A 140247-nucleotide genomic window follows, 5' to 3' on the forward strand; every position below is an offset into this window, starting at 1 on the left:
GAAGACAGGGCCCACCATGACAAGTGTTACATTGCCAGACAATCCCCAACATCCCCGTTGCAGGGAGCGAGTCTGGGGTAGATGCCTGTGGTGGGATGCTACTTGACTTTCTTCAGTTTTGTGGCAGGCCCTCAGCAAGATTGAGCTCAGTATGAAAGTTTTCACCATCTTTAGACTGCTGGCTCCAGTAATGAGTGTTTCTAAAAACCCTGAATTGGAAAGATTTCTAATCTCCTAGAAAATCGGGAGAATCAATCTCACCTCAGAAATAAGCTTATTAAAATGTTATGATGCTTTTAGTATTGACATTAAACCATGGCCAGATTTTACTGGGAAGTGCTCAGTAGTGACAAGGGGTTTTTTTGCACATGCATTATTTAAGATTTAGCAGCAGAAGGGGACACCACTTACGATCTAGGACAGCATATGCAAGGTTAATGAGTCTTCAGATAAAGAGCCCTGAAAAAAGGATTGTACAGGTGTAGCCGAAGGAACCGCATAAACAGCAACCAATTATTTCCACGTTTGTCTTTCTTAGTGTAAGCCTCAGCAGCTGGGTCCCATATGAACACGTCATGACAGAGGACAGCAAGCCAAGCAGATGAACCCCAAGGCAACCCACTACCTTGCCTAGCAGAGGGCAGGGCTAAGTCCCCAAATACGTATAGGCTGTGTCACTGACAGCAATGTACTGTTGCGGTGAGATTCCTGGAGTCTATATTCTCCCCTAAGAAGCGATTTCTTAAGTATTTTCAGACATGAATACCATCAACATTTGTCTTTAGCAAGAATCTCCAACAAAGGAGAACCTAATCTTCCACAACCTGGTAAAGTTTAAAATTGCTGGAATATGGCATTTAAAATCATGTTTGATTAAACAGTGACTGCCCTCTTGCAGGCTAAAGCCTATAGCAACATTAAGCTGTGGAAAGAGAGGCAAAAAGGTTACTCAAATGATTTCTCATAAATGTTACGTTCATTTTAATTGGACTTGGACCTGTGTTTTGTCTGGCTTGAGTCCCGTGGTTCAAAACACTGAAGGCAGAGGCAAATGCACATTTTCCTCCTTTAAGGTGAGGTCAGAAACATTTCAGCCTAACTACAGTGCAAAAGGCTAGCTAATCCATCACCTCCGATAGGAACTGTATAAACAAACTGGCCACCTTACTACACTGATAACACACAGCCTGTTGCTCAAAAGCAGGGATCAGGTCCTGTTCTGGCTTGCTCCACTTTCAACCTACAGCGACTCCAGTCATTGCAGAGGTGCACGCGATACTGCAAACCAAGGGCAGGCTCTCTCATGCTCGGTGCCTCCGTAACCAGGAGAATTCAGAGCCTACTTTACATTTTAAATCCCCTTTTTCTTTTTCATTCTCCATTTTCAGTTGTATTTTCTATCTGAAATACCCGGTCTGCTCTCAAGTGGCAACCAACCGCCTTCTATGGCATTTCTAAGGGATGTCAATGATTCCTCATGACAGGGATTCATATTGGGGAAGCTGCTGTGCATTCTTGCTAAAATAAACTGTGTTCAATCTAATAAAAGGGTGGATGCCTGTATTGAGGCCATAGTTACAGCTGTTTCGGAATTTCCAGCCAAAACAGGAATCAAATCCCTCTGTATAAAACTTTTATGATTGAATTTAATCTCCAGATTTTATCTAGCTCTTGCATAAGACAGAGGGGGTTTTTACACATTCCTTGCTAGCATGTTTACTACATTTCTAAATGTTGCTCACTTTCTCTCACATTTCTTTCCAAATAATTGTAAACACCAAACTTTATATACAGCGGACTGGATGGTACCTCAAGGTTTCTGTTGTTTTGTACCTTGGAAATTTCAACCACCAGAAACCATTCCTCCTGCTCTGGGTGGCAGATCTGAGTTGTGTTTAGTTCAGCCAACGGGGCTGTTTGGGGTTTGCCAGCAATGTGGTTTTACAAGGTTTCAGTCTCTTGCGTCACGCACCTGCCAGCAGAAGTTACGGCGGTGGCTTTCCGGCGTAGCTGGGCAGTGAGAAGAGCAGGATATGCAGAGGGGTGTGTGGCTGTGGGTGTGTGCCGTGAAGGGCGCTTGGTGCAAAGGGCTGTGAGTAAGCGGTTCAGCCTTGGTTAATCCCAGATGCTCCCATGTCCCCACAGTAGAGAAAGAAAGGACTGACCAAGCCTGGCCCCGAGGTACTGCTCTAAACCAGCGTACTTGCGCAGCCCTCCTTGCAGATGTGCCCCTTCCACGCGTCCGTCCTCCACCAGCTCTTGCCACAGAGCAGCAGGCTTCCTCCGAGCGCTGCCCTCGCAGCTGCACAGAGCCGGGGTGGACTCAGTGCAGTTTCTGCTCCTCACTCCCTCCCTCGGTGAGAGCTCACATGGGGGAGATGGGCTGTCCAGGCTTTGTCGGCATACGGCTCCTCTATTTCTCCCTCCTCTGGCCCAGACTGGCTACAGAACCAGTTTTCTCACATTTCCTTCCCCTTTTGAGCTTGCCAGTCCTGCAAACCCAGGAGCACATTATGGACAAGTCCCTCCTACAGTTCAATATGTTTACTGCCCCTCGTCATGCTGTCACTCCTTCCCGCCCTATATACAACCTCTTTCTCCTTCCCTGCTCCCTTGCCACATTTGCTTTTTTCTCAGTGACCATGTTTATCCATACATACAGCTATCTACAGTGATTCACCAGTATAAATGGGTAGTGGAAGAGCTGCCCTGAGAGGCAGAAAATAGAAAGAAAGGAAAGAAAGGAAAGAAGGAAGGAACGAACGAAGGAAAGAAAAAGAAGGAAGGAAGGAAGGAAGGAAAGAAAGGAAGAAAGGGGTAGTCTGGGCTCTAGGGACAACAAACATAGAATTAATCCAGGTCATGATCTGGAAAGGGAGACAGAGAGGGAAAGTCAAGTGAAGAGGTCACATGAAAAGAAAGGTGATACGCGAAGATCTGGCTTTGCAAGACTCCATGGGAGGCACATAGAGATGAAAATACGTGTGCTACCCACGCCATCTGTCCACGTTTGCATGGCAATCCCACCAAACCAAAAGTATTGTTAGAAATCTTTTGAAGTTCCCTGCAGCAAATCCCACCGACAAAATCCCTGAAGAGCCATGAAGTCCCTAGTCAAGCCTTCACCCATCTTTTGAAGCCTTTAACTATAATTTCACCTTCAGCACGTCACCACACCAGCTCCTAGAACCCACAGGCTTCCTCCTTCTATTTCCACCCAAAACCTGCAAACGTAACTCGGTGCATAAACCTCCCCTGCCAAGAAAACAAAATGCAGCACCATTCTTCCTTGCTAGGCCACCTAAATCACCCAGCAGCGCAGAGAGAAGAGGATAACTTCTCACAGCCGTGAAACTCTTAGAATCGATTCCCACTTACAATGATTTGCATCGTTCTCGACCCTCTTACATAATGTCCTTTAGCCACAGCTAAAAACATAGACCCTGAACTCCAGCTATTTCCAACAGCATCGCCATGCCAGGCAATTGGTCCTCTCACTAACCACACTGCACACTTTGAGTGCATAGTTACTCATCTTGTGTGGGGATGGAGGGAGGAGGCCTGTGGGATGTGTGTGGTGGATGTGTCTGATGTGATGATGTAACGTGGAGAAGGTGAAATCACACTTGCAGATTGCAAAAGCCGGCTGAGGGCTACATTGGCTCTCCTGGTGCTTTACAGAGGTGAGTTTGGGGGTTTATTTCTCCTCTTTTTTTTCTCAGTAACTACTGAGAGAGGACAAGAGCAGCAGTAAGAAGTGACCAGGAAAGCTTAACAAAATAATATGTTTTTTTGTAATCCTTTCCCAATTAGATGGTTTGCTGACACCTTTGTGTCACAGCCGTTGGCTTTGCTAAGTTTTTTCCCCTTCTCACTTCTCTCCCCATTTTGGTGTGAATACGTAATGGTATTTTTCTGCCATTATATTGTACGTTTGCTAGAAAGTATCTGTAAAGCCACACGAAGCACAAGGCAGCTGCATGGTTGGGTAGGAGGAGCAGATGGTTGGGGAGAGTGCAATCATTGTTTAAACAACAAATATCAACCGTACCTAGCCAAGGTAGCAAAGTAAATTGTTTTAAAATGGGTAAACTCATTGTACAGAACAGTATAAAATGTCCTAGAGCTCACTCGCTACTCCCCGTTTTCACCATCCTCCAATGCATATAGCCTGCTTGTCTTATTATTTCTATCCTTTTTTAACAAACCAGATTTAAATTAGGATTTTTTAAAGCAGCTGCTGATTCTAAGTGTATTCACTTTTGAGTACAGGGTTGTAGCTGAGTGACCCAAAAATGAAAGCTTTCATAATTAGTGGCTATTTTTGAGAATATCTCCCACAGGATACCTATGCATTGGACTGTAATCTGTCTTCAGAGTACTTGTAACACAGGGAGCAAGAGCACCAGTTTTCTCTTGCCATCAATATTTGTGATGAGCAATGTGATACAACGGTGGTATCACAGTTCAAAATGTGCATGAGCCATGATGACTAGGTGACAGCTGGTGTCAGACAGGCATCAGCAATACTCATTTTGTGGCTGTTTGGAGTTGCCTTGCCACTGAGCCTTGTTCTGTGCTGTCCAGCCTTGCCATGCCTCCGTGCTTCTGCATTCCCCAGACTCCCCTGGTGCAGTCCCGCTCTCCTCCTCGGAGCTGCAGCGTGGCATCCCCGCTCAAGTGTTGTGAAGCTGCAGGAGCTCTGCACCCTTCCTTTTGCACAGCAGTATGACTAAGCAGAAGAGATCCCCAAGATATTCAGTATCTGTGGCTCCCAGGAAGGGAATGAGGGGAAGAATGGGGCTTTATTAGAGTTAGTGGTCCTATACCTTGGGGAAAGGGCAGTGAGAAGAGTCTTTCGTCCAGCTTGCAATACAGCATCCATCTCAGGATAAAACCATCTGGGAATAGGTCCTGGTCCCCCAGGTGGGATCAGCCCAGCTAGGAGAGAGGGAAACAGTTAAATGCCTTCTCCTTCACTCATAGTATTTTGTGAGTGGTGAGATCATGATTCTCTTTTCAGTGCTATAAAAGAATCAAATGATATCATGTATCACTATTTAGTAGAGTACAATCTTATATTGGCACCATCTTGAGAGGTAAAAGCAGAACTCATTTCAATGTAAGGAGCAAAAGAGTCTGCTTGAAATCCCACAGCCCTGCTCTCAACACAGCGGGACAGCCTGGTGCTCTCCTTGCAGCCAGATCAATACTTCCGCCCAGACACTGCGTTGAGAGGCACACTTTCCAGCAAATCACAAGGCTCTGAGAGAATCTTTCTGCTCATCAAGTACGTAGCTTTTCTGCTCATCCAGTACTTAGCTTTCCCACTAAGGTTGCCGCAAAAGATACTAGTTATGGTTGTGATATCTACCCAGTTCAACTTAGCTGATTTAATGTAAACCGTAAGTTAAAATTAAATTAAAATAAATTAAATTAAAATTAAGCTAAGCTTGCACATTCAGCCTATACTAACACAAACTAGTAGTGCAGAGGTTAAAAATTACCAGCACACTGTGTAAGAGCTGATTTTATAGCTTCTGAGAGTCTGTATGAGTCTTTCCACTGCCAGAGATACTGATTTCTGCTGATTACAGTATATTTCAGATCAAGCTAAGAAACCCTGCATTTGCTAACTGTTACTTAAATCACACCAAAAACTGTCAGGGCACCATTTTGTTCCTATGCGTCGCGCAGGAAGGGGCCGCTGATTTGGGGTCAGGATTTGACCAGGCCTCCCAGTTGCCCTGGGGATGTGACCAGATGTGACCGCGGTAGACAAGCAGGCCACACGAGCGTTGGATGCGGGGACCAGATCTGGGTTTACAGCGCAGGGACCCCTGAAGGATGAAGTAAAATAAAGTAAAGTAAAATAAACTGAAATGAAATAACACAACATAAAATAAACGAGCATTTTCGATGCGTGTACTGAGGGGGTTTCCCATCCGATAGGGAAGCTTTTCTCCAACAGGAGGAGCTCTTCGCTTTGGAGAGGCGATGTCAAAGGAGTGGCCACAGTTTTACTCCAACCCCCCTCCTCCTTCTCCCCTCCCCCCCGCCTCCGCCTCCGTTTTATATGAGAGCAGCAGCTTAATTGATTTGATAACAAAATAAACAGCAGCCGAGGGCTGCCGGCGGCCCGGCTCGCCCCCGGCGCAGCACAGCAGCGGGGGCGGCGCGCAGCTCCCGGGCGGGCTCCGCCGCTCCCCGCGGAGGGGCCGCGCTGGCCGCCGGCCGGGCGCGCGGGCTCCGCGGCAGCGCGGAGCGGGGCCGGGGCTGCTCGGCGCGGAGCCGGCGGCGGCGGAGCGGCCGAAGCCGCCGGGCGCGGCTTCCCCCGGCGCCGGGGCAGCGGCGGCTGCTGCGGGAGCGGCGCGACGCACATGCGGCCGAGCCTGCGGGCCGCCCAGCCGTGGGCCCCCCCTCCCGGCCCCTCGGGTCTCCCCCGGCCCCCCGGGCCTCCCCTGGGCTGCGGGGCGCTAGCGGCTCCGCGGGGCAGGGGCCGGCGCTTCGCCTTCCCCGCCGGTCGCTTGCGGCCCCGCCGCCTGCCAGGAGACCGGCGCGGAGCCGTGCGTGTGTGCGAGTGCGTGGGTGCGAGTGCGTGAGCGTGTGTGCGTGCGGGGGGGAGCAGCGAGACGGCGTTCGCGGCTGCGAGCTGCTAGCAATAGGGTAAGGGGCGCTGCTGCTGTGCAAGGGGGTGGCGGAGAGCGGGACCGAGTCGGGTCCTGGCAGGAGGGCAGGGTCCGGCGCTGGGGGTTTGCCCCGCTAGTACGTGCTGTTCGGCCGTCCCCTGCGCGCAGAAACCTGCGGGGGGAGGCGGGGGTAAAGGGCAGAGCTGACAGCACGTCTTGCTCGGCGGCGGATGCAGGAGGTGTTGGCATCCCCGAGTCGGCAGCGGAGTTTTTGGCGTTCCGGGCGGACGGTGCTGCCGCGTTTCGCGGATGACGGGCGCCTCGGCCCCGCGTCTCCTTAAACGCCCTAGCAGATCTCAAAGTCACCGCGGAGAGAGGCTGGCTGCTTTGCCCACGGTTTCCTCGCTAAGCCCCGATCTCTGTAAATACCGGCGCTGTAAGGCTCGCAGCCGGCTTCTGATCTCCCAGCTAATTTCCCAGGGATGCTACAACTCTCCCTCCCCCCTCCCGGCCCCGAGCGATAGCAAATAACTTTGTAGCACAAATTAAACTGCTCGTCTTTAATGCGCTTAACTATATTTCTGGGAACTAACGCGCCGAGCGCATGACGGAAGGAGCCTGCTTAAAGGTGCAGCGGAGGGGAAGCGGCCGGGAGGGCTGAGCGTGCCCGCGGGGCGCGTCGTGGCTGGGGAAAGTGCACCCGGGCAGGACGGGGGGAAGCTGCCCGGAGAGCCCACACCTCGCCGCCGCCGGGGCCGGAGGCATCTTCCTCCCCTCCCTCCCCCCGCCACCACCACCACCCGCCGCCGCCGCCGTGGGGCTGCCCCGGCGCTGCCGTCCCGCCTGCGGCCCCAGCGCCGCTCGCTCCCGTTTGCTCGCTGTCCCTTTCCAGCCGCCACAGTCCCGTGACCTTGGCTGGCAGGGCCGGTGGGCTGGCCGTGCACGCGTGGGCTCCGCCGCGCCGGTGGGCTGGCTGGCTGGGGGAGAGGGGGGGAGGGGGGGAGGGGGGGGCTGCCCTGCTGCGGCTCCCTCCAATGCAGCTGCAGGTTAATATGCAGGAGGCGAGGCGAGGCGTTTGCTCTCCCCTGCAGGGATTAACCGCAGCCGCCTGCTCGTCAGCGTGCAGCGGCGAGCATCAGCGCGGAGTTTCCAGCGTGCTGTCCGCAGTTTCAGTGTGCTTGCCTTCCTGATTATTATTTTTAAGACTCGATGACTTCTGTGCAATGCTTTTTTTTTTTTTTTTTTTTTTTTTTTTTGTCTGTTTTTTCTTCTCTGAACTGAAATGGGGATTTTGAGCTGTAGAACCCGAAACCAGGAACCATGACTAACGTAGGGTTGTATTTCTTCAGGGCATTCATTTAAACACAGCGAAACTTAAAAGACGGACTGGAGGGCTAAGAATTGGAGAGAAGTGGCAGCGCTCTGCTGAGACTCCGCATAAAGTTTAATATGCCCTGAGACGCGTGAAGTCCGGTTGGTGCCTAGCGCCGGCGAAGGGAGGGGACACAGCGAGTAACCGGGAGATTAGGGTATGATTTAGCGTGATGATTAGGTTTATCGTTAGAACACTGATGAATCCAAGAAACACGAGAGCGGCAATTGACATTCCTAAAAACAATTAAATCGGTGGGGAGTACTGCTTAAAAATCGATACGGCCCAGTGTAAATACTGTTTGACTATAAACAGATTTCTCCTGTAGTAATAAACCATGAAGTGACTGTGAAGCACCGCGATTCTCTCGCTGAAAAACAGATCTTTTCCCTTCAGCGCCACGCACCCATTTCACTCCACCCTTCAAAATGCTCTTGCTAGCGCTCTTTTCTGCGCCCAGGACGTGTCCTGGGGAGAAGAGGCGACAGCACCAAATACCCTTTTGAAATTCCCAAACAGCAAACACTAATAGCCTCGAGGGTAGGCTGGGGAAGTATTTAAATAGCTTCCCGCGTAAGTAGCCAGCGCCTTTGGTCTAGTACGAAAATAAACTGGGAGTTAAGCTTTAAATATCCAGGCTTGATTTAAGAGCAAGAAGCACTCGGCTGAATTGCTGTTAAACTCCTCTCGATGGCCCGCTGCAGGGCTGCGGGCGCGGGGAAGGGAGGGAGCAGAGAAAGGGGAAGGGGAAAGGGAAGAGGAAGAGGAAGGGCGCCTGCCGGCGCCCGGGCCGGCCGCGCTGGCGGATCCCCGCTGGGGGCGGCGGCAGGACGTGGCGGCGGCAGCGCGGAGGCAGGCAGGGAGCCGCCCGCCCGGGGCAAGCCCAGCTCCGCGCCACGCCGTGGTTTCCAACGCGGGGGGGGGGGGGGGGGGGGAAGGAGCGAGGGGCCCCGGCTCCGCAGCCGCGCTGCAGACCTCCCCGGAGCGGGGGGCACCGGAGGAAAGCCGGCCTTCCCGGGGTCTGCGGGCGGGTGGAGGGGAGAAGGCGGCACCGGCGAGCCCTGGCGGGGCTTGCTTTGATTTCAGTTTTCGCTGCCGAAAGGAAAAGGCGTGCTGTGTGCGAGATGGGGACTGCCGTGCCGTGCCGAGCCGCGCCGGCTGCGAGCGGCGGCCGCCCTGGGGGAGCTGCGAGCGTGCGGTTTGCAAAGCAGCGGCCGCCCGCCGGGGGCCCCGGCGGCCGCGGGGGCGGCAGGCGGCCGCTTCCCGGGAAGCTGCCGCTCCCTCGCGGCGCGGCGGCGGCGGCGGCGGCTGCGAGGGAAACAGGATCCCGCCGCCGTGCGCTTCACGGAGCCTGTTCCTGGCAGCCGCGGACTCCGCAGTGCCTTCACGGAAGAGGATACAAGTTGAATATTGTTTGCACGGCTGGGACAAAATATCCACGGCTGGCGGAGGGGGAGGGGAGGGATTGTGTTCGTCCGCCCGTGATGAATAATCTGGGCCGGCCTCCCGGCGGTGGCGGCCAAATCGCTCTCAGATCTGCCAAGAGATCAGCCGCTACCTCTGCCCGCGCCTCGGGCGCTGTTGGCCTTTCCCCGGCTGGCGCTCGCAGCACGCACACCGCGGCCGCCGAGCGCACGGCGCTGCCTCTGCCGGGGCCGCCCGCCCGGGGGGCTCGGGCGCAGGAGGCGCAGCCCCGGCTTGGGAGCGGGGGAATAAACCGGGGCAGCCAAGGGCGACGGGAAGGGGGGGGGGGTCTCCGAGGTGGGGTGCGTGGGTGCCCGGCGGCAGGTGTAGCTGCCGGCGCCGCGCCTCTCCGCGCCCTGCGGTGCCCGGACTCCGGGCTGCGCGGGCGCGGAGCGCGGAGGCCCGGGGGGCGCTTCCCTTCCCCCGGCGCAGGCGGCTGGAAGCGGAGGCGAGCGCACACCGGGCCGGGGCCGTGCAGCTGGCCGGGCTGCGCTGCGCTGCCGAAGAGGCCACGGGAAAGGTCCTCGGGTTTGCCGCAAGCGCGCTGCCCGCGGACGCCGATGCATCGCGCGGGGGCACCGCGCCGCGCGTGTGTACGCATGGTTGAGACGGCGCGCGTGTGTGCGTGCAGGGCTGCGCGGGAGGCGGCGTGGGACTTTGGGGGGGGAGACTGAGACGGCGTGTGCGAGACAGCGCGGGTGAGAGGCCGTGTGCGTGTGCCCGCGTGGGAAAGGCACGCGCGGGCGTGCGTGTGAGAGATGGTGCGATGGTGTGTGCGAGTCACCGCGAGCGTGTGCAGCTGTGCAAGAAGGTGTGATCGTGAGTGGGGCGCACTCGTGAGAGAGCGAGTGAGTGTGCGAGGGGAGCGTGCTTCTCCAGCGGTGTTCATGTGTGCGACACTGCGCATGTGGGGGGGGTGCGAGTGCGTGGGAGCCCACACGCGCGCGTGACACGGCCCGTGTGCGTGACGCGGTGTGCGCCCGCGTGGGTGCGAGCTGCCGAGCGGCTCGGGGAATCGCGGCAGGATCCGCGCCCCGGAGTGGTGCCGGCGCCGCCCGGGCCGGCTCGGCTCGGCTCCTTGGCCGGGCTCAGCCCCGCGCCCACCCGCCTCCTGCCCCACCGCAGCGCGGCCGACGCCTACGGCGAGGGGAGGGGAGGGGAGGAGAGAGGGGGCAGCTCCCGGGGCAGGAGGCGCCCGGCTGGGCGGGCCGCGGGCCGGGGAGGAGGGACCCCACGCCTTTCCCCTCCCGCGCAGCACCGCGGCCCGCTCTGCCCGTCCCCACCTTGTTTATGCGCAGCAGGAACTGGGATTTTCCGTCTGCTCGCTGCGCTGGCCGTGACCTCGGCGCAGGGCTCGGAGGCACCAGCGCAGGAGGCTGCGCGGGGTCGGGCTGCAGCGGCTGCGGGAGCTCCCGCCGCCCGATCGGCGGGGGACGCTGCTCCTGCTCGCAAGGGCTGGCAACGTGGAAAGGAGACGAGGGCACTCGCGGGGGGAAGGGATGGAGCTGACGGTGGGAGGCCCTGGAGAGCTGCCCTTCCCGGGGAACCCTGCCAGTGTTGTGCTGCCTCTGCACGTCCGAGCGCTCCGGCACGAGTTTGCTCTTTCCCTGCCCTGGCCCGATCCCCTCCTGCCAGGGACAACAAATGCCCTTAAAGCTGTCTCGGCCCGTGTGGGGCAGGAGGGGGCTCCGCGACTTCCCTGCTGCGGAGTGAAGAAGCGACCGGGCCACGGCGCGGCGCGCACGCTGGGAAGAGGGGCCGGGGGCGCTTACTGCCGCGCCGGTGCGAGCGGCGTGACCCTCGTCCTTCCCCGCGGAAGGGACGGAGCTGCCGCCCCGGGGAGCCCTGGCGCTCGGTGCCCGGCAGGGAGCGGGGGTCCCCGGCCAGCGCGCCGTGCCCGGGGCAGGCAGCGAAAGCCCGCGGGAAGGGCCGAGGCGAGGCGGGCTGTCTCGCCTCCCGCTGCCTTCGCAGAGCAGAGGCTGCCTCCGCCTGAGCAGCACGCAGGGACGCGATGATTTGCAGGTAGGGGTGAAACGTGCTCGGAAAACCTCGTGACACTTTCCTCCGGTGGATTCAAATCATATATAAAGACCGTGAGGTGGCGATCTCCCGGGTAGCTCCTAGGATGCGTGGCGTTGTTGTTAACACATGTTTCAATTTTGGATTGAGACTGTCAATTACCCGCTGAGCCGCGAGTCGCAGCCTCCGGCGGGCTGCAGGAAGGGGACGAGTGTATTTATTAACCTCTCAAGCCTGGCGGAGCAGCGCTTCCCGCCTCTCGCCTGGGCTTTCTGGCACCTTCCCCCCACCGCAGCCTGTGTCCGCCGGGCTGGTTTTGCGGCTCTGCGTGACTGAGCCAGCTGTACTTTGCCTCCTGCAGCCGCACGCCGCTGCCGGGGCCGCCCGACCCCGGCGGAGCAAAGCTTTCCTTCCCGGCGTCAGCAGAAGATCGCGGTTCGCGGAGCAGCCGTGCGAGGAAGGCGGCTCTTACCCGGGCCGAGCCGAGAGCGAAAACAGCCTCGGCTGCGGGCTCGGCCGGCGGCGCGGGGGGAAATGCCCGGGCGGCGTCTCCCTGCTTCCCAAACGCGCTCTCTTCCCCTTTAGGAAAAACAGGCCAACACGACTTGCCTCGGTAAAGCCGTATTTCCCCCCCCCCCCCCCCAAGCGGAAGAGACCCCCACCTCTCCCGGAGCAGAAGCACGTATCTCCGAAAGGCTGCTCCGAAGGGAGAAGCGGAAGGGCTGACAATTAACATTTCATCTGTTAGCGGAGATCTGCAGACAGCCCGAGACTAACGCTGTCGGGGAAGTGAATCTCTTCCCCCCCCCCCCCCCCCGCCTTCCCTCTCGGTGTCACACGGGTCACTACTATGCACTCCAGCAAGATTAAGGAGGGGGGGGGATTTATTTCTGGAGATATTTCTGGAGCCCGACCGCTGTCCCAGACCCTGCCTTGTGCCGCCTCGGCGAGACTCCGCTAAAGCAGCCTGGGGAGGCCCCTTCACACCGAAACTCGCCCTGCCCTATTTGCGCCTCTGCCTTTTTCCCCTCGAGTCGCCTGGAAAGGAAAAAAGAAAAAGGAAAAAAAAAAAAAAAAAAAAGGAGCTGAGTCGCTAGAAGCGGCGCCTCTTCTGCTTGCTTCCCCCCTCCGCCGCCCGAGCTGCCAAACTTCTCCGCGCCGCGGCCCCGCGCCCGGCCCCGCGCCCGGCCGCGCACGCCTCCCCGCGCCGGGAGCCGCGCCGCGCCGCGCCGCCGTGACGAGAAAGGCATCGCAGGCAGCCTATAAATAATTTCCATTATGTTCAGCTGACAGCGCGAGGCGATTAATTTTAATAGCTGTATATTTGCCTGTTTCTCCTAATGCTCTGTAATGAGATGAGAAGCCATCCAACCCCAGATGGCTCCAGCCGCCTCGTTATTTATTTATTTTGTGTGTGCGTGCGCGCCCGTGTGTGTGTGTGTGTGTGTGTGTGTGCAAGAGAAGGGGAGGGGGGCGCAGCGGTCCCTGCCGAGCCCGGCAGCCCCCCTTCCCCCTCCGCCCGGGCTACCCCGTCCTCGCTCCCCCCCCCCCCCCCCCCGGGGGCGCCTCCCTCTGCCCGCGGCGACAGGAGCCATCGTGACATTGCACATTCAGCTGCCACTTGTGGGCACCTCCGCGGACCCGGCTGCAGGGCCGGCGCTCGCCAGCAGCTCGGTTATTCCGGGATATTTATTAGCTCCGGCCGCTCAGACCGTGACTCCGCCAGCGCTGGGGGCCGAGCGACGCAGGAGTAAATGTAGCAGATCGATGTCGTTCGGGGTGAGGGGAGGGCGAAGGGGATCACGGATCAAAGCCCATTCTATTAACCTAAATTTCATATCTGCGTGGCCTGCGGTCTGCCCGCGGCAGCGGCGCGGGGCGAGACGGCGGCGGAGGCGCTTTGTGGGAGCCGCCGGGCAAACGCGCCGCACGTCCCCGGCACCAGCCAGCGATGCGGCGTGTGTGTGTGTGTGTGTGTGTGTGTGTGTGTGTCGGTGTGACAAAGCCTCGCAGCGCTGAGCAAGCTGTCCCTCAGCCGAGGCGGCGGGCGGGGGAAAGGGAGGATGAAGGGAGATTTCCAAATGTGGGAACGTGGGAGCCAGTCCCACACCGGGGGATTGCAAAGGTGTGTGTTGGGGGGAGGGAGTTCATTCACGGGTAGGACGAGGCTGCTTAACCAGGTGGAACAGCACCGAGGCGAGCACCTGTTTTTCTTTTCTTTTTTTTTTTTTTTTTTTTTTTTCTAAAAGGCGCGCACTGATAATTACAACAGTTAATTGCATTTCTTTGAAGGTCATTTGAAGTTATGGGGCTGTGTTTTCTTTTCAGGCTGGCAGACAATGCCTGTGCACTGTTTTAAATGTAAATCAGAGGGTATCCGCATAAACCTGTATTGTAGGATCGAGGCGTAATGGATTCACTCCGGCGGTGCCTGAGCTCGCCACAATACAGCTGAGCCGCGGAGCTGGGAACGCGCCGGGGTTTCTTTGCGGAAACGCAGTTGCCGAAGAACATGAAAAGCATTAAATCGTGACGGGAAGGGGGTGGCGGCAGGCGGGAGGGGGGGAATACATTTATTCTCGGGAGGAAAGCTCCGGGAGCGGAGGCTGCGCTGCGACGGCGCTGCCACCCATCGCTGGCACCCGGAAAGTTTCGCTCCCCAGACAAGCCCCGGGGCGCCGCGGGGACACCCCCCGCCACCAGCACTGCCCTCCCCCCTCCCAGGGACCTGCCGCGGTTTCCCAAGGCCGCTGGCTCCTGGGGGCCGCCGAGACCCGCAGGCGAGGCGTGCGGAGCGGAGCCGTGCCGAAAGGCGCCGCCGGGCCGCGGAGATCCCCTGCCTCCTCGCCGCCCGCCCAGGGCGGGACTCGGTCCGGCCCGGAGGAGGGTGACCCAAGAGGACCGGCCCGCAGGCTTTCCCCGCTGCCTGAAGCCTTCACCACACCCGCTGCCTGGGGCTCCAGGCGTCCCGCCGAGCCGAGGCGCGATGAGACGAGCCCCGCGGCTCGGGCTGCAGCTCTGCCCCGGCGGCGCTGCCAGCCCGCCCCGCTGCCGCGGCCCCTCGCCCCGGCACCTGCCCGCGGCTCTGCCGGAGGCGAAGACGTGCAGTATCGAGCCTGCAAAGAGCATTTCTCCCCGCCGCCTTCCCCCTTCCCCGCTGACACCAGGGCACCGCTCAGAGAGACGGCCGCGCTGCGCGGAGCAAACGCTCGTTGCTTTCCGCAGCGATCCGCCGGGCTGCAGAGGGACGCGGGGCGGCCGGGGATCGGGCAAACGAGCCATGCCGAGCCGTGCCGCGCCGGGCTGCCTCGCCTCGCCTCTCCGGGGAGGCGGCGCAGCGCCTGGCCCCATGGCGAACGAGCCGCGGAAATGTCCGGCCCCACGGCGGCGCCGACGGGAGGCTTTGCTTCCCCGGGCCGTGTGTGGGGCGGACGGGCCTCGCCCCAAAGGCGTGCCGGTGACCGCGGCCAGCCGCCGGGACTGAGGGGGGACGCACAGCCGGGCCCCCCTGCTGCAGCCCGGGACGCAGCCCCCAAGCCCACTGCATGGGAGGGGGCCGCGGAGCGAGGGCGAAGGCGCCCCCAGACCGCCGAGGCGCTCGGGTGCCCGCAGCGCCGGGCCACCCTGGTGCAAATCGCTTTGTGTGACCTCCATTATGGCAACTACCACCCGCCTTTCTAGAAAAGTAGTCAGCCCGGTACCGCCGCTTCCCTCGTTGTCCACAGCAACCGACGTATCTGATTGAACCTCGCTGTACGTGGTGACACCCGCATAATGGATCATCCTGTCAGTGCTTTTTTATCACAGGCATTTATTTTGGTCACGGCTGGTGATAACTTTGGTGTTTATCCCTTGTGTCGTTACGGACCCGACGGCGGTCGCCCTCTCTCCCCTTCCCCCTCCCTCCCTCCCCCCGCGGGAGCCGCGACTCCCACGAAGGAAGCGCGGCCGAGGGGCCGGGCCGCGCTGAGGGGTTGCTCCGGGCCGCCCTCCTGCCCGGCTCCCCCAGCCCTGCCTGGGGTCGGGGCCGCGGGTTTGACTGGGCTGAGCGCCCTCCCCCGCCCGGCCCTGTCTCCTCGGGGCCGGGTTATCTTGGGTCATGCGGAGCTGGCGCGGAGCGCAGGGTGCAGTAACAGCATCAGCCGGAGCCTTCGTGCGGGAGGGGGCGAGGGCAAGAAAGTACCGCTCGCAACCCTCCATCAATCCAGACACTTCAAAAGTAAATAAACCAGGGCAGGGAAGGGCCTCCAGGGAGGGCAGAGAAGAGGCCTCTGACAGGCGACTGTCTGGGGCGGAGCCAGGGCTATTTCCAGTCCGGGAATAACAACACTTGGGCTGCGGTGGCTCCGACCCGCGTGTCCGGGAAACACCGGAGCGGGCTGTTTGTTTTGGTTTTCAGTATTATTTCGACGGCGGGCTGCTGCCCCGGTGCAGGCGGACACCGTTCCCAGCCCCTCCGAGAGGGGCGCCGGGGGGCAGCGCCGCCCCAGCCGGGGCGCGGAGGGCCAGCGGCGGCCCCGGAGCCCGGAGGGGAGGAAGCGGGAGGCGGCGGGCGGGCGGGAGGGGGCTAGGGGGGGAAGTGGGACCGAGGCCCCCGGCGAGCGGGGCGGGGGGGGTGGCGCCGCGCTTATCTGGGTCACTGAGGTTAGAGGGAGCCGCCGATGGCAGCTCGGCTGCCGCTGCTGCAGAGAGCCGCGATACGGGCCAGGCAGGCACCGAGCTGGAGGGAAGGAGGGAGAGAGGGAAGGAGGGAGGGAGAGAGAGAAGGAAGGAGGAAGGGAGGGAGAGAGAGAGGAGGAGGCGGCGGCGGCGGCTCGTTGCGGTTCCCGAGCCGAGCCCAGGTGCGCTGTGGTTTCCCTGCGCTCAGCGCTGCGCTCGGCAGCCCCCTCCCCTCGCTTCGCCTCGCCTCGCTCCCCCTCGCCATGCCCATGCCCACCCGCTGTCCCCCCCCCCGTCCCCCTCCAACGCTTAACCCTTTCCCACCTCCACGGGGCTGGAGGCTGAGGCGTGCGCTGGCCCGGCCGCGTCCCCTGCGGTTCCCCACTCCCTCCGTGGCAGAGACTGATCGCGGTAGGGGAAAAGAGGGGGGGGGGGGGGAGAGGGGCTGGCCTTGCAGTGCCGAGCACCGCCCTCGGGCAGCTCCCGGGACCCGGCTTTGTACACACACGCACACGCACATGCACACGCACAGCTGCGCTGAGCCGAGCCGAGCCAGCCCCGGGGCCAGCCCCCGCCTGCTGCTGCCGCTGCCGCTAGCGCGGCCGATCTCGGTTACAGTCAGCCACCCGGCGGGGTTTGCTGCTGCAGCCACCGCCTCCCTCTCCCTCCCCGATCCCCGCCGCCCTTTTCCTTCCTGCTCGGGCTGAGCTGCCCCGGAGCTCCGCGGCGGCGGCGCGTCCCCGCTCCCGGGCTGCTGCGGGCGGGGAGGCGGCTGCGGAGCGGCTCTGCGAGCGCCCCCATCGCGCACCGAGCCCTTTAATCAATTTCGCCCTATTAATTATTAATTTTACGCCAGTCAAGCTTGCCCGGGAGGAGCGGGCGGGGGAGGGGAGGCTGATGTCAGTCGGAGGCGGCGGCGGGGCCGTGTGCCAGGCTCCCCGCTCAGCGCCGGCCGAGCAACTTTCGCCGAGCTCCGCTCGCCGGGAGCCGGGGGAGGCTGCGATTCCCATGCCGGTGGACGATGCAGCCCCCCCCACACACACACACACAGTCGCTCTCGTTCCCGCTCCCTCCCCTTCTCTCCCCGCCCGCCCCCCGTGTAGACACATCCATACAAGGGCCCATTGCATCGTAGCGATGATGGATCGTGCCTAGCGGGGGTGATTTGGTGTTGATCGCATATTATCACGGGCAGGTTGGACTGGTTGCTGATGGACGGCTTTCTAGCAAGCCGCTCCTTCCGACGCTCGGGGAAGCAGCTCGATCGAAAAGCAGCTTGCTTTTAACTCCTTCTCTCACCAGCACGCGTAGGGCAAAGCTTAGCATCTGTCACAACATCTCTCTGGGTAGCACTTTTTCCTCCTCCCACTCCATTTTCGCCTCGGCAGCCCTGCCACCGGCTGCCTCTCTCCAGCGCAGGGCGAGCACCGATCAGGGCTTGGGGGGGGGGGGGTGAAGGCGGGGGCAGGTTAGCGCCCCGGCTTTTCCACGGACTAAGAGCGGAGCGAGCTGCCTGGGCGGCCGCGCAGTTGACTCAGCGGAGGGAAATACCCGTGCGGGTCCCCGCCGCCTGCACGGGAAGAGCCCCCAGCCTGCAGACCTGGCTCGTCTCTCGCCCGGGAGGCTTGCTCTCGCTCGCTCGCCTCCTCTCCCTTTTTATGTAAGCGCATGCAGATACAAAGGCGCTTTCGTAATGCCTGCCGTCTGCAAGAGCCGGGGACCTTGGCTAACCTTTCGAAAAACTGATTGCAAGTGCCTGTTAACAGTCTGTACTGACCGCACGGGGCACTGAGGGAGGGTCATAATTTAAGTGACAGACAGCTAGGTAGCCATGGATCCACAGCGAAAGGCCTGCTCGCTGCCTGCCTCCCCAGAAACGCTTCGTGCGAGCGCTTATTCTCCGGCGAGAGAGGAGGGCGGCGGAGGGAAGGCTTAACCCTTTCGCGGCGCGCCGCGCAGCCAGCCGCCGCCGAGCCCGGCGCTCGGGGCAGAAACACGGCCGGTCGGGAGCCGGCGGAGGCCACCCTGCCCCTTCCCCGCGTGACTGCACACCGCGAGGAGTCAGTTTTTCTATTTTTCTTTTTTTTTTTTTTTTCTTTTTTACGCTGGGATGGGAAGAGATCGGGCAGGGAGCTGTCTCCTCATCCCGCTCCTCGCTGCCGCGTTAACTCCTTCCTGCAGCCCGAGCACAGGTTCCTCGGCCCGGGGATTGTTTTCTGTTCGGAAACGGGAGAAATGGGGGGAGGCTATCGGCAGGGAAGCAAGAGCTCGCTCTCTCCAGAGAGCTGCTCTCCAACAGGCCGCGCCTTGAAATCTATTTAAAGAGAGGGAAAGGCGGGGGGGGGGGGGAGAACAAAAGGGGAGGAGGAGGGGGCCGAGCCAGAGCCGGCGAGAGAGGGAGAAAGCGATGGATCAGCCGGTTTGCAGTGTACATCAAGCTATCACATCTGTATATGCTCCGATCGATGAAAAAGATGGATAATATTTGTCAGCTGCAGACCTTTTTCTTCTCACTTCCCAGGGAAAGGCGGGGGGGGGGCAGGAGGAAGAGAGGTAATAGGGAGCTTCAAGGCCAGAAGCACTTCCTGATACAACCCAATGGAAAAGAAAGGCTGAGGATTATTTTTGTTATTAATTATTTTTATTATTCTACAGCAGCCAAAGGGACAATCAGGGGACCGTGAAGCTCTCTCTCCTCGCTTCTTCCTTCGCTCCCACTCCTTTCTTCTACCCCCTTTTTTCTTTTCTTCTCTTTCTTTTTTTCTTCTTCTGTTTTGTTGAAACTCAGCTGCTTCCTTCCAGGGCTCCGAAGATTTAACCCTTTGCCCGCAAAGGCTCGGCGTGGGTGAGCACAAAGGCAGATCGCGAAAGCCTTGGACTAAAAAAACCCAACACGCGCCCAGCGAGAAGTCAGTAAAATGCACCGTTACACACACAGCAACGTGGTTTGGCTTTAGGGAAGACAAAAAAGAGCGAGCGAGAGCGAGAGAAACGTAGCCTCACACTCTCCACCGCCCCCCAGCTCTGCCAGCCCCTCGCCTGGTGCCTGCAGTTGCACTCTGAGTAAATAGTTCCCACACATGGTCCACATTTTGCACAGCAGCAGCGTGTTTCCTCTCGGTTTCTCATTGCTGTTCTCTGAGCAAAGGAAAAAAAAAAAAAAGATTTAGAGGAAGTTAAAAATCAGGCGAGCCGAGAAAAGACTCTGTGTTACACACATCCTGAATGAAAGCGAAAGCCCAGCATTTCGGCCCTCCAAGCGCCAAGCTCTCACCTCCTTAGTAATGTCACTAACATACATGTTGGACATATCAAAGTAATTACTGGCACCCGGCGAGACGGGCTCTGGGGTGCTCGCAGCAGCACGGCTCGTGGCAGAGCCGGCCGGGGAGGAAGCCGGCACGCTCGTTGCTCGCTGCCTGCCTGCTGGCTCCAGCCTGCGGCTGCGGCTGGCCAGGGCACCGCGCCGGGGGCAGCAGGGCTCCCGCTGCCAGCAGGGCTGCAGCAGGGCCTCATTCCTCCGCCTTGGAGACGCAGGGTGCCCGGCAGCCAAGCTGTGTTTGCAAAAAAGGCGATTTCCTCCCCGCCCAGCGTTTGCTTTCCCAGGGCACTGGGTGTCCTCAGAGGGGCCCCAGGACGGGGAAAAGGGGCCTGCTTGGGTGCAGTCAGGGTGAGATGATGCATGGCAGGGCCGTGTGCCCCCGGGGCAGGGGGCTGCAGGCAGGCTGGGTAGGTGCCTCAGAAAGCGTTGCTGCGCTTTTGGGCCTGTGTCTCTCGAGAGCGTGCAGCTGGCCACCTCCTCCGTGCGCCTGCGGCACTAGGCGCCAGGGTGCTGGGGCTGCGTGCATGGCAGCAAAACTGCCAGCCAGCGTCCTCCTTTTCTTCTCCCAGACAGGCCGCGGCTCCGTCCGCGCCCGCCTCTGAGCTGGGATCAGCCAGATGATCCTTCTTCGGCCGTTGGCTGAGTAGCAGCCGGGCTCTTCGTGGGTAGCATTAGGGCTCCGTCACTCCGTGCTCCTGTGACCCCACAGCGTCCCTCTCCCTCCATCACGGCCCCTCCAGGGCCCGCTGCCCCACCAGCTTTCACTGTGCGATATTTAAAAGAAGGGTTGCATTCTCCCAAATAGAAGCCCACTCGTTTCCTTGTTGCCAGGAACAAAGCGCACATTCAGAAGGGTGGCTGTTGATGGCTCCCTCTGTATAGCACTGGAAAGCGGGTGGCCTTTGGTTACTGGCAAGGAAAATTCTAATCAGGGTGCTTGTAAGCGGGGCTTTATAGAAGCTTAGTTACAAAAGGCTTACACCAGAGTAATGCAATAACTATAATAACAGCCAGGGAGCCCTAAAGAGGGTGGAATGTGCTTGTGTCTGGATGATTTTCCCCGCTAGCACAGAGAGTGACTGTTTACTGTGAGTGCCATTAAGTATCGCTGGAAACTCACCAACCGCAGACTTATTTCAATATACTTTATTGTTGTATCTGCTCTAAAAGCAGCTCGGTTCGGCCGACTTTTAGATCTTCCTAGCGGGGGAAAGCGAAAGAGGCCGCCCGAGGGTGTCGCAGGAGGGCGGCGGAGCCGCAGCGGGTCGGAGCAGAGCCGCCAGGCTGGCGCAGAGCCGCGGAGCCCCGGCCGCAGGGGCAGTGCCAAGGCGGAGGGAGCTGCACGCCGCGGCTCGGCCCGGCGTGTGGGCAGCGGGCGGCGGCGGCGGCGCGGCCGATAAGGGCCAGCGGCCCCGGGGCGGCGCGGGTATCTCCTGGCCGCGGCTGCCGGGCAGCGCTGACCCCGCTGTTCCGGCTCAGCCCGGCTCCGGCTTGGCGCAGCTAATGGGATCAGCCGCTGCCCTCTGCTACCGCGGCCGCTTGTTGATTTTTCCAGCTCGCCGCCGCCTCCCCTGCCTGCCCCGCTGCCGCCTCCCCCCAGCCACCACCAGCTACCGCTTGGCTGCGGCGCGGGCAGCGCGCTGCCGCGGCGGCGGCGCGGGGAGCGGGGAGCGGCGCGGCGGGGGCAGCGCGGCCGGAGCTGCTCCGCGCTCCTCGCGCTGGCTCCAGGGCGGTGTGGTTTTTTTTTTTTTTTTTTTTTTTTGGGGGGGGGGGGAGGAGTACGGGGTGGGGAGCCAGGGGTAGTACCCCCCCCGCCTTCCCGCCGGGCACCCTCGGCACGTACACAGCCTTTGCATCCCTTTTATTTCGAAGGCACAACAGAGCGCAGCGAACACGCCGCTGCTCCGCGCAGGGCAAGAAAAATGGGTTTTTAATAGGCGAGGTCCGCGTGCTTGGCAGCCGGCCACGCCGGCCGCGGAAATAAACAAACAGAGGAGCCGCGAGCGCAGGTCGCAGCACAAGCTGCGCTCCCGGCAAGAGGAGCCCGCGGCGCGGCCCGCCAGGCGCGCAGGCGGCCGCGCAGCGCAGCGCAGCGCCGCGGGCGCCGCGCCGGGCGGGGTGCTGCGCGCACTCGGCGCTGCGCTGCGCGGGCTGGCAGCGGGCGGAGGGGGGAGTTTGCAGAGCCGCGAGCGGAGCAGCCCGAGGGCGAAGCGCCGCGACCGCGTTTGCTGGAGCGTTTTCAAGGTTTCGCCGCCGGGTTTCCGCTCGGGCCAGGAGCAGCGGGCCCCCGTCTCCGCGGCCGGGTCAGCAACGGCTCTGCAGTTCCGGCCCCGCGGGGCGCAGCGGCCTCTCGGGAGCTGCACGTTTTGGGCCTGAGTGCCGAGCAGCCCCGGCTGCTCCCTGCCCGCTCTGGTGACTGAGCTACCCTTGGGGGTGCGCTCCCCGCTCGCAAGCGCCCCCGAGTTCCCGTCCCAAGCTGCGGCCTCAGCTCTGCAGCGCCTTCCTCTGCCTGCTTTGCCCTAGGCCCACGCAGGGGCAGAGCCAGCGCTAACCTGAGTGAGGGGCTGTGCAAAACCTCCGCGGAGCAGGGAATGCTCCTGGAGGTGGCCACCTCCAGCACGCCCCGACATGCCAGGCTGCAGAAGATGTGCCTCGCTGGGGGCGAAGGGGTTGGGGGGCAGCCGGGCCCGGCACGCCGTTAGGAGCGGAGGGAGAAGCGAGTTGGTCTCTGTGGGCCTGAGCAGGGAGAGCTGAGAGCGAAGTCCAAGCGCCAGCTTGGGAAGCTGAACGAGTGCAAGAGGAGAGGCTGGGAAACCTCCACCTCCCCCCGCGGGCAAGCCCGGCGCTTGCAGCCGTTTCCCGGCACGGGGGAGCAGGTTTCCGGGCTTCCCTCGGCGCCGGTGGAGTGAGGCCCTGGCTCAGGCCGTCCTGCCCCGGGGGGGAGGCCAAGGGGCGAGCAGCAGCCCACAGGTCCAGGCCCGGTCCCCCACGGAGGACAGGGCTGAGGGGGGGGATAGGAAGGGGTAGGGGGTCCCCACTGCCCTGGCGGAGGGGGCCTCGGCTCGCCTCGGCTCGGCTCTGCCCAGGGTCTCAGGCTGCCACGGGATTCCCGGCCGCGCTGCCGCCCGCAGCTCCTGGGGCGCCGCGGTGCGACGACGTGCACGGCGGGCCGTGGGGAGGCCGCGGCCCCGAGCTCTCCATCCCGGCCGCTCGCACGGCCGCAGCCCCGGGGCTGCCGGCCTCGCCACCCTCCTCACCGCCCCGGCAGCTGCGAGGTTGTTTGGCAGGTCGCTCGGTGGGCGTTTCCCAAGGACTCCTCCAAGGGTTGGAAAGGGTGGCGGGGAATAGCTGCGTCCCGACGGGCAGCGGGAGCCGGGACCGGCCAGGGTTCACACTGCATTACTCCCGGAGGAAAGGGAGAGGTGCAAAGAGCAAAGAGGGGCAGGCAAAGCCAACAGCAAGCAAAATGCTGGGCTGGCGGCATGCCGAGTGGCTAGGGGCTGGGGCACGCTGCAGCCCTGAGAGCCAGGGAGAAGGCGATGGAGAAGCAGTCGAGAGCCCGGATGGGGCAAATGTGCTCCATCTCCTAGAAATACAGCGTGACCTATTGCTTTAAAAAAATCCGGCTTCCCCTTCCAGTGCCAGGGTGTACCTGCAGGGCACTCTCGGTCTTTCTGTCTCCCGTCCCATTATTCTAGTACAGTCTAATCCTTGCGTTGTGACCTACAGCAGCGCTCTGATTTATTTTTAATGCGTTCCGATTCCTGTTCCGTTGTCAAGAGATGCATTGAGATTCATTTTCCATTCCCTGCCTTTCAGACTCCTGTTCTGCTGGAAGGACCCGCCAATAGAGTTTAATTCGATTTGATATGATTTAATGAACACCTTTATCTTTTGTTTTTAGCAGGGGGGGATTAAGCATACAGCCGCATTCAGCTTTGCTAAATCAGACACGTTTCTCACCGAAATTCTATCTGGTGACACACACTCACTGTAACATTTCATTAACAACCCCCTTGATATATTGATTTTTAATATTTGTATTAAATGTTGTGTAAAATTGAACTCAGGCGTTTGAAGAGATTGTGCAAGTCACAAGACATGACTCCTACTTAATTGTTATTTTTTTTCGGTCGTGAAACAACATTTGGAAAGAGGCCAGGAGGAGGGGAGGGGGGGAAGAAAAAATCCTCTCTGGGGAGGAATTAAGGGGAGGAGATGGGGGGGGAGGGGAGGGGACACCCGCGCCGCCCCGGGAGCGCAGGCAGCGGGCCGGGCTGCCGCTCCTCCTTGCCCCACAGCGCCGGGTCCCGGCTCCGCGCTCCCTTCCCCTGCCCGCCGGGCTCGCTTGCTCCCTCCCTCCCGCTCCATATGGCTGCTCCCCTCCTCCTCCTCCTCCTCCTCCTCCTCCTCCTCTTCTCCCCCCCTCCATGTTGTATCCCCGACTCTCCCCTCTCCGCGCTAAGCCTCTCGCCCCGCCAAGAGAGCCTTTCTCCGCCGCCGAGCTGCACCGCGGCCCGGCTCGGCTCGGCGCCGGACTCAGCCGGGCGAGCACAAAGCGCGGAGGGGCGAGGAGGCCAGGGGCCAGAGGGAGGCAGAGCCTGGGGGTCCAAGGAGGGCCCAGGGGGCGGGGAGGGGTGCCAGCTGAAACTTGCAGCCGCAGTTTCCCGGGTGTGCCTAAAGCCCAAACAGTCCAAAGCCTAAAGAAGTTCAGCTCCCCCCGCGCCTTTCCCTCTTCTTGTTTTCTTTCTGTCTTCCCCCTCTCCTTCCTTCTCCCTCTCCCCCACGCCCTCTCTCCTCCCCCCCAGGAATACGAGGCATTCAGAGATCAACATAATTCACCTGCATCAAAAAACTCGCGAGCTATAAACTAGCGGCTGATCCTCCGCTTAGACTAGTGTTTAGCCGTTCATGCATCATGAGTGTCAAATAAATGCCTGATTGAGGCCCTCAGCGGAGGAATTAGCTTTCCTTGTGCTGGAAATGCATAATAGAGAAAGTGCTGAGGCATCCTCCTCGGAGTTAGCACAGGCTCCGCTCTCCGCGCTCCTCGCTTCAGGAGCTCCCCGCCCGCACCCTGGCCCCGTCCCCGCTCCCCTTCCCCCATCACGGCCCTTATCTGCCCGGCCAGCCGGCGAGGGGAGCTGCCCAGGGTGTCCCGGCACCGCCGTGCCCGCCGACGGGGCGGCGGCGGCAGCCGAGGGCCCCTCCCGCTGCCGGGCACCAGCGCGGCCCCCGACGACGCGGCCCCGCGGAGCCCTTTCCCTCCCTCTCCTCCTCCTTGTCGCCGCCGGCGCACGGGGCCGGGCTGAAAGCGCTGGAGCGGGGAGCTCCGGGGGCAGGAGCGACCTGGTGCCAACCCCCTCCTCCCCAACGGGCTGCTTGCCGCTTGGCCGCCCTTGCGCGCACGGGGCCCCATCCTGTCGGGCGGTGCAAGGCAGCGCCAAACTTCGGTGGCGAAGGGTAGGCAGGAGCCGGGCTGGTGCAAAGCTCAGCGCGGCCGCCGCAGCCTCCCCCGCGGGCTCGCCACCCCGACGGGTCCAAAGTCTCCCGGCGGGGTGCGGAGCCCGGCACGGGGAGCCCGGCGGCGCTAGGCTGGCGCCGAGGCACACACGGGTTAACGGAGCCGCCGCCGGGAAGAGCGCTGAAAGCGCACGGGCTGCAGATGCTTTTCAGGCCTCGATGTCTACCGTTTCAAATTAGAAAAATGCACCCGGCCCGACCATGCACCAGTGACCTGCAATTTCCCCTTCTTTTCAAGCTGAAATACGGCCAAACTATCTTCAAGTTAACTTAGGGGCTTGGGACTGAAGCGGGGGAGGGGAGCGGGGGGAGGAGGAAATCGCTCCGGGTTGAGATCTCTGTGTCAAGTTTCATCCCCTCCTGACACTTCTGGCTCCGCTCCAAAGTCTGGGAAATGGAAAATCGGGGAAGGGCGGGCGGGGGGGCGCGGGCGAGCGGGCCAGAGCTCTCGGCGGCGCGGCGGCGGCGGGAGGCTCTGGCCGAGAGGGACGCGCCGGGGAGCCGCGCGAGCGGGCCGCAGGCACCTCCCGCAGCCCGGCGGCTCGGGGAGGCGGGCGGGCAGCTGCCGGTCGCTGCCGGGCGATGCGGGAAGCGGAGCCTCCGCTCGGGCGAGCGGCGAAGAGCCGCTGACAGCGCCGCGTCGCACCCGCGTCTCATCGCCTTGCGCCGGGCGGACGGGCACAGGTTTGTGTCGCTCCCTTTCGCGGGACTCCCTTTGAAGCACCATCCCCGTCTCTGCCCTCCTCCCCGCCGCCAACCTCCCCCCGGGGCCGACCGCCGTCCCCGTCCCCCGTCCCCTCCCGGTCCCCCGCACGCCGTCCCCTCCGCGCTCCCCCTCCCCTCCGCGCTGCGCTGCGGACGCGCTGGCACGGCGCGGAGCCCCGCGGGGGGAAGTCGCCGCTGAAGGAGTTTGGGCAGGCTGCGCCTTTGCCAGGACGGGTCTTAGAGCCGGGTCTTTTTGTCTGGAGCCCTCGCACGCGGCCCCCGGGGGCGGCTGGCGGCTCTGCGGCCAGGAGCGTCCCGCGGCCGGCGGGCTGCGTCGCGCCCGGCCCCCTCCAGCAGGCTGGCCGGCCTCCCGGCTCGCCTCTGCCGCCGCGGGAGCCGAGGGGCTCAGGCTGAGCCCGCCTCTCGGCACCCCTGTCCTGCCCGCGGCGCCCCGGCGGCCCGCGGCACCGGGCTGCGGCGTAGCGAGCGAGGCGCGGGGCGACTCCGGAGCCAAAGCGCCGCTTTCCAGGGGCTCCGCGGTGCGGAGCGGCCACGCATGTGCTTCCGCGGAGCCGGGTGTCCCCGGGGGCCGGGCCAGCGGAGCCCCCGGCTCCCTCCCGCCGGTACTTGAGCCTGCACTTTATTTTTCTCAGCACCCCCTTTCCTGCCCGTTCCGCATCCCAGCCGAGGCCAAGCCGGAGCGGGTGTGCGAGACAAGGTTATCGCCAGCCTGAGTCACGATTTCCAAGCCGGCTGCCGGAGTCTCTTCCAGGTGGAGCCGGTGCGGGCAGCCGGGACCTTGGGGAGACAAAGGCGGGAGCCCCGGCTGGGTCCGGGCGGCGCGGCTCGGCTTGGCTCGGCTTGGCTTGGCTCGGCTTGGCTCGGCTCTGCCCTCTGGCCGGGCCAGGCCGGGCGGCACGGCCTCGGCTCCGCGCTGTGCTGCGCAGGGGAGCGCGGGCAGGGTTTTTTCTGAGCGCGTCTTTGCAGTTCGGTTGAATGCACTTTTAGGCTATTCTTTTCCCTTTCCACTTGTTTGTCTCCTGCTCGCCTCGTAAACTGCCTCATGATTTATTACCTAGGCTAAGTGCTTAATTTGTGAATATGAAACAGATTAAAAGGAGATCGGCGTATTTTAGCAGGCAGGCCAAAGCAAAGCCCAGCAGCTGTTTCGAGTTTGTAGGCATCTCCAGCCTCGTGCGGAGCAGGCTAGGCTGCTAGTGATCAAGGGGGTATCCCCGGGCTCACTCCGAGAGGCCCACCACCGCCAGCTCCACTTACGCGGCTCCGTCCGAGACGCACGCCCGGGAGAGGACGGGTTGTGCATGTGTGTGTGTGCGTGCGTGTGTGTGTGTGTGTGTGTGTGTGTGTGTGCGCGCGCACGCGGGAGGAGAGGGGGTGATGCTGTCCATCAGAGCGATGCCTGCGCCTCTGGGATTTGGGCTCCTCGGCGTTTCCACCAAAGGCAGGCTCTGCCAGCCGCGGGCCCAGCAGGCACGCAGAGGGTTAACCACGACTCTGCCCTCTCCTTCAAAGGACTCACTCGAGATAGAGTAAATACGATGGGGGGGGGGGGGGGCTGCTGCTCAGGCCACATGATGCAAAAGTAAGACAAGCACACTCCGGAGAACAAAGGCTTCCTCCCCCCTGCCTCCCCCTCCCCCCAAATCTGCCTTAATTCTGCAAGCAAACTTGAGCAGCTATAAAACAAAGAGGAGCAATGGAAGTTATAGCCAAGGGATAATCGAAATAAATACCTTTGATGTAGTCCAAGCACGCACTCGCTATTTTCCATAGTCCCCCTACCCTCGTCCGGTTGTGGATCTCTACCCCCCCCCCATCCCAGGACACAGTGCACAGCTGGGCCTGGGGCTGGGGCTGTTTTCTGCCGTGGGGTGCAGCCTGGGCCGCTGTGCAGCACTGGAGGGAGGCAGGTCGTGCTGTGCCGCACTGTGCCAAGGTTGGGGCTGGTGGTGGCAGCGGCGGGCAGGGCTGCCCCAGGTGTCCCAGTAGGCCAGCCTGCCGGGAGGGCTGCTGGGCCAGGCCGTCCCGGCTAGACGGCCACTGCTCAAGGGAAACCGGTGAAGCACGATGTGTGTGTGAGTGGGGGCTGCGGCCAATGGCTGGCTCTGCAGCAAGCCATGCCTGGGCCCTGTGGGAGCCAAGCGGGGTATTTGCCCCCCGGCACCGGTGGCAGCCCCCCACCCCAGGCAGTGCTAGCAACACTGTCTCACCCCGTGACCCCCTGGGTTTGCAGAGCAGGCCGGCAGCTTTCACACTTGTTACTGGCTCCCTGGGGCAGTTCCTGGCCTTGGGGGTACCCCGCTGGGTCAGCCCCACTTCCCCTGGGCAGCCTGGCCTGACCTGCAGTCCCCCACAGCCTAGAGGAGGTTTTAATGCACTGGGGGCTGGGGGAGGGCAGCAAGCAGGCAACGAGGCCTGCTGAGTACAAAGTGCCACTACTAAGCTAGAAAGCCAGAGAGAGGCAAAAATCTATAACGTGCCCCATGTCTGTGTACACCGCTTAAGAGCACGGAGCGAGAGCACTGACACTCCCACCAGAGCACAGCAGACAGTGCTGTCCAAGAGAAAAATAACTCGCGTACAGTTGTTGCACCTTGAGTGGTGATGCCCGAGCTGTGGAAGGAGTGGGAGAGAGGAACAGATCCTGGCCACAATGTGGGGACAAGGCACGTGTTGGCACATGTCTGACCTGGCTGCACCCTGCTCTGCCGGGAAGCAGGAGAGCAAAGAGCCTTGCCTATGGTTTTCAGAAAGACCGCTATGTGTGCACTGCATGAAGATGCCAGAGTAACTCTTACTTGGGGAAAGCTGTGGCTTGGAAGCAGTCTTGTGGGTACATGTGAGTGAGGGTTTGGAGACACCCCCTCCCACAGCAAGAAAGCACCTGAAGGAAGACTAAAAGAATGAGACAGCAGCAGCAAAGTGTGTGTCTATGCAGTTGTTTCAGATTGGCTTGAGACAAGGTTCTTCTCCCTTTTTTGGGAGGCAATATTTGTGGCAGGCCAATACTGGAACGGATTTATCAGAGTCTTGATTGGGGTTTCTGTCTAGTTGCACCATCCTATGCTTTGTGTGTATCTCACTTTGTCATAGGAGAAATACTGCATAGGTGTTGTACCCTATTGCTGTTTCCAGCCCTGGGCTTTATTGTTCACCAAGAGAAGGTAGGACCAATACTTTTGAGCAATCTGAAGAGCTGTAGCCAAAGGTGGCCCCAGGGTCTCTGCATCTCTATTGAGATTCTGCATAGAGCCGTTCTCTCACTATGAACCTGCAACATCTTAAGAGAGACGAAAAACATCATGATGATAAGATACAGGGCTTTTCTCTTGAAGCAGTATACATAACAAAAAGCAGAAAATAAGCAGTAATTGAAAAGTAAGAAAAAGCTCAAACTTCTTGGCTTGGCCTTTGCAGTTCTCTCTGCCTCAGGGAGGGCTATGGACACGGCATTAAGCTTTGGTTACACTACAGAAATTCACCGTGCTAAAAGTCACCTGGTCCCTCAAGCACTCTCATAAAGCACTCCAGGTCCCCATAGAAAACGGTTTGCATGTGCTTAAAACTATGTGAATTGGATTTGCTTCCAGCAGCGCATAATGCCAGTTTCAGTCTGATCCTGCCCGGCTTTCACTGACTTAATGCCTGGATGCATCTAAGTCCAAATGTCTCAGACCAAAGTGGTTCAGATCGTCCTCCTGCTGCTGTCCCTTGATGCACTGAAGGCATTTTAAAACCTCCTTAGAAGTGCTCTTATGTGGCAATTGCTAAGCCTTGGAAACAAAACAGTCAAGAACACTACTGAAGCAGAAGGGGCCAACCCTGACAGTTCAGAGCAGCCAGCAGGCATGCTGAAAGGTAAGAAGGCTGCTTCAGTTTGGAGCAGCTCAGTGCTGTAGGAAAGCACAGCTCAGCCTCTCTTCGTAACTGTGGCCCTTTTCTGCCAGCAACAGCAGGCTGCACGCATCCCGTCCTCTGCAGCCTGCAGCCCTCTCGCAGCTACGCTTACACATTTGACGTTCTCCCAGTAACAGTTTGTCAAGTTGCGATGTCTCTCTCTTTCACCGATTGCTAACATCGCACTGTCTCCAGGATGCTCCTGAGAAGGGGGGAAATGATTTAAAAAAATCCTGTCACCAAGAACCCTTGAAGACCTCTACGTGACCACCTAGGGAATGGCTTGATATTCTTAGAGACTCTGTTTATGCTGGCTGTCTGGGCTCTGTTTAGACTTGTAAGCTCTATGGGGTATGACTCTGCCTTACATTGTCTAATGTACTGCGGATAAACACATAACAGTGGAGCAAAATTTTGTACTAGGGCAAGAAGAAGTTTAGGATGCATAGAGACAAAAGGAAGAATTGAGGTATGCTACCTCGGAGGCATCAAGTACATTTCTGGTATTTTGTCTTACCATGTTCCCAAGTATTGTGCTACCTGGCAGCAGTTTTACTTTGCTGGGAACTATGTGTGTGCAGAAGGCAGATTGTTCCTGCCTGCCCAAATAAGGGAAGCAAAACTGTAAAAACTACCACCCAGAGTGACACGGAGAGCCCTTCCCGTGGTACGCGGAGGCAGGCGCCTAGCTTCATCTGCAGGCTTGCTTGCTGTGGGTCTTTGAGGCCACTGCTCCCAGAGCCCATGTCCTGCAGCTGGAACAGAACAGAGTGTGTCTGTATGCGTGTGTTCATGTGAATGTAATTTTGTTTCTACATAATGTGGATTATCTTTTTTTTAGTGGCAAATCCGTTCAGGGGTTTAGATAAAAAGAGAAATCCTGCAGCCATTCCCTCGATGGGAAAGGGCATGTCTTCTATTGCTTCCTCTGATTCCTTTTCTGAGCAGTCCCCAAATACTCTTTTTTTTTCTAGCTCAGCATCTGATCTCACTTTGAGAGCCTACCCACTCTCTGAGTGAAGCAGTCTTTCACTGGGATGAGGAGGAAAACCTAAGGAGGAAGGAAGGCACAGAGGGCGAGGTGTAGCTCGGGTGCCTGGGAGGCCGAGGGAACTGGAGCGTATGGGAGTAGAAGGAAGTACCCACCTATGGCATCGTGCTGCATGGTGCTAGTGGGGTGGTGACATCCTTGCTGTCCCTCATGAAACCATCCCTGGCATGGAGGTTAGGTGTGCAGTAGGTGCAGGACATCGAATGGTTCTTCTTCTGAACTCCAGAAAGACTGCTTGGCTTGAAAAGGAAGGACATCTGAAAAGAGATCTCCACCAATTTAAATGGAAAATTAGTCTCCTCTGGTTCTAATTTCTCAGGCGAGAGTCATGCAGGCTTTGGAAATGTGAAAGTTGTTGATGTATTGGTTCAATTCATTTTTAAAATAAGTTAGCGTGCTCTTTGTTTATTTCAAATTTGACGGGGAAGTGCTGTGTCTTTTGTAAGACTAAGCTGAGTGCAGGGGTGTGTGTTTTATATATCCTTGAAAAGAGGACTGAAATGAGGCATTCGTTTAGTTTCCACGTAGCAGTGAGTGAGACCCACGGTCAAAAAGAAAAAGGCCTGAACATCTGTATTTGCTAAGTGGCATCAGCCAGCCAGCTTGCTCAGAAGAGCAGACATGCGGGTGTGAGGCCCAGTGGAGACTGCTGGGTCCCTGGTGCTTTTTAAAAGGAAATAATAGCTTGTGGGGGAACCCTTTCTCGTGGCCTTGGCTCCTGTGACCCCTTCTGATGTATGATATTTAAACAAGGAAATGTCAATATTGGTTTTCCACATACAGCCCCGTTCTGCTCTCGACGAAAACTAATGACAAAATCCTCTGAGAGTCTGAGGAGAGCAGACCCCCAAACAGTCACTCAGACCCAAATACTGTTGGCTGCAGCAGCCTGGAAGAAAGAACACGTAATGAGCAGCTAGACTACGCACTCGTAAGTAAATTAGGAAGAACAGAAACAATCCTATATAGCGTCACATAGCGACTCAAGGCTGCAGGTCTGATGATTCGAATGATATTGCTTTTTTAAATTATAAATTGCATTTTGGTATACTATGTGAGGGTGATGTGCTGCCTGCTAGAATTATGTACGACTCAAGGTTGCTTTGTTACAGCAAAAGTGGCTCTTCCGTGTTTGCTTTTTTATAGTCAGGGCTAGCTGAGAATTTGATTTGAACCTGTTGGCTATCTAGCAGTGTTTTCAGAAGGGACTGATGCCAATTATATGAGAAGATATCTATAAACTGGGCCATCAGAGAGATCTTCTGACATGCATGTCTTCTGAGGTAGGAAAGTGTAAGTCGTAGGAAGAGAGGGCAAGTGTGTGACTCATAGTAAAACAAGGGCATGTGGAAAGTATAAACAATGGAGAGCCGCTACTACTAGGACCTAAAGGTTGCACCATGTGTCATGGGAAAAATAATTTTCTGGGGATACTTTAAATTTAAAGGGGAGTTGTGGTGCAACTATAGAGCACAGAACATGAGAGGGGGCATACGCACAAAAGCAGCTTAACCCTCAGTCCCGTGCTGCCCTCATCCTGGTGTTGTCTTATGCAAGCTAGTCTTTTCTACACATTACAGTAGCATCTTCAAGGTTCTCTGGCATAAGAAGAACCTCAAAAATCCTCCCAGGGTGAAAGCACTGCATATGGGTTTCGCACTGTATTGATGCCATGGCCCTGTATGCAGGAGTGGAATAATTGGTGTAAGAGTCCCTCAGCCAGCTTTGTACACATGGGGAACTACTCCAACAGGGGAAACATCTTTCCTGGGCAGGGTATAGCTGCTTTCCCACAACAGCACGCCAGTGGTGCAGGCCATCAACGTTCACCTGGGCTCCAGCACGTGCTCTGCCCTCTGCTATGGCAGAGATGTCAGTGGGAACAGCCTTGGGGAACCAAGACATCATAGGATGGTAGGATCATTTATTGGTGGGAATAGCACTTCTGGTCTGATGCGTGATTGCCAAGTCAGAGATTAGCTTCAATCTCTAAATGGGCCTATGGAATCTATTCAGGAAAAAAAGACATCTCATGTGGCAGAAAATGAAATAAATGAGTGTTACTTAGGGGTCAACCCATCTTCATACATGACAGAGGTCATGTATGAAGCTGAAGCGTAGTCATTTCCAAGACTATGTCTGTCCTAAGCAATTTTCTACTGCTGAATTTACACATGATATGAAAGAGATCTTTGGTGCAGAGATTGTTTCTCCCTCCTTATACTAGGCCTAATGTGATGCGGTCCTAGCTATTTTTGAGGTGTCTGGGAACTTTTCTCATACAAATAATACAGGGCTTCTAACCCAGAACTCAAGTAGTTTCTTACACAAAAAGGAATCAAGTTTTGCAGGAGCAAGAGAGGTAGCACAAAGGTTTGCACATAGTCTTTCATGTAATGCCCCTGGTGTAGCTGGAAAAGACGAGGCCTGGGAAAATACCAGGGCTGTGTAGCGACTGCTTCCATAACACATGGACAGTGGCCTCTCCAAGGTCTTGCCATTGCACACTGTCTCTGCACAGTTAAGCTACCTCAGAAGCTGAGCTAGACAAAAATGGATGGGCATCATCAGGATGGGCTGAACAAGGACAGCTCCTATTTGGTTGTTAGTGGGCATGTTTCAGCTGGTACAGATGGGACAGCTATACTCTGCTTACTGTCTGTCCCTTGGAGTAGACATTCATATGAAGGGAGATGAGGGGTGGAGTTGGATAGGACAACAGTCTCTGCTGTTGTTGAAGAAGCCCTAGCGTGAACTGTCTGTGAACCACCTGGGGAGGAATGACCCAAAACTAAGGTCCACTACGGCTACTGAAAGACTAAACTCCCTAAGTCTTGCTGGCACTTGGTGCTTCTACATTTCAGGAGAGGAAGAGGGAAACAAGGAAATTCAGTAGCGGAGCTGTGTGTGTTCACTTCCATGCCTATTAGTGGATAACCAGGGTTAGTGCCATTGTGAATACATGTAGCAGTTGCTTCTTACAGACAAAAGAAAAAAAAATATGAAGCTCTACTGAAGGCTAGGACTAATGAAGCACTGAAAAGCCCTAGCTAGAAACACTAATGCCCTGCAGTTGGGTCAAGCGATGCTCAGCTTTCTGGATTTGATGAACAACACTAGCCTGCACGAAGACAGGCGACTTTTTAAATGGGATTTTAATAAAGTCAGTATTGCTAAGGCTATCTATAAAGATAACCTGCATAGGGTTTTAAACAAGTAAACTTAATGATGCTATTAATGTTTATGTCATGAATGAGACCATCACTAGAATACTGTGTCCATTTCTGTTGTGGTGTCTGTATGTTAGAAGTACATTGGCAAATTAGTATGGGATTGGAAAAGAGCTACAAAAGTGATTCAAGGTCTGGGAATCATATCCTATTGCAAAAGACTAAAGAAATCCCATCCATTAATTTATCCAAGAGGAGGCTATGACTTGGTTTGATCATAGTCTTTAAGTGCCCTAAGTGTCTCTATGGGGAGATTTCTTATAGTAGAGACCCCTTTAATGTGGCAGACAAAAGCATAATGAGATCCTATGCTGGAAAATGAAGCTCTATGAATTCTGAGTAGAAATAGGTGCGCATTTTTTTAAACCAGTGAGGGGACATAACCACTGGAAGAACGAAGGCAAGCAGTGGGTTCTCTGTTACTTTAAAGTCTTCAGGGGAAGACTGTATGCCAGGCTAAAAGCTCAACCAGAATTTACGAGTCTGATACAAGAATGTCTTGTTGAAATTTATTGTCCTGTGTTATGCAGCAGGTCAGACCAGCTGATCGCAACAATCCTTTCTTGCTTTTAAATCTATGAATCAGGTATTTCAAGTCCCTGAGCCCTGATATTAGTGGAGGTCTTAAAGGAATGTCTTGTAAGCTGTCATAATTTAATTGTAAGCAAGCAAGGATATTGCCTCTTTTTCTCATTTAAGAACTTTTTTTTCCAAGTGTTTGTTAAACAGCTGTTAAGAAACATGACATTTTTAGACAGCTCAGCTAGCTCTTCTCCCATTTGCTCAGCTTTGTTTTTCAACATCACAGTTTCATTAATGAGGTATCAATCACTGGTTCTCTAGAAGAAATCTTAAATTTGAGCAAAATAAAATAAGTAATATTCATACTCCAGACTGACCTCTTACTCCATCCCCTCCTTTAAATGCATCCCTTCACGTCACGGGAATGTTGCAGGCTTTCTCTAGGCACTGCACGTAAATAGAGTAGGGAACAAGTTCTTCCTCTTGCTCGTGCAGCCCCTTTATAAAGGTGGGAATCCACTGTCTATCAAACCTAGTCTTTGGCCTACAGAGCTTGTAGCTTGTCTGAATGAATGGCAGAGGAAATGGAAAGGTATTAAGGAGACACCTAGTATTCTTGAAATTATGCTAGCTATTAACCATCTTGAGGTTTCATAAAATGGCCTCCAGCAAATGGTCTTTCAGCAGATCCGAATGTTTTTCTTACACTGGAATAGTTTTCAAGACGCAGCACAAACTTCCTGAATATCCCTTAGGAGACCAAAACAAAAATCAGCAACAACAGCAGCATCCCTGCCACGTCTCTCAGGAGCCTCGTAAAGGAAATCCACGGTTGCGTGGACGCGCTAAACCTACGGCACCTTCAGCGCCTAGTTCGTCCCAGTCGCCAAAAAATGAAACGAGAGGCACTCAGCGGCGCAACCCGAGCCGGAGCTTAAAGCCGCTCGAGGACGGAGCTCCCGTCACGCGGGGGCTCGCGCTGCGCCCGTGAACTCGCGCGGGTGTCACGGCGCCGCGGGGCAGCCGGGGGGGGGGAGAAGGAGGGGAGGCTGGTCCGCGGGGAGCCGCGCCGCGGGGGGCGAGGTGAGCCCCGAGCCGAGCCGGGCGTAAACCCATTAGTCGCACATAACTCGCGAGCGGGCTCGCACTCGCCATGACAACGGGCAGCCCGGCCTGCTCCCACGCTTGCAGCGCCGGCAGGGCTCCGGCCCCGCCGCAGCAAGCCGTGCCCTCCGCAGGGGGCGGGCGGCCCCGCCGGGACCCCGGCCCTCCCCGTCGGGCCCCCCTCCCCGGGCGGCTCGGGAGCCGCGTCCTTCCCGTGCCGCGGCGGATGGGGGCTGCCGGGCAGGAGAGGCAACAAAAGGGGATGAAAGGGGCTCTGTGGTTCCCTTTACGTGTCCGAGAGGCGTTTCCATGCTCCGTAATGAGAAGGGATCGTTCCGAGGAAGTTCACATCAAAGGGGAGAGCACCCGGGACATCTGCATAATTGCCGGTTTTGGGAGCACCGGCCGCGAACCTGCCCACGACAGCAGGTGCCCACTCCTCGCCTCGCCCCCTCCCCCGGGGGCTCTGATGCCCCGGGCCGGCGGGAGCTGCAGATCCGTGCTCCAGCGGGGAACCGGGAGGCCCGCCGGGGGCCGGGGGCACGGAGGCCGCACGGCCCCGGGCGGTGTGCTGGGGCTCGGCTCCGGTGCCCGACGGCAGCGAGCCCTCGGGGCTCAGCCGCGACCGAGATGTGACAGCCGGGAAAGGTGGGGTCCCCCCCCCCCCGCCGGCCCCCGCTGCCAGCTCCCCCTCCACCTCCCCACCCCCCCGCGGCAGTCCTTGCCCATGCAGTGCTGCTGGGGACCGGCTCCCCGCTCCGGGCCGGCGACATCTGCGCCGCGGAGCGAGCCGGTGGCGGCGGCGGGCGGGTGGCTCCGCGGCCCAGCGGCTCTCGCACCGTCACGGCCGAGTGCGGATAAAGGGATTAAGCGGCACGCTCGCTCGCTCGCAGAGCCGTGCAAGGAGACACCTCTTCCCCCCCCTCTTCCCCCCACCGCCGCCGGTGCCCCCTGCCCCCCGCGGCCGGGGCAGCGCGGAGCAGCCGGGCGCGCCCGCGGGGCCGCTGCGCGCGGGCTCATTGTTCCCAGCGCAGCGCGGCTGTCGGGGCGGCCCGCGGAGCGGCGCCGGCAGCAAGGCTGCGCGCCGTGGGGACGGCCTCCGCGCCGGTGCCGCGGTAGGGGCTGGGGGGCGGGGGGCGGGAAGCCCGGGGACACCGTTTTCAGCCATTTTAAAGCGGCAGAGCTCGCGTCTCGCCGCGCAGCCCGGCTCCGGGAGCAGGGAGCGACGGGCGGCCCCGGCCCAGCAGCGGAGCCCGCGGCGCCCCCCTCCTCTGTTGCGCTGCCCTCCGAGGGCGTGCGGGGCTCGGGGCACTGGGTGCCCCCCGCGGGGCCGGCCCCGCTCCCGCAGAGCCGCCGCTCCCGCCGCCCGGAGCCCGGCACCGCCGCGCACACGCCCCGCACCTGCAGCCCCCCCAGGCGAAACCTCTCCCCGCGGCCGGCCGCCCCCGCCCCACTCCTAGCTTGGGGGCCACCAGCCCTTGTCCAAGCCCGAAGACGGGCTGCAGCCAGCCCCAGCCCCCGCCCCAGCTCGGGGTGCAGCCAGCCCCAGCTCGGGGTGCAGTCGCCTCTGTCCCGGCTCAAAGCCAGGCTGCAGCCGGCCCTGCTCCAGGCTCGGCATGCGGGAGCCCCAGCTCGCCGGGAACGGCGGCTCGCCCCGCCTCGGCAGGCCCGCGCTGGCCTCCGCGGGCGTCGGAGCAGGCTGGCTGGGGGGGAGTTACTGCGAAAAGCGGCCGGGGAAGGCGAGCACGGGCCCGGCACGGTAGAGGCTCGCCACGTGACGGCGATGCGCTTCTCTCGCCCCGGAGAAGGCAGGCTGCGCGCAGAGGCCGGCCTTGCTTTCACGGCACGGGCACAACTCGTGTGGCCGCGATCGGGGCTGGGCCCTGCGAGAGAGCAGAGACCACTTGTGTTTGCTTTGCTGTCGCTTCGGCGCTTATCATTTGCCTTGTCATTCATCATCAACCTCTCCCCTCCCCCCACCCCCCCCCCCGCCGCCGCCTCCTCCCCTGGGGTCAGTCGGGAAAAGACTCGGCATCCATCTGAGAAGTGAGACGTGGGAAGAGGGGTCGGATGGAGATGTGGCTGGGAGGGTGGCGGTGGTGGAGGGGGGAGAGGATAAAAGCAGCTGCGTGCAGAACAAAGGTGCTCGAGGGTGGCTTTTGGTGGTGGAGCAGAACCTTGCAAATGGGAGATTTCCGTTCGCAAGACTCCGCTTGCACAGTTTCTGTCCTGCCCTTGAACTGACAAGTGAATATCTGCATCGCAACCAGAAAGTAAATCAAACCGAGCCTGGCTCAGGCAGAGAGCGTACAACGCTTCGCTCGGTTGCTAAGTGCTAAAAAGTGGAAGATTTCTGCTTCCCAGCGCAGCCCTGCGCCTCCAATACAATATTTACTTTGGGAGCCCGGAGAAATGTGTTCAGTGTTTATTACGGAGAGTGCCGGAGCGAGCTCGCATTTGCGTGATTAGGAGCAAGCGGAGGAGCGGCCGTGGTGCGGAATATCAAAGCGAGACCGCTTTGGCAGGGCTCCCAGGCAGGGCTTTGCTGGCACCCGCGGCAATGCGCGGGGCCGGGCCAGCGCGGCCTGGGCGGCGGCGGCGGCGGCCGCTCCCCGCGCTCCGCGCCCGCGCCGCGGCCCCGCGCTGCTGCCGCCCTGCTCCCGCTTCCCCCGTCCCTGCCCGCGGGGGAAAGAGGAGGGAGCGGGGAGGGGAGGGAGGGGGCGAAACCGGCCCCTTTGCACGGCGGCCGAAGCAAATGTCATTTCTGCCGTTTCCTCTGCGCTAACAAGCCGAGAGGCGCTCGCCCCCGCGGGGCTGCGCAGGGCCGGGGAGAGCACGGCCTCCAAGATGAGCCCGCACTCTTGGCACCTCGCGGGATTAGCCACGGCCGGCCCGGTGGTAATGTGATTAGCGCCGTCGCGTTTGGGGAGAAAAGCGCCCGCGGTCCCCGCACGGCCGCAGCAGAGCAGACAAAGGTGTGCCGGGCTCGGCCTGCGGGTAATGCTCGGTGTGGAGCGGGAGCCGGGCCCGGGGAGCCGGGCGTCTCCTGCCGGCTCCGCGGGGGCAAGGCCCGGGCGCACGGCATGCCTCTGCGTCCTGGCCCGCCGGGATATTTTCTCCTTGGAAGTTATGTTAAAATAACATTTGTGTGCACGTTAATGATTTATTTATGTGGCTAATAACGCTCACATTCTCGCTGATATTTGTCTAGGCGAAAGACCAGCTGCGAAATGCCCCGCAGCTGTAGCCAGTGCTAGAACAGAGTGCCTTGGAACCAGAAATCAATGCTCCTGAAATGAACAAGTGGACAACTTATTAGGCTCAGTCACTCCACGCACCGTCCCTTGATAACCAATAGATGAAGTACACGCTGGAGAAAGGACACGTTTGAGAAGGCCACACATACCCACTCCTTAGCGGTGAGGCAGGGTAATTCTGCAGGGCGCAGCTGGCCACACGAACGTCCCCAGTTAGGCCAAGGGCTGTGGCAAGGCGCTCACGGACTATCTCGGGTTAGATGGCGATAAATAGAACGAGCGTCAGGAGAGTGGCTCCAGAAGTCATTGATGAAGGTGTCCGGTTTCCCTGCTTCTCCAGAAAGCACAACAGACAGGTTCAGCGAGATCACGTAATCGTGGCGTCTCTGCCTAGAAACAGTCGCGCTAATTTTGCATTTTTACCATCCACGGGAAGGAAAAATACCTGTCCTCCTGCAATGCAAATCGTTACGCAAATAGGCCTGCGGGCGCACAGCGAGCCGCTGCCACCCTGACCTCCCAACGGAGACTCGGTGGCCCTGGATTCAGAGCAGCCAGCTCGCCGCAGCGTGCCCAGAAAGCACACAGTACCGTGCAAACTCCTCGGCAGCCGCTCGCAACTCGCTGCTGGCTGAGAAAAGTCCGAGCAGGAGCCTGTGGTTAATCTCCGAGGCCTTCATGCATCCCTAGCGAGCAGCGCCCCAGCGCTGAGTGCAATTAACATAACAGACACTAAAATAGGAGAGAGGGGCGCTGAATTTAATTTGCAAGCTAAAAAAAAAAAAAAAAAAAAAAAAGAAAGAGGGGGGAACTTAACACTCGGAGCAGTCTGGTGACAAACGCGGGGAGCAAGGCTGAAGGCAGTGGTGCCGGAGAAGCCCTTCTGCCTCGGGGAGGGAGCGCGGCGAGTCCAGGGGGAGCCGGGGCCACCTTCGTGCGCGTGGCGCCGTCAAACATTTCCAGGCAGGTAAAGTCCTGCGGCGGGAGAGCCTCGGGCAGGGCCGCGCCGAGCGAGGGGTGCGCAGCTTGCCCCCCCCCCCCCCGGGGCACCTCCCGCAGCCTCCTCCGTGCCCCGCCGACACGCACACGCCGCCATCCGGCTCGCCTCGCTGCCCCGGGGGAGAGGGGGGGATAGAAGGGATGGGGGAGAAGCAGCTTGGTAAGTGTGTGCGTGTGCGTGAGTGTGTGTGTGGGTGTGTGTGTGTGCGCGTCCCCCCTCCCCCTTTTCTCCCCCCCTCCTCCGCCTCTTGCAAACTGCCTCCCATTAGCAGCAGAAGTTCACAGGAGAGCGAGACATAAAGAGAGGGAGAGCGAGGTTTCCGAGAAAAAGCAGAGACGAAAACAGCGAGGTAGAGATAAAAAAAAATAATATACGTGTATATATATGTGTGTGTGTGTATGAGTTTATATATCGTCGCAATAAAGAGACCCACCGATCGGCTGGGAAGCTCGTGGTATCCGGCCGGGGGAGAGAGGGGGAAGGAAAGGAGAAAAGAGGGCTTTAAAAAACTGGAAGGCAAAAGCTGTTGGGGAGGAAGTGTAAGCCGAGAGGGAGGCTGGGGGAGGGGAGAGAGCGCCATCTTTTCATGTCACAGTCACAGAGACAGCGCTGGGCTCGGCCACAGCGTCTCGGTTTCTTTTTAACAGCGGAAAACGTGCGATTAGCAGGCAGACAGGCGGAGACTACCAGCGCTGCGCGCACACACAGCCCGCAGCTCTGTCTCCGCGCCGTGTAATCCCAGCGCTCAGCCCCGCTGCACCCCCTCATTAAAAACCCGGAGATTTCCTCCTCCTCCTCCTCCTCCTCCTCCGTTCTCCGAGGAAAACAACGCCTGCCACGGCCTCAGCCCGGGCCGCCCGCCCCGCGCCGCGGCCGCCCGGGGGGCCGCGCTCCCCGCCGCCCGGCGGTGCCGGGCTACCCCCCGGAGAGGGGGGTGATGTTCACCCCGCGGTCCCCGCCGCTGCCCCCCCGAGCCCGAGGGGGCGCGCAGCGCGGGGAGGGCGGCGGAGCGGGGGGGGGAGGCTCCGCCGGCTGCAGCCGCCGCACCGCCCCCCACCTCCGCGCTGCGGGCGAGGCTGGGGGGCTGCGGGCGGGCAGCGCGGGGCTCCCTCGGGGCGCGGCGGCGGGGCGGCGGGGCCGGGCCCGGCCGCCGCTGCGCGGCCCCATGAAGGGCGCTTTATTCCGCCGCGCTCAAACCCCTCATTGTGCTCGGCGGCATCACCTGCCTCCTCCGGAGCCAGGCGATTAATTTAATGCGATACAGGGCGCGCTCCGGGCCGGCTCCTCCGCGGCGCCCGCGGGGATCTCCGCGGCGCGCAGCGCGGCGCATCGCTGCGCGGCGGCATCCTCCGAGCACCGGCTCCCCCGGCGGCGCCCGGGGAAACCTTCCCCCGTCTGGCAGCGGTGGCGGCGGCAGCTCCGGCTCGGAGGAGTCGCGCAAGAAGCCGCGCAGACCTGCTCGGTGCCCCGGGGAGGGGGGGCGCTGCGAGGCGGGAGGGGGCCGCGCCGAGCCGGGCGAGGGGATTTGCTGGGTCGTTGGCTGCGCCTGGGGAAAGGCGGGCGGCGGAGGGGGGGGGGTTGGCTGCGCCTAGCGATGGGGGATTTGAGAGGGAAGGGGAGGGGGATGGCTGGGCTCGGTGGAGGGGGATGGAGGGGCTGGCTGCCGCGACTGCTGGGGACGGCAGTTGTTATTATTGTTATTATTATTACAGTTATTGTTATTATTTTTAGGTGGTGGCGGCGGTGGGAGCGAGGGAGGTCGGGGCTCGTTGTGCTTGGCGAGAGGCGATGTGAAGCCGGGGTGTGTGGGGGGGAAGCTGCTGGCTGCGCCCGCGGAGGGGGCTTGAGGTGAGGGCGGTGGGAGAAGCGTCTCCTCTGTTTCTAATAAAGGAAACGACTTTTATTGAACGATAAATGCAGGGGAACGAAAGTCGTGTGGGTGCGCCTGGTGGGGGCGATGGATTCGGAGGAGGGAAGGGGGGCAGGCGGCTGCCCGGGCTGGCGCGGGGGGCGCGCAGTGGCGAGGGGCGGCTCGTCTCCGCTGCTCCCGCCCGGGGGGGGGGGCATTTCGGGGAGCGGGGGGACACGACGTTGGCTGCAGGGGGAATGGAGCGGCACGGACTGCCCGTGGTCTTTGGGGGCTGCGGGGGGGGGGGGGGGCTGGATGCACTCGGTGGGGGGCCCAGCGGGGGGGGGGGGGGCGTGGGGTGGTGCTGTCTGCCCCTTTTAGGCAGGGGGGGTGGGGGGCTGAGGGGGAGGTGTCGGCTGCGCCTTGCCAGTTGGGATTTGATAGGGGCGGTAGGAGACACGTCTCCTGTTTCTAATAAAGGAATCGGCTTTTATTGAAGGATAAATGCAGAGAACCAAAGTCGTGTGGGCTGCAGCCGCCGAGCTTCGTTAGCTGCCGATGTGACTGTGAAGATAAAACGCTCCACAAGAACTCGTGTGCGAGCCGCGCCGAGCCTGGCGGCGCGCATCCCCGCCGGCCCGGCCCGGCCCGGCCCGCTGCAGCCCCCGCCGTGCCCGGCCCCCGCCGTGCCCCGCGCCCGCGGCGGAAGGTGCCTGGGCAGCCTCCGACCATGCTAACGGCTCGGCCTTGGGACTTCGCCAAGTTTCTCTGACTTAGGGGAACTCTGGGGATGAGTAATCGCGCCAGGCTAGGGTTTGGGAGGTTTTTTTTTCTTTTTTTTTCTCTTCTTCTTTTTTTCCCCGTGTCATCAGCTGCTGACCCACTCACTCCGAAAACGCGGCACCGACGGGTTTCTGAGAAGGGCGACGCGACCGCTCGGGCCCCAGGGAACTCCCCCCCTGCTCCCCGGCGAGCCGCCCCGTCGCCACCCGGCCCCGGCAACGCACGTCCGAGCTCCGCGGGGCCCCGCGCCCCGTCCGCGCCGTCCCGGCTCGCGGGGGGTGGGCTGCGCAGGGGGAAGCGGGGGCGCGCACGTACCCTGCACAGCCTCCCGTGGGGGCCGTGTGGACCTTTCCGAGAGCAGCAGGGACAGCGCTCGGTCGCGCCTTGCCTTCGGGAAAGGAGCACCTCGGCTTGGGGGGCGGGGGGGACGGGACGGGACGACACCCCGGCCCCGGGGGCCGGCCGCTGGGGCACCAAAGAGGCGTACAGCCCCGGTGCCCGTCGGACGGGGAGCAGCGGCGGCCGCATCCCGCCCGCAGCCGCGGCGGGGCCTCGCCCGGAGCCGCCGAGGGCAGCGCCGCCGCCGCCGCCGTGCGTGCCGGGCGCCGTGCCCGGCCGCGGAGCCGCCCGCGCCGGCGGCGGCCTCTGCGTGCGCCTGCGAGGCCGCGGTGCGCGGGGGCGGCCGCGGGGTAGGAAACGGCCACTGGGGGGGGTGGGGGGAAGAAGAGGAGGAAGCAGAACTGAGTCGACGCCGAGAGGCGCCGCCGCCGCCAGCAGATCCTGCAACTGCGCTCGGCGCAGGCCGGCGAGAAGCATCGCCGCGGCCGGGCTGCCGCCCCCGCGCCGCCGCCGTCGGGGCTTTTGCGGCGAAACGGCCTGTAAAGGCGAGCTCGGCTGCTGCTCTGCCTCGGCAGCCGCCACGTGTCGTGTCGTGTCGTGCCGTGCCGTGCCGCGCCGTGCCGTGCCGGCCTGGGACGCTTCCCAGCGCGGCGAGCTGCGGCTGTGCGGGCGGCGGGGGGGTGTCGCCGCCGGCTGCCGCGGCCAGGCTGCGCTTTGGAGCGGGGCTGCGCGGCTAATCTCGGCTCCTCGCAATTTTCAGTCGCCTGATTACCTGCGTGATTTGGCTTCCGAGAGACACACGCCAGGAAGCGACTTCTGCCTTGCTTTGAGTACAGCGACGGCGGGGGGAGGCCTCCGAGGGGGGCGGGGTGATGAAGTGAGAACTAGGGTTTAAATGGCAATTTTAAACGGAAAATACTTTTATTTTTCCCTTGGTTTTTTGAAGCTGCTTTCGAAATGAACATTTGTGCGATAAGAGGTGACCGATCAGAATCGCTGGGGGGAGGTTGTAAGCAGACGTTTTGCCCCAGCTTACTGTTATCTTATCTTTCACACTTGCAGGGCGAAAAAGTGGCTTATCTTTATACCCACCCCCCTCTCGCCTTAATTGCTAAAAACACTGTGAAGTGTTAAGTACAGGACTAAAGAATCTCTCCGCGTGTCTGCCGCGGGAAGAGGGGAAAAAAACAACAACAGAAAAGATCCTACTTGAAAAAATTAGGGGCTTTTCTCTGGAAAAGTACACACGTGTGCACACCGAGAGCCCCTCCCTGCCCCCGCTCCGCTGGCGCTTTGATGTTGCACGCTCTCATTTCGTATGTCTGCACCCCGGCGAGCCACCCGCCGCCGCCGGGCTTCCCGCCGGGGTGCAAGGCGCGCTCCGCGCGGCAGCGCGCTCGGGGGCCGCCGCCGCCGCGCAGCCCGCGGTCACCTCCGGGGCGGCGTGAATAACCCCAGTGTTTATGGACCCGGCCGCGGCATTGGTATTCAGCCCTCAGCCACGGCATCGTCTCCCGGCTTTCTCTCCCCACCCCCTCTGAAACACAACACAACACAAAAACAAAACCAGAAGGAGGACGGAGGTGATTCATCGACTGTATCCAATTATTAACATACAAGCTGCAGTCTGCACAAACACACCTTCAAACCATGGCGCTTCCCCCGGCCGCCGTATGAGATTGAAACTCCGCAGCGCGCTGCCCGCTCGCCCTCCCCCCCCCCCCCCCCCCCCCCCCGCCGAGGCGTCTCTCTGCACCGCGCCACTCGCAGGCTGCTGCCGCCCGGGGCCGGCACCGGGCTCGGTACCGGGGCCGGGGCGCAGCCCTGCTCGCCGGCCACCCCCCGTCCCCGTGGGGGGGGAAGGCGAGCAGGGCGACAGCCTCACCGAGGCTCTTCGCGTTGCAGTGTCTGCAGCCTCCCCCCTTCGCTTACTGCCCGCTGCCGCGGCGCGGGTGCTCGGCGCTGCGCAGTCCCGGCTGCGCGCCCCGCCGAGGTCCGCCCGAGCCGGGCCGGGCCGCAGGCCGAGCCTGCCGGCTGGAGGTTCGCCGAGCCGTGTCTGTGTGCGTGTGTGTGCGCGTGTGAGCGTGTCCCTCTCGGGCTGCCTGCTCCGAGCTGCACAGAGGGCCCGAGGATCGCGGGCATCGCCGCTCTTCTGTGGAGCGGGGGCAGGGTGCGGAGCCGAGCGCGCACACAAGGAGCGGGGAGATTTGTCATTCTCCCTTTGTAAGAAAGATAGCGGCGCTTAGTCCGTGAACTGAACGCGTCTCGGGCTCTTCTGAGGAGAGCGAGCGAAAATAATGGATCTCCTGTCAACAGAGTAGCCCTGAACTACGAAGTAAAATTATAGTACTTCTGCTATGCAAAATCCCCCTTGATTGCACGGGGAGTTTGCATGGCGGTGTAACAATATGCTGGCACCGTGTCAGATCTGAAAGCGCTGCAGACCCTGTATAACGCCAATTGAGGCTTGTCTTGTTTTGTTATTCAGATTTCTACACTTCCATTAAAAACAGCCTTACAATAAGCAATGATAAAGGTCTGATTTAAGACACACTCAAGCAGGGCAATTCAGAGCTTAGGACAGTGATCTGTTATTTATAGGCTTTTCCTAGCACTCATCACCAGGCTGTCTGAGCACCTCGCTCGCATTAATTCATTCTACCTTCGCAACACCCATCTCCCCTCTCTCCTTTCCCATGCCCAGGAGACCCGAGTGCTCCGGTTTCCATTTTATCAGCAGGGGAGCGAGGAATGGAGGGGGCCAGGGGCCCAGCCTCGCTGCTTGTGCGTTTTTAACCCCCAACTTTCTGGAGCAGGAGAGGCGCGTTGCGAGGCGCTGCCCGAGTGCCGAGGCGAGCCGCAGAGTGAGGTGTGCGGGCCTGGAGCGGGGGGAGGCTTCCCGTTAGAGGCAACGCCGGAGGTAAATGAGAACCGGAGTAAAGCCGTCCCGTTGGAAAGCCTCCTGCGGGAAGTCCTTGCTGCCATTAACAGCGGATTTGTCTCGCCGAGGAGGTTAAGTGCTCAGCATTACTGGAGCTGCCGTATCTGCGAGCGCATCCTCGCCCTTGCTTCGCAGCAGCAGCAACGGCAGCAGCGCGGAGCGCCGAGCATCTGTGCACGGAGCCGCCGTAGAAACCTCTTCGCAGCGCCTCGCCGGGGAGGGAGCAGCGTGCAGCGGGCTGACCCGCGGGTCAGCTCCCTCCGGGCCGTGCGGGAGCGGGGGAGGCAGCCCGGGGAGCTGCAGGCGAGCGGCTGCTCGGCATTTTCCGGGGCTGGCTCGGCGGTGCCTTCACCCGCGGCGGGGGAAGGCGGCGTGGCGCGCAGCCGGGCCGAGCCAGGCCGCGGGAGGAGCGAACTGAAGCCCCAATGTCTTCGCCGGGAGCCGCCAGCCTCCCGCCGCAAAGCTCGGGGACCCGGGGAACAAAAAAGGCACAGAGGCGAACAAGCGCGGTTCTGTTCCTCCCAGCCACGGAGGAAACTGCGTGCACAAAGAAAGAAAGTTTAACGACAGTTAAAAATAAAAGTGGAGCGAGTTTTCCCCGAGATAACTCGCAGTCATTAGCTGAAGGAGAAGAAAAAAAAAATACAAAACCCACGCTGTAGGCGCACACATGTGATCTGGGCTTTGCTGCCCGGGGGAAGGGAACCGGGCGACATTTGCGATTCAAGTGGCACCGCGGGTTCAGACCTGCGGGGAGAGACAAAGCCGAGATCAACGTAGCCGGGAAGCCGTGGCTGTAGCCACCTCACCAAGAGACGCGATAGTTCTGCTTTCCTAGCGAAAGAAGCAATTTTAATGAGGTTTTCCCTAGGAAAAAAAAAAAAAAAAAAGGCCTTTCCTCCAGCTGTGTGTCTGTAACTCACGTGTGTTCAGTCTAATAACTTTTAATGTCTAGCCCTAAAACGTCTTTATAAAAAATAGCTTTACAGCGTAATAGGCCAGGTGTCCTTCTGCTTGTTATCGGAGATTAAAAAAACGTGTGAAAGCCTTTTTCAGATGCACGCCCCTCAAAGACTCCCGCAAGCCTGGGCGCTGCGGGGCCGCGCTGCGGTGCGGGGCCTTGCACCCAGCCGGGCCGGGCTGAGCCGAGCCGAGCCGAGTCGTGCCGGGCTGGGCCGGGCCGCAGCGGCTCCGCAGCTCCCGGGCGGGGAAGCCGAGCGGCGCGGCTGGAGTTTCGGGTTTCAGGCGGTGGATATTTCACTTCTGCTTTGAGTCGGGCGACTTTTTAAGAGATACGTAGCAAGAAACCCAAGCCCCGTGAAGGCAGTTTTATAAAATGCCGCCCCCCCTCCCGGCCCCCAGCCGTGACCCGGCCGTGTGCACGCCCGTGCGTGTGTTTGTGTGCACACCCGTGTGCGCGTGTGCTGTGTGTCCTCCACGTACGCAGACACCTCTCCGTGCAGCTGGCGGCCTCGGCGTTTTTCCTAACGCGTCTCAGATTCTAGATTAGTAACTTCTGGGGGTTTCTTTTTCTTTTCTTTCCTTTTTTTTTTTTTTTTTTTTTTTTCGGAGGGGGGGCGCTTTGATACAAACAACATCAGGGAACTCCTGCTTTTCCCTCTCCGGAGATAAATCAGCGTTAGCGAGCCGGCGGGCAGCGCCGGCCGTCCTGCTCCGGCGCTGTGTGCCTGTTTCCTGCTCTCGGCGAGGAAGGGTTTGCAGCTTACTGCGTCCCCGGAGCCTTTTCGCGCAGGGTCCTGGACGTGGCGATTAAAAGTCCCCCGGGGCGAGCTGTCCCCGCTAATCGCCTCGTGTCTGGCAGTAGCTCACACGCCGAGCAGCAGGCGCAAGGGCTCGATGCGGCGCCCGGCGGCAGCGACGTGGCCAAACTCGGCGGCCCCGGGCCGGCGGCGGGGCCCCGGGCCGTGCCGGGCCGTGCCGGGCCGCGGCCGCGGGAGCCTCCGCGCGGCGCCGCGGGCTCCGCGCACCCCGCCCGGGAGTGACCGCCGGGATGGGCGGTAGGGACGAGAAATTTACGAGTCGCGCTCCCCGAGCCAAGAGTTGCCTTGCCAAAGTAAATAGATGCAGCCGATAACTACCAACCCGGAGATTAAAGGGCTCCTGAACCCGGGCAGAAATCTTTAAAGCAGCCGTGGAAATGCCAGCGAGGGAAACTGCACTTCAGTCGCCACCCCTCCCGCGGTTGCCACACCGCTCGCACGCAGCAAAAAAACGGCGTTAAGGGCTGCCGAGCACAGACCGGGCGCAAAAGGCACGGCAGCAGGATCCCCCCCCCCCCGCGCCCGCTGCCCCGCGCAATGCAGACGCTGACAGACGAGTCTCTTTTTTCCGTTCTCATTTTGGAGCCAGCAGAAGACGCGGGCGGGAGGGGGGGGGGGGGGGGACAGGGACACGAGCCGAGCAGCGCGGCCGAGGCGCGGACCATGGGAAGTTGGGGGCGGCGGGGAGGCTGCGAGCCGCGGGGTCCATGCGGGGCGGTGAGCCCCGGGGGAGCATCGGGGGGGGGGGGTCCCAGGCGGGAAGGACCCGCGGGTGTTGTCTGCCCCCCACCCCCCCCCAAACACACACACTGCCCGGGGGCGGCGGCGCGGAGCGGCAGCGCGGCGCGGAGCCTCGCAGCGATGTCTGGCAGCGCCGCCGCCGCCGCCGCCGCCGGGGTTTTGACAGCTTGGCGGAGCGGAGTGAGCGGAGCTTTATGGTAATTGCGGTTCTCCGCTGGCCTTCTGGGTAGCGGGCGAGGGGAGCCTCGGGGGGGGGGGGGCGGCTCGGCGCTGCCGGCCGCGCGGAGCGGCACCGCGGAGCGCCCGCTGGGCGCCCGCAGCCTGGCAGCGAGCCGTGCCGGCGGCGGGAGCGGGCGAGCCGAGCCAAGGGGCCGGCGGCGCGCCGGGGGGAGCAAATCAATTAGTCAGGGCACGGCGGGGAAGAGGGGGGCTCGGGGCGGGGAGCGGGCGAGCGGCCGGGCGAGCGCAGCCTGGGCAGGGAAACGCAGCCAGGGGAGGGGGAAACTTGCAGAGGGAAAAAGCGGTGGCGGCGCTGCTGCCGCTGCCGCTGCTGCTGCTGGCGGCGACTCCCTCGGTGCAGCGCCTGCCCGGGGGGAGGGGAAGGGAGGGGAGGCGGCGGCTGGAGGAGGAGGAGGAGGAGGAGGGAGAGAGGGAGGGGGGATGCGAGGGGAGCGCAGCGTGCAGCAGACGGAGCCCGGTCTCCCAGCGGCAAGGTGAGGAAGAGCGGCTTTCCCGGCGGACTAAAGAAGGGGGGGGGGGAGAGAGGAAGAAAAAGAGAGAGAGAGGAGGAGATGAGGAGGAGGAGAATTAAATCCCCAGCCACACACACACAAAGCCGCGGCGGCCAGGGCACGGGAGACGGCGGCGCGGGCGAGATGTGGGGAGCGGCGCGCTCGCCGGCACAGGAACTTCGCCCGGAGCAAGCCAGCAACATGGCGCTGCCAAACCGGGGCCGGCAGCCGGAATGAGCATCGCGGGCTGCTGCTCCCGCGCCCGCCGCTGAGCCGAGCCGAGCCGCGCCGCGCCGCGCCGAGCCGCGCCGCGCCGAGCCGCGCCGGGAAGCGGAGCCCTCCCGCGGGCACCTGCCCCGTCGGCGGAGGCGGCGGCCGCGCTGCTGCCCCCCGCGCTCCGCAGTTCCCCGCCTGCGCGCACCCCTCGGCGGCGGCCCGCCCGCGCCGGGGCAAGCCGCGGCACCCGCACCCGCGGAGAGCAGGGGGAGGGAGAACAGGAAACTTTTCCCGCCCCCCCCTCCGCCCCCCGACGGGGCTGCCCTTCCGGGGAGAGCATCAGGGCGAGCCGACGGCGCCGGGACCCGCGGAGCGGAGCGCGCACGCCGCACCTTCGCGGCGGCGGCAGGAAGGTCAGTGCTACGCTCCGCGAGCAGCGCCCGTGCGGAAGCGCCGCCGCGTCCCGCGGCGACGGGGCGGCTGCAGGGCTCCGCTCGCCCCCGCCGCCGGCACGGCCGCGCCGGAGCGCAAAGTTTCGGCGCGGGGCAGCGCGGCTGCCGGGGAGGGGGCGAGCTGCAGCCGGGGCAGCGGGGCGAGCGGGGCCTCGGGGGTGTCGGCGGAGAAGTTTGGAGGCAGTTGCTTGTCAAGATGCGTGTTTGCGGCGGCGGGAAAGGTGGTGGTGGGGGGAGCGCTGGTCGGGCTGTCTGCTCTGGTGCGGCGGCGGTGGCGGCGGGTGTTCCCGTCGTCTCTCACTTTCCGATCTGGAAGACGCTGAGAAAGCCCCAGCGGCGATCTGGACGGGGGGGTGGGGGGGAGCGGCTGAGGGGAGCCGCTGCCGCGCCATCCCGCCGGCGTCCCGCAGCCCGGGCGGGAGCTGAGCGCGGCCCTGCGGGCTGCGGGGGGGGGGGGGGGGAGGAGGTGGCCGGCGGCCAGGTGAGGGGCGCCGCGTCCCCCCTGCCCTCCTCCGCGGCGGGCGGGCGCCGCCGTGCACGTGGGGCAGCGCGGCGCGGGGCTTTCCCGTGCGCGGAGCCGTGCTGGCGTGCGGTCCGGCGTGACACGGAAGTTTAGTCAGGCTTAAAATGTAGTTTTGGTGTTGGAGAGCGAGCCGGAGGCAGGCTCGGAGCTTGCCATCAAAGGGCCGGTCGGAGGGGGACGGCCAGGCAGGGAGGCAGCGGAGCTGCTTTGTGAAGCCCGGGCCAAGTGGGGCGGCTCTGCGCAGCATATGAGGCATGCATTTGATGTTCGCGAGCGAGTCCGGGGGCGAGGGCTGCGGAGCCTTCACGTTCCTCTTTCTTTCTTGTTTCTCCCCCCCCCCCCCTTCTCTCGTTTCCGCGATGTCTGTCGGTTCCAAGGTTTAGTGATCGGGGAGAGGGTGAGGGGGAGGCGAAGAGCACCTCCCCCTCTCCCCCGACAGAAAAAAAAAGCCCCGGACGTAGTGAGCGGTGTAAAACTGACAAAGTGTGCGGACTGCGTTTAATGGTATCGCCTCGGAGCTCCTCGCAGCATTAATTCCCACTAATGAATCTTTTCCAGAAACTCCGTTCATTGCTTTCATCCGCTCTCCGGAGCCTGCAGCTTTTGTATTCCTGTTTGTATTAAAAAAAAAAAAAAAAAAAAAAAAAAACGCGGGGCGGGGGGGAGAGTCTTGCCCGCACCATGCAGCCTTGTAGCAACGCCTGGATTTTTTTATTTTTATTAATTTCCCCCCCCCTCCCCGTGGCCCTGCCGCGGGAAGCAGCCGGGAAAAGCCTTGCCCCGATAAAGAGCCGCTGAGGAGCCACGGTGGGGGCGCGGAGCGGGGGCGCGGGGGGCGAGGGCGCGGAACGGCCCCGGGGCAGCGCCCGCCGCCCCCGCCGCCGGCTCCGCGGCGCCCGGGTCGCCGCCTCCCGCCGCCGCTCGCTCTTACCGCGGTCGCGGAGCCCCGCTGTAGCGCTTCCTCCTGCCGCTGCTCGTGCCGAGTTTCGCCCTCAAGACTCTGCTGCTTGCAGAGCTGTCTGGAGCCCGGTGCCGCCGCGCTTGCAACACACCGATTCATTTCCTTTCGGCTTCTCTATCGAAGCCGCTGGGTATTTTTTTTCCCTCTTTTCCACGAGACAGTGCAGCGCTCACCCTAATTGCTTTTAGGAGGATTAGGAGCAAATTCCTCTCTCCCCCCTCCCGCTCCTTCCCCCCCCCCCCCCCGCTGTTGCCTTCGTACGCCGGGGTTGCAGTTTATCCCTGGTGCAGTTCTTTGAATTGCTGTCACAAATAGGTGACTCAGAGTTAATTAGGAAGTATGCACTGGATCAATGGGCTGCACAGCTCATTAGTTATTCCCCAGCCTTTTGCAGCGTTGGACCTCCGGCTCCTCGCACCGTACCTCTTTAATACGTAACCCGGAGGGCTGGCAAGGAGTAGGGAGCACTTCGGGTGAGGGGGGGGCTGGGTGCTCAGGGGCGGGATTAATACGGACATTGAAGTTTCCAGGTTGGGAGGTTGTGTGCGGACGAGCGGCCGGGTCCGTCTTGCTCCCCTCACCCCCTCCCCGGCTCGGCTATCAAACCTGCCTCCTGCACGGGCGTGGAGGGCCCTCTCCCGCCGCGAGGTCGGAGGGACGAGCCCGGAATGTTACCAAAAACAAACAGGCACCAAAAAAAAAAAAAAAAAAAAAAAAAAGTGTGTGTGTGTTTATTGGAGCGTACGCTGAGAGAGCAGACAAAATCTCATTTGTCAGGCATGAAGGTGGGCTGTGTGGAAGGCTATAAATATACCGGGGAGGATTGTATCGCGGTCACTTTTCTGTTCTTCGCCATTTCTAAGGTGAGTGGCAGAGGCTGAGGGACCGGGCAGGGGCTTCTCCTGGTATTGTTTGTCCGTCTGTGATAGATCGGTCTAGACAGCCGCTCAGGCTCCCTGCGAGCTCAGGAACCGGAGCCTGAAAGGGAGAGTGGGGGAGTCGGAGAGGAAAAGGTCACCGCGATATGTTTTCTTTCCTTCTTTCTTTTGCTTTCTTTCTTTCTTTCCTTCTTTCTTTTTCTTTTTTCTTTTCTGTCTTTCTTTTTTCTTTTCTTTCTTTTCTTTTTTCTTTATTTTTTTTGGTGGCCGTGGCTGTTAACACTTGGAGCCGAGAGGGGATCGCGGCTGGCAGCTCTGGCTTGGAAGAAGCCGCGAGCGGCGGTCTGAGGGATGCTGCCGGAGGAGGAGGGGGTGGCGGGGCAGCAGCTCTGGGGGCCCGAGGTGTGCTGCCCCGTCCATCTAATTGCCTTTTAAGAGCTGTTTCCCACAACAGGAAAAGAGTTTACGAGGCGAGCGCCAGATTATTTCGTTCCCAGAAGTTTCCTCTCTCTGGAAACTCCGCGGAGCCGCTCGGCGGCCGGGGCAGGCGGCGCTGGGGCCGCCGGAGCTGCGCCCCCTCCCTCCCCCCCCCCCCCCCCACACACCCGGGGGCAGCGGGGCCCCGACGGCAGACCGAGGCGGGCGGGCCCGGCTCCAGCCGCGGGCCTGGCTCCAGCCCCGGCGGGGCGGCCCCGGCAGCTCCCGCCCCCCCCGCGGGCTGCGACGGGAAACCCGCGGCGGAGGCGCGCCGCCCCGCCGGGCCGACACCGCGGCCGGAGCCAGTTTTCCGTGGCCGCCGTCAGCTCCCGGCCGCTTTTGCGCTGGCGGCGCGGAGCCCGTCGGCCCGCTGGGCCGGGGGTGGACGGGGCGGGCGGTGCTGTAGAGCGGGGTCGAGCTGGCTTGGCAGCGCTACGGCTTGTTTCGCGTGCTCGCGGGAGGCAGGCGTATACCTGCGTGAGGACGTTTCGAAGGCCATTAGGCTTGACAGCGGGCACACCTCGTGGCCCGAAAGGGCAGGCTGGGCAGAGCAGGGTCTGCATCCCGGCTGCGAGGGTGGCTTGGGGGTTATTTGCCCTGTGTGTGTGTGTGTGTGTGTGTGTGTGTGTGTGTGTGTTTCCTTTTGTACTACGACGTTCTCGGCAGATGAGATGCGATCGTGCCGAGCAAGCCTGGGCGGTACAGATTAAAAGCAGTTAAAGCTTTCGAGCGATAGATAAAAGCTGGTTTTGTTGGATTCGCCTGCAGCGCAGACCATTCCCATTCCTCTTTGTCTGAGCCCTGGTTCCGGGCACTACAACCTTATTGGAAATGCTCCCGAGCAGTCCGCGGAGCCAGGGCAGCAGGCAGCTCAGCGCTTATTTACACGTCACATCTAAATACATCTCTAATTAGATAGAAGCAACGCCGGAAACGGCAGATTTGTTGCATATCTAATAGAGACCAGTACAAACAGACTCAGCAGGGTTTCCCTCTCTTCTCACCCCCCTCCCCCCCAAAAGACCAGCAAGACCAAGCTAGTAATCTGAGACTGAGCAGAAATGACTTCTCCCATTTGAGTATATTATGAACCCCACTGGCGAATGTCTCCATTCTAATATTTAAAGCAATACTTAGAATGTGTGAACTGTATGCCCAAATATGGACTGGGTCTTGAAACAATACTGGTGCCTTGGCTTTATTCCTGTGCTGGTGGACAACCCCGGCTCCGTGTCACGCACTGTATCTGCCTCTACCAGGATGTGCTGAGAGCTCTAGCTTTTCAGGCAGTTCAGAATTGTTGTCCCCTTTCTCTCCTCTTTCTCCACCCTGCAATAATTCACTTTTTTTTTTTTTTTTTTTCCTGAGGCCCAGAGCATAAAGAAGCCAAATCCAGTCCCCCTAGCGTGATGCCAGAGGCGAGGCTATTGAGCGTTAGTGGATCCTGTAACAGTCCGCACAAGCAAACTTTGCGGAGCTGTACAGCTGTGAGACCACACAAAGTTGTTGACATGCTTTCGGGTCTTGCGGAGAAAATGGACTGAGGCCACCACAGCACGAAATGCTTGGTGCTGCGCATACCAAAGTGGTCTTAGCAAATCTGTGGCAGTCGCTTAAAAAATCTCTGAACTTTTACCAATGAGTGGCCCTTGAAAAGCCAGGCAAAAGGCCTGCTCTAGCTGTGTCATGGTTCTAGCAGCTGCGTTGTCCACGGAGTAAGTGTGGCTCTCGTTAGGGCTGGGCATGGAGGAGAACTGGGCTCTGATTGCTGAGGAGCGTAGACAAAGGCGGCTGGGGCTCCGCAATATCGTTCGGTTGCACAGGTGATATGCGATACGCTATCTTTCCCCCGAACGCTGCAATAGATCATATTTTAGTGTGGGCTTATGAAGAGCAGCATAAAGCCGAGTTGAATATTTCCTCCTTAGGCTGATGCCGCTTTAGAAATAATTGATAGCCGCAGCGGGCCTGCTCCCCTGTCTTGTATTTTTGCAATAACCTGAGCACCTAAGCAGAATCTTGTTCGGAGGGGCGAGCTAAGCCCTTTTAACTACACCGAGCAGCTCTCGAGCAGCTCTCGCTCGCTCTGTGTATGTGTGTGCGTGTGTGTGCGCGCATGCAGGAGCCAGCACGGAGGCCTCGGCTGCAGACAGGGGGAGTTCCCGTGGCCGTGAGCAGCCCTGGCTTGCGTTTAATCCTGGTGTCCTTTGACGGAGCAGGCTTATAGCGAATGTTACTCTGGAGCGACCTTTCCCTCCGAGCTGTTCGGGAGCCGTGGCTGTGGCTAGAATAAGCTGTCTTCTCCGGAGGCAATGCACGTTTCGTGAGGGTTTCTCTGCAGTGTGTAGTGCGCCTTTGAATGGATGAGCAGACGAGGTGGGGATGGAAAGAAGGAGGCCAAGAACTCGTAGCAAATGCAGATTTAGGAAAGTTTTGCTCCTTTCCAGCAGAGATTTCATTTTTCCTTGTTTGCTGGACAGCAGTTCTTGGCTGAGAGGAGACTTTTTTCCATCTTCTCTTTCACCACTGGAAAAGTTAGCAAATGAGAGCGCGTTTTGGTACCTGCGTATGTGTTTTTGTGAAACGCTGTCTGAATTATCTGGTACTCTTCCCCTCCACACGCAAACACTCCTCACACCCCAAACCTACCTTGTGCGATAATAGATTCGGTGCTGTGTGCTTAGACATGCAAGGAAGTCCACTTGGAGAAGATCCTGACAGCATGAAATATAATTTGTGATCTGAAAGACAGTTTCCAGTATAATCTCATTATGCACCACAGACTCCCGGTGTTATTTTGTAGAAGGCGGACAATGATCAATTTACATTGACCTGGGGCTGGGCGAGCTTTTAGATGGTAATTGCCATATTGATTTGCATGCAAAAAGAAGACCTGCTAAAATTAAAGACCGGAAGCTAAATTAAACTAAATTTATTGTCTAGGTGCAAACTAAAAGACTTGTTAAAGTCCGGGGTAGAGTTGGAGCGCTATGAAATTCAGAGGAAAATCCTTCTGTTCCCGATCACTCTCGAAAATTAATCTACATCGTCGAGAAGAGGGCTGTAAAGACCCCATTGTGAACAGGAGGCATACAAACCGGGGCTGCTCCCTGCAAGCCTTGACTCTCTAAACAATCGGAGAATAAAATATCTCCTCTGTCCAATGAAAATCTCGGGCTGAATGTTGGGATTGTCGTGCTAAGGAAAACAAAGCTTTATTTGGATAAGACAATTAAAGTGGAAAGCACAGAATCCACCAGCCACACTGGGAATCGGTAGTATAAAGAGCTGAGTGTGTTCAATAGACCGCCGGGGAAAGGGGGAGGCTCGGGGCCGCGCTCCGCGGCGGAGCCGGCACCGGGAAAGCCTGGCATTGTGCTCTGCGCACTCCTCTGCGAGGAGGGGCGAGATCGCTTTTGGTGAAAGGTGCTCTCCTTTCGGGCCGCTCCGGCCGCTGCCTCGGGGCACCGCCGAGAGCTGCAAGGACGGGGCTCCGCAGCGTGGCCATTCCCCTTGCACCTCCGGACGGCCTGCGACGGGTTGCGCTGTGCTAATGCTGCCAGTCAAGAGTTTACTTCTGCAAGCGTGTTTTGCTTTTCTTTTTTTTTAAGTTAAGAAGCTCTAGCTCTTACCCCAGGTGTTAATTTAACACTGAGGAATATCTCACCTAGGGGCCTTATAAGTATTTGCATATTACAAAACATTGGGCCTGTATCGTCAGCTGTAAAAGTCAAATCTCCTCCTCCATGGGAATGTCGGAGTAGCTGGCAGTCAGCTCAGCAGAGAGAAGTGTGCCCATACTTGTATAGGCAGCAGACCCCGTGCCTAGGACAGCCTGATGGCCATTCTTATAAATACATGGGTCAGGCACTGTGGGGCTGCCAGTCCCCTGCCCGCTGCCCGCAGCTGCCCGCAACATGTTCCCCCGCGCTGCGAGGAGCAGGGCCCCAGGGCTGCTGGGGGGGGGGGGGTCTCCTGGAGAGTGTGGGAGAGCCTTGTGAGGCTCATTTAGCTGCAGCTCGCCTGGAAAGGATCAGAAATGAGTAAGGAGTTTGTGCATAGTTGCAGATAGAGGCAGGGAAGTGAAATCAAAGCTAGAGGGGCGTATTCTCAGCTCTCCTTGAAATTCCCAGAAAACTTGCTAATGGCACGAGAAGGGACAGCCTGAGTGCCTCTTTTTTTCTAAGTGTAAATCCCTTGCGTGAGCCCAACTTTCTCCATGTGAAAGCCCCTGGCTATGGAGAGATGCTGCCGGGATCTCTGATCCCTGGGCAATCCCCTTTGCTCCCACACCCCCGGCTGCCGGGGGTGCTGGGTTGTGCTCTAAGCCTCTGGGGCTTGCCTGCAGCAGTGAGAGGCTGAGCTGCGTCTAGGGGGAAGCCCTTCCCACCGCACGCGGTCCCCCTGGCTCACCCTGCTCTGGCCTGGCTGTGCTGCCCGCACAGCGTTTTCCTTTCTTCGCGTTTCGGCAGTCAAGCGCAAAGTGGATTAGCAAAGCCCCGCGCAGAATTAAGCAGCCCCGTGCAAAGTTACGCTGGGCTCTGCCGGGAGGACTCGCCTGCCCTGCCCGGGCAGCTCGCCTGTGCTGTGCCACGCTCTGCAGAGCCAGGGCAGGCTGGGGCCCACGGGCATGGGCGGCTGCTTCCCGGGGTCTCCGCACAGCGATGGGCGAGCGGAGAAATAGCACCGGCTAAAGTTGCGGGCCGCAGGGGAAGCTGGAACAATACTTGCCGGCAGGAAGTGATCTCCCGGGGTAAACGTTTTAATGGAAGTGTAACCTGGTGTTGCGAAAAAAAAAAAAAAAAAACCGCGACCCGGAGCGGCTGCTGCCAGCTGGGGAGGGATGCAGGGTTCGGAGGGATGCGTGGGAGGCTGCGCCGTGCCTCGCTGCGCTACGGGCGCCTACGGCGGGGCGGCGCGTGGGGAGCTGGGGGTGGTTGCAGCGCGGCCTGCCCTGAGCAGGCGGCTGAAGGTTGTCTTATTTTAGCTACAGAAATATCTCTCTAGATCCGTTACTGCGAGATCTCGTTTGCAATAAACTGTATTGGCTCTCCTCTTTATACAAATTGCTGGTATGAAAGAAAACCCAGCCTATATGCATGGAGGCAGGCATGAGCTAGTGAGATCAGGTTTCCTACTGAGCTCCCGGAGGAGAAGTCAGCATTTGATTGAAGCTACACTTGGTTCTTGGTTCCCAGGGGACAGCAGCCCTGAAACACGAGAGCCCTCCCTCCTTTTCTCTTTCTCTCTCTCTCCCTCTCTCTTCTTCCTCTAAAAGCCTTTGTGCTGAAAGAGCCTCGGTAGGCACGAATTGCTGGTCTCTCGCAAGAATGTGTTGCAGCCTTTGCTGACATTGTTTTGTTAGCATTTTTTTTTTTACCAGGCCAGCAGATTTCTAGCTACGTATAAGCAATGAATAGTCGATGATACTGACCTGCAAATACGTGGCATCATTTGTCGGTGAATGTGATTTGGAAGTTAGCGGAGACACATCCCATCAGCGCTAGGCACCTTACCTGTCAGGGAAATACTGCTCTTTAGCGAGAGTCAGGCTGAGGTGGAAATGTTTTTCCAATAAAAACCTTTTTTTTTCTGGGCTGCTGCCGGTTCCGGAGCTGCATATAAGCGTCTAGAAACTCATACATAACTGGAGTTCCCATGGTCTCTTCAAAAGTTCATCCGATTACACAATTTTTAGAGAATTTTCCCCCGTTAGGATTTTCCTTTACAGATGCACACTCTGGGTAGTGCCGGGAGTCAAACTGTAGGCAAGGAAAGGTTTCCTCAAACTGATTTATTTTCCTCTCACTCCTGTTCAATAAATTCCACTGCTCTTCTACCTTTGTTGCTAATACAAAAATTTAAGTGAGCGCAGGGAAAGAGGTGCTGGGATTTATGCTTGGATTCCAGCTGTGCCCAACAAAAGGGTGCAGGTGTGCACAACACACTCATTTGCTGCCAGACTTTTGTACTCTGAACAAAGTTGGATTCATGCTTTAGGTTGCTGTTTGTTTAAAAAATTATGATGATGATGATGATGATGATTATGGACAGGGCTGAAAGGTGGGGTGGGAGCTTTTAGAGATGTGTGCGGGCCGGGTTTGTGCTGTCCGTGCTGTGGCCCGGGCCGGGCGTGGGGCGGCCGCAGCGGGCAGCGAGGGCATGGCCTCTATGTCCCCCGCGGGAGTTTGGGGTGGTAAGAGCTTTGGGGGAATTAGGTGCTCCGAGGTGAGGTTTTCACCCCGGAGGGCAGCGGCGAGCAGGACCTGCCCTGTGGCACACTAGGCGCACTAGCATGCCCCCCACCGTGCTCTGCCCCAAAACCAGCCCCAGAGCCGAGCTCGAGTCCCCGGGAAACTCTCATCGGGCCGTAATCCCGTCCCAGTCTAGGGCAGGCTGCCGCGGTGCTGGGGACCCCAGCAGATGACCGATGGCTCTGGTGGGGGACGAGTGTGTCGTCGTCGTCATCCCGAAGCAGCCCCCCAGCACAGCGGGGCTCCTCCACTTGCCCACTAGCCCGAATCGGGCCCACTTCTCCCCGCGGGGCGGCGGGTGGGGGAGGCGGGCAGAGGGTGCTCCTTGTTTCGAGCGAGCCAGCTGCAGTAGTTGATGGTGAAGCCATGAAGGCAGACACAATGCTGCTGTTGTTGGTTTGATCTCTAACTGTGGATTGTTAGTCTGGATTTAACTATGTGGTAAGGGAAGGGGGGGGGAATGTGAAGGCTGTTTACAGCTAGTGCAAATAATGTGACAGCTGTTGGAGCGCGAATAGCCCGCGCCTCTTCGGCACTTGCACACAAAAGCTGCGGCCGCGGCCGCCCCGGGGCCGCCCGGCGCTCCCGGCCCGACGGAGCGCCCTGCGGCCGCCGGGCAGCGCGGGCCGCGCTCCGGAGCCGCGTCCTTGCCGTGAGCGGCCCCCCACTAAGCTGGCCGAAAGCGGCCCGGCCTCTTGCTTTTCCGCCTCTCGACCGACGGGCGCCGAGGGAGCAGCCGGCAGGCCGGCTCGTTTCCTCGCCGGCTCCACGTCTGACCCCCGCCGTGCTTGTCGCTAGGAAGGCGTTTCTGCCCCTGGACGTGGCGACGGATTTGCACTGGCAGGACCCACCCCCGGTGGCTTTGGCGAGCTCGGAAGCGGGTCCCGCGGGGGTGTGTGCACGCGCGCGTGCGTGCGTGTATGTGCTGTGCATGGCAAGGTGATGTGTCAGCCAGTGCCGCTGGTGAACGCCAAAAACCTGCGTGGAGCAATTTATACCGGGAGGTATCTCCCGGCTCGGCAGCGCGTATCCTGACGACACGGTGACTGGCAGCATGTGTTTGTTTTTCAAGCACGTGCTGCTACAAGAGAAGTTGTTATCTCCCAAGATCGCTGGGTGCAATTTTTGGTAACCTGGACGTGCAGGCACCCCTGGATGAGATCCTCCGTTAACCGCTGCGCCCACCTAAATAACCTGTTTTTTCTGATCAAAGTCTCTACACCCAAGCCTTCTGCTCACTTTTTTGAGAGGGCGATATAAAATGCTCCCCGTTCTTGAAGTTTGCTCTTGTATCCCAACCCGTCTCGCGGCCCTTTCAGCAGAGCCTCTGGGAAGTCGAGGGAACTCGGAGAACTGGGTTCCGGCCTATATTTGTACCTGACATAGTTTTGCTACCTACAAGAATCGCTGTGTTTTATATAGTAAATGACCTCCACGTACTATTGTCTTTTTGACGAGGCTGCTGTGGGGGCGGAAAGCAGGGAGGACGGGGAAATGCTTATTTTTCCCCACCCTTTTTGTAATGTTGGTCGATGGGTTGCCTTTATCTATTTTTCTCTAGTCAATCTATTTTTTTTCTTTTGGCCTTGACCGTCCCCTTGGTCCTTTATGGATTATGCTGTGCTATTAGTGGTGAAAGTATGCCAGTACTCATTCAACAATTTTAGCATCAGTTCCTATAAACTGGTGTTTTATATGACATGTGCCATTTTTCTGCAAGAATACTGCTTGCGAAACTAGTTTCGCCTTGGAGCAAAGGCGGAAAGATAAACAAGTCTGCATAGCCAAAACACTGGCAATCTCTGCCTCCTTCCAAATCTTTTAAAGTCACGGAGTAATATTTTCAGGATTATGCTGCTGCCTCTGAGGAGGGAATGTCGCTGGCGTTAAAAAAAGAAGAAAAAAAGCTAATGCAAATTAGAGAAAAATAATTTTCTTTCAGCGATATGCAATGTATTAGTCACTTGTTATCATGCTTAGAGGCAGACCTCATTTGCGCGTCTGCCAACTCGTTCACATCTGCTCAGAGCTGTTCAGGGCATTTTAACCTTGGCGGTGTCGTGTCGTAGTCCCACGGATCAAGAACGAGTAATTAAAGCTCTAAGCAGCAGCAAAAATTCATAGCCGCCCATCTGCACCGCAGTTGATTCGCTGCTTTGTTTCGGCGCGGAGCTCCGCGATGAGGAAGCGGGGCCGGCGGCAGCGCCGCTGCGCGGGTCTCCCCGCAGCTCCGCGGGGGAACCGCCTGCTCCCGCAGGACGTGGCCGCGCTGGGCAACTTTTTTTTTTTTTTTTTTTTTTTTTTTTTAAAAAAAGAAAACCCTTCCCTCCACGAAAAAGCCGAGCTTTCCTGTTGGTGTTTTTTTTTTTGTTTTTTTTTGTTTTTTTTTTTTTTTGGGGGGGGGAGTCGGTAGTTTTCGCACGCTGTGTGGCAGGAGTAGGTGGTGGCTGCTCGTGTTACTATGAGACGGGCGGTGTGCGGCGGTGGCTGTGCCCGACGTGGACGTGCATTTCTTCAAAAGGTCTGGAGAAGGTGATGTGAGGCTCGGGACACGTAGTTGCGGAGGGATTTGTAGAGGTGCTTGTAATTCTTCTTTCGAAACTGAGGAATCGACAGCGCTTTCCAAAAGTGCTCGGAAAAACATTTCCCGTCCAGGAGAAACGTTAGCGCTGCAAACCCGACATAAAACTTCGGGGCGAGGCTAATTTTTACGCATTGTTTAGCAGAAACCGAGCTGTTTGTTTGTTGTTTGAAGGGGGGGGGGGGAAGAAAAAAAGAGAGGCAAAGCCCCAACTTGCTGAGCACTTTTCCGTACGTGCGGCCGCGGCGTGTGCCCCTGCACCCGGGGCCCGTGGCGGCGGCGGCCGCGGCCGTGCCCAGACAAAGCCCTGCGGGAGCGGGAGCCCGTCGGGCCGGCCGCGCTAGGTGAGCCGCGCAAGTTTAACACTGCGCCGCTCTGCGCCGGCCATTTGCTGCACGAAGCCGCCGTCCCCCGGCGGGGTGGCCGCAGGGGGGTGGGGGTTGCGTGTGTGTTTGGGGGAGGGGGGAAGCGGAGGGAGCTGCTCCCCATCCATCAGCCCCTCGGAGCTGTTGCTGCGCAAATGAGGGAACCACAGGCCCTGTCAGCCGCAATTATGCAAAATGAAGTCGTCCGTGATCAATATCTCCCAACGTCCCCGACGGATGCGTGGTGGTGTGTGTGTGTGTGTGTGCGTGTGTGTGTGTGCGGGGGGGGGGGGGGACCGCCCGCGCCAGGCTTGCCGCGGCGGATCGGCGCTGGGGAGCGGTGCGCCGGGGTGGCCGGAAGGAAACCAAGGGCCGTACGTCCCGTTAATCCCCCTTCCCTCCTCCCCCCACACACCTCGAGGGGTGCGGGGGGCAGCGGGAAGGAAACTGGGGCCGTGCGCCGGTATTTCTGCAGGGATAACGTTGCGGAAGTGAGCGCAGCCTTTCGCTCAACTCTCCCTCGCAGCAGCGCTCGGATGCGTTTATTCAGTGTGTGTGCGGGGGCGGAGGGGGGGGGCTCCGCACCCCCCACCCCGCCAAACCCGGGAAGTTTCCCAAAATAAGTGCGGGGGCGGCTCGGCGGTGCGCGGCCGAACAAAGCGGGAAGGGGCTGCCTTGGTGGCGTCTGCCTTCTGCTTTATTTTCTCTTTCTTTCTTTCTCGCCCCCCCCATCCCATTCTCCCCCGAAAAGCAAAAACTGGTCGGAATAAAAGCAACCTTGAGGACTCCCGGGATGCCGAGTGCGCGGCGGGTTAATGGGGGGGGGGGGGGGGGAATACGGGCCTGCGCGCTGCCCGTCCTCGCGCGGCGCAGCCCGTGCTGGCAGAAATTACCTGAAATGCCCATTTCCGCGGTGCGTGCGTGTGCGTGCGTGTGCGTGTGTCCCCCTCGCCCGCTGCTGCCGCTCCTCCTTCGCAGCTCGGGCTCGGCTGCTGCCTGTTGTCTCTGGCAGCGGCAGCGGAAACCTCGCTCCCGTGCGTGCGTGTGTGTGTGTGTGTGAGAGAGAGATTTGGTGTGTGCGAGTGTGTCTCTAAAATGGCGCGGCCGGGCTGGGTAGGGAGATGCCGAGGCGGGTGGGCGAGGGAAAGGGGGGGCGCCTCTCGCCGGGGGGCCCCGTCGGTGCGCGGGGGTTTCTGTGGCAGAGCCGGCTCGCGGCTCCCCCCCGCCTGCCTCCTCCTCCGGCATTGCCTCCTCCGGGCAGCGTTATTCCCGCTGCCGCCGGAGCGGTGGCGGGGAGAAACGGGGGGCTGCCTGCCACGGGGGCCGGGCGAGGAAACCCCTGCCCGGGGGCTGGGGCCGGGGCGGCGCGGCGCCGGGGCCGCCACCGGAGCGGACGGGATCGGTACTTCCCGCGAATCCCCGGGAAATACCTCCCGCCGCCAAGTTGGGTGCCGACCGTGTCGCCTCCCCTTCGGCGGGGCTGGAGTCCCTGTACCCTCCCCCCATCGCACCCCCCCCCCGATGTCTTTTGACGAGGGGGGAGGAATGAGAAGATGGGAGCGAGGACCCCTGCCCTATGTGTGCCCCATAACCTTCAAATGCTGGCACTGGCGTGGGCCGGGGCAGCCCGGGCAGCCCTCCCGCCGGGGCCGCCCCCGCGGAGGAGCGTGGCGGGGGCTGGGGCTTCCCCGGGGCGCCAGAGCGGGCGAGCGCCGCGCAGGGGGGCGGTGGGGGGAAGGCGGCCGGGGCTATTTGAAGGCTCGCCAGCCATTTTAACTTTCCCTTATTGGCCTCCTCCCCCAGCCCTTCCCCAGTTCCTGGGCTTATCATTAATTGAAAACTTTTTTTTTTTTTTTTTTTTTTTTTTTTCCCCTTCCTCCCTTTTTGGCTGCAACCGGCGCGGAGAGCAAGGCAGCGATTCGCCTCGCAGCATATGGGAAAGGGCGAGAGCGCTGCTGCCGCCGCGGCGCAGCGATTGCCTGTGCCGGGGCCAAATCGTGACAGACGGCGCGGGGACGGGGGGGGCGGGAAGGGGGGCGCGGAGCGGGCTGCGCCGGCCCCCCCCCCCGCCCCCTCGGGGAAGGGCTGCGCCGGGGGCCCCCCCTAGCGCGCAGCCCCCGCGACGGGGGGGGGGGGGGGACGGGGGACGGGCGGCTCCGCGGCGGCAGCGGGGCCCCGTCGGGGAGGGCGGCGGCGGCGCTGGCGCGGAGCGGCGCGGCGGCCCCGGCTGCCCTCGGCCGGCTCCGCCGCGCTGTGTTTACACGGCAGAAAGTCCCGGTCGCCGTCCTACACGTGACGGTGTGGGAGCCGCGGGGGGAGGCGAGCCGAGGCGGGGAGCGGCTGCGGCAGAAACCCTAAAAATAGCCGCCGACCCCCTTCGCGCTGCCTGCGTGCCGCCTAAACCGAAATGCACTACTGGCGCGCATGACTCAATATGTATTTTAAATCGGTTTAGAGATCTCGCTGGCGCATTGTGCTTTAGCTTTATGGTTAAATGAAATGCCACACGTCCCGGGTAAAGGTCAAACTTCTTCTCTAATCCGCGGATCCGCGCGGCGGCTACTTAGTCTGCTGCTTCCTCCTCTGGTTTACAAAATGTGTCACTAGCGGTGATGCCGTGTGGAGATTGCAAAAAATAACCCAAGGTGTTTTTTTTTTTTTTTTTTTTTTTTAAAAAAAAAAAGCCCAGCCACCCCGGTTCTTTAAACACTTGTCTAATATTAGATCGCAGGCTGTTGCCAGAGCTTTATACGGTGTATCGTAAGCGGGTGCAATTACACAGTGTCTTTAAAGTCTCCTTTCTAGAGGTGGCACAGGTCATTGTTTTTATAACTCGTAAATATGTAAGTCAGAGGTACAAGATAAACGAGGTAACTAAACACATTCATAAGCAGCTGCCTGTTTTTAAGCTTATAAATACGGTACAAGTGTTGCCCTTTAAATCAAACTCCAGATGAACGGTTTGAGGGCTAATCGAAGTAGATTGCTACGAGTCCCCAATTGCTTTTCACTCCTCTCGCAGGGATTTTCACAAATCTAGAAATGATCCTTTCAGTGGCCTGGAACCGAAGGGAGGGGAAAAAAAAATCCGTGAGCCGGGTAATTTATTGCATTGTTTTTAATTTCCGAAAGGCCGGGTTGTTTGCTTAAGTGCCTCTCGCTCCGCCGGTGCCACGGGCTTTTTTTTTTTTTTTTCCTCCTTTTTTTTTTCCCCTCGTACGCCGCGGCTCGCAGACTTTAACCCGCGAAGCCTTCCCAGCCGCCTGCCGTTGCGCTGATGATGGGTCTGTGGCTTGTGCAGTGGAAACTGGCGGGCTGCCAGGCGGAGCTCGGAGGTGGAAAGAGTAAAGGCGCCAAAAGGGAACTCGTGCGCCGCTGCAATCCTCCTCCTCCTCCCGCTCCTCTTCCTGGCTCGCTGCAGCCGCCGGCCCCGCGCGGGCGGCTCCCCCCGCGCCCCCCCCGCGCTGCTCTCGGGCCCCCGGCGGCGGCGGCGGCTGCCCCGGCTCGGGCAGCGCTGCCCTCCCCGTTCCCCCGCGGGCACGGAGAAGCAGCGGCGGCAGCGTCTTCGTCTTCTTCCTCCTCCTCCTCCCCCTCCCCACCCCCCCGCGGGCATCGGGTTTTTCTCGTTTCCATGCCAGGAGCGTGTTAACAAAACTTTGCTGCTGCTGGCGTCAATGGCTGCCAAAAGTCTGTTGACGTTGCGAGGGAGACCCAAACGTTTCCCTTTTTAATCAGCTGCCCGAGCAGCGCTGCGTGCGCCGGTGCCTGCGCCTGCCCCGCGGCGCGGGGGGCCGGCGGCGGCGGCGCGCAGCGAGGCAGGTCGCTGCTTGCAGGCGCTTCGCGGAGCCGCTCTCGCGCGGCGGCCGCGCCGCGGCAGCGCCGCTCGCGTTGCGCGTCTCGCCGCTCCCGCCCGCCCCGCCGTGCATCACCGTCTATATTTAGCCGCGAATGGCTTTATCGGCCAGACACCTCCCGGAGGAAATGCCGTGCGCTCCCAGGCGGCCGGGCCCTGCTCCGCGCTCCGCCGCGCAGCGGGGGCGGCCGCGGGGCTGCGCCGGCAGCGCGCTGCCGGGGGGGCCGCTGTGGGCTGGCGTGTGTGGTGGAGGAGGGAGGAACGGAGCGAAGGAGAAACGTGTCCTTGATTTCCTCCGCTCGCTCCTACCTCGCTGCGAGTGCCGGAGCGCCCCAGCCCGCCGTCGGGGCGAGCCGGGCCGCCCCCGCGGAGGTTTGCCCCGGGGAAGGGATGTAAATAGGCGAGGGGGCCGCCGCGCTGGGGGTTTTGCGGCCGCGGTGCGGTGCCGGGGTGGCGGGGGGGCCGCTCGGCACAGCCGGCCTGGACGTGCGGCCGCCGCGGTGCCCCCCCGCCGCCGCTGCCAGCGGGGGAAAGGAGGAGAGGGGTGTGCGAAGAGTTAAAAAGTCTGTTGCTGGTTGCAATGAAATTATGGCTGGCAGTGGCGCCGCTGCTCCTTCAGCAGACCTCCACTTTTAAACAGTTCACAAGAAGTTCATCAGGGCGGCGATTATAAACGCGTACGCGCCTCCGCGGGGCAGCGCGCCCCCAGGGGCGGCTTTTTTGGGGAGGGAGGTGGCAGGTCGCGGTTGGGGGGGGTGGGTGGGCACAGGCTCTGCTGCGGGTGGGCCCTGCGGTTTTGCAGGGATCGCGGCGTGAGCGGGGGCCCCCGGCTTGCCCGCTGCAGCTGGCGGCGCTTGCAGCCCTGCCCGCGCGCCTTCGGCGTTGCTTTATCTGCAAACGTCAGGGGACTGACCGGCTCCAATTCGGGCACGGCGCCTTATCTCAGTGGTACACGTCCGCCGAGGCCGCCAGCGCGGCCCCCTCCGCTGAGCGCTCCTGCCTGGCCTCGCGCGCCCCTGAAGGGAAACGGGGCGAAAGCAGCGGGCCCTTGGTGCCGGAGAGGCCCGGCTGCCTCCGCGGAGCTGGTGCCCATTCCTTACGGATGAGGCAGCGCACGGGGCGGCTACTAGCCTTATGTAAAACCCTAAATCACTCTCTCCATGCTGCTGCTGCCTCTATTGAAAACATTACGAGCGGCGCATCTGGAAAACAGTAAATCTGTCCAGAAACCATCTTTCCAGTGAAATAACTCCTTTTGAATGATAGCGCAGTATCTAATCTCCGCAGGTTTTTGTTTCCTCGCTGCAATTTTTGTGGACTTCATTATGGAAAGCTAACTGTTCTGGAGAGAGGAGGGTCAACATGCCGTTTCATTAATATACATTTGTTCCAGACGTGGAGTTTTGCACAAAAGGCCTCTCTGAGGGGAGAAAAAAGTGTTCGGGAACACGGCTTTCCTGCCGTTTTAGTTCTTAAATCTCTCCGAACGTGTGTGAAGTATTGTGTTAAACGCACAATCTGGGATTCTTCCCCATTAAATGCCAAAGTGATCATTTGCATATTTTGTAGCCTAACAAAGGAAATGAGTTTGCTCGAGAAGCATGTATGCTTTGGGAGACGTTATGCATTAAACTCCCAGTGGTCAATCACCCGTTACTGGCTTGTGTGTGTGTAAAAGGAGTATCATGCCTCCCGCTTAAAGGCTTCTATTTTTGTGAGAGAGGAAGAGCTGAGGGATATCCTGTGCATTAAAGGCTCCCCCTACTTATTAACCCAGCATTTAGCAGCAGGATGCAGGCTGAAGCTCAGTCAAAAGAAACGACTCAACCTCTGAAGAGCAATTAAAATCTTGCACTGGAATAAATCATGCGCCGCGATAATCCTGTTAATGAAACGCAGCTTGTCCTGACACTTCACTCACGCAGCAAACTAGAATTTAATGCGAGCGGAGATGGCGTTAGGAAAGGTGCAGAGGAGGAAAAAGCATTCCCCCTCCGTCGCTGGACGCGAAATTGCGGTTACCTTTCACCTGCCTCTCCGGCTGCACACAGCGCCGATCCTCTCGGACTGCTAATACTTCTCCAGCGAGCCCGCTAATGATTTCTTTCCCTGGAGTGAGCAGGCGTCATTGAATTACTGAAAGCGCTCGCAGCAGCAGCAGCTCCAATGCAGAAGCCACCAGGGCTTGGTGCTTAATCAAATCAAGGGGTGGGGAGCTCGCCAACCCACTTACTATTTTTAACCCTTTTCTCCAAGTTAGTCGTGTGCAGACGCTGAAGGGGAGGTTTTTATTTAGATCCCGTCTGTAGAAGCGCCTCTGCAGTTTTAAGTCTTCACGTAAGAGCTTTATCAGCAAGCATCAGCCTCGCGAGTGCATAGGGCATGCGGCTGTTGTTGCAATGCACTTCCTGCTCCCGTGCATTCTTAGCGCGGGTCTTTTGTGAGCGTGTGTGCGTGCGAGCGTAGTTTCAAACGTTCGCCCAGCGCAGGATCTCCCGTCATTGTTTCAGGCTGCGCGAGATGGATGTTTGGGTACCGGTATGTACTTGGCCGTCTGAATCGTTTCTTGTTCAAATTAAATGCATCAGAGGAACTTTTATTTGTCGATAGCCTGGAATGATTCTTAATTTTCTGGATGCGCGCTGGGGAAAAGATCCATCTCCTCTGACCTATAAATGCCCTCAATTTGCTCCTTTATTGCCGGGTATCTCCCTTAGCGGTTAACGTAGGCAGCTCGTTCCCCGCACCAATCCTGCATTCATTATTAATTACCCGGAGGGAGGCTGGCTGCTCCACTGTGATGTTTGCACTTCCTCCTAGACAAATCTGCTCAACTTTACTTTTTTTTTCTTTTCTTTTTAATAGAACATAAAACTGTGAAGAAAAGCAGTGATTTTTAAGAAGACGTCATGCTTTCTGCAACTCCCCTGTATGGCAATGTTCATAGCTGGATGAGCAATGAAAGGGTCCGCATGTGTGGAATTAATGAAGACAGGTAAATATTTAAGCTTCTGGCAAGTTAAACCATGCTGTAATTCTGCCGTGTGAGGTTTCAGAGTTCGTTCGCTTCCCTAATGCCAGAGTTGATAGCTGCCCTCGTGCATCGAGGCCAGTCCCAGGTGGAGGCAGGCGGTGATGGTGGTGGAGAAAAACAAGACGTGCCCAAGAGTGGTACACCACACAGTGATTTACTATTTAGCAGGCAACTTGGGTCAGTGAAGCAGGGATGCCCTTTAAAGACATTACTCCCCAATGCAGCCTTTAAACGCACTTTTACAATTAATTTGGTATTTCGCATTTAGGAAGGAGAATTAAGCCATAAGCATATTCTTCTACTAACTAAGCTAGGAGGGCTCATACATGTGACTTGGCGTTCTCTGCCCTCAAACAAACAGCTTGTCCCGTGTAATAGAGACACTGGCTTTTTCATCTCCGAGAAGTGAATTTCTCTTTGTCTCTGCCTTTTTTTCTTCTGAATACTCTTCATTTGATGATTAAAATTAGACTATTTAATAATTTTCAATGGGGTGATGCAGGCGCTTGGCGGTGTCCTCTTCCTTTAAAATCCAACTTTTTAAAAAACAAAACAACACTCAGCAAAAGTTTCAGGTATGCTTTCAATTCTTTGTGCCCATTTTGTGTGATTTTACAGTGTTTTTCTGTCTCCTCTTTGAGCCTGTGTTCTCACTGTTGTGTGAAAAGCCTCACAGAAGCTGGGGAAAGTTTTTGGTCTTTGGAGGGAAAACCATTTGCACACACAAGCTGAAGGAAGACTGCCAAACATCTTCTGCCTTCACCACCCTCCAGCCCTAGCTTCCCTCCCAGTTGTTTGGGTGTGATAATGTTACATGCTACTTGCAGGAAAGGTGGATCTTTTAAAAATGAATAAGCAAATACATTAAAATTGCATTGCTGATTTAGGGTGATGATGTGCCTTTAAGTACTTTGATTGAAAGGAGTTCTTTTGGGTAACGATGAAACTTTCCTTCTGCTACATGTCAGCGATTTTTATTCCTGGGATTTGAAATTTGGCACCAAGATATATTCTTTATCAGGGCTTTCTGTGATAACAAGTCCCAGTGCTGCAACACTGGTGTGGCACAGATGTGCAGCTCCCTCTTTAGCATGGAACAGCTGACGTTTGTATGATATTGGTGTGCGTATGTGTTTTAAATTTCTCCTCTGCAGTGCTTGTGGATGGCACATGAATAGGGTGTGTTTAAAATGGTACATTACCTCCTGGGGGGGGGGGGGGGCAGGGAAGAGGGGCAAAATAGGAATCCATAGCAAAAATCACTCTCCGTGGGTGAGGTTGCTCAGAAATGTACTCGGTGTGTTCTTAGTGTCAAAACTCTTTTTACTTCATACCTGTTTCCAGATGGCCCTTACTTTCTAAAATAGTCACTGTGTATTAATCCACAGAAGGATAAATGCGGTGTCTTGTGGGACTTCCCAAGGGAAATCAAAATATGGCGGTGATATAATCTCGTATGAGAAGAAATGCACGGGATGTTTGCAAATAGCACGGTTGTGTTTTTTCCTAGGAAAATTCCCATTAACGATGGCGATGCACCGAAAAGCAGACTGGAGTTGAGGGAAGAAAATCACCTGAATCACAGTGTGGTAAGAAATGAGTAGCTGAAACTGAATCAGCTCCAGTCCCCTCCCTTGCTATTAGATGATCCGTTTGGGGAAATGATTAAAATACCTTTTCTATTGCAATTCTGACTATGCTTGGGCATGTACAAATTGTTTCCATGAAACAGTAAAATTGGACTTTGCTTATTTATTTTGTTAATCTCTTGACTTTGTGGTGTATGTTGTCATATGACATCACATTCTCACTTTTGCTCCGTTTTGGATAATGTCATGTAGCATACCAATGTATCTAATAAGAATAGTTCGTGTCATCATTACGTGCACATCATTTTAGCAAAGTTGGCAGTTTTCTCCTCCTTCGAGAGCACACAGGGAGCAGCGAGCGGAAAAGAGATTCGGCGGATTTTTTGGCGCAAAGAGATATCGAGGGACGGCGGATTTTTTCCTTCATGTTGTTTGCTAAGAAAACTTACCTTGCGAATCACGTGATGGGGGTCAGCCCCAAAGCAGAGCTGCAGAGGAGGGAGGTCCTGGAAGAGGAGGAGGAGGAGGAGGAGGAGAGGCTTCCCCTCCTTCCCCGTCCACCCTCCTGCCAGCTCTGCTCTCCGCATCCCCAGCCCACGTCCTCTCGCTTGGCTGGGGCCCAGGAGTCCGAGGCAGCCGCAGCGCAGGGCTGCGAGCGGCAGCAATACCACTGATGATCGTCTGTGGGCCGGTTCTGGCATCTAGGCTGGATAAGTCCCCAAGCCTTTGCTTTTAGACAGTGGATTTTGGATGTAGAAAGATTTTCATTGACATTTGTGGTGATACATACTGTTCTGTAGCTTCCTGTTCTCATGTTGCCCCGCGCGATCAACCCACTGTACTTTCCCCACAGTGGACAGTGTATTTGCGTTGCTGTTGTTTCTCTTCAAAATCGGAGCATGTCTGTCGCGTGAGTGGGTAGCGGTATTTTAGCGAAACGTGCAAGTAACATTCTTCTTGTTCTGTGAAGGTGGATGCAACTACGGCACATCGCATTGACAGTCTCGCGGCTCTGAGTATGGACAGGTCTGGACTTATGCGAGAAGGACTCAGAGTCCCCAGCAGTATTGTCTATTCCAGTTTATGCGGACTTGGCTCGGAAAAATCACGGGATGCTACAAGTTCTATAGCTGGTCTTGGATTTACTCCCGAAAGAAATCCTGAGATACAGTTTAAATCTAACCCCTCTGAAGCAGTAGAAAATGCAGCCGTCTCTGGGAAAGCCCCAAACGGCTTCAGCGCTATATACAAAACACCACCTGGAATACAAAAAAACTCTGTCCCGACGGGAGAAACGCTGGGTTTGGACAGAACCGCAGGTGACAAGCAAAGTCCTCTCGGTGTCAATGGTGCTAGTTACCTAAGGCTCCCCTGGGTAAACCCGTATATGGAGGGTGCTACACCCACGATATACCCTTTTCTTGACTCACCAAATAAGTATTCGTTAAACATGTACAAGGCGTTGCTACCTCAGCAGTCTACTTACAGCTTACCGCAACATCTGGCTTACTCGCCCGTGTGTACGAACGGTGAACGTTTTTTGTACCTGCCCCCCTCCCATTACGTCACCCCCCACATCCCCTCGTCCCTCGCGTCGCCCATGAGGATCTCGGCCGCTTCGGCATCCCCGGCGATCCCGCCCTTGGTGCACTGTCCGGACAAGAGCTTGTCGTGGAAGATGGGAGTCAGTCCCGGCAACCCCGTTGACGCGCACGCCTACCCGCACATCCAGAACAGCAAACAGCCCCGGGTCTCCGCTGCCAAGTCGGCTCCGACGAACATAACGCCGGACCCGGCGCTGCTGCTGCCGCACTCGCCCCGGCCGTCCCCGCGCGTTCCTCTGCCAGCGCAGGTCGGGGACGCCTACGCCGAGTTCCACAAACACTTCCCCAGAATCACCACGTCTCCCTCGTCGTCGGTTACGCTCCCAAAGCCATACATGAATGTAAGCAGCGAGTTCCCGCCTTCGAGGCTGCCTAACGGGAAGCTCCCCAAAACGAGCGACGCTGGCGAAATCCCCCAGCAAGCTGCGCCGCACGTACGGAAAGCCGGTCACGACCGGAAGGACAGCAGGTCACCCCCGCTCCTGGAAAAGCAGACTCCAACCAAAGATGTCACGGACAAACCACTAGACTTGTCGGCAAAAGTTGTCGATGCAGAAACCACCAAATCGGACCATATTAAAAAAATGACGCCGACCGTGTTGGTTCACAGCAGGGCCGGAGGCGGGTCACTCATCCCTGGGAGCGACGTTCAGAAAGAAACTCTTTCTCCTGGAAACGGTTGTCCCATCTATAGACCTGAAATAATCAGCACGGCATCATCTTCCTGGATTGTTCCTGGCCCGAGTCCCAACGAGGAGAGTGGAAAAACCGTGCAGCTGAAAAACAAAGCGTTAGACTGGGTAATACCGCAGCAGCGCAGTTCGTCTTGCCCCAGGATGGGCGGCACGGAGGCAGTTGTCAGCAGCAGTTCGGGGTCTGTAACAGCTGGGGGGCGGCCGGCGTCCGCGTCGCCGGCTCCAAACGCTAACGTAGATTGCACTAAGACCGCCAGGAGCTCCACGGAAAGTACCGCCTCTGTCATACAGCATATAGGGCAGCCTGCGTCGGCGTCGGCAAAGCATAACAATAAAGTGACTAAATCCTGTAGCCAGGAAGCTAATTTCAAAGCAAATGAGAATGCCCTTGCATCGAGTCCCATATTTTTGCCACCAAACGAGGCGTTCCGCTCTCCACCTTTGCCCTATCCGAGAAGTTACCTCCCATATCCGGTTCCGGAGGGTATAGCTATAAGCCCTTTATCCCTGCATGGAAAAGGACCCGTGTATCCTCATCCAGTTTTATTGCCCAACGGCAGCCTCTTCCCCGGACACCTGGCTCCCAAACCTGGCCTTCCCTACAGCCTGCCAGCGGGACGGGGGGAGTTCATGACCTACCAGGACGCGCTGGGGATGGGGATGGTGCATCCCATGTTGCTGCAGCATTCGGCTTTGGAGATGAACAAGGACGAGAAATCGGAGAGGAGGTCGAGATCTCACGAGAGGCTCCGCTACGAGGATCCAGCTCTGAGAAGCAGGTTGCCAGAGCTCCTCGAACCCAGTGGGAAGATGCATTTCGAAGTACCCAACGACAAGAACGTGAAATTGCACCAAAGCTCCAGCCACAGTAAAAACTCTGCCAAAAGTGACAAACACCTCTTTCCAGACCTTTTACGAGACGAGCAAGATGCTAAAAGTGAAACAAATTTAACAAAACCCGGCTTTGTCGCTGAAAGCAGTAATCAGACTAATGACCCTACAAAGCACAAGGTAGAACAAGCGCCTCAGCACAGGGATTTTATTGTAATGAGAGAGGAGTTTGGGAGAAATAATGATCTTCACGAAACCTATAATTTTAAGCAAGCCCAGAGTTCATCAGTGTTCAGCTTAAGGAAAGAAGATCTGTCTGTAAGCCAAAATAAAGAGAGAGTAACAGTTCAGCCTTCTTCTGCTTTCTTGGAAACGGCTCACGAGAACGATGGCCCAGCTATGTCTTTTGGCAAAGTGCAGGACGATGCAAAACAATTCTGCATGGGAAATACGCAGTCGGGTATTGAAACTAATCAGACGTATACCAAAGATGGGACTGATGATGCAGAATCTGCGGATGGCAAAATACTGAAACCCAAGCCATCTAAACTGGCAAAGAGAATCGCAAACTCTGCTGGTTATGTAGGTGATCGATTCAAGTGTGTCACAACCGAACTGTACGCAGATTCCAGTCAACTCAGCCGAGAGCAGCGGGCGTTACAGGTGAGTCTGCGTGGTTGAACGGCCAAAGCGCTTTTTAATTATTTCTGTGTTGTAAGTCGCAGTCAAGCTTTAAAGTTGATTTTAAGCAACACAGGTGGGGAATTAAGACTTTCTTGCTTAGGGCATACTGGTCAGAAATGGCTTTAAAAGGCAAAACAAAATTGTTAATTAAAGTTAGGCTATGTAAATAATAATATATATATGGATTTTATTTATGTATTCGCTAGAAAGTTTTAAAGGGCTTTTAATAAGATGTGATTAAAATGTTAATGTATGTATTAAATGTTTCTGGAGTTACGGAGGGGAGTCAGAAAGGAATGCATGTTATGTTAGAGCTAGCGATTGCTGTAATTTCTCCGTTGGCCGGTACTGTCAGATAGCAAAGCGTATCCAGAAGTTCTGATTAGTATGCCAAACGTGACGTTTGGCGGACAGGAATAGCAGCCATGTGCTAGTGGGTCTTGTGCAACGTTTTCACCGAGCAAATACGTAGTAAAGCGTAGAAGCAGTATTGAAGTTTGATGATGAGGGATGGCAGACAGATATTGTATACAAATATCCTTAAGGTATTTTACTTTTAATGAACAGATGAGTTAAGCCAAATTGTTTTGCATTGTTAAGAAAAGAATTAGTTTATGCTTATAAAAATGGATGAAATTATCTAAATGATCCATTGAGTGCCCATTTTAATTACATAGATGGAAGGATTACAAGAGGACAGTATTTTATGTCTACCTGCTGCTTACTGTGAGGTCAGTTCTTCAAATTTTTATTACTAGACTCTTACATAAACCTTTGAGTTAAATTTCATTTCCAAATACACAAAGGGAAGTTTGTGGGCCATGGTCGTCTTTATTCATTGTACAGTTTTGTGTTCTTTTTTGTTTTTGTTTTTGTCTCTTTTTACCTCCAAAATGGAATGTTTTTGTTTTTATATACAGTATACATTTATATATATATATATTTATATATACATATATACATATATATGAAAGAATTGTGTGGATATTTGCATATAGATACTAGAAGTTTTTATGCTGTTTTACAAGTCAGGTGTTTTAAACTCTTACACTAGATACCTATCTCAAACCTTGATTTTGAGCAGATTTTTCTTGGGAAATACTTTCATATAAGGTAAGGTAAATGAAGTAGCTTTTATCGCAAGACTTTTCTTTTCATATCAATTCTCTTTCTAGCGTGCAATGATGCGCTTCTCAGAGTTGGAGATGAAAGAGAGAGAAGGCCAAACAGCTACCAAAGACTCAGAGGTCTGCAGATTCAGCCAGGCAGACTGGGAAAACTTGAAAGGAAGCAGTGAAAAGAAGCCAAAGTCTGTCGCTCTGGAAGATGCCATTGCTGACCAAAATGACAGTGACAGATGTAAGCGAATTTGGATGGCTTTCTGAAGCGTGTAGCGTGATCTTTGTATCGTCAGGGTGTTGTTGGTTGGAATAAGTAATGGGTGAGATTGCAAAGCTTGGCCTCTGTAGGTAGGGCGGGCCACCTCTGCGGCATCCGTTGCGCTCTCCACGCTTACTTTTGGGTCTTCAAATTGCTGGTTGCAGTTGCATTACTGCTTTCTGGATGATAATTGTCACCTCTTAAAGAGGTCTTCTTTTTCGTAATGAAGTACATCATCAGCCAAGCAAAATGAAATCTAAGGGTGTGCTGTAAATGCAGGAAAGATAAGAGGTGGGGGAAGAGAGGGAGGCTTTGAGTAACAAGGAGTTTATCTCCCCAAAGATGCCATAATGCAGTGAGAAATGCCAATAGCATAACTTTGAGGCAAAGCAGGGAGAAAGAAAGGAGGGAGAGATGATGGGGAGCAGGAAAGCCCATAACCTGCCTACTTTTGCTTGTGGCTGTAAAACTCCAAACTTAGGAGCAGCTCGCTTGTCTGGATGGGTTCTTGGTGTGGTGATGGATGGCTGTGCCTGGCCAGCGCAGGTCCTCCCTCGAGGGCAAGCAGGAGGCTGCGACGTTCCCCATTGGGCCAGTGGGGCTAGCTGTTCTCTCCAGACTGTGACAAGGTGTCTGAGCACTCTGGAAAGTTCTTGCTACCACCTCTGTCTGAAAAGAAAGACAAACTTAAATGAACTGTATCAGCGTTGTTTTTAATTTATGTAAGCAAAATCACTTTTTTTTTTTTAACTCCTGGTAAGCATCTGGCTTCCATCAATTTCTAAACTGTTTTTCTTATACCTAAGTAATTAAGGAGCTCAATTCCCCCCTCTGCTACTATTTTTTTAACCACACCAAAAAAAAAAAAAAAAAAAAAAACACACCCCTCTGCTGAGTATTGCAAAACAAGAGGAAACACACTGCAGACCTTGTCGTGTGTGTGCGCGTGTGCGTGTGTGTGCGTGCATGTGCTTGTGTAACTTGGTAGTTGAGTGCGGTCTTCTGCAGGTGGTGATTCATGAGTAAGACTAGTAGAAGATCTCGTTTGGGCAATTTAATAACTTTTGAATTATTGTTCTGGTCCTTCTTGAGTGCTTTCGGTGGAGAACATGCTGGTCAGTCGCACCTGCTCGGTGGCTCACCTGAATCTAGTTACTCGCAGTGTTTCGCTGTCGCCCAAACAGCAGCGTGAGCAGAAGTTGGCCCGGCAGAGTAGCGAGGGAAAGCGTTAGCTGTTGAAACGGAGAAAGCGCTGGCGTGGGGAGCGGGGGGCTGAGCTGGAAGCAGAGCGCGCTTTACGTCCTCTCGGGTGTCCGAGGCATTTGGGGAGGCGACCTCCCCTCCGGCGACCTCCGTGATCGGCTCCTGCAGCCCCGGGCGTGCCGCAAAGCCTGCGGCGCAGCCGCGGCCGGTCCCCGCGGCGGGAGAAGAGGGGCTGCCGGCTGGCGGGGGCACGGCCTGCCCTGGGGAAGGGCCCGCGAGGATCTCTGCGTTTCCGTAACCCGCCTGCCCTCGCCAAAACGCTGCGCTGAGGAGGCGGCGCATCTTCAGGCTCACCGCTTAGCGAGATCTCTGGCTCCTGTGTTTGAGACTGTCCAATAGCTGTTGGAAGCAGGGAAAAGTATGTTCAGTCTTACGTTAGTTGGTTCTTCTGCTCTGCTAACGAGCTGCGAGTTAGCAAGATATTTTGGAGTTTGGCTGAATCTATAAACTTCCAAAAGTGCAGATCTGTTCTGCTGAGGGAGCTCCTCCTCCGTACGTCCACCCTGCCGCAGCTAATACTGACAGGTACGGATTCGCTCTCCTCTCAGTAAAAGATAATTTTTTTTTTTATCGCGGTGTTTCACCTTCTGCCCCTCGGGATAGCAGCCGATAAATCAGGAAGCCGAGTTTCACACTTCTTGAATGCCTCTGGTGTAGTGGTTTGGCACTCTGGTGTGGCTTGGGCTGCTGGGGGGACTCCTGACGCATCTCTAACCGGCTGACGGGCAAAGGGGCGATGCGCGCTGCCTCCTGGTTCTTCGGTTTGTCACTAGTGAGAACCGGGTCGACTTTTCACCGGAGAAACGCTTTATTTGCTTCCCCTTTTCTCTAGCCGCTCTGTTTGGCTTTAAAGCTTTCTAACTTGACGTGGCTCTTGGTTTGCAGCTTCTCTTGTTCTACTTTCTGCCTCCTGCATGGGATCTCAGCACTGCAAAGGTATTTCATCCCGTTTTGTGTAGCGTTCATCTATTTCTGGCTAAAAGTAAAGCAGTTCTGTCTTCTTATGTAAGTGGGGAATTTAGGAGCAGAACCAGCAAGCTGTTACACATGACTGCTGCTGGGAGCATTTTACCTGGCTGATGTCAGTGGGGAAGAGGAAACCACAAGAGAAACTGTGATTTTTTTTCTTTCTTTCTTTTTTTTTTTTTTTTCACTCTGTGGCGCACACGACAGACTCGCGGGGCTCCTCTGCTCCGGCAGCTGCACAGTTGCTCTCCGCGTATGTGCACCATAGCAAAGGGTCAGGGCTGTAAGAGCTGGTAGCCCCCTTGACTCCTGTGCGTCTCCTTCAAATAAATACAGCAGTGGCTAAATGGCAAAGGCAGACGATGCTTTACAGAGCCTCTGGGTGGGATGAAAACTAGCTTGACCTGGGACTCTGTGATTTTCCTAGTTGTGTAGCATACGTGCTGACTTTTCTTTTGACGCCAATGAAAGATTTTGCTCAATCTCTGATTCCATAAACTTTTTCTCTGGCTCAACAGTGCATTGCTTTCCAGTACTGAGAAAGTCTTCTTAAGCTTCATCTTCTGTTCTGGAAAAGGGTAAAGGGATCCATGTCTGGTTTAAGAGAGGTAGCTCTATTCCCTAATTAATGGGAAATGTAAGCCAAGGGGAAAACTGGAAGTGTTTTAATTCTCTCCCATCTTGTTTAGGATTTACTGGGCATTGCGAGAACAGCGGCGAAGCTGCTTTGTTGCCGAGGTGACTCGTAAATGTTGCTGAGGCAATACTTCTATGGTGCATTTCCATAGCATAAACATGATAAATTATGGGATGCATATGTCATGAGTCATAGAATTGCTCAGAGATCAAGTGATTTAAGCTATTGGCATAGACGTACACATCAATATGGGCATGTGATGATCGCATGTCGGTACGTAGCAAAGCTCTCCTAGCAGTACTGAAAATCATACTGAAGTGTGAAAGATTGAATAAATTCTACAAGCTGTGAATTTCTTGATCAAGGAGCATAATTACCTGCTTATCTAATTTTACAGTAGAAAGATGCTGCCCACTTAATCCTAAACTGAGAAAAAATAAAACCTGATCTCAAGGCACGGGGTTACAAGGAAGAAGTTAGAGCAGTTTCTGTGCACGAAAGTGAAATGCTGTTGTTTGCGAGAGTGTTTTTAAGAACACGTCTTTGGCATTGCAGCTCTGTGCCAGTGGCCCTCGATGTGTCTCATGGTAGTAAGCTGCTTTCATTTTTTTTTTCCTGGGCTGTGACAAATGAAAGGCTGAAACAGTAAATATGTCCTTTGCCCTGGTCAGTGTCACCTTCCTGCAGCAGGACAGGGTGCAAAAAGAAAGAAAAAAAAAGTAGCAGCGTGTGTGGGGAGGATGGCAGTTGCTTGTTTGTTCAGTGTAGTGGGCTTAAGTAGAAGGAAACAAATATGGAAAGTTTGCAAGCGAAGACACTTTGAACAGAAAACAAAACCAACTAGATTTCCTCTGCCCCATGAGATACCTAAAATTCGATGCTGAAAGTGACTTACTGAATTATTTCACTTGTGTTGTGAGCTTGATGCCAAATACCGTTTTTTAGCATTCGGATAGTCATTAACGAATGAAGAGTTGGAATGATGAACAAAAAATGAAAGGTACCTTGCGTAAGTGAGTGCAGGGAGAGGTTGCTGAACGGAAGAGGAAAAGCTGTTTTTAGCTGCCATGTTATTTGAACAAAAGAATCACGGCTTAAATAGTAAGATGTGTTTCCTTGTTTGCATTGCATGGGAGACCCTGCTCGCAAACGGGGCTAGCGCTGACAGCAACAGGAAGGTGGAAAAATGAAGGAAAGTTTGCATCTTTTTTTTCCCCTCATTTAGTAGCATGTGTGTGCATATGAATAGCTGCTTCTGGAGCGATCTTAAGCAGTGCGCTAAGGAGATATTGCTTCAGGCAGAAATGTTATGTGAAGAAGCAGCGTCTTAACTCTCCCTCGTTTCTAGTTTTATAGGCCAGTAAGAAAGGGTTTGAGTTCTTGGTGCTGGTTCTCACAGCTGCCGTAGGACTGGCAAGTGCTCGAGTAGTGAGAAGCGAACGCATTTCGGAGTTCATCTCCTTGCGTGGAGAGGTGGGTTGCTATGAGAACTCGGTGTTTAGTACGTCTCTGGCTACCTCTTTGCCATGTGAATGGCGATAATGTGAAAACTCGAAGTATGTTGTTGTTGCTTTATTTGCCTTGGGCAGAGAAAAGGGTGTTGTAGATGCATGTGGGAGGGGGAAACAAAAGCAAATAAATTCTCCTTGTCCTTGCTGGGCATGCGAGATATGCTTATGTTGTTGTGCTTTGAGTTGACTTTCATATCTTAATTTGGGGAGACATTGTGTCTGATCCAGGTCGCTTGCAAAACAGTTTGAGGACAGAGTGGAATCTGGTGGTAAAATATTAATAGAGTTCATCGGCGCCGTGCTCCGCCAAGCCGTCGGCGGTTGTGCTGAGGAGAGAAACCTCCGGGCACCTAACGCAGTTGGTCGGCGTGCCGGTGACGTGTCGCCGCAAGCTGCGCGAAGAGCGTGACAGCACGTGGGTTGTATGGTGTCCCGAACAGAAAGTAACCTTTGTTCTTTTACTGCGAAAATACGGCTGAATAGGAAAACGCAGTAGACTAGTGAGGGAAGGTAGGCAGCAGTGCAGATGTGCCACTGCGCGTCCTGTGTTGCTCCCCGGCTTCGCTTTCTCCGGCTTGTAATGTGGATGCAGGACGATTGTGCAGCGTGGTTTTACGCCTGAAGATACCGCTTGTCTAGGGGTCTTAACTTCAGAAACGTGGGCATATAACATCCCCAGTTCCAGAAGCGCGTGCGTGGTGGGCAGTCCCCGAGAGGCCGCTTCAGCGTGGCGGCAGCGGAGACGCGATCCATCGCCTGAGGGGGCCTCGGGCGAGGCCGTGAGGGTGTTCCCCGCTCCCCACGGCAGAGACGAGGGTGTTGCAGAGACGAGGGTGTTGCAGAGCCGGCGGCAGCAAGGGGCGCTGCTCTCGGCGGTGACCTAGCACCACCGTTTTCTGGACAAACTTCAGCAGACGTGCAGCACGCACGCCCCAGCGCCCCAGAAGAAACGACGACAGCGAAGAACCGTTAACGAGGTTAAAGCGAGTGTCTCTGCCCTCTTTTTCACTTTTTAGCGTTGACTATCTGTGAAGAAGCAGGCAGCCTGCAGCCCTCTACCCAGTCCTCCTGCGAATAGAAACAGAGTTAATCTGAAGTCAGCTGATTTCCGTGGTGGCGAAACGAATTTAGATTGCCGTTTCCTGCAAGCCCGAAAGGTTAAGACCACCGACACCTCGTGTAGCCTGCTACTTCTCCTGACCCTTCAAAAGCTTCTCCGGGAATTAGTCAGCATGTGCCTGCCTTTTCTCAGGCTGGGCAGCATTGCGAGCAGGAAAACCGTCCAGGGTCGGGGATATTGAGGGTGAACCGTGGTGCGTAGTTTCTGGTACGACTGGAGACCCAGGGAGCGCAGGCGCGAGGCAGCGAGTGCGCTTAGCAGCTCTGTTCGGGGACACGGAGCGAGCCGTTCCCCTAGGCGCGGAGGGCGCAAGGGTAGCGGACTGCGTTAAACCTGTAAAAGGAGATCTGATAGAAGCGTATCCGAAGGGTTGCTTAAAATTGTTGTTGGTCCCGCTTTTTTATACTGTGTGAAACAAAATTCATCTTGCTGTCGGTGTGGTTATAGTGTGTACAGCTGTTGTGTAGCGTCTTTGTGCCAGATGTGCAAGTGCGCGGTGTTTACAGGTTCATTCTGATCTGGAGGGGACGCGCGTTGTTTAAAGGCATGGTGTTATTTACTAAGATAACTCGTTTTCTTCCTCTGACCCCTCACTGTTGTAGAGGAACATGTCGGTATTGCTGGTCAAAAGAACTGCGACAATCTACATTTTGAAGTTTTAAAATGAGCAAGTGTTTCAGCTGGTGGACTTAGGGAGAGAAGAATGGCCAAAGCCTGAGCGTCCTGCTCGCCTGGAAGAAGTCGACTTTTGTTTTTTCTTGGCCAAATTATCTTCCACTGTTTTCTAAAGGAGCACCACAAGCAGCTTGTCAAGCAGTGTAAAATGATGCTATGGTGTCTCCTAGGGCTCTGGACACTACACAGAGCTTTCTCCAAGTTGTGGTGAAGAAAATTCTCATCAGAGAGGGGCTTTTTTCCGCCTTCCGTTGCTGATTAGAGGTATTCTGGGGATGGTTGTGAAACCAGAAGGTGTTGGCAGAGCTGTAGGAAGGTGCTCTCAAGATAAAAGCGTGAACATGCTTGGACCTTATCCAGGGGCTGCCACTGCCTAGATAGTGGTAGTGGGAGCTGGTGGGATGTCAGGGCGGGAGGGGAGAGGAGGCCACTGGTGGCAGGGGACACTGGCCGTCCCAGAAAAGGGGACGAGCCAAAGCCGAAGGGGATGAGTCAAAGCTGAAAGCTAGGTTTAAGGGAGAGGAGGCAGAATAAGGGTTGGGGGTGGGGGTGGAAAGGCAGAAGGGACAGAAAAAGGAGTTGTCAGAGTGGCCAGGGATGGGAAAACTAGTCAAGAGAGCAAGCCAGCAGATGTATTTGCAGGAAGGGAAGTGAATCTGCAGGAAGGGAAGTGAGAGAAGAAGAGATGGCGAGGAGGAGGAAAAGGAAAAGGGATGTTAAGCCCTTGGGATGTGGAACAGAGAATAGAGACAATTTGCCAAATAGCAGCAGACGTGTGAAAAGAATATAGTAGTTAGCCAGGAGGGCTAAAAAGCATGGGAAAGCCAACTTGCTGGTGAGAATTGTAAATAGGAAGCTGATTAACAGCATTGCACTGTGTACAGCATGTCTGCCTAATCGTGTCTCAGCTAGTTTGGTTTAGCCCAAGAAAGAATACCTCTTCAGGATGATGATGAAGTGCCATTTTAAGTCAAGTATCCATTTAAAATTCCTTAAGTTGGCTCTAAATGTTGGGGAGGAAGATTCTTTGGGGAGAGGGGAGGCTGAAAGTTACCCGGTGGGCATGGCGACATAGGTATTTTTGTGCTGGTTCGTGAGGCTGGTTTCTAATAAGCTTTTCAAGGCTCACCTGGTCACCACTGCTGGAAATACCCCCTGAATAAGTGTGGTCCATTTTGAAAGGAGGTGACAAAGATCTTGTGATAGCAGTGACTGGCTGATTGCTTCAAGTGAGGAAGCCTTTTTATAACCTTAAATTCAAATAGTGCTTCTTGTAAAATACTGTAGCTATTCTTAGTGGTATTCCTCTGTGTGTGTGTGTGTGTGTGTGTGTGTACACGCATGAGTGTGTGCGTGTGCCTTGTGTTTCCCTTTTGTATCTCCAGAAGAAGGGGCAAATGCCTTTACTTGGAATCTTCATTTGATGGAAGAAGCAGAGAAAGACTCTGAATTGGTGAAAGACTACTTTATTATCACCAGAAAGTATTTATTAAAAAAGTCCTTGCAAAGTGAAGCTTGAATTACTACTTGTCAAGGTTTTTTTGGAAGTGAGGTTGTTTTCTGAAAAAGGTCTGTGCTTTCGATGTCTGAAGGTTTTTCTTTATTTTTAAAAAAGCATATTTTGATGTTTCTATGGATACATGTATTGTGAATTGTGTACAGCTTATATTGATTTCTCAAAAAACAATGCAAAGCATGTGCATTTTGGGGGGATTACTTAACTATTGAAAATTGCTGTCTTAGGCTGACCAGAGGAGATTTGAGCTGAAGTACGATTTCATGTTTATTTGCATGCCTTGTAAACTTTAAGTCATGATGGACATGTGCTGGTAAGGGAGTGACGTTAAAGAGATCAGAGAGCATGGTTTCCTTACAATGCCTTGTTTTGTACTTATTATGCCTCGTCTTTTATTTTAGGTAACTTTACTAGTACAGAAAACAACCAAGGTCACTTTCTTGAAACTCCAGAGGAAAAAGATCTCTCAAATGAGAAATGTTATTTAGAGAGACATTCTATATATGAAAAAGCGGAAGACCAGCCAACAGAAGATATTGGCCAACATCCATGTCCACGTCTGGACAGGAAGCGTAAACACTCTGGTGAGAGAGTGCAAAATGATGGCAGCCAACACGAAAACTTTATGGATGAACTGCAGGATGAAGTTATATCAAAGGCAAAAAAGAAGAAGATCTGCAAAGGTAAACAAGCATTTTCCTTTGGTCTCGCTCAAGGAATGTCTTGTGAAAGGAACGTCCCTTTGGCTTAATGTGTTTCCATTTATGAACTTGATAGTTACTAATGTGAGCACTGTCATTTCACTTAAAATTATATATATGTATATATATGTATGTATATATATATGTATATATCTCTCTCTCTCCAAAAAACTTGGCATATAAGGGTAAAGCAGTAGTCATTGGACACTGTAGCCACAGCAGTGCAAGTTACTGTAGTGCATGAAACCCTTAATGAGCGAACCTTTAAAATGCATAGTGTGGTGGTAAAGCTGAGACTATATGCCCCGAAAGTGAAATGTAGCTTTTGTTTTAAGTTGAGGGGGCTTTTTGATTAATTTTTAGTTATTTTTCCATTAGATGACTGGCCTGAGAGGGAAATGCCAAACAATTCCTCTAACCACTTAGAAGAGCCCAATTGTAATGAGGTGACCAACCTGAAGGTGTGCATTGAATTAACAGGGCTCCATCCCAAAAAGCAGCGTCACCTGCAGCATCTTAGGGAACTATGGGAGCAGCAGGTGTCACCAGAGAGATCCCCGTCCGGCAAGTTGGGCCGGCAAAGCAGGAAAGATTTAGCTGAGGCTGTTCAGCCAGAGGCCACTGCAAAGGTCAAAGACTTCACAGAAGAAAGGCACACCAAGAAAAGGTCAGAGGCCAAAAGCAATAGAAGTTGGTCTGAAGAGTCCCTCAAAACAAGTGACAATGAACAAGGTATGCAGAGACTACTAGGGAAACCAGCTGGCTTTAGCATTTACAGTGACGCATGCTGCCACCGATGTTAAGGAATTGTCGAGAGTTTTTTTTTCTTTTTTTTTCTTTTTTTTTTTAATTTTTTAATATATATCTGTAGATGTCCATCTGTATAAAGACTGACAGCTCCACTATAAGAAATGCACTGTAGCTGATACTTGGCAGACAAGAAAACGTGTTTGTGTATGTGTGTGTAACTATGTGTTTGTGCGTGTGTTTTGACTTTAAATAATCCTGTTATAGATATGTGGAAAAGAAGTTTGTCTCTAGAAGGGGTTTGGGGTGGGGGGAGAAGGGATGGAGAGCGTTTACTGCAGAAATGGTTCTGAGTAAGGAAGAAAGCAAACAGTTATTAGCTCACATAAAAGCATTTAACCACAGCTGAGATTTGAGTTGGTACGATCTCCTGTAAAACAGTGTAAGTACTGCTAAGAGTTCTGTATCTTGGGAATCCAACAGCTCCATCACCCCGGAACTGCTGAGTTTCACGGCCTTTTCTGAGGCACGCTTGCAAGAAAGAGGCTCATCCTCCTCTCCGAGAGGCTGCCTTGCTGATTTGTCTTGGATGTCTCCTGTAAACTCCTTTGTCCCTCTTCCCCGGCATCCTGGCCCTACATGTGCATGCAGAGGTCTTCCCGGTAGCTCTCTCCCAAGGGGGTCTCTTCCTCAAAATACGTCAGCTTTCTTTGATTTGCATCCGGCTGCTTTTCCCCCTCGTTCCCCTTCCTCTTCGTCTCCCCTGCTGCTCAGTCCCCATCCTGGGGAAGTGCTTTGAGGCGGTCTGTTAAATTCCTTCCCGTGGGCAGGAAATGCTCCGGCCCCCCTGCCGCGCTGGCCTGCCCACTGGGAGGGCAACACCAGCGGCCCCCCGGTGCGTCCTCAGTTGTCTTTCCCACCCTCCTGCTGAGTTAGCTGCCGTAACATCGTAACATCGTTGGAGGACTGAAGGAGAACGACAGCACATGGTCTGTGTGGCTCGTCCCACTTGGACATCCGCTGCACCTTGCTGCGAATCCCTGCCTCTTCTAAGCAGAGTAGATAGTTTTTGTTAGGTTTTTCAGATAAAAGGCTACAGATATCTCTTCCTTTCTTCCTTCTTCTCTTCCTCTTAGCTCTCCCTCTGCCCCCAAATTGTCTGCCTGCTTCTAAGGAAAGGTTATTTCTGCAGAAGTGGAACTCTGAGTCCAGTGTTTGGACTCATTCCTTCAGACACCTGGGAACTTGGTCAAACTGATAACACTTCACCCTCAAGCTGGCTTTACCTGTAGTGTAGCCAAGACACCTTCAAGAGGAAGAAGCATAAGGAAAGTAGATCCTGTTGTCCCATGTCAGAATCTCTTATGGAAAGTGTTGAATTCAGGTTGTCCTGCGCTGGTGAGAATTTTCCAGGGTAACATCTCTGACACGATAGCAGACAAAACTGTTGACTTCCTTTCTGTCCTAAAGAGTCTCACCCATCTTTCCCCTCGGTAGGATTATTTGAGGGCAGAAAACCCCAAACTTTGATGCTTATTGATGGGGAAGGTTCTCCAAAAGGACTTGTGGAGCAGAAGATCAAAACTTACTTAAAAAGGAACTTTGACTCTTAGTCCCTTGCTTTGTGTGCTGCCTTGGTGAGCATGGTATCAGCTCAAACATCCCTGCCCATCACCTGCTCCCCTTTGTACTTTCAGAAAGAGATATCTTGTAGAGATTAAAGGAGGGTCACTAACAAGAAGCTGCATTGTGTAAGGATGCTCTAGCTTTCCACTGCATTGCCTCCCGTGATAGCAACAGACTTCTCTAACACATGACCTCAGGAAAGAAAAAAAGGTGGCTCCCGATTTACGCGCTGCTCCCAAAGGCATTTCAATTCAGTCGCCCCATGGCTATGAAAAACCTTTTGGTTTTGGAAGCCTCTATAAAACCATAAACCTGACTAAATTATGCCTCACCATCCATTGTGCAGAGGCACTAGAGAGCATTCGGCTTACTTTGCTAATGCTCTTGCAGCCCCACTGAAGTGTAAACCTTTGAATCTCCTTTTTCTTAGCTCACTAGGATGAGGAATTTTTTCTGCGTTGTGTAGCATAGTGTTCTCTGTGTGAGAGAGCATAGGGAAGGAGATTTTTCGCTTTTCTTGCCCAGGAATAGTCCTCAAACTTTTCTTAAATGTGCCTATTCTTAGAAGGGATTTGTGGTACCTTGTTGCAGGAGGAGTTGTCTTTTGCAAGTGAAGCTGTCACTGAGCAGTTGTCCCCTCTCTCCCGCAGTCCGTGCCCTGTGGCTGGATGACCAAGTGGTGGCCTCTGGAGATGTCCTTAGCAGGACATCTCCTAGCTGTCACCTCCTTGGAGGTTCACCCTTGAGGAGCAGAGCTGCCAGACCGGGGATTTGCCTTGCCCGAGATTGTTTCGGGGCCCTGCGGCTTCCCACGCTGGTGGTGGCGTTGCCCCTTGCAGCTCTGCCAGGTGCAGCAGCTCGACGTGGTGATCCCTGCAAGCTTGGGGGACTGCGGTGCTTGCCCGGCCCCGCGGCAGCAGCGGCGGCGGTCTCTCCCAGAGTCCCAGCCGAGCAATAACCTGGCGCTGCAGGCTGCGAGCGGTGTAGTAGCCGGCTTCCTCTGATAGTCCCCTGGGGAGCTGCAGCCATTTGTACGGGGAGAGGAGAAAACCCAGCGGTTCGGTTAATCGCCGGCGCGCAGGCAGCGTGGAAACAAAAGCGGCGGCGAGGAGCAGCCAGGAGGGCTCTGGCGCACCTGGAAAGCTGCCGCCTGCCCCTCGCAGCTGGGTACGGCAACAGGCGGCTCGGCGGGCGGGAGGATATGGGAGCCGAGCGAGCGAGCGAGCGAGTGTTTGGGCTGCGCGGCGGCGGCCGCCCCTCTCACCGCGGACCTCGCCGCCGGCCCGGCCCGCTCGCCGCAGCCCACGTCAGGCGGCGGCGCGGCTTTTCCTTTGCGCGGATGTTGGGGGAGATTCCTGCCAGCTCTGTTTTTCTTCTCCCCCCCTCCCCGTCTGTAGCGGTCAGAAAGATGGAGTGGGATTTGAGGATTAATCGCTCACCTCTTTGACCTGCGTCTCCTGCCTTCCCCAAGCGGATGCTCGTGCCTTCCCTGGATAGCGCTGGCCTCTCGCAACTCTATCGATCCCAAAGCTCCCGGGCATGCGGTTGCTGCTCCTCCTCGTCTTGCAGCAGCGGTGTGCGTTTAGCCCGGCGTCTGCTGTCATTGCCGATGGTCAAAGTGCAGCACAGACTTCGTGAAGCTTGCAGGCTGGAGTTCCCATTCGTTGCGGCGATTAAACTTTTTTTTAATTCAGCATCTCTGAACGGGAGAGCTCACAGTTCTTTGAGATATGCTTCTCTTCCTGTGATTTTTTTTTTCTTTCCTCCCCCCACTCTTTCTGTATTTTTGTTTGTTTTTCCTCTGTTCTTGTTTTGCTGCATGCCGTGGTTTCTTCCTTCTCTTTGCACTCACCGGATTACATTGCTGGTGTTTTCCATCTGCACAATTTTTTTTGTAACTGATTAAGGAGCTAATGATGATATTTCTGTATTAGAATTGGGCTTTTTATGTGTTACTCCAATTAGGTTAGCTGGAAACAGGAGAACTAGAAACACTTTTCCTATTTCATGCTGTTTGCAGAGTTGGAAAGACAGCCTTGCATCAGCAGGTTCGGTCTACAACTGGAAAGTTTTCTTCGTGATTATAATGCCTAAAAACCAAAAGGACTGGATTCTTGCTGAACAGTCTGCACATCATGTGTCCTGTAAATCTCCTGACATCTAGTTGGCAAGCCATGTTATGCATCTTCTAGAAAGTGGTTTTAAAGAACTTGAGAGTTTTCCATTTTCGTGTTTAATCTAGAAAGCCTTCCGCAGGTTGTTTTCTCAGGCCCATTTGAAAGGAGACAAAAAGGTGAAGCTACCCACTAAGAACGTACCAGGTTTTTATTTTTGCTTTATTTTATTTTGTTGTTCTTGCCAGCCAACTCTTGAGTTTCTTAAATCAAGGTCTCTGTTCACTGGGCAGCCATGTGCTGTATTTGCTTCTGCCATCTCTTCTATTCTGAAAGTAGCATCACTTCAGAGACTCCTTAGAGCAAAGGAGCCTCTTTCAAGTGCCCTAGGTTTTAGGTTTTTCTACGCCTTCCCTCAGTGATACAGTATTGTCTGGATGAAATGTCCCTTCCTTTCCAGCAACTTTTAATTCATTTATTTTCTCCAAAGGCGTTGGTTCTGAGGTCACCTCAATTCTCTGCCCAGGGGAAATTCAGACTATAAAAAGTCAACTTTTCTTGTTCTTGTTTTGTTGTAAACCTGCCTGCAATCTGAAAAAAAAAATAACCATGCTTTTTGCATGTGGCCCAAATTGTGAGACTCGGCTTGTACAGAACGAATCCATGGCGAGAACCCAGTCGTGTGAGTATTCTGCAAAGGGCTGCAACGCACTGGCTTTTTGTGGTCCGAGGTGTTGCCCTACCTTACAGTCTCACAGTGCAGCTAGTCAGAGTCCTCCAGAAAACATAACCACTTGGTTTTTCTGTGAAATACCTGTACCTTTTGGTAGGGAGTTTGCGCAGGACTTCTGTAGCTTCTTAAGTAGCTTTCTTTTTCTTTGAAGGTGAAAACGCTGCCAAAGAGATGCTCTCTATCTTACTGCTGTCTTAAGCACTAAGCTCAAAATTCCTCAGTGCTGTCCCATTAAGACCTCTTCCCTGCTACTATTTCTTTCTCTTTTCCCTCCTCCCCCTACAATTCAGGTATCTGCCCTCAACTTAAATGTGGAAAAGGCAGAAAAGCCCAGTAGGGCCTAGGGTGAGGGAGAAGTTGGTTCCCATTCAGATAAGGCAGTTCCAGGTAAGGAAACACGTTTTCCCAAAGCAAGGAAATTCGGTTGCGGCTTTCTGCTCTGCCGTTGCAGGTTGTCTGTCGCAGCGCAGAACTGGCCCTTGCAGTACCCGGGCACCAGTCGCAGAGAATTTCATTTAGTGATTTTTATCAGACCGTTACAACTATTAACTTGCGTTAACTTGCAAGATGCTATTTACAGTTTGAATGTGGAACACTTAAAATATTAATGATTTGAAAATGTAATTGGTAGATCTCTTAAGCAGTTGAGGAGCTTGTGTTAAGTGCTAGCAATATGTTTTCCTTTTAACACACCATGCAACGTGTAATGCCTTTCCTTCCTATTTAGGCTTGCCGGTATTCCCAGTGTCTCCGCACATGAAGAGCCTTTCATCCACCAATGCAAACAGCAAAAGGCAGGCTCAGCCAAGCTGTACTCCAGCCTCGAGGTTGGCTGCCAAACAGCAGAAAATTAAAGAAAGCCGGAAGACAGATGGGCTGTACACAGATGAAGAGGAGGATTTCCAACCTGCATCTCTGCTGCACAAATATACTGAGTGTGAGAAGCCATCAGGGAAACGTCAGTGTAAAACAAAACACTTGGCACTGCAGGAGAGGAGAAGGAGGTCATCTCTGACAGGGGATGACACCACAGATATCGAAAATGCTGAAGATAAGGTATCTTTATTTAGCCCTAATTGTCCGGTAGCATCACCGAATGCAGAGCCAGCCTGCTTAAAACTAACGTGCTGTCACACAGGGTAGCAGTGATTGCTTTCAAATTTTTCCGCGTGTGGTGTGCACATTTTTTAATTTGCTTGTCTCAAACTGCCTGCGCTTTAAGCCACTATTGCCAATGTTGAGGAATCTTGCATTAAGCGTAATAGTAGATGTTTCTTCAGAAAATCAAATATGGAGTAGAAAAGTGTGGTTCTTGGCTGGCAAATTGTAAACCCGTTGCTATACTGTAGAAGCGAGGAGGGAGAAGAGGAATTCCAATAACGATGTTTTTGACAGGTCACGGGAACGAGGAAAGTCAGGAAGCGACCGGAGCCTCCTTCAGACGGCGACTCGTCGCTGGCCAAGTCGTACGAGCAGAAGCTGTACGAGCGCCTGCAGCAGGCTCCCTCGCTGCTGCCCGCGGCCCCGCCGGCGCAGCTGCAGCTGGCGAGCCCCGCGCAGGAGAGCACGCCGAGCCGCCCCATGCCGCCCGAGGCGCGGAGGCTGATCGTCAACAAGAACGCGGGGGAAACGCTCCTGCAAAGGGCAGCCCGCCTGGGATACGAGGTGAGGGGCCCTCCGGGGGCGGCTCCTTCGCCGTAGGCCCGCGCGCGAGGAGGGGGTTTTCTGGAGGCCGCGTTCGGGCTGCGCGAGCCGGGCGTGCGGCGGGAGTTCCCGGGCACGAGGAAGGGGCTGGGGGCACGCGGCGGGCTGACAGCGGGGGCCAGGTGCTCCCCAAGAGCGCTCTCTGCTTGGGTGGGGCTTTCATTTATTTATTTATTCATTTATTTTTTGGGAAGATGTAAAATCACAAACCTCTTTCTAGTTACGCGTGTAGGAATTTTGAGAATCGGAAGCACCGAGTCTGGTCTTTGAATTTTTGTATGTTCCCCCTTTCCTGCTACATTTTCCTCCCGGTTCCTCCAGATCTCGTGGCAGGTCGCTGCGGGAATGGGTCCCTGCTGCTGTTAGGGCAGTCGGGGTGGCGGGGGGGGATGTGAGGCAAGCAGCATCCTGAATGAACGAGCAAAGGGTAAAGTTTTATAAGCAACCCTCGTTTCTGTTTAAACATCAACCATCTGCAAACAGATTTTTTTTTTTTGGATCTATACGGGGATCTTTAATGAGCTGTATGATTTTTGCTTTTGTTATTTGTGGAGAGCATGTAGTTTAGAAGAATTTTATTTATTTATTTATTTATTCTCTCTATGTGACACAGACTGTAAAGCTTGATGTGCCCTCTTGCATGGTCAGGTGCAGCACAGGAGCACTCTAATATGTTTTATGCTTCAAGCCTGGAGCTTCCCAGCATAGCTGGAACAATATTGTCTAATGAAACAGACTCCCTGTTGTTACAAAAATCAGTAACTGAGGAATCTACCAGCTCTGTTGGCTTGCGACGTGCTTTTATTTGGGAAGTACAGGCTTATAGGTATGAGTATCGTCATTGTTGCTTAACTTCAGATCTCGCAAAGAAGCGTTTCGCTGCTGAGAGTGATTACTGATTTGCCAGAGATTAGTCCTTGACTTCAGTCCCAGCTGCAAAGTTTGCCTTGGCTGGAAGAAGACCAGTTTGACTTCAGAGTAGGGTTCGCGCCTCGCTTTGGCAGGCTGAATAAGCCCAGACCTCGGTGGAGGCCTATCTGACCTCAAAGACCCGTTGAGACCTTGAAATACCCTTTGTGTAGTTGGAGAGCGTAGCTTGGAGGGAAGCCTTCTCCTGTGCTGGAAGGCTGGATTTCTCTGGAAAGGTTTTGTTTACCCTAGACAAAGGCTTGTGCTAACTCGGGGCACTTTTCTGCGGCAGCGAGGAGGAGGAGAAGTCGTTGTTGCAACGTTGCCATGGTAATCTTCATAATTTATATGATTTAATTTCCTATGGATCTAAAATTTCCCATGGATCTAAAATCAGAGTGTGCTTGCGCTCCAGGCTGTCGGCGTGAATTTTCTTCCTGCGCGGCGTCTGTGGCTGGGATGGCTGTTGGCGCATAGCAGGCTGCACGGGGACCCTCGCCTTTGCACCGGATGTGGCCCACCGAGGTCAAAGGGAGGACTCCCGGCTCCCACACTCAATTACGGACTGGGATCTCCTCAAACGGGGGCCGTCTGCACCAGCAGACGCAGAAAGGTCGCAGAAAGCTGGGGGTATCTGAGCTCGCCAAGGCGAGGGTCCTGAAGCCCGCGTGTGACCTTGTGCTCGTGCCACACATTCTCGTCTTGATTTCATTAGCGGGGTTGATTTTTGACCACGAAGGCAGTCCTTCAGTAGCCGAGTTGAATTCATCCAAAAGTGCAAGTGAACGACGCGTTTTTAATACGCTTAAATATTCAGTTTTCTTCCCTTGATTATTAGGCCAAACTAAAAGTGTCTACGCGGATTCTGTTACTGAGCGAGTGCAAGGCAGGAAAAAGTGGGACAACGAGGGGAAGAGGCTGGTGTGGGTGAGCTGCGGTTGTGATTTGGCATCGGCAGCGTCTGTCAAGGACTGCAGTGGTGGGTGGTCACACCACCCTGTCAGAATTTAATTTGGCCTGTGGTCAAGCGGGATGGTTTGGTCAGCCATGGGAACTGCGTAGCGGTCCCCCCGCCCCCGGCAAGCGGCCTGCTGCCATTCGCGGAAAGCCGAATTCTCTGGGTCTCTGGAAAGACTCTAGGAACAGGGCTGGAAAAATTAAACCGTTCAAGAAGTTACAAAATCCTCTTAAAAAAAATAAAAAAGAAAAAAGAAGAGGAAAAGGGGAAAAAAGGGAAAGGGTTGGAGGGTGAAGCTAATCGGCTGAAGCGTGAACTGCGGCACGGGCACGTGCCTCTTCCCGGCCGCCCCTGTTGGCATCCCAAGCTCTGCACTGCGCGTGGGGGCTTTTTGCTGCTGCTGCCGGCAATAGCAGGCACCCGCGCGGGCCCCTCCGCCAGCCCCACGCGGGCTCCTCTGGCGCGGAGGTATCGCTCCCAGATCTCCGGAGAGCCCAGACGCTGCTGGCTCGGGTGCGTCTGCCCCGCTCCGAGCTGCACGGCGAGGATGCGCCCCGGATAGCTTGGGCAGGGGAGGAGTGTAGTGATGGTTTTGGGCGTAAAAACTGACGTGAGCGTGAAACATCGAAGGACGAACGTGGCCTGCGCCTAGTCAGATAAATTGCATGGCTGCGGCTAACAAGGCTACTCGAAGACGGTTTGGCAAGTGGTCTTCTGCTCTGGAAATCCGTGTGGTCCGAGCGGAGCCCCACTGAAGCTGTTGGAAAGCTTTGCGCTTTCTGCGCTAGACTTCCGCGTCAGGTCTTGCTTAATCAGGGTATTAGCAGCCCATCGCGATGTGTGTTCGCTCTTGAATCCATTATGTTTTCTCCATTTGAAACAAATGACTTGAGATAATAGTAGTCTTAAAACTGTAATTTACTTTTTGTGGAGGGAGAAAAAGGAGGGAGAATTATAGGGAGTATAAAGTCTTTTTCAAAAAAAAAAAGATTACAGAAGGCTTGCGTAATGAATTTGATGCGGGAGGAAACACTGGTCGTCTTTGTGCTGCTTGGTGCTTTTTAGTCAGTGTTCGGACTTGGAAAGTTTTTTAGTCTTTGGAAATTTGGGATTCAGCCCTGCCTGGAAAGGCAGGGAAATAGGAGGTATGCATGGTGTATGACAGCGATGGAGAAAACATGTGGTTTCCAGGGGTGGGCTGAAATTCTCGTAAAGACGGGGGATATCCAGGCAGGGGGAGAGGCCTCAGCCGGGCGGGAGGCTCTGACCCCCGGGGTGTGCCGCAGCGGCAGCGTGCCGGAGCTCCCGAGCAGCCTCCTGGCCACGGGCAGCCCTTCGTCCGCTCCCGCGGAGAGGAGGCGCTGGAGAAGGGGCCGGGCTCTCCCGCAAAACGCGCTGTTTGCAGCCGGGCGACCGAACGGCGCAGGCGGCGGCGGCGGCACAGGTCTCGCTGCTGATGTGCCTCGCTCGACTCTTCGGATTAGCTAAGAGCCGCTTCCAGATTGCCGGTTTGAATAGAGCACCAGAGGAGACGTCGCTTGCCCCCGCGGCGGTTCGGCGGCCTTTTTCTAGCGTCGGCTAGAGATGCTTGCGAACCCGAAGGGTGTTTGTGGCCCCACGTGTCCCCGTGTGCAGCCGCGATGGCTAATTTTTTTGTAAATTGAATAAATCATGTTTAAAAAAAAAGTTAATGAGGCATCTAATTAATTAACAATGTAGACTTTTATGGTCTTTATGGTTACATTTTGTGGTTAATGACATTCTTCTTACAGCCTCTTAACATCGAATTGCCCGGCAGAATTGGCTCTTTCGTCCAGTAGTAGGTATTCGGCCCTAGGATGAACCTTTCCATGTTGTAAAAATAGATGGAAGTGGTTTTTATTTTTGTTGTTTGGAGTTTCAGGATCTTGTTTTAAATGGCACCGGTGTGTTAAAAGTGGAGCCGAGCGGGGCAGCCTGCTTCTGCTGCCTGTATCCCTCGGCCCACTTGCCCCACGCGGCGGTCCGGTTTGGAAGGAAAATCCTTCCCTGCCGGGCGTCATTTCACGCAGCCCGTCCTTACGGATCGGCGAAGGCGCGGGGTGAAGAGCGTCCCTCGCGGGGCAGCTTTCGGCCGGCGGGATGGTTAGCAGGGACGTTGAAAAGCCCTCGCTGGGCGAGACGCGGGGCTGTTGAGATCCCGGGTTAGACGGATCCGTGCGTCGGCTGTAAGCGGGTGATGCGCTCGATCCCGGCGGCAGGCGACCGGGTTGCTTTCCGTGCCTGGGACGGACAGCTCATTAGCTTGCTGCTCTCCACTTTACTCTGGTTAGTGAGGGCCTGCTAAAAGAACAGCTTCATGCTGTTTCCTAGATACCAATTCTCAGGTCAGGTATACCGAGAGCGCAGATTATTGTGGGCTTTCCAGTAGGTTTTTGAAATGGGGAGAATAAATGCATCGCACGCAGCATTTGTTTTATCCTTTTGTTTTGACAAAGCAAACAGGCTCCCCCAAGCGCACGCTGCTTGGCGATAGAAGTGCGGTGGTTCGCGGGAATATTGCTTAACCTGTGAAGGGAGCAAATGCAAAATTAATGGCTTGCAGCTGATCCTGGAACATGCGGGCTATTTTATACCTCCGGCGTCATCTCAAATGCTTTCCCTCTCCCTTTCCTTTTTTTTTTTTTTTTTACATCTGGCACAAACTGAGGAAGACTTGCACCAGGCCAAATTTTTGGTTGAGTGATGGAGCAGTCATTGTTTCAAGGCTGCGCAGCAGCGTAGCGCCGAGTCTGGCCTAGGCTCTCAACCATGGCACATTTGACTGGAAGATGAATTGTGTTAAATTCACATGGCTTCCCACGGCGCTAGGGTAGTTATTGGAACCTGGCATCTGGCTTTAGTTCTGCATGCAGGAAATCAGTGTGGGTGAAAATGGGATTTCCCTCATCTTGATAGAGCTGGGCTTTTTTTTTAATTTTCCAATAGCACACTGTTCTACGTGGGTCTTAAATGTGTTTTGGGGGTCACGTGTTTCTTTTCTTTTTCTTTTTAAAATTAGACCGACATTGGCTACGCTACTGTTGTGCTTGCAGCATTTTTTTTTTAAAAGAAAAAGCAAATGTAAGAGTGAAACCTTTCTATTAGTTTTACATATGGAAGTTTTGAAAAGTGGAAACTGTAAGATTTTTTTGTTTTTTTTATGTGAAATTTGCACGTTCCCCCTTTCCCAATACGATCGCTAACATTAGCAACGGAGGAAGGTCTCTTTACGGGACGCAGACTCAGTACGGCTTGGTCCGACAGTCTGCTTGTGGGAAACTGTGGTCTCCGCTACGGCTCCTAAAGAAATAGAACCAGCTTCCGCTTTTCCGTTTGATCGTCCCTTCCGGGAGAGGGGTAACTTTTGCTTATTTACAGCTTTTTTTTTTTTTTTTGTTAGTTTTGCCTTTCTTTCTCCCCCCTCCCCGCCCCAAGCGAAGGCAGATCTGTGCACCACCGCAGTCACAAATAACTTGATGTATGTGTTTTTCCTCCTCTCCTATTTCCAGGAAGTGGTTCTGTATTGTTTGGAAAACAAGGTCTGTGATGTAAATCATCGGGACAACGCCGGTTATTGTGCCCTGCATGAGGCCTGCGCCAGAGGCTGGCTGAGCATCGTGCGACACCTCCTCGAGTACGGGGCGGACGTGAACTGCAGCGCGCAGGACGGGACCAGGTTAGCACCCGCGCCCTTGCGGAGCCCGGGCGGCCGTCGAGGCGCCTCTTCCCTCGCCGGCTCCCTGCCGCTTCTTCATCCTCCTGTGCTGCCCCCGCGGGGAACCCCCCCCTTCCCCCGCCAGACCCCCCAAAAGCTGCTGGCGCTGCCTCCAGCCGCCTGGCCTCCGTGGTGGGGCCTCTGCACTGCCACTGCTCGGGCAGGATTTTTTTTTTCCTGGAAATTTTAGTAAGGTTTGGGGTTTTTTCTTTTTCTTTCTTTTCGTTTTCTTTCTTTTTTTTTTTTTTCCTGGTGTTTGTGAAATTCCCAGCCGAACGGCCGGGAAGGAGCAGCGCTGCTGGAGCTGCAGCCCTCCTTGCGCACGTGCCAGGTCCCTTCAGCTGTGCCAAACGAGTGGCCTTTGCCTCGGTGGCAGTGTTACTTCTCAGAGCCCCATCAGGCTCTTGTGGTGATGGGGTGTGCAAGTTCCCTGTATATGACCTAAAAATGTTGATTTGCTTAATTGTTAGCTGCATCTGCTCTTCTTATTTCTTTATTTATGTATTTAATGCTGATGTTGGCTTTTTGGTTTCTTTCACACAATACTAGGGGTGCTTAGTTACAGATACAGAGCTTTTTTTTTGCTTTGTGGGTCTAGACGATGGTGCTTTGCTTTTTTTTTTTTAAGCTTCTTGTGTATAAGCTAACTAAGAAAAAATCTTTATCCGATTTTTAAGTACCTCTCTGACCATCTCTGCAGGACTGATCTTAGGATAACTTTTCCTCAGTAAATGCAGAACCTTATTCGATCTATTTATTTTGAGGGCAGGTCACTCTGTATTGTGTGAAGCTCCTTTATTATCTTGTTATCTTTAATGGTTTATCACATTCACTATTTCCATCCAAATAGCCAGGGAGGGAAAATTAGCATAACTAAGAGTCTGGCTCTTTTGTTTTTAAACTTTATTTATCACCTTGAGAAGGGAGGAGTCAGGGAAACAAAGTCCCAAGAGGTCTGGTAAAGATGGTCCATTAGAAGTTCATGATGGTCAGTTGTTACCAGCCCATTACTGCAGAAAGGAAATGTTTCTGGAGAAGCATTGAAGCTAGATCTGAATTGTCAGATTCCTTCCCCATCATCCGTTTCTTTAAAATGAAAAAAAAAAAGAAAAAAAAAAAAAAAAGAAGAGAGGGAGAAGTCTTAACTATCTAGACTGATGAGAAACAGCACTGCATTTTCTGCCTTTTCAAACTTTAAATACGGGACCTATGTAATAGCAATGAGTTGACAGAAAAAGAATCCTATGTTATTCTTGTTTCACTTGCCAGAACAACCTGTATAGAAGAATAACCCCCCAAAAGCTTCTGAACAATTTTAAACACCTATGAGTTCAGAGTCCACCCTGGATTTCAGCTCACAGATGGAGTTGATTTCAAGAAAGAAGCTTGGCTTGTAGACCCTGAGAAGCTGTTTTGGAGAAAATGCATCTTAGAAATAAACATAATAATAATCTGATCACAGATCGTAGTGTCAGAACTCAGCTTGTGGTTCCCTTTGTTTTTTTCATGGCAGACTTAATTTCTTGAAAAGCTGCCCAACAGCCAGCGTGAATCCAAAACACATCTAATATACAGATGAAAGATGGTATAGTTGCCCAGAATTTAGCAGGATAGAGAGCAGAGGCTTCTATAAGGAACTACACATCAGCATTATCCCCTGCCTTTTGGTATGGCCAGATTTCAGTATCTCAGTGGAATAAATTGTGACATTCATAAGACAAATCCCATTTCTCTCTTGAAGCCTTAATAAGTTTTTCTCCTTTTAGCTTTTAGGAGGAAGGAAGTAAGTGTCAGTCTTGCCTCAACTTCTTCATTTTTTAAATTGGAATTCCTGAGCCTGTTACTCACTTGGAAAGATATCCAAACATTTAGTAACAAAAAAGCCTCGTGTCCCTCCTCTGCTTTTTTATTGACACTGACTATGCCTTATCGTCCCCTCTGCCACGTCCCTAGTGCACTAGCTAAAGACGTTTTTGGTTGTGATGGAAGTTCTCACGTGTCTAGACAATAATAACTAACTGATGTAGTATTTCATTCAGACAGTCAGTGTAAATCCTTGAGAACGTGTGATGTAACCGCATATGCTATTTTTGTTAGCGTGGCAGTCTTGGCTTTCAGCTTGGTGGCAGCTTCCTGAAGTTGAGGTTGGTGTTACTTACAGCGGCCGAGTGGGAGATGCCCCTCTCGCTCCTCTTTCTTTGGTGGTGTCTGTTATTTACCCAGCTCGCTGGTTGGGCTTACGTTCGGCAGGCAGGGGATGAGCGAGAATCTCGACGTCCGAATGGGCACTATCAGAAATCTCAGCCAAGTCCAAAAATAATAATAATAAATAATAAAAAAAAAAAATAAAGCACCAAATCGTAGTGAAATGGAAATGAGACGGATGCATTTTGTCGGTGGAGGTATTGCGTGGCTGCTTTTCCCATACTCCTCTGTCAGCCCTATCCACCGCACATCTGGCCCTGGCTAAACATAGCGGTCGCAGGCTTTCCCCGCCGGCGCCAGCTCTCCAGGCGCGAGGCCGTTGCGGGCAGTGCGCGCAGGCTCTGGATGCACGAGCGCCCCGCTGCCGAATTACCGGCTCATCACAGATTATTTTCCAGCGGGCGAGAGCTTTAAAACCTGTCTCGAAGGTGCGGCGGTCGCCAAGGGCTCTTAATCGTCTTACCTATAAATAAGAGCAGATCGTGCTTAAGAGGTGAATGCTTTTTCCCTGTCTGAACCCCGGTTAAGCGGAGTCGCTCGCTAGAGGGGAGGCCTGGTGGGGGGGAGTAAAGACCGGTGTTAGCAAGCGTGTTCGCGGGCGTATTTGGCCGTATCACCCTGTTCTCCGTGTTTTAGCTACTAGTGGAAACGAAGCCGCTTTAAAAAACAAAGGCGTACGCTGAAAACGCAGGCATCTCCTGCCTGCTGGCGAGGTCTCTCCCTCGCCTCCAACGCTGTGATCCGTTCACGAGATCTGCTCTCCGCAGCCGTTTTTGCTTTATCCTTCTCTCTGGTGGCTGATGAGCTCAGCCTTTTCCTTTTGAATTATTATTATTTCTCTCCCTCCCTCCCCCCCAACCCCCCCAAAAAACCCCAAAGAAACAAAAGTACCATGCCAAACGGCTCTCTTCCTGGGTCCTTTCGGTTGGTCCCGGCAGAATGATAACCCTCTGGCAGCTAATTGCGTTAACGAAGAGTCAGCCGGCGGGGGGCTGCCCTCATGCAGCTCGTGCCTGGCCTGATCTGCGGGGCAGCCTTGCGTAACACAGGAGGTGGAAATAAAAACGCAGCGCCGAGACAACACATTGCTCGACGCATCGTGAAGCCTCTCCTTGCAGCAAGGAAAATTTTGATGATGCCCTAAAGGCTGAGAGCAAAAACCCTGACCAGTCTAGATGGTTTGTAATTTTGGTGGCGAAATGATAAACCCATAGGGAAATTTTTCCTAATTCTAGTAGTGGTAAAAATAGTAGTAAGAATTTGGCGGTATACAAGAGAGGATTGAGATGTGTATCTCCTGTAGGATATTAGAGCCCTCGAACGCGCCCAGATCCTTCTGGGACCTTTCAGAGTGTTTTGAAAACAAGTTGTGCTGCCTTTAGCTGTACCCTTGGGCACAGAGACTGTTTCTTTCCAGGATGCTCGAGGGTGGATGGGGGATTACTGGGGCAGAGAAGCCAAGGGGAGGATTCCTTCTTACCTTCTTTTACCTTCTTACCATCCGAAAAAGTAGCCAGCTCCCATAGCCACTTCTGTGCCCTGCGGGAAGAAGGGTTAAGCTCTGCCACGATCTAGGGGATTCCCTCCTCCACCTGCCCTGGCAGGAGGAGCGTTGGCACCTGGCTGCACTTCTAGCTGGTCCTGCTCACGGACTTGCTGGAAAGCCGTGCTAGCCAGTAAAATGGAGGGAAGGAGCCTGTCAGTGTTTTGTTACTCCCTTTTTTTCCCCTTGTCTTATCTGCCTCTTTATTATTTTTTTCTCCCTGTTTTCTTTCCTTCCTTCTATTTATCACTCTTCCTCCTTCCTTGTGGTTTTGCTGTGCCTTTCCTTCCCGTTATCCTTTTTTTTATTATTTTTAAGTTGCCTTTCGTGCCGGCTGGGAGAGTGCCCAGGGGGCTCTCGTGCGCGAGAAAGCCGAGGCCGAAGGGCAGCCGCTCCAGCAGCGTCGCGGCCGGGGCAGGCATCGCCCCGGGGGCTGCCGCGCGGCGGGAAGTCCCCGGCCTCTGCTCCATCCGTGCGTGCTCTTGCGCTCGGGGTGAGCCGTCCTGCCCCAGGGTTACAGCCGGCGGGCTGCCACTTTCCTTCCTCGGCAAGGCTCTGGCTCTGTTTAAGAAAGTTGGCTGGGTGCTGTTGTATCGCTTTAAAGGCTGGGTGCTGATGTAGATGCTGTTTTTAATAAATTAAGGGGTCATCTTGAATTCATTACTGCTTCAAAAACTGTTTAGGTAAGTCAGTTAAAAAAAAACAAAACCCACAAACCAATAAACCCACAATCCTTCCCCTTAAGAAAATGAAACCAGAAAATCCTCATTCTGAAATAAAATAGAAAACAAGTCAAAATTAAAAGACTCCAAGAAAGTGAGAGTGTGTGTGTGTGTGTGTGGGGAGCATCCTCAGCATTTGGAGACGCCCTTAACTCTCGGCTGTTCCCTGTGCGCGTTGCCAGACTTTCAGCAAGCAATGTTTCGTGCGCAGTGGGGGAACACCAGTGTTTTCAGCAAGAATGACCTTTCCTGCTACAAATGCACAAAGTGCTGTGACCTGACAGCTCGGGCCTTGGATGCTTGCTGACAGCCAGAAATACCTGATACTTCTACAGTTTCTGTTGTCAGCACCCCTATTTGTTACGTATTTTATCGTATTGGTTAGGGTTGGTTAGCATAGGCCAGATCCTGGTGTGCTAGGTGCTGCACACCCAGACACGTAATGCTGAGACAGCCCCTATGCTGGAGAGCTGCGAGAGCGGGTAGACACTGGAGGGTAAGACTGGCAAGAGGACTGGGGTAATACCATGTTCTCGGTGCAAGCAAACGTAGCACTGTCTCTGCAGCACGTTAAGCTTTCTTGAGTGCCTCAGATAGTTTGTGTTACCTTACACGTTTCCCTAAGAAATCGATAAGGGGTATTCTGACCCTTTGCAAGTGATCCTCGTGGACCTTTCTGCTCTTAAAATTTGATACTGGTTTTCCAAGAAATGCCAAGATGGGCTTTACAGGCGTCCTCATGTTGTGCTCTCGGCTGTCGGGGCCCAGGAGGTCTGGAAGCCGGCACGAATTGGGAGTCAGCAGCTCTAGGATCACCTGCTTGTCCACTGTGTTGGTAACCTGGCACATGCAGGAGGGAGGCAGTGCAGGGTAGGGAACAAGCCTTAGGCTCCCCAAGTGCGTGTCCTCGTGTCAATATTTAGTTTGCGTGCGTTAGAAGCAAAACTGCGTACAGCTTTCCAGCAGGATGGGAGTGAGTGCTTCACATGTGACAAACGTTAATTGACCTAAATTGCAGCCTACTGGAAAGTACTTGGAATAAATGCACCTGGAAAATGCTTCTTTTTAAGCTGGATCATGAGTCCCTCAAGAGCAAAGAAGTGTTGAACTTCTCTCTTCTAGCAACTGCTATACCCTGATCTTGCTTTGCTTTGCTTTACTCGTGCTCTGTCCTGAGCTCACTTGGATGCCAATCCAGACTAGAGCTGCTGTCAGTTAGGGGGGAGGTTGCTGCGTGGAGTGGAAGGAGCATTGGTGGGACATGGCATTTCGTGCTGGAGGGAATTTCATCCCTAGTCATTAGCTAAGTGTTGTTTGGCAGATCAGGCTGCTGAGTCAATGGGTACACTGAGTATGCTGCCAGTTTACTTTCCGTATTTCTTTACTTTTCCTTATTTTCTTTTCTTATTTTCATTATTTTTCTGTCTTTCCTTATTTTTCTTGTGTCCCAATACGTCTATTTGAGGAGACTTGAAAGTCATGTTGGGGGGCAGCAGTGTTTATGCTTGGCAGATTAAAGGAAGAGGAACTGTAGAATTGAGTTGAATTGCCATAATCCCTGCCTGTTGAATTTGACTCCCCTTCGAGTGTTCAGTCACCAGCTCCTTGCCTTCTAAGGAAAAGATGGGATTTGAACACATCTTCGTTAGTCTGAAGAATACGCTCTACTTTCAGACAACTTCCAGTTATATATAATCAATTTTAAGGACAAAGTTAATGAAATTTATAATTAATTATAAGGAATTCTAACCTTGGAATTGCAAGTGTGCGTATTAATGACTGATCCTTCTGTAGGCTCACAGAGTGTATGGCTAAACTTGTATATACTGTTGATGTTTGCTAGCATAAAATCTGTATGGACTTCTGTGTGGACTAAACTTAAAATAACACGTTCTGATATTCTCTGAGTGGAATGGTTAAATTGTGCTGCAAATATCTGCACTATTTAAAGAGGATGTAGTGTGGTGGTGTAATTCCTAGCAAATTTTCGTAACTTCTGTGTACATAATTTAGAAGCTTTGGGTAACTGGTTTACGTGTCTGCCCAGAGGCTGGCTGAATGAGCCTTCACTCCTCAGCATGTAGAATTGGCAGAGATTTGGAACGGTGGAGTGACTTGAAGCAAAATATATTTTTGAGGCTTAACACAAACTCCCGCCTTCTGTTACAGTGGTGTAATTATTGTACTGGCCCTAGAAATATGTAAAGCAGTGAATCGATGTAACACAAATACCTGCCCCAAGCAGCCTGTCTGTGAAAAGACAAGAGGGGAGGGAACGATGCGCAAGTAAAAATGACAATGAAAGGATTGACAGCTGTATTAATAGTGTTATTTGCTATAAATAACTTTGATCTGAAGTCAAAAGTTACTTCTCAGACATATTTGCATAATATTATTGTGCCAAAATGTAGCATCGTGATTTTTTTTCTTTTTTTTCCCTAGACCAATCCATGATGCAGTAGAAAACGACCATTTAGAAATTGTCCGCTTATTGCTATCCTACGGTGCTGATCCAACGCTTGCTACATACTCTGGGAGAACCATTGTGAAGATGACCCATAGTGAGCTCATGGAGACGTTTCTCACAGGTGCGTTTGCCAGGACTCGTCTGCTGACGTTTCCTGGCCCCCAAAGTCCGAATGACCTGACTTTGGGTTGTTTCTGCTGTGCAAACAAGCATTAGAGCATCCTTGAGTAGCTTTGTCTCTGTGTGCGAGACCCCAGTGATTCGAGAAGGGAAGTGCAGCTACGGGTGTTAACTCTTTCTAATCAAAACTTTTAATTAGGCATAGGATTTTGCTGCTATCAGATTTGATGGGTTGGAGGTCAGTGGGCTGTTTCAGCGCCTTCCGTTTTCTGCTTGAAATGAAAATAAGAAACTTGCCAAATCTCGTAACTGTTTGTTAAGGATAATCATGTTCTCCTGTGGTCTTGCTTTTTATCCATGTAGTACTTGTCTTTTTGCAAGTTCAGCCTCATTTTATGCCTGAAGTGCTATGAAACTATATTAAATGTTCTTGTCTTTACACATACCCATATTCTAATATGTTCTTAGTTTTTTCCATTCATTTTGGGTAAAGATGCTGGAACTCCCTAATAATTTTACCTCCAAAAATGTTTATAATAGTCATTGAGTTTATATACTCATCCATGTACCCATTTAAAGTGTTACAGTGTGCAAAACATGTGCATATATCAGGACTCCAGTTAAGTTCAGTGTCGTGGATTTCTCAGTATCTTGAACTTCTCAGTATCTTGAATCCCAGTATCTTTCCATCAACTCCACTGGCAAATCTCTCAAATTAAGCCTGTAGAAAACACTTACAGCTTCTGAACATATCTGTGTGGAAAAAGCTTTTCTGTCATTTGCTTTGGGGATACTGCTTCTCGCCCGAGTTTGGTGTCCAGAACAACTGTGCAGGATAGAAAGTGTGGCTTATCTTGTGTTTTGAAAAAATAAAGTGCTGCTCTGAGTTACTGAAGCTTAAGGTTGAGTCAGTCCCTGTTAGACCTTGGGTGATTATTTTTTGTGATGAGTGATTATTTTACGTGATGGGAGAAGGGATGCAGGGGAGAAGTGAATTCCAGGAATATTTGCAAGACAAGTAGGTGCATGTGGTTCTTTGTAGCATGTGCACCAGGAATATGTTGTGGATTTTCTTTGATGGAAGGTATGAAGTATGCATAGCGAGACTCCCTGTGACATGCAGTCTGCTAAACTTGCCAGCTTTTTGTTCTCATCAGCGTGTTTTTGTTGTTGTTTTTTCCTCTCCAGAGTATTTAACTGACCTGCAAGGTCGAAGTGTTGATGACCCTGGTTTGTACTGGGATTTCTATGGCAGCTCTGTGTGCGGTGAGCAAATGTTACCCTTTATTTCTTTATACATGGAGAAGTTTCAAAACATACAGCACGTGGGGGTGGTGGCTGTTTTGTTTTTATGGTAGAGGAAGTTAAAAAGGAAGTAAACTGATTTTATTTACAGATCACATTATTGGAAGAAAAAGCAAGACCTGCAGCAGTCTTAAATGCTGACTTGGTATCTTTATTCTTTTTTTTTATTTAGATCCAAAAGATGAATCTGGATTTGACATCTTGGCAAATCCTCCTGGCCCAAGTGATGAAGAAGATGACGGCTTTAGTGATGTGTTTGAATTTGAATTTTCAGATGAGCCTCCCTTGCCATGTTACAACATTCAAGTGTGTCTCTCTCAGGGGTAAGAACAGATACAAGTTTAGGGGTAAAAATGGATGAAACGATCTATTTGGAATGGCAGCTGTTTGCATCTGTGGGAAATGCATTTATATTTATCTAATGTAAATTAGATACCGATACATACCTGCTGGGCTTTTTGGAAATAACCTAATAGGAAGTGAAAGGGGAGGCAGCTGACTTGCCCATGCTCCTAGAGCTCTAAGTGTGTAAAATGCACAGAAAAAGTTTGATTGTAACTGTTGTGCTCATGCTAACTAACTTCCAGCAATTGTATATGCCTTACAAAATGCCAGTAACATAAAAAGTGCTATTTTTGGGCAACATATTCCAGAGAGGAAGGAATGATGTTTGAATGCAGAAATCAGAATTCTTCCCTTATCCAGACAGACACCTTGATAATAAGACTCCCCCAAAAAACATGCTTTTGGCACGTTAATTTGAATCTAATGTTTGTAAGGTGTTCTTAATTTTATTTGATGTTCTTATCTGTTTTACACATTGGACGTAGTTTTGTGGATGATAAAATGGCACCATTACTGCTGCTTAAGACTCTGCAGCAAAATGGGTTTTAATGCCTGGACTGGATCAAACAAATAAACATCTTACAGAAGATACTGAGATACTTAAAATAAGCAAAGACCGGAAAGCTTTTATTCTATGTTGTTTTCAATACATAAATTAGTTCAGTAAACAACTACTGTTTGCTATTTGCACCAGCTTTGATGAAAGGTGTGGGTAAAATAATTTAAGATATTAATCATGCAAAAGCGCAGATATTGGTGTGTTTTTATTGTTTGGGTGATGGAGATAACTTAAGTCTTCTGAAGTGGACAAGTCCAAAGATTGAATGGAAGAAAAGGTATTTTTATTCTGAAAAAAAATCCTCTGTTGACTTATTTTAATGCGGCCACCTTTGAAAGCAGAGATGCTGAAATTTCCACTTATAATTACTGGCTATCTCTGAGCTTGCTAAACGCAACGTCAGGCTTAGTCAGGCGATCCTTTAGACGTGTGACTAGCCATCAGTACGGCTACTGTCACGCACACTCGTGTGCCCTGGGTTTATAGGCCTGGGACCAAAACCAGTGCCTCTTATCACCCCCCTGCATGCCTGTTGCTCCTCTTTCCACATAGCTGTTGGTAATGGTAGGAGAAGTGAATACGTGTGTGCCCGAATCCATTGTGTTGCGCCCCGTGGGCAGCGCTCTTGATTGCAGCGGGATTATTCCTGCGAGCGCTGCAGGAGGGGTTTGTCGCACTGCGACGTGGGGACTAGTCGAGGAGCCCGTAACTTCGCGTCTGTTATTTGAGCCCTTCTCTTCTTTGCTTCCACAGACCACGAAACTGGCTTTTGCTCTCAGATGTGGTGAAGAGGCTAAAAATGTCATCTCGCATCTTCCGTTGCAATTTCCCTAATCTGGAAGTTGTCACAATCACAGAGGCAGAGTTTTACAAACAGACTTCTCTAAGTCAGCTGTTCTCTTGTGCTAAGGACCTCGAAGCTTTCAACCCCGAAAGCAAAGAACTGTTGGACTTGGTAGAATTTACAAGTGAACTCAAGACTTTGCTTGGCTCCTCGCTTCACTGGTTGCATCCACATGAGGACCCTCCCTTTGACATCCTTTGGTGAACCATCAGGCCGTTTAATGTACAGTACTATATACAGTTACTTCTTTATGTATATGTGCTCAAATGCAATTGTTTCTGTAAAGAAAGGACACTATTAAATATGAAAATATCTTTCCTTTATATAAGAGATCTGAATTCCAGTTGGATGGATTTTGGAAGAATTTTTTTTTAACTTCAATCAGTTTTTACAAAATTGTTATATAATGTTTCTTTAAATGCACACGGGCTTTGGGATAAGTTTGTTATTACTTGGAACACATTTTTTTTTTAAAAGAACACACCCACACATTGACTTTGTTTCATACAAAGCACTGATTACACAGAACATACTTTTTATAGGTGATGTGATCAAAGTCGTGTGGCTTGTTTGGGAGATAGAATTTGGTAAGGCACTTCGTGATATTATTTTTGTTTTTTTGTTTACAGAATTACCTGCTTTGGCCAGGTAAGCACTATTGAATATAATTCAATAGTTTGTAATATAAATTAAACCATATCCATACGCATCAACTAATTGTAAGAACTTTTATATCCTAATTTAAAAGCTGTGAAATTTAGTTTTCACACATCAAACCGGATTGTTTATATATGTTTAAACATTTTATGCTCTTTATTTAAAGAAGACTTTGAACTATTTTTTCTGTACCTTGTAAAATATTGAAAAACTAACATATGTTGAAGTTGCTTGAAACTGTACATAAACTAAATTTTCTGAATTGTGTGTTTATGTTTGAGATCTGTGTTTTAACTTTGTAAGTAAATCTCCTGCCTTTGTATTTATATTTTACAAAAATTTTCTTAAAGGCAATAAAACTGTTGAGAAATGAAGATGCTAAGTGACTTCCATTAATTCTGTGCATGATTGTGAAATGAGCTCTGACTTGTTAATGTTTATAAAAGGAGGCTCTGCTTGCATTTCCTGAAGCAGAGTAGAGCTGGCACAGGTGCTGAAGAGCATTTTATGAAATCTGATGTAGAATCTACATTGCCCTTCTAAATTCAAGGTTACAAGAAAACATTGGGAGCCTTTTATGGGACAGAGGTTTAAAAGCAGTATTCACAATACTTTTTGCATTACCTTTCAGTTAAAGAATTGTGAATAGGTTCAATTATTTTTCCTCCTTTGTCATCTTTTTAAGTTGAATTGACTGAATTTTCTTTTCAGTGATGCCTGCGGAGGAAGGGAAATAGTATGAGGGTGAATGCTTTAGTTTTAATACAAAGCCTTAGGGCTACGAGCACACTTTGGGTATATCTAACGGGAGAATTCTTCACGGAAGAGAATTTCTCTCTGAACTCTGACTCTAAGAGACTGGACTCCCCAGGCTTGGGCAGGCCCTTTCTTAAGGGTCTGATCGGCTCATTATGGGAGCTAAGGGAGAAGGACACTTCATTCCTGAAGGTGCCCCAGAGAACAAAAAACTCTGGATGAAGGTGGTGCTCTCTGCTGTCCAGCTTACACACACCTCCTGGAGTTCCTTTTCAGCTGGTGGTCTATAACTGAGTGCCCATGGGCATCCTTGTTCTCCCATGCGGAGTGCTTTTATTCCCTGGTCTTCCTGGAAATGGGAGGTGAATCAGAAAAATTAAGGTAAGGGGGAACGTTGTTGTACAGGCGCTTTTACCTGATCACTGCATGCTGCCTGGCTGGTTGGAGCCAAGCATAGCTCAGCTTTGTACCTCTTCACAAGTGCGTAGCAGATACCTCACGTCTTATCTCCATGCCCTGCGGCCGAATAACGTAGCTTCCTCTTTTGGGCCAGCTCCTCCTCAAATGATCTCAAGCACGTGCTCCCCCAACGTCTCCACTTAGTCAGCTTTCCACTCTCTCTCCACAGGCGCTCCGAGTACAGTTGGGCCTCCTCCATGCTGGCACTCGCATCCGTGCTCAAATACAGTAACAAGCTAATGCTGTTGTAATGCAAGTGTGTGCCTGCCCCAGGGCCTGTCTGCTCTCTATAAATAGGGCCCTGGCGGGGAACACCTGACTGCAGTGCTGTCCCTTGACATAACACAACCGTTTTATCTTTTAGGATGTGACTTGGGTCTAATCTTGTGAGGGTGCTTGAGAGAGCATGGCGGACTAAGAGACAGAGCAGGGCTATGTTCTGTGTTGCTCATTGTAGGAAGCTAGCTTGGCTGACCCTGTTCTGAGTGTTTTGGGAGAGAATGCACAGGTAATTTTGCAGTTGACAAATCCAGGAGATAGTTCCCATGGGGAGAGGAGAGATGGCAGCGTGACCAGGGAGCTATCTTGGTGACAGCAAGTGTAGGCAGGGCAGTCATCCCCTGGCAGAAGGCAAAGTGCTGGCCACGTTTCCAGCACTGGGAACTAGGGCAGCTCTGGCTGCATCCTGCTCTGTGGCAGAGCCAGGGACTTGGCCACCTCATCATTTCAGCCTCTGGACTCAAGCTGTTTTTCTCTAAACCACTTACATCCTCTGTGGGCCAAAGATACTTGCTTTGCCATTGGCATTGCTCCAGGTTCATTAAAAATAAGGAAATAGAAATGCAGCCTCTGGAGGTGGTAAAACTGCAGCCCCTACATGCTGCCTTCTGTAGGGTAGAAGTGCCGTGTTGTTGCCAAGGGGCTTCCTTGAATTACTCAGCTTTGGCTGGCTGAGGGGATGTGCAGCCCCATGGAGGTACCTGGGAATCACTGGTGCAGCAGGGAAAGACCCATTGCCGGCTGGAGCAGGCAGGTGAGCCTCACTCAAGGGAGTTTCCACTGTTAAATGTTTACTTGATACTGGCAGGGAAATACCAGGAAATACCCTGCTCTGGGCTGGCTAGAGGGCAGGGGAGAGAAGTCATAGTGAGGGCAGTGCTGGGAGGTTTCGCTTGAGATAGATAAGCAGTACTGCTAAGGACCGCAAGATCCTGAACCCCTCCTTTGCCTTACCCACCAGGGCTGGATTCTGCACAGTGAGAGCAGCCCTGGAAGTTTCCTGTTTGGGTTATTTCTCCCTCCACGTGCTATTCTGGTTTCTTCTGCTTTGCTGTTATCTCCCCCTTTTGCTCTGGTGGCCTAGCTGGAAACTTGCGCCAAGGACACTGGTAGTGTGGCAGGTAAGGGAAATGTCTGGTCCTTGTTTGTACTTGAAGTTTGTGCACTCTAGGGGTAAATTTGCTAAAGGGAGAGCCCAGATGCCCTTTGGAAGCTGTACCAGCTCCTAGTTTGTGGGATCACAGCAGCAGAAAGGAAATTGCCCTTAAACCGCTCCCAGGGGCCAAGCTCACCACAGGAATCAAAGAGTTCGAAGCTGATGCCCTTCATTTCTGTGCTAAACATGGCAACTGAGGCTCATGGCTTGTGCACTAATACAAACAAGGTGTCAGGGAGTGGTAAATGCAGGCAGCTGCCTTTCCCCAGCGCTGCGGGACTGCTACTAAGCATTCAGCGTCATTATTTCAGTGCATACAGGAAAAAAAGCACACATCGCTGCTTTAAATTTGTACAGATGCAAGTTAGCTGAAAAATAGTATCATATCAATTCAAAATTGTTTGCAGAGCATCGTATTTTCACTTCCAGTGAAGTGGACCCAGTATGGGTCCAGCGTTGGTAGGAGAGGGCTTGGCATCACTATAGAAGACATGAGTTGAATGCTGCAATTACAAAGGCATATATTTGGTCGTTTCTCGATTTTCTTATTTGCTGTTGCATCCCTGCTAGGAGGACAGGCAGGGGAAAGAAAGTGGCTTGAATCCAACAGGTTACACTCTGTGAGCCTGTAGCATCATCAAGTGGGAAAAAAAAATCTCTTAACAGATCTGAAGTAGGTGAAAGTCCTTGCAAATAATGCAACTAGGTCCCCACACAGTCTTCTTTCCTGCAGTTCTGCATTTCATGCTTTAGCATGCTTTGCATGGGCTCACTTTGATTGCAGAGTCAAGAGATGGCCTCTCCCTGCAAGTTAAGCGTGTGATGAATCATTACCAGCGATGCTCCCTTTTACCCTTGGTTTAACTAATGGCTATTTTAGGAATGTTTCTGTTGTTTCTGATCCTTAATATAACCAAAGTTACAGGTTCAGACTTCAAATATAAACCTCTCTTCTCCATCATCTCACACTCACATTTACTCTTCTGTTCCCTCAATTGCTAAAATGGGGCTGGCGATGCTTCGTACAGGGCTTGGGGTGAAGGCAGTGTATTGGTTATTTCTGGTTTGCTAGCCCAGAAACAAACCTTTTCTACACCATGTGCACATTTTGCTCCAGCAGACTGAAATGACAGTAAATGGTTGCTCTCTTGAGCCAGGTATGAACCACAATTCTGCCACTAAATAGATTTTCCTTTTGTTGTCACATTAATTTGCAACTCATTAATAGTGACAGAAGTGAGATACTGCACTGATGCAGATTTGCATATTCATGACTAACTTATTATTAAACAAATAAGATTTTCCTAGCTTAGGAAGCACCCAGAGTAATGCACATTGTACATTATATCAGCCTGGCTGTTTTATTTTCCTTTTAATATGTTAATAGATGCAAGGGGTGCTCTTTTTTAGTAAATGTGCAGCTATAAAATAACAGGTAATTTAAAATATCAGAATCGTTTAAACAGTAATCCATTAACAAACTTGTCAATAATTGAGCAGGAATAGCTGTTTAATGTATGAATCAATTAATCAATTCTAACTTCTTGCTTTGTCGCCTAGTAATGCAGAGTACCTGCAAGGGCACAGCTGAGTCACCGTAGCAGAGAGGTAAGCAGCAGGCAGAGTTTTTTTTTTTTTTCCTTTCTTTTCTTTTTTAATGTTTTTTACGTGTTTTACGGGCCATGCCCAAGAACTGAAATTAGAGTCAAATCATTCATTTTTCATCACCGGCTGCTTTTGTTTTTTCCCGGGGCTGAAACGCTGCCTGCCTCCAGGATCGAGGGGTAGGAGAGAAGCCGAAGCCTCTCCCTCCACGGACTGGGCTGCGTGTGTGTGTGTGTGGGGGGGAGTTGGAGGGTGCTGGGAGCCACTGGGTGCCGGCGCCCACCCGTGAAGCGCGGCGGCTGCTGCCGGTGCCCACTGCCTCGCCTCGCTCGCCCCTCAGGGCCCGGGGAAACGTTTCTATCGCGGCTCCGCGGGGCCCTCCCCGCTGCCCCCGTATCTCTGCCGGCAGCTCTGGCTGCCGGGTACCGTGTGGCTGCCGCTGCTTGGCGCCGGCGGCCCCGCAGCGCGGCTCCGCGGCGGGAGGCAGCCGCCGTCACCGCCGTGTTGGAGGCGAGGGGTCTCCTTCACCCGCTGGTAACTCTGGTGGTCATTTCTCACGCAGTAATGCTCTTTTTTTTCTCCCTCCTACTTGCCTATTCAAGGCTAGTCCATGTGCATATCAAAACCTTCTTCGCCTCCCTGCTATACCCATGTTTTTTTATTCCTTTGAGGCTCTTTTAACAATTTATAGGGTACTGAGCATAACTGCATGTGTGGGAACCAGCTGGCTGTTGCAAAGCTTCTCAGTCCTCAAGTTATTTTTTTTTCCTGGCTTGACTTTCCAGCAGCCTTCAGCAGCGTTGCCTAGCCAGGAGGCCGGTGCGGCTCTTACCCCATCCTGCTGTTTCCGCATGAGTCACGAGCCGCCCTCTCTGAAACACTGGCCCTGCGCTCCCAGCCTCCCAAGGCAGGAGGGTTTCTGTTGCCTGATTGCTGACGCCCTTGAAGAGACACGGCTAAAACTTCTCCCAGGAGTGTGAGACACAGGTGGGACCTCAAAGACTGTCCTGAAGGTAAGGAACAAGGCGAGGCAGTTTTTTAAAGACTCTCTATTCCAGCCTTTCAGTGCCGTTCTCTAACAGCGAAAAATTTCATTTTCTGACATGGGATCTGCTACCTTCATCTCATCCATCAGGTCCTTTGCAGGCAGAATGAGCAAATCCAGCCTGTTTATTGTCAGTGGGTCTGAAGCCCGATTGCCACTGCTCCTCGGCTGGGGCCACTTTAATGTGCTGCAGATGTACAGAGTTAGTCAACACAGGTGGCAGACGCTCCTGATGTCAGAGATAGTGTTTAGTATTTGTAGCTGTCGAAATGTTGAGGAAAAGGCTCCCTAATGAAAATCTGATTCCAATATGCCAGAAAACTCTTGTATAAGTAAAGCCCACATGAAGACAAGTCCTGACAGGCCTCCTGAAATGAAAAGGGCAGATTATTTAACAGCTGATCAACACTAATAACCCTTGGCAAATGCAGTATGCAAATTCAACACGGGGGCCAACATGGGCAGAAGGTACTCTTCTCTAACAACCCGGCCTGGCTGCTCAGAAACCACCACCTTTCAATTGCAGAGCCCATCACTGAGAAGGGGGGAGACCAGGGCTCTGACTGCCACATGTTAGATCAGAGGTCTCTGGCTGCTTATTTAGGAAAAATTCCTCAAAGACTAAAGGAATATAATGGGTGTTAGGTGTCTGACTGCTTGGTGGGCTTCTCCATTAACCTTGTTGTGTTGCTGAAACTGGGGGTACAGAGCACTGAGGGTACTAATCTGAATAGTTCGAAGCTGGATAACTGCCTCTGCCCCTGATATCTTAGTGGAAATACCAGTTTTGAACAACTTTGAGAACTGCTAATCTACACAAAAATTCCATTTCTGAGGATTTCTGCCAGCTCATAGGCAGAGTTAAGCTTAGCTCTCCTCTGGGTTTCCCCTTCAAACAGGCCATGGAGAGGAAAGCACGGGATAGGAATCATAGAATCATGGAATCAGTAAGGTTGGAAGGGACCTCTGGAGATCATCTAGTCCAACCTCCCTGCTCAGCAGGGTCACCTAGAGCATGGTTGACAGGGTTGCATCCAGGCGGGCCTTGAAGATCTCCAGAGAAGGAGACTCCACAACCTCTCTGGGCAACGTGGTCCAGTGCTCTGTCACTCTCACAGGGAAGAAATTCCCCCTCACATTCAGGCAGAACTTCCTGTGCTTCAGTTTCTGCCCAAAGTGAGGATTCTGCACAAAGTGAGGATTTCATCCTTTTAAAGCCTCTCCATCTCCGAAGCACGAGGGTGACTTTGTGGCTACTGAGCTGCCCTGCCAGACTGAGCCCCTCAGCATGAGGACCCTCCCTGTGATACCCTTGGTGCTGCTGGAAGCACTTAGGGATTTAGGGCATCTAGCTGCAGCTGCTGCTGCTGCTCTCCATGGGGTTTCTCCTCAGGACAAGGCTTACCACTGCTGGATGGGGGCAGTCCCCACTGCAAATGTCCCCTGCTCCCCTTGTGAGCTGACTGCACTTGCTGATGGGCAGGAATTGGACTCAGAAGAGCTTCCCACTGTCCCATGGAGGCCAGCAGGGCCTGCAACCCCCCCCCCCCCGGCATGCAGTGCAAGGGAGGAAGGCAGATCTGCCCAGCTGGGGGAGCAGGGCAAGAGGGGAGGGCTGGGCAGCTCAGTGCTGCCCTTTTGGTGGCAGTGTGGCATTAGCTTGGCTCTGCTGTCTCCCGCAGCTTCCCTCAGGGAGATGGGCCAGCATGTTGTGTGCGTCTGCAGCCCGGATGCTCAGAGCAGCCACCAGCTCCTGATGTAGCAGTTAGCAGCCCCGTGACCAAAAGTGTCTGGTCCCCAAGGGGTTACCTCTGTTGAAATGGCTGCCGTGCCCAAAGAGCCAGTGTGCCTTTGATTACCACTGCTTTCAAAGGCTGAGAAGTGAGCTTGATTAGCAGAGTCAACAAAGAGATGCAAATAGGCTGCATCAAAAAGGTGCATTGTTAGTTTTCAAGTCAATGCCCTGGGTAGCAGCAAGCCACAATTGTTGATGTTGGGAAACTTGAAAAGAAGGAAGGGTGTGTTATTCTGGAGAACCCAGCGGCTCAGACCAGCTCATGGCTTTGTGGACATGAAACAGTGTCTCTGTCTTCAAGGTTATTTAATAGTAAACAACTGCTGTCAGAAGGAAATCAACCCACTTCTGCATCAGCCCGATTGAAATGCCAGGACTTTGGTTATTTCCAGAGCGCAGCAGGAGTTTCAGCAGGGGCAGTGCAGACTGGAAAACTCCAGAAAGCCCAGTTCCAGGCAGAGTTTATTTCTACTGGTCTACAGGTCAGGCCAAAACTGCAGCTTTTTGCTCAGCCCCTGTTTGACTTGCCAGAGCTTTAAACATCCGGCTAAGTTTCTAACAATGTTAAGCTCGTGCGTGCTCAGCACTTGGCAGGGCCCCCGGTGTTGCTCCGGAGGCAGAGCGAGGTGAGTCCCTGCTCCTCACCCACGGCTGCATCCTGCATCGCAACCGAACGGCCCCTAGGAAGTCTCTTAAGCTCACTCCTCTTCGGTTGCCACTCGCTCACGAACACGGAGGAATGCAGTATCTCAGCCAGTCCCTAAGTGATGGTGTAAGACATTTTTTTAAAGTACACAGCGGAGACTTCTCTAGGGCTCAGTCTTTTTGTAAAGTAAATTTATTTGACAGCTTTATTTCTTTATCAGGTATTTGTCTAACCTTGTGACACTGAGAGCTGATTTCCTGATACAAATGTTAAAATTTAGATTCCCAGAGCCATGTACTGTCACAGCCAGTGTCCTAAAAACCCTCACCCTAGATTCAGGTAAATGCCAGGGACCCTCACATGACAGCTAGAGACCCCAGAGATGCTGGGTAATTTATACACTAGTCATACTGGGGCACCGTGATATACAAGAGCCAGGAAAACAGAAGGCCCCAGCAACAGGCCAGGAGACAGGTTTGTGTTAGGTCTTGTCTGACACACGTTTCTGGCTCTTTACTGGAGTTAGCGCTGGGAGCCTTGACTGAGAGGCTGGTGGATTCAGGGGTTAAAAACAAGCCTCCATCTGACAGAACAGGAAGTTTAGAAACACTTTAAGTGCCTGAAGGTTTTGCAGTATTGCCGACTGATCAAATAAAAATACCTGAATCATAAATCAATGTAATTTAAAGCAGATTTGTTTAGAAATTGCAATCGGACACTAAGGGACTTATCCAAATCACTCCAGCTTGCCATGAGCCCCAGCCAACAAAAGTGTATGCTCCTGGGTTAGGTGATGTGGGTTACAGGTGTGCTGCCTCCTGTTTAAATCAGACCAAGGCGAGGGCAAGCTGCTGTGGCACGAGGGACTGGGCTGGTGCCCGAAGTGCAGAAGGACTTGGCTGCCTGCTGCCTCCGGGCTGCTGCCTGGCATTGGCCCCGGGCAGCCGGAGGAGCAGGCGCACACGGTGTGGGCTGCAGTGCACTGTAAGGTCTCAGAGCAGCCCAGCGTGTCGGGGACCACAGCCTGTCCCAGCAGCGATGGTCAGGCTGGGAAGTCCATTCCTTTGCTCCACTGGGCACAATTTTAACCGGGAGGCTTCACTGTGCTCTGCCATCACCTGCTGCCTCTCCTGCTCAGCACGTGGCATCATGCCATGGCTCTTTCTCAGCCCCAAATACCAGATGCAGGGTGTCAAGGAGACATTACAATTCCTCAAGGTTGGGGTGTGCATGTGTGTGTGTGTAGGCACGCGTGCGTGCATCTGTGTGTACGCACGCAGGCAGGTTGGCAGCTTATGCCTAGCCACAGCCTTGCAGGAGATCCTGTGGCTGAATGACATCTCTTTCAATAGAAGCACCCAGCATGTGAGTCAGAAGGGGAAAATTCATTCCCTGTTCCCATCGGGGCTGCAGTCATCCTGCAAACACACAAGGTTTCCTTAAAAAAAAAGAGAGGAAAAAAAAAAAAAAAAAGAGAACGAGAGAAGCACCTGAGAGCTTGGAGCTTGCAAAGCAATACTATAGTGCTATTTATTATTTTTTTATCATAGATCTTCCTCCCTCACCCTACTGTGATTTGCATACCTGTTAATCCTCTCTCTTCTGCAATAATTCTGGGAAGGGGAGGGAAATAATACCTGAGGAATAACTCCTTGACTCTAAAGCTTTATAAGACCCTGCATGCCATCACTCTCAGAGCACAGATCTCCAGCAAGAGACTGGACATCCTAAGAGCCACATGCTAGCTATAAGCCCCAAGGCTAGTCAAACTTCTTGAGCACATGAAACTGAGCTCTGCTAGTCCCAGATTGCTCTTCCTCTAGAAACCTCATCCCAGCAAAAATTTGCCTTTAAAAAGTTGCTGAAGCTGCTGTTCCCTATGTTCCCTACCGGCAGGGTCATCCCAGCAGCAGTTTGCCTGCCTGGGCAGAGGGGAGGAAAGCCCTGTGCATGGGATGGTTTCAGTGCTCCATCAGGCCCTGCCTGGGGAGCTGGGAACACCACCCCATCTCCAGCAGGCGCTGGAAGCGAGCACTCTATGGCAGGCACCCCCTGGGTGCTACCAGAGGGCTAGGTGTGACCCCAGTGCCCCTGGCTGGTTTCTGATGAGCTCTGCCAGAGCTGCAGACTAGACAACATGCTCCAAACGGTTTAATTCATCACTTTTCTTACTGCTGCCTTCACCCTCTTCCCCCCATCTTCTTTTATCATTTGGGTTTGTGGCTAAACAGCACCTCTTTTGCTAAAAATCATAAAAATGGGCCAGTCAGGCTCAGATCTAGCGAGAGAAAGAGAGCAAATCCCTCCAAAAATCCCTGGAAAAGTCCAACTAGTTTTTGCTGTCCTCCTGCCTCCTCTGTGACCAGGAAGGGACAGGACAAGTGGGCAGGGGAGGAAGGACAGCGGGGTGATGAGTAGGTGGTGGAGTGCTCTAGGGAGCTCACTGCCCTTATTTGGAGACGGTGGCGTGGGTGGACAACAGAGAGAAGCATAGGAGAAGAGCAGGAAACTTTAAGTTTCAGGAGGAAACTTTTATCGTACAGTGATAAAACACAATAGTCAGCCCCCAAAACAGCATGCACTGCTTAGTGGGAGAGTGACTAAAACAAGTCATACCCCAGTGAGCTGCAACTGTGCCAAAGCTGCACTACACTCTGGCTCTGCTGGAAACAAGTTCATTTTTAAGGCCTGAGGTTGCATCTTTGAGGGCTTTTTGGAGTCAGCGCAGCATGCTTGTGTGCCACATGAGACCCTCCTTGCTCCCGGAAAAGCAGCCTAGACTCTGTCTGCAGCGGTGGAGGTGCGAGGAGATGGGTGACTCTCACCACGTATCTCTCCTGTGATACTGAGATAGAGCCCCTGCTATTTTTTGCTGGACACAGGTAGAAGCTGTGGAAGGGGCCCGCACCGCATCACTGAAAGCAGGCATTAGGACAGCAAACGCCGCATGTGAGCCAGGGCAAAGCAAGATTATTGCACGGCCCCCCTACGCCTGTGCCCGGCAGCATCACTGCACTTTCTACAGACAGGCACGGAGCTTGCGCCATGGGCAGGGGCAGCTAGGAGGTGGGCAAAGTGCACCTGGACCAGACGCGAGAGCACAGGCAGGCTGTGGGCTGGTGCTCACACAGTGTGTAGCCTGGAGGCACGCTGGGGCAATCCTTTGACAGGCTCGTTGCTGGCTTTTGACATGGCTTGCTTAATCAGGCATTTACAGCAAGGTCTAGGAGGTTCCTCTTTCTGGACTATATTAAGGCGTGCACAACGGCTTGAGGGTGGGGGTTAGAGGACAGCAAGAAATTGTGAAAGAGTAGCATGCCAGAGCCCGCAAGTAACTAAGGCTTCTTGGCAGCGTTTCAGAAAATGGGGTGGTCCAGTTAGGGAGTTCAGGAAATTGTCTGAGCTAGATTAAACATTTTGTAAAACCTTCTGGGTGCTTGAGAGCTGACTTGAAAGTTGGCAAAGTTAAATAAAACAAAAGTTAACGCACTCCTCTCAATTTATTTTGTTACAGGGCTCGTATACAGTCAGTCTATTTCTCATTATTTTGAATGCCCTTTTCCATCTGAAGGCACGAGGATCTGCACAGCAAAATCCTGGGTCTACTTCACAGTGGTGTGGAAGGCCACAAGTGACACAGAAGAGCTTTCGTACACATTTCCAAAGCCATAAATAACCTTTAGACATAAAACTGGATTTATCTCTAATTGGAGCCTGGGTGTCTCTGTGGGTCTGTGGTTCACTGCTGTCTTACTTCAGTCCCAAATCCATGAAATGTCCAAAAGTCAACAGTGTACCCTGACCCCACAGCTGTTTTCCAGGAGCTGTCCTGGAGAAAGCTGTCCTTTCTCCTCCTCTGTCCTGGAGGAGAAAGCGCTGCCACGGTTCGGGCAAGAGAAGCACCAGTCTTCCCTGGCAGACCTCAAAGCAGCCTCTGGCACAGCACGAGAGTAACAATGAAAACAACGATGGGGCTTCTCTTCGGGGAGGATAGAGGTGCCAAGCCATACAGTGCCTGAGCAGAGCAAGAACTGCTCTGCACTTGTGCCTGGCATGGGCAACTTCTGAGAAAGCAGAGTTCAGGTAGGCAACTCCGCTTTCCTTCAGAGTGAAAGTGCTGTGTGAGCTATTCAGAGCAAAGGAGTCCCACTGGTCGCGTAAGCTGCGGAGGACAAGATGCTGCACAGCAAACCCACACCCTGCATGCATCTCCCTTGTGGAAATGGAGCCCCCGAAAGAAAAAAAAAGATGCCAGTCTGGGAATTTACCTGCTACGGTCTGTTGGGGAAAGTTTCTACCAGTGAAATAAGAAGCAGTATCAGGCACAGAGCAGATGTCCGCAGCTTCCTCGCTCCATGGAAATAAGGAAGTAAGGAACCCATTTAGACAAGCAGTCCCACATAAATCTTAGCCCAACTTTTCTTGCCTGCGCCAGATTCCATATGATCTCTGTAAAGGGTAAATTGAACTCTGCTTCATTGACGGAGCCCAGTGCTATTAGTTATACCTGTCTTTAGAGCAGAGCTGCTTTGGGTGAGAAAAGAAAAGCAGGATGGCCCCAGGAGAGAGAGAAAAATCAGAACATAAATGCAGGTATCAAAGCAGAAAAATGCAGAGAGCGGTAGTAGCCCAGGGTATGTTGGAGAAGAAAACAAACTCTTATCACAGTAAGAGCAGAGGAAGCCATCCCACTGAAGGGAGGAGACAAGGACGACAGCTGACATCCTGCAGAGAGAGAATCTAAGGTCTGGGGGAGGGAGAGCACAGCCCCAAAGGCATGGCATTGGGAAAGATGCAGCTCTTAAAGACACAGATTCGTGGAGCACTTCTGCTGACAGGCAGCCTGAGCCAGCCAGACAAACTAGCAATTACCAGACAGTTACGGAGACTGCGAGCAGGTGTGTCAGCATGGGTATTTTTAAATGGTGCAGTTTACAGATTCCTTGCCATCCACAAAGTCCCAAGAGAAAGTGAGAGTCTAAACACCCACCTGGAATCTGTTCTGATGAAAATGAATTATTAAAAGAAATGGAGATTTATTGGCTTTTAAAAAATTTATTAAGGGGGCATGGAGAGTAACACTGCACCAGCAATGTCAAAGGCTGAATAAAGTTCTGCCTTTGAAGGAGGTCTGCCACAGGGAGAAGCTGGTAGCTTGACCCTGACCATGTAGTGGTCAAAAGCATGCCAGCTCCCACTCAGGGCCCAGTCCTTTTTGGCAGATTTCTAGCATCTGAAGAACAATGCAGATAGACCAAGCAGAAAAGCTAACAATGCTTCTCCTTTCAGCACAGAAGCTATTTGGCAGTCGCAGGTTATGAGAACTTTGGCTAAGATCTTCATATGCCAGGGAAGCCTGTTTGCTCTGCTTTTCGAAGGAACAACCTCAGACCCACCCTCAGACATTTGATTTCTAAGATATCCCTTTTTGAAGACAGGAATTGAGAAGCGTGCTCTGACTTCTGGCAGAGGCGGAGTGATGCTGTGGTGGCTAGGGAAGGAAGAATGATCCAAGAGAAGTTTCCTAGGAGTGAGTCAGAGAGGGAAGAGACTGGGATGGAACCGGTAAAAGTAGCTTAGGGGAATAAGGACAAGTCTTAAAATAAAACGTTCTTTGTGTGAAGAGGCTAGAAGAAGCTAGAGTAGCACTACTGAAATAAAGCTAAAAGTGAAGACAAGGAAGACGAAGCAAAGGGGGAACACAAAAAGAAGAGCCTGCCTGTCATTGTACTTTATGCAGCATTTTAACCCCAGGACTTAGTGGAGGGGTTGCTGTTTCTAGAAGTCTGTCAATGTTGCCTGCACTAAAAGGTGGGGATTAAGCCACTTCTCACCATATTGTGATTCCAAAATTAAACACAATTTTCCTGCTACCAGTTAAGTTGATACATGTCAGAAAAGGGATGCTTGAGGAAGGGGAAGTAAAGACAAATCTCTGAGCTTTGATGCACACAAAAATCTCCTTCCTTACAGCTTGTTTATGGCTGGATATAAGATGGAAAATTATCAGTGTAACCTTCAGAAAGCTGGTTGCAAGAACATTTCCCCATTAATACTGCTACTGGGATTGTGATTGCATTATGCTAGCCACAGCTGGCCAACTAGCAAAGCTGAACTGTAGACGAACTCTGTATAAAACCGTTTTGTGCTGTCTGCTGCCTGAAATTTGGATCTTAGTAGGAAAGATGTTGAAGACAGCTCAGGAGTCTATGATCTTGCTCTGCTTAATGACTGAAATTCACCTGTCTGTGTTCAGACACCAGGTGTGAGACTCACCAGGCAAACAAGTGCACAGCACTTGCTTGCAGGTAGAACGGTGAACTTGTGTCACACACACTGTCAAAAATGTATACCCAAAACCAACCTGTTAGTCAAAAGCATTTGTGTACATTTCTCTGTGTCAACCTCTCAACTTGATTATGCTCAAGGTACACTGCAGCACAAAGAAGAAATGTTTTCTAAAATGTATTTACTTTGCCCACCTCTGATATTAGTGACACTCTGATAAGTACTTTTTGGTAAACTCACTTATTGGAGATGGTAAGGAGTGAAAATTCTTACTTGCGCCACTACCCTGTGAAATACCACGAGACAGTGATTACTCTACGACTTTGGATTCTGCCCTTTAGTGCTGAAACCTATGAAAATGAATGTAGCCATTTGTCTTGTTACTTCTCCCTCCTTCTCCGGGGCATCTGCCACGTGAGCAAATTACAATTAGAATGAAAAGGGCTAAAACAGCATCTCCTCAGACTTCCTGCAGATCCATCCCTGCTTCTCCCCTGCTGTAGATCTCTGACCATCCACTTCTGCACAGGAAGGGAGAGAGAACTCCCTGCTCTGACTACATCTTGAGTTTTCTTTTGAACTTTTATTTTTCCTGCCAGTGGTTGAATGTCATTTCATGCACATAACATTTCATTCATTTACGTAACGCTGACGCTAGCCACACTGTTCTAAATGCAACAGAAGCAATTTGCTCGTCATGTTGATTTATTGTAAAAGCTGGTGTCTTTTCTTGATTAAGATGTGTGTTTTTGTTTATTTTGCTCCACAAAGATGTTCAATGACATTTCAACTGCATGGAATTGTAGCTGAGTCCAGAGAAAGGTGACTTGGAGATCTGACAAAAGCTGCAAGGGAAATCCCTCTCTGACCCCTGTAGCTGTGGTTTACAAACCAGATGGTAACTTTTATGTATGGATGGCCTTTAACCACACTAAGACACACATTTGCAGAAGACCTAACCTGCTGATACAGGCCTTGTATTTGTGAACAAGCTTGTCAAAAAAAAAAAAAAAGTTCCCTTCTAAAGTGTGTTTCGCTGGAAACTATGTCAAAATCAAGTCCAGTCGTTATATTAAAAAAAAAAAAGATAAACTTTTCCCCAATTCTCTGTATCTTAAAAATCCCATTATCTCCGGAACAAAGAGTAACTGTAACCAAGCTCTTTCTCATAGCTGTCCTCTTAGTACTAAGTCACACAGTATTTACATTAAGGGTGCTTGGTAGGCTGTGCAATACTTCTGTCCTGCACAGGCAAAGTGCTTATACTGTGAATGTAGGTGTAGCAGTAAAGCTGGGCTGCATAAAACTACTGTGCCAAGGAGCGAAATGAGCAGCTTCAACAACCATTAATCTAATAGTGCCTACTCAATGGGCTCTGCCATCACACCTACACAAGGCAGGATCACGCCGATGCTCTCTCCAGCTGACACGGCTATGTTGATGGATGAGCACAGTGCAGAGCTATCTGCCTTGTAAGAACTGCCACATGTAATATTATCCGTTGCAACACCGTGTAGAAATACTTACGAGTAACATACGTTAAAATAACAAATTACGTGGCGATTACTAGACACTTGATCTGAGAATAGAAAATGGGATTTCACTGTCTTTCGAAACAAAAAAAGGATAAACCATAATCTCAACAATATTCTTATTATGCTGGTTAACCTACTCACATGGTACACAAGACCAAGCTATTGCAGACTGTCTTTGAGCTGAGGAAGAGAAACAGGAAAAAAGAAAAAGTTCTTTAAAGGAAAGTTCAGGTATATTTCAAAGCACTACAGCTCTAAAAACACCAAAAGAGTTTTATCAAACTTCCCAGAAAAGCTTTCCTCTGAGAGGAAATAGGGCAAGTGAGATTTCAAAGGGAGAGATTTTTTTTTCCTGGGGTGCCAAAATGATGACTGAAAAAACTCAAACCCGAAGACTCCTGAATGTGCATGTAGCCTGAGCTGTAGCATGGCTATATCAGGCCTTAATCAAGACTAGACATGCACCAGGTTCGCTGCCTAAAGTTCTGGATTAATCTTGGAAGCAGCTGATATCCCAGATTCACCCCAAGCAGCTCAGTTACCGCAAAGCACGGATTCACGGTCCCTTAAAAAGAGTGCATTTTTTTTTTTAATTCTTCCACTAATTAGCAGCAGGCAGTGAGTAGGAAAGTGTTTATCCTCCCCCCTCAGTTCAGTATCCCACTGCGTTATGGCAGATGCAATGTTAATTAACGTGGCCTGACAGATAATATTTAATTTGAGACAGAGTATCGTGGAAACACCCAACTGCCTCTGGGCTGGTCACTGCCCAGGTGCACCCTAAAAAACCTCCCGCTTGCCTTTCTAGGGACACCAATGGCTTTTAATAGTGATGAAAAAAAAAAAAAGAGCCTCTGGGGCTGTGTCTACACCGGTTTTCAGGCTCCTCTCGCTCTGCCTCACTCCCCACAAAGAGGGGCTGTCAGGCCTCCTGCCTCCCCGCGCCTCCATCACAGCCCTCCCGCCTCCACCTCAGCGCCCGCCCCCGGCCAGCCAGCGGGATCCCCCCCCATTGGCCGGCCTGAGGCCCCTGCAGGGTGTGTGATTGGCTGGCAGGGCAGGGCGGGCGCTGCGATTGGCCGGCCCGATGGCGGGCCCAGGCGGGGCTGCAGGGAGGCCATGGCCGGGCCTGGTGCTGTGGGGGCCGTGGCGGAGGGGGATGGCGATGAGGGGTGGTCCGTTGGTGGTGGTTATCCTCTGAGGCAGACAAGGCCCATGTATGCATTCAAGTTACCAAGATTAAAGAAAAGGAAGACATATTTTTAAGTGCCTGAGTAAAGTTGCTGCGTGCGCGCCTGGAAAGCCGACATCAGCTCCCCGGCTGCGTTGCTTGTAAAACCGTGCGACTCGTTTGCCCTTCGCTGAGGGTCTCCGCAAGACAGAGCCCACACGTGCGGGCCCGCCGTCTCGAAGAGAAACCCCCACGAGCACGTAAAGGGAAACCCCGGAGAACACGGCTTCATGAAGCCTCCGACTGACGCCAGGACAACCCCTGGTCAAAAAGTGAAACGACGAACAAGCAAACGTGCAGCGGAAACTTTTTAAAGACCTGCGGCCCCGCATAAGGACATGAAAGGGGAACGGACTGGAAGTTAGTTGTGAAGGACAGCTCGTCTACCCCCGCCACCCCAGCCCAGGAAAGGGCAGGGGGAGGCAAGTGCTGAACTATGAGTTACCAGAGGGATGATTTTGGTGCTAATCGGTGCATGCGAAAGGAGCAGCTTGTTCTCTCGGTGTGATCCGCTTCAGCACGAGGTGCCCAGCCCCAGTGATGGAGCTGTGATTTTAAACCCGGTGCAATCTCTTAAAGTAGTGCTGCTGCATTTGCAAACAAGGAGAGATGCAGATGCAGTAAAGCAGCTTTACAAAGCTTCCCCCAGTCCTGTAACTGAAAGATCAGAATTTCTGTTGTCTTTAAAAATACTAATTTAGCAGATGAGTAATCAGATACTGTCTCTTAAGAGATTCGGGCCAGTGATTTCTGATAATTTTAACAAATACAATATCATGCACATACGTACACGCACCCCTTTTCAAATGTAGGCATCAAGAAGCTTCTCTATCTGCAAAAAACCTATATACTTTTATTGCCAGGAATAGGCTTTCTGACCACAGATATCTAAAAGACAGAGTGGTCTTTGGGTACTATTTAGTTCCAAAGGGGCTATAAAAGGCAGATGGTCTCATTAGAAACAATTTATGCATATATATTTCTAGGAGTTGAACACTGCCAGAATAGGTTTAGCTCTTTCACCATACTGGAGGAAAATATCACCACTTGCAAATGTTTCCAGTTTGCAAAATAATGACCTATCCAAAGTAGCTAAGCAACTAATTACTCAAATACTAGAAGGTTATATGCCAATATTATCACATTGTTGGTCTCCTGGGCAAACAACTTCACATTCCTCAAACTGCCATATAGTGTCATTAGACTGTGCAGGAAAGTCCTTTCTTAATAGTACAGCAGCAGCAGCCCCAATGCCCCTGTGCTTATGCCATCATTTCAACTATTATTTTCAATTTCCAAGTCAAATCACTTATTAATTAGAGAGGCAACTCTAGCAAACCCAATTACCCGCAGGCAGTTTCTTCCCAGATGTGAAGCCCTTCTTGGAGGTGGACCGTGATGTTCCCAGTCGCTGGGGAATGTTTTTGATTTTTCTCTCCAGCTAGTCAACCTTTACATACAACCCCAGCAATACCTTTCTCAGTCCTGCCCCTGACATGTCCGCTCGATGCATTCCTCCCCCAGGCTCCAAATCCTAGATAATTCAGCCTATATAGCCTCAGGATGTGTGGAGACAGCCATGTGTGGGCATGTATATTTTTAAGGCCTGCACTCAAAGTCTTTGAATGTTTCTTGGGGGGTACAACAGAAGAAAGCAATGATGAATTATGTACAGAAGTGGGGTCGGCTCAGGAAATTGCAAAAGACAGCAGCTTGGGGACTTGGTTTCTGGATTCACTTAAATCAGATAAATACTTTTGATGATAGATTTTTCATCGAAATGGCAGAGAGAAACTCTGTTGAGGGGGTAGTTCTTTTGCAGACAATGTGTGAGGGATTACATGGAGCATTGTGTTTATGTGCTTTCAACTCTGATTTTCAGGATGGTCTGAAGCTAGCACTTTTAACAACAAACATAGCCCCTATTTTCCAGTAGCTTAGCCACTGGAGGGGCCATCACACGTGTTTAACAAACAAACATGCCTCACATGAAAACACTCCTTTTGTGGGACTTGTGCATTTGAGTTGTACAGGGGGACTGGAAGAGTGGATGTGGTGCTTCTAGCCAGCCTATGATGCGTCTCATGTTGCATGTAGGGTGCCAAGGAAGGAGAGAGTTTTTTGGCAAACATTGGGCCTATTCCCTCAGCGATATTAAGGAGGAGTAAATGTGTACTTCATCTGTATGAAAGAGGGTGCATATGGGATACGGGGATAGAGGAAGAGAACAGGTAGGGGGATTAGGAGGATGTGCCTGTTTTGTTCAGATAACCTTCTTGTGATACTGTGTCTTCAGAATGGCTGTATTCCAGTTCAGACACTCCCTCGGGAGATGGTCACTGGCACTAATTATGCCCATATAGAATAGAAGTGTCCTCAAGACAGGAAACTATAGAAAAAATCTGTGTCAGCATGAGCAGCTGCAAATTATGCGCTAGCTTCCTGAAAATAGGCTTGCTTTTGCCAGGCACTTGTCTGGTATCCATACCCACAGCATTCAACAGCCTCACAGTCTGTAATGTATGTGTATGCCCCCGCCCCCCAACTGTAACAAAGTATTTTGACATCCCTTTCTCTCACACACACGCATCTCTCCAGATGCTGCCCCAGTTGTCTTCTTTTCACCCCGCTGCTGTGCCTGCAACACCTACAAGGAAGCAGGGACTACCTAGCTGGGGGCATGTGCTTTCACTTCGCTCTTCTCACCTTGCCCTGGGATACAGGGTGATGCTATTTTACAGGCTGAGAACTCAAGTGCAGAGGCTAACACCTGTATTCCAGGATATTTATACATCAGTGTTCCATGGAAAGTCTGCAGCAAGCAGGGACTTGAATTCATATCTCCTAAATCCAAGGTTAGTAGATTAATCATTTCCTTTCAGCCATCTGTCCAACAGCAAAGTATTTCTGAATACTGTATTGGATTTCTGCAGGATGAATTAACCACTGACATACTTTTACCTTACAGGTGATGTAAAAAGTAAAAAAAAAGAAAAAAATACTTGATTACATCATATATATATAGAGAGAGATATAGATATAGATATAGATATAGATATAGATATAGATATAGATAGATAGATTAAAACCTCATTTTACTAGAAGTTGTATTTGGTAGAAGAAAACATATGGCACCATCAGAAAAGTAACTTATAGAATACTCTAACAAAACCATATAGGAACAGAGGGATGTAAGTTGTTCATGAGTCAACCTTCCAAATTTCTGGGAGCAGTTTGCACTCCTATAGTGCCATTGAACAGGCTCGACATAAAGCGCCCAGTATATGTTTATGAATTGGTTCATGCTCTCACCTATGTGAGGTGATCCCCATGGCAACATGCCACCATACAATACAGAGCCTCTAAAGGTCAGCCTAGAAAACAACAACAGTATTTCACAAAATCTCTAAATACTTCCTTGCCTGCCTTCTAAATACTATTCTAGTAAATCTCTAATACTATTTTATTTCAGAGACATGGAAATTAAACCCACTCTAAATTCTATCAGACCAAGGACATTCAGGCCTCCTTTCAAAGTGTGACAAGGAAAGCTTGCCAATCTTTCTGAATTATGAAGAATCCACTGGATGGACAAAACCTACCAGTGGAATTGCTGCTAAAAAGGACTGGGCAGCATAATTCAGTCTCTATTCTTGCGTAGGAGTGAAGTCTGGAGGGCTAACTTTTACAGTGCATTGTATTTGATGAAACAAAAGATTTCTTGAGAAGATTGTCATCTACAGTTCTGCAAATGGTTACTGCTTATCCATAGGAAGGCCAGCAATGGTATCCACAAAACACAACCAGATTGACAATTTCTTGCACTAAGCACGTCAAGGAAGACACAAAATCCTTGTCTAAACTCGGGAAACCAGCTAAGTACCATTTATTCCTGCAACTGTAAAATGGTACCAATTATAGAAAGCTCATACTTATTTTAGCAGCCATGCCATTTTTTTTTTTTAGCTATTAATGGAATATCAGTCATTGCAGATCAGATATCTGAATAACAGGGAAAGCGCAGATGTGGGCACAAACAGTACAGACTACATGCAGATTATGGTTGTATCTCATGAGTAAGAAAAACACAAAATCTCAAGCTTTTGCTCATAGAAGAAACCTTTCCCTATATGTTTGACCATGATCTACCACTCAGGTGCCCCACAGAGCTACCCTGCCTTTCAGAAATGTCTGCTGCTGTGTTTTTTCTGGTTAGGGAAAGCAGCTACCAGGAACTGAATATCTAGCGGAAAACTAGCTACCCTCATTGTATCTCTAGCTGGTAGCCCCATCCAACAAAGTAGCTGTAAGTCAGCAGCTAAGGAAAAGCCAGAGTGCTTGGTTCGTGGCGGGTCAGTGTTCTGGAGGGAGAGATCATTGCTCCCCTGTGCCTCTGGAGATTAGAGGATTTACTCACCTATTTCTTTTCCACTGGAGGGCTATCTCTAGTTAAACGTTTCCTCTCCCTGTTCTTTCCAGTCCTGTCAGATTGTTCTCTGTTAAATCAACAGTACTGACTCAGGACATGAGCTGGAGCCAGAGGCAGGGGCAGCCAAATCAGGTTAGGACAGTACAAAACTAGGTCTAGGCCAGCCCCCTCTCTTCCCCACCCCCCCCAAACCCTGTGCATTTCAATGCTTTGAACACAGAATATTCAAGGAAAAGTTTCTTTCCCTTTTCATCTGCTCTTGAATGCTACTTTGTTATGCAGCGGCAGTGTCCAAAAAATGGACACTGGGGACTCCCTTGGTGTTGGACTTGTGTTAGGACATTACATCCCAAGCTGCTCTTTTTTTCTTCTCGTACACCGCCAGGCTCAGGAGTTGTATGGAACCAGAGACATTTCTCCAGTGCAAACTGCAGGGAGTCCAGAGGAATGAGAAATCTCTATATACTGGAGCAAGTGATTTTTATCAAAGGGATGTACAGTTCCTTACTGCAGTCTGGGATCAAAAGGATGCAAAACAACCTTTATGCCTTCTCTCACCTCAACTGTGTGTCCTTTTCTGCCACTCCCAAAGTCAGAGAAGAGAATTTTGGCCCAAGTCTTTACAGAAGATAAAGTCTAAATGTCAGGTGTCTCCCTAGGCAAGCAGCAAACACTTCTTTCACCACAGAGCACTAGAGGATGAAAAATTAAATCCAAAAGAAAGCATGAACCATCCATATATCATTCCCTAGGCTCTACAGTACTAACCTCTTACCAGCGCAAAAAACATTCTGAGCTCAACCTGAGAAACAGTGAAAACACAAGAACATTAAAAAGGCAATAAACCAATTCAAGGAAAACAACCTTGACCACAGCAGGTCGCTTGCAAAGAAGTGACCTGACCTTGTGCAATGGAAAGGGCAAAAAATGGGGTGAAATCTCACCAAAGGCATTCATGGCCAGAAACTGGAGATGGATGCCAGGGAAAACCAAGGTGGAGCTGATTACGTCCTTAGTGGACAGAGAGAGAAAAATGTTTTTTTCCTACTGTCTAAAGGAAGGCGAAAAAGCAGTTTATTACAATGCTAAATTGTGAAAGTAAATTCATGTAATAAGGCAAGAGGAGAGATGAGAACAGCTGTGCACAATGCCATCCTCGCTAGTAGTTGCTGGCTGTTGTGTCCTCTCACTTAGAACATATTCTACCTGGATCGATTCTATCTCTGCTCATACAGTGGTCAGATACAATGGGATCCTGAGATATATTTTGCTGCAAAAATGTGAATAAATATTATAATGAATTATTACTAATTCATTAAATACAAGTAGTCAGATGAATATGCCGAATAAAGCTCCAAGCAGCCTAAGTCTCCATTCTGGACAGATTGCATCCACCTCTAATGCAGATCTAAGGGATCTGTTTCTTGATTTGGCAACCACAGTGTAACTTGCCCCACCAATAAAGCACGATTGACTTGGACATTGTGAAATTGCATATGGGATATGTGAATGTACACTTGATACCTGGACTGGACGGAGGGTTTGGGAAGTTGCTTCTGTGGAGGTCTAGGGGCTATATTTGAGATGTTCACAGAAGTATGCACTGTCTGCAAACTATGCAAGTATATGGCTAGGTGGGAAGTGCCTGGGATATGTGCAGCTTAGCCATGAACCCAGGACTGGTGTGTTTGCATATACAAAGGAAGACTAGTGGAGGGGTATATTTGATATGGAGCATTTGTATCTGTGATAGGGTTTGCGTTGATGTTCATTATAGCAGTGTTTGAGAACATCCTGGGTAGTATTTATCTGTGGGGTATAGATATGTATTAAGTTGGGCAGAGATGAAGAACTTGTGACAAGGTGCATAATGGAGCTGGCATGTGCTTGAGGTGAATGCAGTTGCAAGAGTGATGACAGCTTTTCCTGAAAAGTAGCACCAGTCCTTGTGGCTAAGGAGCCTTGGGTTTTCAGGCCTGCTTCTGCTAAAGATTTTTTCACATCACCTTGCTGTCTCTCCACCCAGTTTCCCTGTCTGTAAAAGAAGGCTTGTATGTACCTCTGTTGTTAGTACGTCTGCATCCACAGGTGTATGCATGCTCCAGCTGTGTGTGGCTGTATTAAAGAGTGAAGGACTAGATCAGTCTGCTATGTGAAGGAGGCCAAAAGAGAGGGAATCCATATGTCATGAGGTGATGTCTTTGACAGTGTGTAGCTGAAGGGGATGTCTCGTTTATATTCTGGTGAAACTTGCAGAGGCTGCCCTTTGTGTAAAGTATTGCCTGAGCTGTGTGTGTCAGAGAAGCCACATGTGAGAGGAAGAGGGCAAACAGGAGGATGTGGAGGGGCTGTCGGTGTACAGAAAAGTGTGCAGAGGTACGGGCAACTGTGCCACCATATAGACTGGTCAGGAGTGCCTGTGTGAGTGAGACATGATGATCCTAAGAGAGTGTTTGTGTGGGGATATCAGCAGTGGGAGCAGGCACTTGGGAAATGTTGACTTTGGAGGAGTTCGTGGGGGCTGGCTGGAGAGGGGCCATGCAGAGCTGGGGGCTATGAAGGGCTGACGGGGCTGACAGGGCTCAGGGGCTGAGCCTGTGGAGGTGCAGGTGGCCAGCACTGCCAGAGCCAGTGGTGCTGCAGGCAGGGTATGGCCACAGATCTGGCCAGGTAGTGGGACAGTGCAAGCAGTAGGGTTGTGCAGGCAGAGCATGGGCAGACCAAGCAGGGCAGGCAGTGGGGCAGTGGTGTTGCATGGGCAGGGCAGGCAGGATGCAGGCAGATTGGACACGGGAAGGGTGCATCCTGTGGGGCAACATGGGCAATGCGGGCAGGGTGCAGGCTGGTCCAAACTGCACTCGATCCTATCACCATGCTTAGAGTGGCGGAGGCAGCACAGCGACGGTGAGCACTCAGCTGGCAGGCTGCCCTGACTCTGTGGCCACCAGGAGACATGCAGGCAGGGCTGTGTTGCTGCAGGGGCACTGCCCTACCCAGAGGGTAGCCTGATTTGGAGAGGCTCTGTGCCAAGGAGAGGCGGCCGTGTTCTGCACTACACATCACTGCAAAACTTGGCAGCGCTGCAGTTGCCACCTCTGGAGATGATGTCCCATCTCTGGCAGGAGTAAAGGCTTGGCAAGCCAATGCGAGTGCTCCCTGTTATGCATCTAGGAATACAACTCTCATAGCCCTTGTGTTGTGTGCATTAATCCTCATAGCTATCCCCATTAAGTGCTCTTCTTCTTTCATAGAGGGGATCTGGAAGTCTGGAAAGATTAAATGATTTGTTCAAACTGTTGGGCAGTGCTAGAAATGGAACTCAAATCTTCAGGGACCTGATGCTGGGCTTTAACCACAAAAGTAATCCATCTGTTCCCAGTATGCTTGTGCAATCCCATTGTTTTTAAACTATGTCCTTACGAGGTTGCACAGACATTGCTGAGGAGTTGCATTAGACCTCTAGAGTGGTCAGTAGTGACGAAGATGTGGAGCAAGAACAAAATTCAGTTTGGCTCTCAGGTTCTCAATGTGTTTGGAAGAGTGTAAAGTGGGACCATCATGTATATCCTCTGGGTGCTAGACCCTGTTCCCTAAGTAAACTAAGGCATAGAGTAGCCATACTGAAAATTTTAACCAGAGATGAAAGCAAAACTTGTGGCTGATGATGCCCATTCCCATGTCACAAGCCTACCTTCTTCTCCAAGTAGTTTATTTTCTGTAAAGAGACACAATCCTTTTATGGGCCACATGAGAATGTCCAACACTGCTACACACACACTGTCCTTCACCATCCACAAGTGTTTACGGTTACACTGGGAAAGTGGTGCTGGTAGAAAGATACATATCTGTTTGTTAGGTCTTTCCCTACTGACTTTTCCTCTTTAGCTGAGCATTAGCTCATCATGAACAAAACAGTATGTTCTCCCTCCACTGAAAGAAAACAGAAAGGAGGGATTAAAAGAAAACAGGAGAAAAATGAATAATTATGGAACATAACAAATAGGAAAAGAGGCTGGTTTGAGGGTGAAGACATTTATATTGTAAGAATAAAAAGTTAGGTACAGGGGATGCCAAGTAGATGATCTGGGTCAGCATCATCATTCCCTGAAAGCATCCAAGGAGTCTGTAGGATGTCCACTGATGCAAGCACTGTGAATTGATGTAGACTTGACTAGCAAGCGAACTGATGAGGCCTCAAGATTTCTTGTGCTGGGGCTGCAGACGGCCATCTTGATCAAGGCCTGTGAGGAGACTAAGGAAGAGATCATGCAACTGTTTACACTCAAGGTAGGACCATTCCCCTTGCTCCTCATCAGTGCTACTTACTCTTAGGTTTGTGACTTTTGGTTTTCTTGGGTAGCAGCAGAGCAGAATACTCCCCTAAGGAGGGCTAACTTTCCCCAGCAGCTTGTTCAGCTGTGATAGAACGGAATGATCCTGAACTTCCCCTTGCCATGAGTGGTGTTCCTGGCCAGCTGGAGAACCTCAACTCAGTTCCAGCAGGGCACACAGGGCCCTGTGCTGTTGGCCCTTTGCTTACTCAAACTAGCTGCTTTTACAGAGCAGTGACTTTGGGGCTATGAGGAACTGCAGCCCAGCCCGTGAAGAGCAAGACTTAGCCTCTTGTCTTGCCTTACTGCCCTGCTTTCTGTGGCCCAAGACTGTGACTCACACTTCCCAACAGCTACTGTCTGCATAGAGAGAGACTGGAGCTTGGTCTAAAAAGTTCCTTGACCTGACCTACTCCGATAGCTGTTTCTGTTCTTACATGCGATATTAAAGTAGTTGTACGAGGTCTCTTGCAAAGATTTATCCTACACTTGACATTTTGGGGAACTCTGGTTTCTGTCAGGAATAAACTGAAGCAAGGCAGCCAAGGAGATTGTAGCCTTTCTCTCCCCATTACACTTCTTCTGGTATAGCCATTTCTAGGACATGGTGCTAGAGCACTGTGCTACCCCTCCTCTGCTGATGGTGTTTGTTGACCAGCCCTGCTTTCAAACAACACTTGGACAAGATAATGGAAAGACAAAAGACCAAAACATTATTTGGTGTGTTAAGATTTGCAGGAAAGGGGAAAGGGCAACTCTGAAAACTACAGTTTTTGTAGTCCATTTTGTTTTGGGCCTGTTTAAAATCCTCTCATAGAAAAAAATGTCTGCCAAGGAACCCCAGTGTCTCGAACAAGGAGAAAAATCTTTGTGTGCCCCCTTCCTGGCTCCACCCTCTGTCAGTAAAGCGTATGGGCACAATCAGAGATTTTTTTCTTTGGATTGGAGGGTACACAAAGCATACAAGATCAGAAAGCTTTCTTAATGTTGAATTTGAAGTTTGGTTGTGTGGTAAATTAAAAGAGAACTGCCACCCAAAGAAAAGTAGATAAAGAAACCAGCATTTGTCTAGCGTGTTGGTCTTTACAACTCATGAGTTCAACACTAATGAGTTATGGGTTGGCCCATGAAAACATAATGTGTAAATTAGGAATTTAATGATGTGTAAGATTAAAAGCTGTGCCAGGGTTGCATTTATTTAAGGCTGCCATCTTGTGTTCAAAGAGGAATTACTTTATCAGACAATATCCCTTTCACTAGGTTTAAATTGATTCCGTTATGCATGTTATGGAGGGCACTTAAGTGCCCGAGACTGCCAACTGACAGCATTTCCTACTAAATGCCCTTTCTGTAGCTCTGTTTGCTGCTTCATAACACTAATCATACCATGCAGATCATAATGACTTCATCTTTACTTTCAGAAATAAGTAAGTGCAGATTTCCCTCTCCACATTCCTTCCCACAGATTTGCTTCTAGGAAAGCCAAGATTTGAGACAAGAGATGTAAAAACTGAACTCCTTACTGCTTCTCTATTTGACTTGCTTTCCTGTTTGACTTTGTGGCTATGTCTTCCATATCCACCCAAAAACTCCTTCCTTTCAAAAAAAAAAAAAAAAAAAAAAAAGATTAACCATTGAGGAGGACCTTTACATCTCCATATTCATTGCAGTGTGTGTAGTTAATTTCTAGCTGCTTGCTGGATGGCATCATGGCAAGTTTTTGCAAATCAGGTTCTCAAGTCATGATCTGCTGACATATGTAATGGACATGAGCTCTTTTCGGAGCTTGAGACAGAGCCAAGCACGCGTGTGAGCACTTCCTGGGATGGTCAGAGAGTACTGTGTGGGATGGGCTCAGTCTGTTTTGTAAGCCCTGATCAGCAGTTGCATAACTGCTTCCTGATGTAGCAAAGAAAAAGAAGGATGATGGCTGAGTGTCCTGCTTATCTGCAGAGACTTGATGGAGAACTATTCCAGCCTGATTTGATTCACGTACAAGCAAAGTTTTAGAATAAGGACCAAGATACAAATCAGCTAAGGCATTCAGGTGTCTAATTCGGGTATACTGAGAGGCTCATGTTCTCCACTTAGCTACTTCCTAGCTTGTGGGCAAGTTCCACCCATTGTATGGAAAACCTGTTTTCAGAGCTCCAGATTTAAATGTTTCTTCTAGCAAAGCAACCTGACCATCGAGCTCTTGACTATCCTCATCATAGCCCATCCCATTTTGCAGACTAACTAAGTAATAGAGCTAAGATTGTTGCTAACTGTGTGGTCTTGTGGCTAGGGCATGTCCCTAAGCTATGGTAGATTCAGATGCCAGTTGTTGCCCCAAGGAAATGTTAAGTGAAACAGCAGCGTGAGGACAGACTAATCCTACATAGATTCAAGACTGGGCAGAGTGGGATTTTGGGACAAGTGTCCCCCCTATCTGCAAGTATCCTGAATGAATGGCTGTTGGAGAAAATATGGTAGATGGTTAACTACAAAGCAGTGATGTGAAGCAGAGCCTCTAGAAAGGATAGGCTCCTGCCTCCAGTCTGAGGTTGGGTGGCTAACTCCATATGAGGGATGTGGTTTAGTTCTTATTAGCATTTCCTTCTGGCTAGCAGAAGGGACTTCATATTTAGTATTCTAGCTTCTCTGAATGCCTTTATTAAGCCATATGTGTTCAAAGTTGGTACAGATAGGGCAAGTTTGGATCTGTGTTTGCAGCTGGCTGAGATGACTGAACTCCAGTCCAAAGTTGTCTCTGTATTTGTGTGCCATGCTTGTGTGGAATTTATCCCTTGCCGCATATTTACAAGACCTATTATTTTTAATAATAGACTAGTTTAGCTTCTCATACCTTGCTTGTCTTCTTTAACCGGAGTAGGGACCATGCCTTACTATCTGTTTGTGCAGTGCTTAGCATAGTTGGTCAGAGTCTCAGGGGCAAGTTCAGCAGAAATACTAGCAAGAAAGATATTTGTAAACATGCTAACAGGACATAGTTCATATTCCTGTTTTTAGCCTTGTTTCCTAAGGACACAAAAAGTTACACAAGCATACTGTTTATCTATTAATCCCCAAACTATGAGCTTTTGAACACCACCAATAAGTGTGGAATCAAATTTGGCGGAGGGCAGTAGTCCCTCTATATTCTGTGATTGCAGAAGAGCAGAAGGACACTAATCAGTACTCCCACCAAAGAAAAACTGAGGAGATGTTATCCCCGTAGTTTGCCAGCAGCCAGCTCCCCAGTCCAAATATGTGTATTTCTGATTGAGTCACAGTATGTGCTGTCTCTGCCAAGCTGAAAGGCTAAAAATTGGTGGGATGGAATGTGTGGACATTGTGGATGTCACACAGGACAAGAAGACAGTGCTGTGGAAATGAAAAGATGACCTAGTTTGGGTGCTTAAGGGATGTGGAAGAGACCTGAATGTGTAACAGCTGCAGACTCTGGACTTGGGAAAGATTTCAGGTATTGCATTGGAAGTGTCATAGGGAGATAAAGAAGTGCTGAGGAATTTTGGAGGTGTAAGACCCAAGCTTGCAAGGTTTCATTAGTTTTCCTGCTTACAGAACAACTCATAATATGCAACTGGTGTATTTAATGTATAATTTTAAGTGTTGAGAGATTTTCTTCAAAAGGTTTATTGTTCTGTCTGTAATCTAGTAACTGTTGTTTTATAGAAATTCTTAAGAGGGAGAGAATTACTCTGAAAAGCTCAAGGTAATATTTATTTATTACTTGTAATATGTCTGAGTCTGAGCCTCCAATGCGGCAGGCGCCATGCAAATACGCTACTGTTACAGTAAATGCAGAAGTACTGGTGGCGAAGGCAGAGAGGCAACCTTTTCCCCTGAGTACTTTATACAAAATAAGGATTTGGTGGTAAAGCAAACATGTTTAAATGATGCCCACAGGGAAAAATCTTGGTTTTGGCCAGGAGAAGCTGGCTTCAGTACCTACTATATATAAAAACCGGAGTCAACCAAAACATTCCTCTGGGTTGGCTTCTGCCAGTTCCTAAAGTATCCAGGGGAAATTCAGCAAGGGCTGAAAACTGGATCGCTACAGAGGTCATTCCCTTGCAAGAATAGCCTGAAATCCTGTTCCGAAGCTTGACGCCAAAATGCCTTGCCAGTTCAGTCAATGACTGGCATTCCTGCTCTGCCTGTGTGTGTGACTGCTGCCCTGCTGCCTATTTTTAACAGGATGCAACTATTTATCATGTTTCTGGCTGAGATTTTTATAGTTGAGGCTCCTGCCATCCATCAGCCCCAGACAATTATGTGGAATAAGGCATTCTCAGAGGATCACTTTGGGCTCTCCAGCCTAACAAACTGGCATAGGACTTTGCCATCAAATCTGGGGAGAACTCATATGTCGCAGTGGAGTCCAAAGCTTCCATCTGCTCCAGCCACTGCTGCACAATCATGCAACTCTCCCGTTGCTCCCGATGGCAGTGGCATTCAGCAGCCAGAGTGCCGAGTGGACAGGAGCCTCCTACCTGCTGGCTCTGCTCACACAGCGTTACGGTTTCATCAGTGTGTAGGGCCAGGAGCAGGCCAAGGCGTCCTTTGTGTCTTGAATCCTTTGATGCAACACTTACAATGTTTTATTTTAAATTTTAAAAAGATTTGGGTCAGAGGTGAGAGAAACAAAAACATACTGGTTGCTGTTTCTAGTGTAAGACAGTGTCAGGGGACAAGGTGAAACCCAGTCCCCCTCATTTCCTGTCCCTCACTGAGAGCTTCCCATTGACCTGGATGGGGCCAGGGTTTTTACCTCCTCTGCTTTTAAAGCCTTGCTGACATAGATAGTGCAAGCTTTGAGGTCTACGGTCTGGCAGAGAATGGGGTTGCCTAATCCTGACTGTAGTTTCTTTTCAACAGTTGTAATATTGCTGCTGTTAGGAATGTAAGGAAGAAGCAAAATCAAATAATTTTGTCTCTGCCATGACAGACTAAAATAAAGCCTTTAGCAAGCATGAACACTAGAGTCTTATTTGTTATGCATTATAAGGCCAGACTCTGATACCTTTAAATCTGTTCCGTTATTCTACAAAATAATCTGCATTGTTCATGGTATAAAGTGTACAGAACACATATGAAAATCTGGTTTGTATCTACCACTAAGAGTCAAAACGTGTGTTTATTTTTAGTAGTGTTTCCCTCTTCCCCCCACCAATGGTATGATGATACAAAAGACCATAAATTTCTCGGCTGCTTTAAAAAGTCAAGTATAAAAACATTTTATTTTACTTCATTACACTTGCAGACTCTCACCACAACGCTCCAAATACAACAGAAACCACTGATGACAAGCCCTCCTTTGGTGTTACAAACTACAGAGAACTCATCCTGGCCTTAGCCCTGCTCTCACCACATCGTTTTCATATATGGATATTAATTTATGTGTTCACTAGAATACAAACGCTCTCCTGTCTCTATAAGTTATAGAAGCAATCATCCAAGGAAGCATCAGAAACTCCTAAAGTCAATTCTGGTGTCATAATTTCATACTCTAACCTGAGATGCCAAATCATGGCCCTTTATAGATGAGAAGCGGGTATATGAAAGCACTCCCTTTTCAGAATTGCAGACTTTATTTCTCTATAAAACATATTTATGTTGGGAAATAATAAGTGGCTAACATGGCAGTGCAAGGGAGGGATCCATGTCCCTAGGGACAGCTTCGGGAGCTTGCACGTATTCTGGGGAAAGGGAGCACCTGGAGCACTTTCAGGCAGGGGCTGCAGTTTCTTGCTCTGCATCCTGTACACGTAGCACAGTGAGACTGTGAGGATCAGTCTCTGATACAGATGCATTAATAAATAAACAACAGCAACAGCAGTAATAACGTTGAGTAACCCTCTTAGCCTACCCTGTAATGTTATGAGCAAGCTCGGGGCGGGGGGGTTCATCCAGGCCTTCTCAGTCACATAAATCAGCTAGCCTGGCAGAAAGTTTCTGATGCATGCAACCCCCCACTCCCCCCCATTTATTAAGTGCTTTGGGTTCTTGATTTTGCAGCAGTTGTCCCTTGGCTAAACTTGACCATTTCTTGGGCTGCTTCATCCTCTCTTCTCAGCTAATTTTACACTATACATTTTGGCACCTTGACTTATGATACCTTTCAGTATTTTCCTCCCCAAGGTAACACAAAAATCCTCCAGAAGGGAAGTCATAGAGCAGTAAATACTACCTGGGATAACATTTCGGTAAGAAGAGCTCTTTTATGAACCACCTAAAACTATGTCTAATGCAACCGTGGACAACCTTTTCCCGTATTTGATTTGTGTAGCTGGGAATGCAATTTTTTGTAAAGGAGAAAGGGAAATGTCTTCTGGGATTTTTTGTATTTCATTCTTTTCCCTTTCCCTCTGCACTAAGCTCCTGAAGATGATCATGCTCACTGTACTTCATCTTTGGATGTTTACAGAGTCACTGCAGCCACTGGCCACAACTGGTGGCACCTGAGGGGCATTAATGTCTTGTCTTGCTTTCAGGGTAGCTCACACTTTACCCAAGGCACATCTGAGTTGTGCCGGCCTAGAGTGCTTGTGACTTACTTGGATTCCCAAACTTAGGTTATGCTCCTTCTAAAACTATGTCCTCACTGGAAACCACGGTGCTACTTCAGTCCCAGCATCCACAACAATTGCTGTTACAGAACTCACTACAATACTCATGAGAACCAAATCATTTTGGATGATAAAATATTGCCCCACTTAAAGAACCTGGTTTAATTACATAGTGCATTTGTGGAATAAACAGACGATGGAACATAGGAGTAGAATCTTTCATGTAAGGCAAATTCCCAAGCAACCAGTTAATAGGAGAACATCCTGGATGTTAAGTAGATTAGACACATCAATAGAATCTACATAAGTGATGCCAAATTTAGTAACAGCAAAGGCAAAAACAGTTTTATTTTAAGTCAGACTCTGCTAAGCTGTGGCACCAGATCTATTTAGGGTTATGTTTCTTTGTAGTGTACAAAACATTAAGTGCGTATGAAGAGTTAACTGAAGTAAATGGGATTGAAATTTCTGCAAAAAGAATGATGTACTGTACCTATGCATTTTATAGCACTAGGTAAGTAGTTTAATGTCTCAGCCAATATCAAATAGTTCATTTGCAAATCTTAGTGTGCTGGGCTCCCCAGTGGTTTGTGTAATAAAATGGGATGGTTAAAGGGCATGTCCTTGCATTAACTATTCCTTCTAAATTTGAAGGGCCCAGCCGTTATGTAAATATTTACTATAATTAACTGCTGGAGTTCACTTGTTGTCCTAGTTTGCAGGAGTTGTCTGAAGTTACTGTTGTTCATAGACAGTGGGATACTGTCTGTAGTCACTTTTACTACCCCCATGACTGAGTGGGGTGGAAGAGGAGGTTTATTTTTGTCCTGCTCATTGCATGTGACCGTTACAGTCATAATCACCCTGTTTTAGTTGCAGTCCATTCCTAGCCATCCATAGATAATTTAGTTGGGTTGTGGATTATCCATTACATGGCTATGAAGCTAGACCTGCCCTCATGCATAATAGCCTGAGGTGGACTGAGGCACAGCACTACCAGGAGGCAGCTCTATCCTTCCAGATGAAAACAGGCTTCGGATCCCATACGTTCACAGAGTACTGAGTTTGCACAACCAGACTCTGCAAACCTGAGATGGCTCTGTAGACAGACAACTGG

The 140247-nt window shown here is 52.9% G+C and overlaps 1 protein-coding gene and 2 long non-coding RNA genes across 8 annotated transcripts; 1 reads left to right on the plus strand and 2 right to left on the minus strand.

Annotated features, from left to right (window-relative positions):
• Positions 1 to 25641: 25641 nt before the first annotated feature.
• On the plus strand, positions 25642 to 107209 carry BCOR (BCL6 corepressor). Of its 6 annotated transcripts, none has more exons than XM_062599780.1 (15): positions 25642 to 25672; positions 68366 to 68495; positions 70045 to 70123; positions 71094 to 73916; positions 74615 to 74668; positions 75113 to 75296; positions 83407 to 83688; positions 84085 to 84438; positions 89654 to 89982; positions 90322 to 90591; positions 96028 to 96194; positions 103146 to 103291; positions 104479 to 104556; positions 104768 to 104918; positions 106253 to 107209. In XM_062599780.1, exons 2-15 carry the CDS (start codon positions 68410 to 68412, stop codon positions 106545 to 106547), a joined length of 5298 nt encoding a protein of 1765 aa, XP_062455764.1. In that variant the 5' UTR covers positions 25642 to 25672; positions 68366 to 68409; the 3' UTR covers positions 106548 to 107209. The 6 variants fall into 6 exon arrangements, with proteins under 6 accessions (XP_062455764.1, XP_062455754.1, XP_062455746.1 ...); XM_062599770.1 differs by lacking the exon at positions 25642 to 25672 and adding an exon at positions 48880 to 48922; XM_062599762.1 differs by lacking the exon at positions 25642 to 25672 and adding an exon at positions 49343 to 49569.
• LOC134153543 (uncharacterized) lies at positions 38662 to 40523 on the minus strand. Its single transcript, XR_009961165.1, has 3 exons — positions 40209 to 40523; positions 38925 to 39106; positions 38662 to 38808 (listed from the first exon to the last, which is right to left on the minus strand). It is a non-coding gene; the product is annotated as an uncharacterized LOC134153543 (long non-coding RNA).
• LOC134139508 (uncharacterized) lies at positions 55103 to 62696 on the minus strand. Its single transcript, XR_009958185.1, has 3 exons — positions 62541 to 62696; positions 57882 to 57963; positions 55103 to 55188 (listed from the first exon to the last, which is right to left on the minus strand). It is a non-coding gene; the product is annotated as an uncharacterized LOC134139508 (long non-coding RNA).
• Positions 107210 to 140247: the final 33038 nt, after the last annotated feature.

Source organism: Rhea pennata, chromosome 1 (genome assembly GCF_028389875.1).
Source record: "Rhea pennata isolate bPtePen1 chromosome 1, bPtePen1.pri, whole genome shotgun sequence".
NCBI lineage: Eukaryota > Metazoa > Chordata > Aves > Rheiformes > Rheidae > Rhea > Rhea pennata.

Excerpts from the sequence above, each read along its gene's own strand:
- BCOR (XM_062599780.1), top strand. The coding sequence starts at position 68,410 with ATGCTTTCTGCAACTCCCCTGTATGGCAATGTTCATAGCTGGATGAGC. Across the intron at positions 73,917-74,614 it reads GAGAGCAGCGGGCGTTACAG|ATGGAAGGATTACAAGAGGA; the intron begins GTGAGTCTGCGT and ends TTAATTACATAG. Across the intron at positions 74,669-75,112 it reads TACCTGCTGCTTACTGTGAG|CGTGCAATGATGCGCTTCTC; the intron begins GTCAGTTCTTCA and ends TTCTCTTTCTAG.